This window comes from Dermacentor variabilis, chromosome 3, assembly GCF_050947875.1.
Source record: "Dermacentor variabilis isolate Ectoservices chromosome 3, ASM5094787v1, whole genome shotgun sequence".
In the NCBI taxonomy this organism is placed as follows: Eukaryota; Metazoa; Arthropoda; class Arachnida; order Ixodida; family Ixodidae; genus Dermacentor; species Dermacentor variabilis.
This window is the reverse complement of record NC_134570.1, coordinates 232,887,955-233,016,115: the sequence shown is the minus strand read 5'-3', so window position 1 is coordinate 233,016,115 and position 128,161 is coordinate 232,887,955. Positions and strand designations below refer to the sequence as shown.

General features: G+C 44.3%; 5 protein-coding genes and 7 long non-coding RNA genes across 15 annotated transcripts; 5 read left to right on the top strand and 7 right to left on the bottom strand.

Annotated features, from left to right (window-relative positions):
• Positions 1–10,334: 10,334 nt before the first annotated feature.
• Positions 10,335–11,969, top strand: LOC142576722 (uncharacterized). Its single transcript, XR_012826941.1, has 2 exons — positions 10,335–11,204; positions 11,295–11,969. It is a non-coding gene; the product is annotated as an uncharacterized LOC142576722 (long non-coding RNA).
• An 18,124-nt stretch (positions 11,970–30,093) lies between these two features.
• Positions 30,094–32,453, bottom strand: LOC142576721 (uncharacterized). Its single transcript, XR_012826940.1, has 2 exons — positions 32,327–32,453; positions 30,094–30,258 (listed from the first exon to the last, which is right to left on the bottom strand). It is a non-coding gene; the product is annotated as an uncharacterized LOC142576721 (long non-coding RNA).
• A 16,969-nt stretch (positions 32,454–49,422) lies between these two features.
• On the bottom strand, positions 49,423–52,805 carry LOC142576718 (uncharacterized). Its single transcript, XM_075686971.1, has 2 exons — positions 51,539–52,805; positions 49,423–49,576 (listed from the first exon to the last, which is right to left on the bottom strand). Exon 1 carries the CDS (start codon positions 52,317–52,319, stop codon positions 51,726–51,728), a length of 594 nt encoding a protein of 197 aa, XP_075543086.1. The 5' UTR covers positions 52,320–52,805; the 3' UTR covers positions 49,423–49,576; positions 51,539–51,725.
• A 378-nt stretch (positions 52,806–53,183) lies between these two features.
• LOC142576717 (uncharacterized) lies at positions 53,184–54,721 on the top strand. Its single transcript, XR_012826935.1, has 3 exons — positions 53,184–53,264; positions 53,391–53,644; positions 54,417–54,721. It is a non-coding gene; the product is annotated as an uncharacterized LOC142576717 (long non-coding RNA).
• A 63-nt stretch (positions 54,722–54,784) lies between these two features.
• Positions 54,785–55,779, top strand: LOC142576716 (uncharacterized). Its single transcript, XR_012826934.1, has 2 exons — positions 54,785–55,329; positions 55,398–55,779. It is a non-coding gene; the product is annotated as an uncharacterized LOC142576716 (long non-coding RNA).
• Positions 55,780–61,779: 6,000 nt separating this feature from the next.
• LOC142576715 (uncharacterized) lies at positions 61,780–67,005 on the top strand. Of its 2 annotated transcripts, none has more exons than XM_075686969.1 (4): positions 61,780–62,045; positions 62,137–62,258; positions 62,328–62,492; positions 66,860–67,005. In XM_075686969.1, the coding sequence occupies exons 2-4, from the start codon at positions 62,163–62,165 to the stop codon at positions 66,995–66,997; spliced, it is 399 nt and encodes a 132-aa protein (XP_075543084.1). In that variant the 5' UTR covers positions 61,780–62,045; positions 62,137–62,162; the 3' UTR covers positions 66,998–67,005. The 2 variants fall into 2 exon arrangements, with proteins under 2 accessions (XP_075543084.1, XP_075543085.1); XM_075686970.1 differs by lacking the exon at positions 66,860–67,005 and adding an exon at positions 64,391–65,122.
• A 10,835-nt stretch (positions 67,006–77,840) lies between these two features.
• LOC142576714 (uncharacterized) lies at positions 77,841–83,630 on the bottom strand. Of its 2 annotated transcripts, XM_075686967.1 has the most exons (3): positions 83,321–83,630; positions 81,558–81,743; positions 77,841–78,050 (listed from the first exon to the last, which is right to left on the bottom strand). In XM_075686967.1, exons 1-3 carry the CDS (start codon positions 83,577–83,579, stop codon positions 78,037–78,039), a joined length of 459 nt encoding a protein of 152 aa, XP_075543082.1. In that variant the 5' UTR covers positions 83,580–83,630; the 3' UTR covers positions 77,841–78,036. The 2 variants fall into 2 exon arrangements, with proteins under 2 accessions (XP_075543082.1, XP_075543081.1); XM_075686966.1 differs by having other exon boundaries at positions 77,841–81,743; positions 83,321–83,628.
• A 282-nt stretch (positions 83,631–83,912) lies between these two features.
• On the top strand, positions 83,913–88,995 carry LOC142576712 (uncharacterized). The gene is made up of 3 exons (XR_012826932.1): positions 83,913–84,217; positions 84,287–84,455; positions 88,852–88,995. It is a non-coding gene; the product is annotated as an uncharacterized LOC142576712 (long non-coding RNA).
• A 370-nt stretch (positions 88,996–89,365) lies between these two features.
• Positions 89,366–106,347, bottom strand: LOC142576713 (uncharacterized). The gene is made up of 2 exons (XR_012826933.1): positions 106,218–106,347; positions 89,366–89,935 (listed from the first exon to the last, which is right to left on the bottom strand). It is a non-coding gene; the product is annotated as an uncharacterized LOC142576713 (long non-coding RNA).
• A 1,778-nt stretch (positions 106,348–108,125) lies between these two features.
• LOC142576710 (uncharacterized) lies at positions 108,126–127,271 on the bottom strand. The gene is made up of 2 exons (XM_075686965.1): positions 126,938–127,271; positions 108,126–112,138 (listed from the first exon to the last, which is right to left on the bottom strand). The coding sequence occupies exons 1-2, from the start codon at positions 127,239–127,241 to the stop codon at positions 110,103–110,105; spliced, it is 2,340 nt and encodes a 779-aa protein (XP_075543080.1). The 5' UTR covers positions 127,242–127,271; the 3' UTR covers positions 108,126–110,102.
• Positions 113,956–114,820, bottom strand: LOC142576709 (uncharacterized). Its single transcript, XR_012826931.1, has 3 exons — positions 114,645–114,820; positions 114,248–114,467; positions 113,956–114,154 (listed from the first exon to the last, which is right to left on the bottom strand). It is a non-coding gene; the product is annotated as an uncharacterized LOC142576709 (long non-coding RNA).
• Positions 114,821–120,108, bottom strand: LOC142576708 (uncharacterized). 2 transcript variants are annotated; one of them, XM_075686964.1, is made up of 5 exons: positions 119,769–120,108; positions 117,758–117,888; positions 117,495–117,662; positions 115,462–115,503; positions 114,821–114,904 (listed from the first exon to the last, which is right to left on the bottom strand). In XM_075686964.1, the coding sequence occupies exons 1-5, from the start codon at positions 119,959–119,961 to the stop codon at positions 114,872–114,874; spliced, it is 567 nt and encodes a 188-aa protein (XP_075543079.1). In that variant the 5' UTR covers positions 119,962–120,108; the 3' UTR covers positions 114,821–114,871. The 2 variants fall into 2 exon arrangements, with proteins under 2 accessions (XP_075543079.1, XP_075543078.1); XM_075686963.1 differs by lacking the exon at positions 114,821–114,904 and having other exon boundaries at positions 115,201–115,503.
• Positions 127,272–128,161: the final 890 nt, after the last annotated feature.

Below are 128,161 nucleotides of genomic sequence, written 5' to 3'. Positions count from 1 at the left end.
AGTCCCCATTGTGACAGGCATCATAATCAGATTGTGGTTTTGGCACATAAACTCTAGCATATAATTTCCTCTTTTTTTTTTTTTTTTTTTTGAAGAAAGATTGTCAAAGGACATGGTGGGGTTGCGGCTGAGTAAAAGGTAGAAAGGTAAATAGCCAGCTATGTCGTGGTGTAAGGAATTAAAGGCAAAACTGAAAAATGGTAGAGCAGTTACCCAGTCGTGATCATCAAAGATGACATGCATAACAAGCATGTTGGTGATTGCCAGCTTCAGTATTCAGGCATTCGGTAAGACCATTTGATGGTGGTGGTGGGCAGTATGCTGTGAGCTTGTGTTTTGTAGCAAATGATTGAATAAGTTGTCAATTGGCTAAAATGTATCAGCTGCTGTTGGCAAGAAGCTGAAGGTATGCCTTAGTGTAAAATGATGTAAAGCAAAAAGTCCATGACATCTGTAGTGCAGCTGGTAGATACAGCGAGTTGTATAGTCCACAATCCGCCTATTTGTGGAATTTGATATATGGAATGACCTGAGAAAAAAAAGAGCGAGTATGTCTAGAGGCAACAGACAAGCAGGAAGCACAGCTGTTTTTTTTTCCCAGCACTGACAGGGTCGTATGTAGGCACTTGGTTATTGACACAGCAGTATAGACCAGGCCGGCAAAAAGAATTTCTGAATGCCAAATGCAGTCATACGTCCGAGAGATGCCAAGGTGACCAGTGGTGGGACGGTAGTGCAGTTTCTGCTGGACAGTCTGCCAAAGATGACACGGTATAAGTGTCGGCAACTTGGGCCCGTTGAGGTGCATGTAGCAGCAATTCAGGATGTCATTTTGGAGCATGAACATGCGAATGGAAGAGTCTAATGGCTCAGGAAGTAGGTGGTGGACAAGCTGGCACGACAATATGTGTTTAAGTGTATCAGGATAAGCATCATGGCATTACTCAGCACCAATGTTTTACGAAGCAGTGAACAAGGTAACGGAGAGAGGTGCGGCATTTCCTAAATCATCCTTAATAGATACTGAAGGGCTAGTTGGTGAGCCATGATATTGAAGCAGTGCACTTAAATCTGACATGTTCATGCACACATAAAAAGGACATACAGAGGTGCTTGACTGCAACTACTGCTTTATTGCTCAAAGACCTACCTTTTGTAGTGTCCCTTGAGAAAGCACACATGCTCTGATGACAGTGAGGTATGAACATGATCCAGAGTAAAAAAAAATAAATATGCCATTTTTTGGATTCCCACTCTCATCATCATAATCAGCCTATTTTATGTCGACTGCAGGACTGAGGCCTTTCCCTGCGATCTCCTATTACCCCTGTCCAGCTCCAACTGATTCCCAATCTGGGAATGATCAAAGTCCAAGGTAGCAGTGCACTTTATCATAGAATGCTACCAAGGTGCAACTGAAACACCTGTCTTTCCATTTTCCTATTTCTTTTGCTTAAGAATTTCACTTATTTATTTTTTGTGTTCCCTGTGCACAACTTCCGTATCTTTCAGGATGGTTTTGCAGCCACAGTCACTGCAATGAACGTCTAAATGACCTGAATCTTTAGCCATGCAATGATAAGTGTGCTCAGTTAGCCTCGTATTCAAGCAGCTGCCCAATGTGTACCTTGTGACATGACAGAGGGATCTTGTAAACCACTCTCTCTCTATGCACGAGTGATGTAGGGCTTTCGGTGGTTGATTGCGCAGGGACTTCACTGCGAAAACGCATAAACTTGAGTGCCCGCTGCGGGTAATTGTCTTGAAGACAGGAGTGTGGCAGAAATCTCTCGCTGCTTTTTACAAGAAAAACCTAATCTTTTAACCATCCATGATTCTTTCCTAGTTTGAAACTCCTGAACAGGTGATAACTTTTTAAAAGGTGTAATGAAGTCTAATCAAGGATTTTCAGTTTTTTCTGTAGACATAAAATATTTATACTATTACAGTTTACGACAAAATTACCTAATGGCAAACGTTAGCGAATGTATTGATGAGCATCGCGTCACGAGATTTCAAATAGCGCCGGTGTTCACAGCATCCAGTTTATGGAACTTCTCTCAGCTTACTTGCATTCTACATTTGCTGAATCGCAGGGTGATGTATACAGTGAACTCTTGTTAAGACGAACTTGGTTAAGCTGTACTATTGCATATAACAAAGTACATGGGAACGGTTGTTTGGTTTTCCATAGACTCGGTGCAAAAAAAAAATTCGCTTAGGACGAACCGCCTCAGATGTGCTCTTCGGTTAAGATGAACATTCAGAGTGACCACCACCACTACCAAATTGAAGGCCTGTGGTGAACATCGCCCATGGACAGAGGCAAGAACAAGAGCAGGAAACGAAGAGAGACAATGACGTGTCACTTTGTAAATGTGGGTGATGCACAAACGTATGGGAGCTATAGCACATACGAAGCTATCAGCCCTTGGTGCACCTATACTTTGTTCCATACACTGTGGACAGTCAACACTGTGGAGGCTAGAGACTTCTTGTGGTGACTTCGTTTACACTTAGATATAGGGTAGTTCTGTTTTTTACCGCAATTGTGCGCAGCTGTTTTTTATATAGTCTCTGTACTGAATGAATCAAGTTAGAAACAAACACACTTTGGTATGCGGCTATTAACGCATTGTTTTAAATAATTTTTATTTGTGTTGTTCTTTTGGGGTTTTTTATTTGCAAACCGTCACAAGGGGCCTTACGTGCATGCTCGCGTGAGCAAACACTGTTGGCACACAGCGAAGCATAGACGGAACGCACCGAGTAATAACTTTTCTTGGTCGAACTTCTTGCATAGCTTCCACAGCGTTAACTGCTAAGTATGGAACGGACTGTAGACTGTCCACATCACAGATCGTACTTAAGACAGAGCTCACGTTGTCGTGCCATATGCAGCAGCTACAGGGGTAGAACACCCCCTTGTAAACATTCGCTTATTAACTAAATTAACAAGCATGGTGTCAGTGCATACAGGCAAACATGAACACATCACACTCGATGACTGCAGACGCTGTCAAAATGCTGGTGTGAGGAATCGCGGCAGCAGCAGCAAGCAAAGTAACCTTCGAGCTGTCTGTTGCTTCAACACAAATTGAGCGGTGAGAACACGGCGCACGTAAAACTACAAGCCATCGGTCAACCTAGACTGCCCCCAAAGCAGATTGTGCTCAAGATAAAGCCTGCGCGACCTTGCGCAACGAAGTACAACACCCCTTTCTCTCTCCTCCCCGGTACTATGCCCGTGACGGAAGACGATGTGCTTCCCCTCCCCTTTCCTCCTTTGCGCACGTCAGATTGAGCCGCCATCATCGGCTCACTGTCGCATACAGCATATGGCGCACAAGGATGACGTTATCAGGAGATGAAGTCGGTACCTCCGTATCGCAAATGAAACCTGTAGCAACTGCCAGAGGAAGTCAGTCAAGCGTGCCTCTGCCTACCTTCCTCCTCCGCGACGCTTCACCTCAATTCTTCTTCCTCCCTTCGCTCGACGTCGCCTAGACTTTCCTCTATGTTGCATTGCTTTGCTGCGTGCTCAGCGCGCTCCTTCATACTTTCGCTAGCTCGGAGCCTGCACCGATGAAGTGTGTGGCGGCAGGTGCTTGCTTTAACTCTCTAGTGGACTTTTTCCAGCAGCACAAAGGCATACAAGCATTGTTAAGGTCATTAGGTGAGATGACATCATTTGTGGCTGCTCATCGATTTGCACAGAAGCACCAAACATCCAACAGGGACTGGATGAAACTTAACAAGAGTACCACTTGAAAACAGTTTTCTATTAAGTTCAGCTTTTTATGTCATTTTTCTCCCGTTTTAAGTCTACTTCATTTACTGTTTTGATGTAAGATATTTGGATGCACCTGGTCATGCTGCCAATTATTCTTCTGATAAGACGAACAAATTTTCATGGTCCCTTCATATTCATTTTTAAGGGAGTCTGCTGTATATCCAGAATAACGGCATCTGCATTGGCTCCTGCATTTCGCCTGTGTTGAGCGACATTTATTTGGCTGCGCGTGACAGGAGACTAAAAAACACCTGTGAAGGTGACCAAGTCACTAGAGTTTTCAGATACGTTGACGATCTTCTTAGTGGTTCTAGATTGCAAGGAGAAGTTTTTAAAGCGAAAGCTTTACTGGCTGCAAACTTGCGATTTCGCCGTGGCGGTACTCCGAGGAGGCACAGGACGCCACAATGCGCGCGTCGCCGCGGATATTTCTCTCTCTCTCGCTCCCTAGTCACTACTGCGCATGCACTACTAGTAGCACCGAGCCACAGGTGTTCCGCCGCTGTGCAGGTGTATCAGTTGCGCCTTGGTATCATTCTCTGACAAAGCGCGCCGCTATCTTGGACTTTATTCCTAGAGTGAGAATCCAAAAAATGACATCTTTGTTTTTTGTTCCTTACTCTGGGTCTTGTTCATGCCTCATTGCCATCAGAGCAAGTGCACTTCTCAAGGGACACTACCAAAGGCAGGTCTTTGAGCAATAAAGCGGTAGTTGCAATCCAGCACCTGTGTGTGTCCTTTTTATGTGTGTATGAATGTGCCAGATTTAAGTGCGCTGCTTCAATATCTAAATCATCCGATGCATCTTTTGGAAGATGCAATGGGCAGTTGGTGTCCTGATATAAATGACCTGATTATTACGTTTTCCTGGAGCTGTAGGGCACAGCGACTGAGGCATCCGATGGGATGCTTCAGAAAAGAAGCCAACAGAGGGCATGTTGATCGGTGGTGCTTGTGAGTGGTCAACCGTATAAGTAGGGTCAAAACTTGCCCACTGCCCGAATGAGTGTGAGGCATTTTGTCTACTTATATCTGGATCACTTGTCACTCTTGTGGCAGCACTTGGCATGGCTGTCTATGAACCGAGCCATGCCAAGAAGGAAAAAAGGAAGAGAGACCATTGAGACTCGAAACAGCAAACAAAGTGGCAGCACTGTTTCTTGTGGAAGTTTGTCACCTTGGGAGATGGCAATAGCTATCACCCAGATGACTGGTGCAGGCAGGTCGGTTCATTAATATAGTGCTCTTTGCCATTGGGGATATGAGTCATTGCAAAGTGCAACAATCATCTCCCGAATTCCTTTTTTTTTTTTTGTCCGACAGAGCTTGCAGGTAAAACATGACTTTGCTGGCTCTGACCCTCAAAAAACAAGTAAAGTTTTTTCAGGTTGTTACGCACCACAGGCGCATCTGGATTTAGAGCAAAAGTACTTTTGTTTTTTATTAATATGCCACCTAAGAAAGTGACACCCTAAATGAAAAAAGAAAAACTCAACCAAGTGACGACACTAAAAGAGACAAGGATATGGTTGTTCAAATGATTTGATGATTAAATGTTGAATATCTCTTTGTTCTGTCTTCTTTTTTATGTTCATGATTCTCTCATTTCATACTGTATTTCACATGCAATTACATCAACATTGTTGTCTTGAGCATTGAAGCTTGGTTGACCCTCTTTTTTTAACCAAGAGGGCCGGTGGGCCAATCCTGGAGATGGTGCAGTTTATGGTGCAATGTGGTTAATTTTCGACTCCACCATTAATTTTACCCACTCTGCGACTCACTTGTGGGCAGGTGCACTGCCCTGCGTAGTCTAAGCGAACCCGCTCTATATGGCAGCTTTGCCTCAACATCTCCCCAATGGTGAACCATTTACAGGGGTATAAGGCAGTGTGGTTAATTTTCGACTATGCTAGCACTAACTGCACCCCTACCATTAATTTTACCCACTGGAAGACTAATTCTCACTTCTCATCACATTGGGACCTATACATTTCCATGCCTCTTGTGACTCTCAGTACGGCACTCTGGAGGTGCTGAAAGCATGTTCTCTCTCTCTCTCTTTCTTTTTCTGTGCAAGTGGTTACAAGGTACCCACATATGCCAAACCAGTGTGAAGTTTGTTATAAAGACCTTGTCTTCAAAATGTGGCCCTACCTTGAATATGCACTTTAACGAAGTTGCATCAGACACAAAATACCTTGTATCGTTACATCCGATATTCATTATAAGTATACATGCTATAGGAAAGAAAATTAGCAAATCTTAGAGTTAACTTGTTAGGAATATTTATTGCTCAAAAAGGCATACAAAATGACTGACAGCATCTGGATTTATAGCTGATATGGCTAGTTGAGGATCCATTACAAAACAGGCTGAGTAAGTAAAACATCGATTAGTGAGTACAATATTATTATAAAAAATTATAGCATCAATGTGGCAAGCATACAATGACTGCAGTAATTTGCAAATAGAACATCAATGAGGTGAATGGTAGTTTCCTGAAAGATTGAGTCTCTTGAGCGACTGTGCAATATTTGGCAGACATTTATTGAAGCTAGTATATTGTTCCAAATTTCTGCACCAACAAAGGATATTGTGCAAGCACAGTAAACGTGAACAATTGGCAAATTAATATTTTTTGTTCCATCTTGACATATATCCATATTTGTTATGTTGGGGTTCAAATGCATGAATATATATATACAGTAGTAGCAGTAAACATATGTGCACAATACCTATCTGGGAAAAACATGTACCAGCAAATCTTAAATGTAGTTAGGATGGCATTTCATGTTAAAGCTGACTAAGTATGAAATACTTGCCCAATTTGCTGTAGTGTCGTGGCCATAAATGACTCCATCACCTTACGTGTGACTAACTTAATGTGTTTGATTGCATCCCTGTTGAGGGACAGTGTACTTTACTAGATGTGCAGATATACATGCATCAAAGGTGTAGTGGCACTTGGCAACTTCTGCACTGGTGGTTGGTGTGCTAGTATAGGGCACTGAACAGAACTCGTATACTTTGTAGAATGACACTTACAAACCACAAAAATTGCATGTCTGTGTGATGGTGAATGATGCACCAGGCACCACTTAAGCACCCTGCGTGGTCAAGGTAAGCTTAGGAAGCTGGAGGCTTCAATGAGCACAGTAGGATGTCGCGTGACCTGCTGAGGTATGCAGACTTTATGTGGCTGGAATGTTAAAGCAAGGGACAATCACATGCGTGCACTTACCGTTCCTAGCACCCCTCATAATGCATTATGGTCATCGTACTCTGCACATGGTGTATCAATGCTCACAGTCATTGAGTGATCCATGTTCATGCGTCTTTAGGCGTGTTACACCATGCTTAGTGTAACCCAGATATTTCCTGCAATTTACACTACCCTTTGTAGGATTCTCTGTGCTCTTGGGACAAATGAACAACACAGTAGTGAAAACAATCACAAGGGCATTTATTGCACCTTTCATAAATCAATGCCTGCTAGCCGCGTTGCTATCCACAAAACATGCCGATGGGCGCGCGACAAATCGCAAAAGTCCGACTCACCGCGACCGGATAGCGAGCGAATATGTTCGCCCCATGCTGGATCCCAACGCCTGGTCGTTTGCGTGTACGGTCACGCGAACGGTAGCATGTCCGAAGGAGGCCACGCGAGAGTCTCGCAGAAGCATGGACCGGCGCATGCGCGGAAGGTCCGCGCCACTCGCCGACCCTCAGCCGAAGAGGAAGAGCTTTCTCCTTTTCGCGCCCAAGTAACCCCGCCGTGAGGCGGCGTTAGTAGCACAACACTCGCGACATCTCTCGTACTGCGCTTCAACCGCACCGACCGCCGCGGGCCGCAGGCTACGCGGCGAGTGAGTGAGTGAAAACTTTATCAGCCCTAGATTCGCTGGTCTTCTGCGGTCTTCAGATGGATTCGTCCATCTTCTAGCACAACGGTCGGTTGCCCTTAGTCCAGGGCTCCGCTGGATGCTGCTGCCAGTTGTGCTCGCCGAATCAGACCTTCTTGGTCGACCTGGCGATCGCTGGAGAGCACTCCCTCCCATTGCTCCGCACTCGGGTTTGGTATAACGGGTACCACGTCTATCTTCTGGCATGCCCACGTTATATGTGATACAGCGTGGGTGTTTCGTGGCACCAGGGGCATTTGTCATTGTATTGTGTGGGATAAATTTTGCTGAGTACGTTTAGGTTCGGGTACGAGCCCGTTTGTAGCTGCCTCCACGCGACAGAGTCCTCTCTGCTAAGGGAGTTGTGCGGTGAAGGATACCGCTTTCTGCAGCCCTTGTAGTAATTTAGTATCGCCGAATAGTCTTGGGGTACAGGTTCGGTCTCCTCGAGGTCGCCTACGTTGGATGCTCGGTAATAAGTGTACCCTCGAGCTATCCTGTCCGCCTCTTGGTTCCCTGCTACTCCCGTGTGTCCCGGCGTCCATACTATCGTATGCCTAATTGGTTCTTTTGTTTGTCGTTGTGTTATGTGGTCTCCGGAGCGGAGTATGCGGAGCGCTCCGTGCCCTATTCTGCCGCATAGGTAGTTGCGGCACGCTGTTGCGAGTCTGTAAGGATTGTTATAAACCGTTTAGACCGATATCCCTCCGCTGCCGCTAGAGCGACGGCCGCTTCTTCAGCCTCGACTGTCGTACAGCCTTGTAGTGATGCGCTGGTGATCTCGCGTAGGTTCGAATCAATCACCGTTGCTACCGCGTTGCTGTTGCTCTGCCCCGCTGCTCTGGCGTATGTGGCTGCGTCCACATATATCGTCGTTTCTTGGGGTGCTAGGTGTCTTTTGTAGGTATTCAGCCCTCGCTTCTCTGCATGCTTTGTGTAGGTTGGGATCCATGTTCCGGGGTATGGGTGCTACTTTTAGTGTGTTGCGATACTCATCCGGAATTGTTTCGGTCGTCTGCATCTCTTGAAGTTGATCGGCGCAGCCTAGTTTCTTCAGGAGCTCCCTGCCAGATGGGGTCTGCTGTAGTCTGCGTTGTTGGGAGACTAGTTGCGCCTCTTTCAATTTGTCAGAAGTGTTGTGTAGTCCTAAGGCTGGGAGCTTTTCGGTTGAGGTGTTGTGGGGAAGGTGGAGTGCGGTTTTGTAGGCTTTGCGTAGAATCGCGTCCGCCTGTTGTACCTCACTCTTGATGGGATTGTAGTATGGGAGGCTGTATGCCACTCGGCTGATGACCAAGCTTCTGACCAGCTTGAGTGTGTCCTCCTCTCGTATGCCGTGGCGTCTGTGTGAGATGCGCATTATCATGCGGGCCACTTGTAGGGTGGATGCCTTGAGTAGGGCGAGGGTGTGGGTGCAGCGTTGGTTAGACTGTATCCACATCCCCAGGATTCTGATGAGCGTCTTTTCCGGTATCGGCTTCCCCTCGAGGTAGACGTTAAGCTTTAACTCGTTGCTGGTGGGGACTGTGCGGTTTTGCTTTCCTCTCCAAACTCTCAGGAGCTCGGACTTCTCAGTGGAGCAGGCTAGCCCTCTTGCTCTGACGTAGTCCTCTACGCAGGTGGCTGCCTCTTGTAACTTCTCTTCTTTCTGTCTGAGCGAGCCTGTGTTAACCCAGATGGTGATGTCGTCGGCATACATGGCATGGGGTATACCGTCGATTTCTTTGAACTGTTTTGCCAAGCCAATCATTGCTATGTTGAAAAGCGTGAGGGAGATGACCGACCCTTGAGGCGTCCCTTTGTTTGGAGTAAGGAACTTCTCTGATCGCGGAGCCCTCCGAGGCCAATCGTTGCCGTTCTGTTTGAAAGGAAGGCTTTGATGTAGCCGTAGACTCTCCTCCCGCAGTTCAGGTTGTTCATGCCCGTGAGGATAGCTTCGTGGCTTACATTGTCAAAAGCCCCCGTACCCAGCGCTCTCGCCTTTCTCCTTCATACGATCGCTATGGAAATCGGCAAAACTAAACGTTCATGGCAATTTACAGCACAACAGTAGCGTCGATTGCGGCGTTTCTTCGTGGCGCGCGAAGCTATCGCGGTTGCCGTCGTTTCCGCCATCAGTCTGAAAAGTGAGCCAGCAAGCGCTTTATGGCAGTTCGGCGGAACGTCCGACTAGCGTAGAAATTCGTAGCTCTCTGTCTGGGTGTTAAATGCGCAGAACACTCGCAATATGGTCCAAAATCTAGTTAAATTGTTGTTTCGCCGTCGCTAGCTGCATAGGCAACTTAGCAAGGGAGTCAGGCTTCGCACTACTCAATTACTGCCTCTTCGCACCGGCAGGTGGCGCTACGCGTCTTGCAAAACTCCAGAGTCTGACGTCCATAGCTCCCGTCTCCTGTAATCCGGCTTCGCTGCATGGCCTGGATGGGGCCCGCGGCGGTCGGTGTGATTGAAGCGCAGTACGAGAGATGTCGCGAGTGTTGCGCTACTAACGCCGCCTCACGGCGGGGTTACTTGGGCGCGAAAAGGAGAAAGCTCTTCGGCTGCAGGTCGGCGAGTGGCGCGGACCTTTCGCGCGTGCGCCGGTCCATGCTTCTGCGAGACTGTCTCGCGTGGCCTCCTTCGGACGCGCCACCGTTCGCGTGCCCGCACACGCGAACGACCAGGCGTTGGGGTCCAGTATGGGGCGAACATATTCGCTCGCTATCCGGTCGCGGTGAGTCGGACTTTCTCGATTTGTCGCGCGCCCATCGGTAGGGTGGCTAGAAGGGGAGGTGTGAATACCGGTGGCGCTTTCCTTCGGGCGCGCGTGACCCCCTTGCGCACCGATGCCACCAGGAAGAATGTGGCGCTGCCGCTCGCGGCGGGGGACTCGTAGCCGTGCTGGCCTGCGCCTCCGCTGTCAGTTGGTCTCGGCGCCCCTTTTGGAGTGTTCCTCGCGACAATCCGTAATTCGAGGGCGAGATGCAGTCGGCAGCGAAAAAGAAGACTGAGCTTTGTGCCCGGATGTGATACTGGGTGCAAGAAAACCACAGGAAAGGTATCTCTTCCGTGCCCCTGCCTGCAAACGCAAGCGTGTTACACTGAATGAACGAGTGAGTTTCTTTTCAGGGGCATTTACCAGCTTATAGGACGTCGAGGTTCCCTGCAGAAGTCATGAGGTTATTTTAACATAGTTTTTCTCTCAAAACGGTGCATGATTGTTCTCTCTGGTATTTCAGACGGGGCACCAAGAAAGAGGCCACCCTTGATGAAACTCTTCCGTTCCTTGATGAACGGGAGGCTCACTCCAATGGGCTCGGCTTTCTTAGTAACAGTACTTCTAAGGGGCTGACGATGACCATCCATTCAACAAAACACCTCCTAAAGTACCTTACCGACAATGCTGACATCATGTAGATGATGACTTCGAAACTGATCCAAGACCGCCTGGAGCAATGTTTTGGCGTTGTGAGACAAGCGAGCGGGGCAAACAATCATCCTACCCCACCTCAATTCATTCTAGTCATAAGGTATGTATACGTGCAAGCTTGGTAAATAGTACCAATGTTTTGCAGAAGTTCGGCATGCTTAAGTAACTAATGTTGCTTGTGCACATCCAGGTGTCTTAGCTTCCAGAGCCTCACAAGGAGCCCCAAGGACGGCGATGTGTCTTCGGATGTCCTGGAGTTATCTGTTGAAGAGGTGCTGGCTGAACAAGAAAGCCACAGTGAAGACAGCGTGAAGGCTGTGCCAACAGATGCCGTGCAAGTGGCTGTGGACCACCAAAGTTATGTAGAGCACCGCAGCGACGCACGGCTTAAAGTTTATTACATTGCAGGTTATGTGGCGAGAAGGCGTGTTTTGCCCACACATTGTGAAGACTGCAAAGCAGCATGTCTTAGTGATAAAGGCAATATCCCCAGAGAACTTCCATCAGAGGCATCCAAAGAGCGGGACCTTGGGGGCATTTTATATCCCCCAGAATCGTCCTATAAGCTGGTTAATGCCCCTGAAAAGAAACTCACTCGTTCATTCAGTGTAACACGCTTGCATAGCCAAAGCTGTGGCCGAAATATTGCAGTCAATTCGTGATATGCCAAAAATTGTTTGCCTGGACCATTGTGCTACCCTGACAGCCTCAGTTACACGTTTTTATTGCCTCACAAGCATTCACTTTTTGCTTAAAGGTGTCAATCAGCAGGGCAGTGAGAAGAAATGGAAAACACTGAAACCTTGTGTGTTGTAAAGTTTTCACTATTTTTTTCCTCACTTGTAAATAAACGATTTCATGACCAGATCTGTTGCTTCACTGTCTGCAGTCATGGGAAATTGCTTATATGAGCGTCAAAATAACATGCTACAGGTGTGCAAGTGCAGACAGAAAGTGGCTTGTAAATACGTCGAGACGAATTATCAGGTAATGTCTTAATCTGGAGACATTACCTGATACGCATAGGGTGATTGACTACTGTGCGTGACTACGTCATAGGGTGATTGCATAGGGTGAATGAGTACTATGCGTGCGTCACGCATAAGGTGATTGACTGCGCTGATCTAGAGGACGACGGTCGCATTTTCAGGGAGGCGAAATGCAAGGCGCCCGTGTGCCGTATGATGCGAGTGCGCGTTAAAGAACCCGAAGTGGTCGAAATTATTTCGAAGCCCCCCACTAGCCCTTAATTCACGAAATGTGCACAGACAAAACGCGTTTGAATCTCGATACAGTGCGAACTGGGCCCGTAAAATTTCACAGGAGTAAGGATGCGGTCTGACGTAAGATCGTTTTCATGATAAATATTTATTCTTTGACGCTCGCAGAAAGCCCGGGATATCTGAAACGGGCTCACTTTCACTTCGGTTCTAGAGATGCAGCCGACGCGAGGCTGGCGAGGCGCTCATTTCGTCTGGCTGCTTCCCCCGCCTCGGTCAAGAGCGCCGCCCCGCGGCATCGGTGCGCTGTGGGGTCACGTTTTCGCCGCCGGTATTCACACCTCCCCTTCTAGCCACCCTACCATCGGCATGTTTTGTGGATAGCAATTCGGCTAGCAGGCATTGATCTAGGAAAGCTGCAATAAATGCCCTTGTGATTGTTTGCACTACACTGTGTTGTTCCTTTGTCCCAAGAGCACGGAGGAGAATCCCACACCATAAAACTATGTGCCTTACTTCATTTAGTAGTCAAGTACTTTGCTATTTCTATCAATGCTTTGCCTTTCAGGCAAACCTGCGGCATGTTTTACTAACTTGGGCTTGCACGTTGTCCTGGATGGTGTTCTTTCTCACATTGTTTTCCAGAACATATGAACGAGGTTCTGCTTATCATCAACCACGGAGGAAGGAAACTAAGGAGAGGCCCTACCCCCTCCGCGCGCTAGGAGAAAAGTGTGGCGGAAATGACGTAGTAGGTTCTCATTTTTTGCTGCTTTTTAATTTTTTTTGCTGTATGGTCACGCCTTTTGGGCCACAATGGCGGCGTTGTTGTGATTTTGCGCGCTCACACGTGTTGCTCTGGTAGGTTTCGTGCCGTGGCAAAGGCGCTGTGTGGGTGGGTTTGCGTTAGTCGCCGTGTCTTGTTGCGCTGTGTTACCTGCACCGTGCTCTGCCGGATGTTGCGCGAGCGTGCGCGCTCCGCGCGCGAAACCACGCGCAGCGCGGCGTGGTTTCGCGAAAGATGCAAACAAGAGAGGAGGGTGGCCCAAAAGGCGGAGCATCGCCATGAGCAACGCCAACTTCCGGCTTCACTTTTGCTTCACAAAGAGTGACGTCAGGGCCTCTCCTTAGTTTCCTTCCTCCGTGTCATCAACAGTTCGCAGGAGTGGAAAAGGGGGGGGGGGGGAGTAAGCGTTATAGTGCCCTGGTCGTTCGAACGCCCGAAAGCGTTAGCTTCACCCAAATAGACGCTGAATAATAGTTTGGCTTGGCTCCGTATATTATTTTTAAATAGGTGGCGCTAAAGCGATGAACGCGACGATCGAGCCCTGAATCGGTGCTTCCGTTCTGCCCGTGCGGTCTTCGCCTGTGTCCGTGGCTGTGGAGAAGTGATTGTAGCTGTTTGATGTCGTTAAATGTGAGAGCTTGTGGCGAAGTGATTGAGTATGGCCGTAGTAGTTCTGCCCCTGTAGTTTTTTGCGGACTTCACCTGTGCCTGTGACTGATCGTATTGCCCAATAGCTTTGTGGAAAGCGACGTGGTTTGTGTGGATGTCATCGCAGCGTTTGCCAGCTCCTGGGTGGCCCGTGTGCCAGTTATTGATGGCGTTGCCCAGTAACTTTGTGGAAGTTGATGTACCTTGTGTGGATTTCGTTGCCGCTTATGACTGCCTTAATTATAGGTGGTGACGCTGCCTTTTGAAGCGCGTCCCAGCGCGAGAAACTTCACCGATTTTTTGTAAACAACGTAGACGTCTCGAAATGTTAGCTAGAAATCAACCAGCAGCAAGCCAAGTCTTTATTTTGTGGTTTTTCGAGCTTATGCTCATGTGAGCAGCAGAAGGACAAAAGGTCCGTTACATAATGTCAGTTCCATAAAATCAGCTTTGCCGCAATACAGTGATGTTATGCGGTGAAGCACACGTAAAGTATTGCGGTAAAGTGTATGAAAAAGTAGGCAGGGACCACTGCGTTACTGGGGCGATTTTCTTGTATTATGGTCATGGCCGTGCGCGAACAAGGAAGAATCACGGTCGAAGCGCATGGCACAAACCTTGCCAATGCTTCAATTGGAAAAAGAAAGAAAACAAATTGGAGTGGGTGATGCCAAAAACAAAGCCTTGACTTTTGTATTATCAAAGCAGTTCCGAGAATAGTCAATCATATTCCAAGCTCCTGCATTATTTATGATTGTTTAAAGTATATTCATATATTGTGCACCAGCCTTAGCACCAATTCTAATGTACTTTAATGATGTAAGTTTAATAACACGTGGCAAATATATAATTTGTGCTGTATGGTATTGTGCTGTTTGTAAGCTGCTGCTTTCATGTGGTAATGTGTACATTGGCTGGAAGACTTGATGCATCCTCCTTATAGAACTCATTGAAAGGTGAACCACCTGTCAAGCCATCATTGTTCTTGCTGTTGTACACCAGATTTCACAAACATGGGGATAGTTATGATACAGAAAGAGTAGCTGAGGTTTAATATATCCAGATGCATGCACAGGAGTGTGGGTTTCGACCATCTATCTCTCTAACTCAGGTTGAATGTGCTTACATGAGTAACATGTAACACTTGTTGGGTGTCTGGTTTCTTTTATTGTTAGCTTAGTTTGTGTTTTTTCTCCCATTTGTAGGTTTTAGTGTGTGTTGCTGTGTATGTATATAATTGCTTCCAGAGTGGCTTCTTGTTGCTAATAAATTTAGAGAAAACAGCGTTCTTCATTTTGTGCATCAGACAGCAAGTGAGCATGTTTCAAAGGATGTTGGATTTTGTTGCCATAAGCAACAAAAAGGCATAAGCATATAGACTGCTTGCTGGAGGTACTCTTTATAGCATTAAGGATATTATCATGCTGATAACTCTGTGCACAATAATTAGAAAGATCACATCATATCTGACATGTCTTCTTGCCACCATGAAATCTTGTCAGATGCATAACACGGGACATACACCACAGATCTTGGCCAGCCATTCTCATTTGCGATCTCGACCTCCTACCACTGAGCAGACTGGTCCAAGAGACCAACCATGCAACTTTTATCTGATTAAATGTAGTGTATGTTGCACAAACTTAGATGTCAGGTGTTATTGTTGACACAGATACATATCTGTGGGCCTCATAAACTAATGTCAAAAAAGATAGAGAATAATACCCATGAAATGCACTCTTGGTAGGATGGCAGGACCATTCTCTTGCGGAGCTAAATAACAACCATGCAGCAGTATCATGATATCAAGTTGAACAATAATTTACTTCCTTCGTAGAACATTGCACTGATAGTCTTGAAATACAATACCCATTGCTAACAGAAGGCCTTCCAAATTATGCATGACAGGAGGGCATATTTTAGGAAGCAAGAATGAAAACGGAGCCGGTTAACTATGAAAGTTGTGAATGCAACTCTGCAGAAGTTAGAAAAATGAACCAAACGGAATAGTTTAAAAGTAAGTGGTTTAGAGACAAAAGGCCGTTTTATTCCATGCCAGAAAAGCAAGCAGAGGTTGAAATGCTTTCCACATACATACCTTCAAGGTGCATGTACAGGGTCTGTCCTGAGAGTAATGTCAGTAAGGCGATTAAAAATCATTTATTGAATTTGTTGTTACAAAAAGTTTTAAAATCTTCAAAATACTCTCCTTTTGCGTCAATACATCGGCTCCAGCGAGACTTCCACCTCTTGAATGCGTTGTGGTAGTCCTCCTCCGGATTGGCCTTTAATGCTGTGGTGCTAGCTGCTCTAATCACGTCCGCTGTCCCAAAATGATTGCCTTTCAGGGGTGTTTTGAGGCATGGAAACAGAAAAAAGTCGGGTGGGAGCCAAGCCCGGGCTGTACGAGGGCTGGGGGATCGTTGGCCCCACCGCATTAACCAGGTAGTCGGTGACGATGAAGGCACTGTGGGCCAGCACATTATTGTGGTGCAACTTCCAGTTGTGTGCAATGTCCGGCCGGATATGTTGAACCCTGCGTTTCAGTCTTTCGAGGACATCCACATAATATTTGGAGTTCACAGTGGTTCCAGGTTCTTCAAACTCATGATGAACCAGTCCGTGGATGTCAAAAAAAAAGCAATGAGCATGATCCTGATCTTTGATTTGCTCATCCTGGCTTTCTTCTGGGGAGGGGACGAGTGTGTGTTACTCAGATGATTGCCTTTTGGTCTCCAGGTCATATTCAAATACCCAAGTCTCGTCTTCTGTAATGACGTTGTCCAAAAATTTTCGCTCACATTTGCACATGTTGAGATTTTCTTGGCATGTTTCAACGCGATGTGACTTTTAGTTGTCAGTGAGAACTTTTAGTTGTTGATATGCTTGCGGCATGGGAATAAGCAGCTACAATAAAATGTACAGGTTGGTTTTGTATGGCTTCAACTAAATATGAGAGTTGTGTTTTTTGTCGGTGTATCCCGGATTGATGAAGCATACTCCAGTTTTGATCTTGCAAGCACATTATATAGTATAAGTTTAAGGGAAGCAGGAGTCCAAGAAAACTTGCAGCAAAAAAAGCCATGTGTTCAGTTATTAGCATTAGTCAAAAAGTTGATATGCATTTACACTGAAAGATCACTAGCAAAAAATCTGATAGGGCAACCTAATAAAAATTATATCAGTTTTTTTCTATTGCATTATGAAACGATACAACTGATACACTGATAAAATTACTTTTAGTTCTATTCTGGACGTATCTGTGCTATTCTGCTTGTACAAGTCTACTAGTGTATTCTTTTTATTAGTGTAATAGTGTATTCATATTAGTTTGCCAGATCTATAGTCTATCAGTATCTATGTGTGTTGTATAGGTGTAATGTGCTTCAAGGAGAAGCAAGCTTCCTCTTTTGCCCAAAAAATGAGTCAGAAATAATGCATTTATATTATCAGAAAAGACAATACATATAAATCAAATATGAAGCCCAGGATTCAGAAAGGAAAGATTGTTGGAACAAATATACACCATACAACAGCTTAAAAAGAATAAAAATGTGATCACATTTAAAAGAGAAAAGATGTTTGGATTGGTTCACAACAAAGTTTAGCCTCTTTAAACAGGAGGTTATTGGCAATCAAGCCACCGAATTGGTTCACACGTACACCACAAAGATTATTAGACTTCACAATCTGGAAAGCTAGTGAATGGAAGTGGTGGGTTCTTCATTATTCATTACCATGCCTTCATGGCTTTTTGCCAGATAAGTATGTCAGACATTCCAGTTTGCTTACGGAGGGTGTCTATATACTTCTACTAGATACCGTCACTTCAGATGACCATAATGAGATCATCTGATCTTCTCTCGGAGTTTGTTGTGAGAGCACAGTCTTTGTTTGGATTGGGTGCAATGACATACAATGTACACCAAATCCTGCATCTTCCTAAAAGTGCGGCTAAACTAGGACCTCATTGGTCACATTCTTCATTTGTATTTCAAGGCAGAAATGAACTTCTTGTGAAATTGGTCAGCGGAGCTAATGATGTTCCTTTACAAATATTGGAATGTTATGTACTTGCTCGAAAGTTCCAGGCAGCTAAAGCTAGTTTAAATCTTTCACCAGAAGCAGTGAGTTTTTTTGGTGTACAGGAGAGGAGAGCTGGTCAGCAGACAGTTTTGTTAGGCACTGGAAAGCTGTGCCTGAACTTGGATGAAAGTAAAAAACAGGCTGTAGTCCACAACCGTGGCTGTGACTCAACAAGTGTCACTGAATATTAGCGAATGGTCATCAACCAACAAACATTCCACTCTCTCCAGTACACTTGAATTATAAAGACTAAAAACAGTGCATTTGTCAGCTTCTCAGGTGCGTTTTCTCTCATTTGTAGAATTCTTACTGAAGCGAATTCTTGTATAATTCTGAAATGCAAGAAACTATTTCCTGTTGAAATTCCCCATGCAAAGCACCTTTCAGTCTGCATCAGAAGAGAGGAGCCACTAGTTTACGTAACACCCAGCGAAGTTATGCGCCTTTATGTGTTTGTAGAAATAGACAACAATATTTTTGAATGGACAATACGAAACCTTTATGAAAGAGACTAATTCCCATGCTCAAGACATGGCAACGATGAACAGTATGTCTTCAGCCATGGCATATGAATGTCTGGTAATAACAGGTTATAGCTTTAAAAAAAACAGTTGGTAACAGTGCACCACACTTTATGGCATTCTGTAATAATCAGCTTTTCGATGTTTGAATATATTAACCAAGCCAGAGCCATCAAAATTCTAGAGTGTTTACTTTTTCTTGCGTTAGCTTCTTGTTTTCCTAATGAACCAGCTAGCCCAATTTGCCACTCTTCATTATTGTACTCTTGTTGATTATGTGCTTGGGGAATTGCATAGTCTGCATGTTGGCAGTAGTAATGCAGCTGCTGATGAACAGCTGCAGTAGCCAAAAAATGACAATATTTCACAGGACTTATGCACAGTTTCGGGTTGGTGTCCTTACATGTAGCGAAGGGCCCTACTTAACCACGTGACTGCCTTGAGTGGGTGATCACAGTGAACAAACAGTGCTTCACTAGCAGATGGTGAAGAGGTAAAGCTTCTCAGTCTGTATGCAGAGGCATGGAAAGCAGCTGAATGTTAAGTGAGCAGTTATGCTACTTGATACAACAGCATCCTTTTCACACCATGCATCTGTCCTCCTCACTTTATTTACTCCTTTGACTCAATGTAGCTGGTGCAAGTTTATCCGTTAACTGTGGCAGCATGACTAAGACACTATCTTTTTTCTGAATGAAACAAGCAAACTCTGAAATTTTATTTTAACAGTGTATTACGGTTTGAATCAAAGGCTCCAAACACTATATATGATCGAGCCTGATCTGATAGTCTTCTTTGCTTTCGCATGCTGAAGGCTATAGACACAGGTTAAACTACTTTTACACATTTCGACGTGCGGTAGTTGAACTAGCACCCAGTGAAGAATTGTGTCTTCTGATTTTGCAATATGTGCACTGATGTTTAGCTGTTTTTGTTCATGATTATGTGGTTTTAAAAATGGTAAATCCATGTTCTTACTTGAATAAGTTCTCAGATCTGTACTCACTTTTGCTTAAATAATATTGCTGTATTGTCATGTTCTGATATATTGCTGTAGATCTTGTACCAATAGCGATGCTTGTCCTGTTTCCTTGCTTCCTGTCAGTGTGCCATGCCAGTTTGTTCTTTTTGCACAAGCTCACTTGTGTTCTGTCACATATCACAACACTTTTAGGATAAATGCAAAAATGCATAGTCTAGAGAAAATAGCTTCATATGAAGTTTTAATATTATAAAAGCATATGCCAATTAGACCTGGTGTTCTATACAGCGCCTGTGAGCACAAATGGGCATGGTGAAGTTGGTACTTCAGTCTGTGTTCTTCCTCTTATGTGTTTGTTTAAATGTGGCTAAAGTTGCTTGCTTATTCTTTAGATAGTGGAGTGTAAAATAAACCCTAGTCATGTTTGTAGTCATGTTGCTTGTGTCTTGTCCTTGTTCCTTTGTGGATGGATGCATTAGCGTTGTTATAATTTTCAAATCAAGTATGCACAAACTAGCCCAGAAAGTAGCTTTAATGAAATCACATTGGTAGTGTCTAATTTATGGCATTCACAAACTCAGCCGGACATGTTAGAGCTACAGTTAGTATCCACAGTCTTGAAAGCGCTTTGTTTTGCTTTTGTAAATAAACTTTATTAGAACAGTAGGAACATACCTATGAAGAAAGGAGTCAGCTAGACAAGTAGACACAATCTCCGCAGTGCTATTCACTGCGTGCTTGGAAGAAGTATTCAAGCTATTAAACTGGGAAGGTTTAGGAGTAGGGATCGACGGCGAACACCTCAGCAACATTCGGTTTGCCGATTACATTGTTCTATTCAGGAACACTGCGGACAAGTTACAACAAATTATTGAGGACCTTAACAGGGAGAGTGTAAGAGTGGGGCTGAAGATTAATATGCAAAAGACAAAGATAATGATAAATAACCGGGCAAAGGAACAAGAGTTCAAGATCGCTAGTCAGCCTCTAGAGTCTGTGAAGGTGTACGTCTACCCAGGTCAACTAATCACAGGAAACCCTGACCATGAGAAGGAAATTCACAGATGAATAAAAATGGGCTGGATCGCATACGGCAGACATTGTGAGCTCCTGACTGGGGGCTTACCATTATCATTGAAAAGGAAAGTATACAATCAGTGCATTTTATGGGTGCTGACATATGGCGCAGAGATTTGGAGACTGACAAAGAATCTTGAGAACAAGTTAAGAGCCGTGCAAAGAGGGATGGAACGAAGAATGCTAAGTATAACTTTAAGACACAGAAAGAGAGCAGTTTGGACAAGAGAGCAAACAGGTATAGATGATATTCTAATAGACATTAAGAGAAAAAAATGGCGCTGGGCAGGTCATGTAATGCGCAGATTAGATAACCGTTGGACCATTAGGGTGACAGAATGGGTACCAAGAGAAGGGAAGTGCAGTAGAGGATGGCAGAAGACTAGGTGGTGCGCCAAAATTAGGAAATTTGCGGGTGCTAGTTGGAATCGGTTGGCGCAGGACAGGGGTAATTAGAGATTGCAGGGAGAGGCTTTCGTCCTGCAGTGGACATAAATATAATGATGATGATGATGATGACAGTAATTCTGTTTTGGATATGCATTAAATGTTGCACATCCGTCTCGCAAAATTTGTAAATGTAATTTTGTATTAAAAGAGCTGGAGCACACCTGCTACAAAGATGGACTGATACTTTTCTCATACAACTTCCCCCATGTAGTTTCAAAGGCTAAGTAACGCTGCTGTGCTTTGAAAACGTATGCTTTAATTTGTGTTTAAACATGTTTAGGATAATATATCTGCATACAAGCTGTAAAAAGTTTTGATAATTGCACAGTTTACACACTTCATATTTATTTGATTCTCCAATATCCCTACTGTGTTTGTTAATCTGTTCACGTCGCAGGCAATGCATTCAGGGTTGTATATTCAGTTCATTTTAAAAACGTCTCTTCAGGCATGTGGGCACTGGCATGTGTGCTATTTCTAACATGCTTTATCAGTGCCTCAATCAGATTTCTGTATGTCATATGATGATCTCTATCTGGGTTTAAAAGACTGATACGTACATCATGCTATTTGGGCTTGTAGGCAGCACAGTGAGATCTATCTGCTGCCTGCCAGTCTGGTAAAGAGTTCTATGGGTCAGGTAGGAATATATATCACTCTTAGAAGGACCCGTACAACCTATACATATTCCTAAGAGACTATAGAAATTTCTATAAGTTTTTTTTGCTAGGGTACTGATGTTAGGTTTTTAACTAGTGATGGCACTCCGGAGAGACATTAGTGGAGACATTGCCCCACTGGGCACGTGCAGCAGCTAAGCCCAGTGGGGGGGGGCATATAGACTTTGCGTTCGCTTGCGAGAGCAAGGATGACGTGGCATTGCGGCGGTGCCCTCTCCCCTCACGCAACACCTGGCGCGCTAGAGCGACGGCAGATGTACCCTTTCACCCGCTCTGCTCCGTAGAGGCACGCTCGCAATGTGGTCGCAACCAATGGGATTTGAGGTTCCATTTCGCTGAGACGACAGACGCTGCCTTTTTTACTCAGTGGGCCATTTGTTTAGTCTGTTTGAACAGAAACGGACCTGCCAGAGTTTGGTTGTTTCACAACAAAACACACAGTCATCAACAGAAAGTTTAGTTTTCTACGTTAAGTTCTTTGCGAGATCTAAAATGAGAAAAATCAAGGGCCTAAACACTCAGCATTGTGGCATGCCAGAAGTGACAAAAGACAGATTTGTGAATTGGAGTTGTTAACATAAAAATTGTGTTTAGTCATGAAGAAAGCATTCAGTGAATTTTAGTAATTGCATGTGGATCAATATTAAGTTAGCTTACTCAGGAGAAGGAGGCAGTGGCACAAAGTAGCAGAATTTAAAACGCTAAAAGCATCCATTCAACACAAGAACTAAGTTCAATGGAGGAGATCAAGTTAGTGAACATGACAATATAGTTGTGTTTTTCATGAGAGACAAGGTCTTATGGAAACCATGTTGACATTTGTTGTAGAAGTTTTGTGACACAATTTAGGATTATTATGGAGATTGAAATAAATGATGTTACAGGGAGGCTTGGCAATTGAGGCCAGCAATTGTTCCGCCCAAGTGTCTCTCATAATATTACTGCGGTAGATCACCACGTGCATACTGTTCTAGAAGCTGAAAAGGTAATGCTAATCTGTGTAATGGATCTGTCGAATGCCGACAACAGTATGATGCTGATGCGGTGACAACGATGGCATGATCGACGATGGGATGACAATTATAGAGTCATCACGATTGAGGCATAACGACTTTGGGATGATGAGTGCATGCATGGCAACGACTGCGTATTTACTACACAGCGTGAAGGCGGCAGCATCCGACGGCGTGATATTACGACTAATTTGAAATGACAATGCAATGATCACGACAGATTGAAGACTGTGAATGGTGAACAATGATGCGTCCACTTGGCAACTAAAGAAAAACATATGAGGACAGCTAAGCATGTCTTATCTGAGTTGTGATTGCGAAAGCATTAATGCCCAATTGAACGCCGCTGAGCAGTCCTTCGAGTTTTACGCTGCAAGTGATGCACCCTAGAGCTACATTGGGCCTGAGCTAGCAAGCAGCAGCAGCCTGCGGTGCCAACACCGCATGCCACCGACGTGCTGCATGACCAGAGACCAGGAAACAGCAGTGGCCACCAAGGCCGGCAGGCACGCGCAGCAGTTAAGCCCAGTCGAGGGGGGAGATACGGACCAGGCAGCGGCTTGCGAGAGCAAGGACGACGTGGCGTCGCGGCGACACCCTCTCCCCTCACGCAACACCTGGTGCACTATAGCGACAGCAGGTGCACCCTTTCACCCGCTCTGTTTCGTCGAGGTGCGCTCGTGACATGGTCGCTGCCAATGGGATATGAGGTGCTGTCTCGCTGAGACGACAGACGCCGGCTTTTTTGCTCAATGGGCCATTTGACGCTTTCGCATAAATAATCGCTACAGAATAATGACGACGTGGTTATGTTGAGCTCGTGTTCACGCTTCAGCTACACGGACCACCCTACCTGTGTACTTTTGGTACTGGGGCCAATTCTGTACCATGCAATACACTCAGCCATGGAGCACCCGCAACGATCACACGATAGGAAAAACGCTGTGCTTTAAACATGCACCCATAGAGTGCCCCAATATTGCAACCAGCCGATCCGTGCATAGTGAAGCGTCCGCATGGCTGCGTTTGCCACGTGGCCGTGCTATGCGAGTGTGTGGCTGATATATCAATTGAGTAATCGAAAGACTGGTTCCGAATGTATTTATTAACCAATTTGAGTCCACGGCACTTTTATGTGCTGCTTTGAATAACTGTGTGTGGTACCGTGGTTCCCGCAGCCGCCCAATGCATGTGGCGCGTACTTTAGCAGCAGCGCTCGGCGTGTTTCGACTAAAGCAATTTCATTTCAATTCTGCTCGCCACTCATGGTGGCTGTAGCTGCTTATAGTTATACAGTACTTTGGTTATAAAGTACAGTAAGTCTAGTTAATAAATTTTATTGGGATGTGAGGTTTTATTTTGTTAAATCGAGAACTTCATCAGATTGAGACCACTTGATTAGATCACGCAACATGCCATAAAATTGATACAAGAGCCAAAGATGTCGTTTTTGCCTACGTTCACACTTATTGTAGCAGTTGAGCATGTACTCTGCCTTAACAGAAGAAACGATTAAACATTCTTAAAAGCTATATGTCAGTGATACTAAAATCACCAGAACTCAATTAGACCTACTATACCCACATTTTTCTTTTTAATTATGGCAAATCAGGCAAGATATTAGTTGATTCTAGGTTTTCAGTGCTCATGAATGTGACAGTGAAAGTATTGAATGTCATGTAGCGTAATGCAACGAAAACAAGGACACAAGAAAAAGCAAAACACAGACATAATTAGGCGCTTGTGTCTGTATTTCATTTCTTCTTGTGTTCTTGTTTTTGCTTCGCTGCACTACATGCTGTTCCATGATGATCAACGAACAAGCCCACATTGCCGGCCCCGTGTAGAGAACAGGGAATTTCGTTATACACTTAAACTTTGATATAACAAAGTAGGTAAAATCGGCAATTCGCTTCGTTATATAGAAATTTCCTTGTATTGAAATTCGATCTGTTATGCAAATGAGTACGGTCGCCGATCGATTTTCGTTGCATGGAAAGGGGCCATGCAATTTTCCGGATTATTGGGCAATAAAAAAAAAAGCAAGTTTGAATGAGAAAACATTTTATTTTGACGAATATAGGAGTCAGCGATGAATGATACGGTTTCAAATATATGCCACGTTGATATCTTCACGTCAGCGGTACGTACGAATTAAGTGACGCCATATGCTTTCGCGTGCACTCCGCCCCCAAAGCGTCGCCCGGTCGCACTGTGACGACGCTATCATGAAAAGCGCCGGCAGCTGGGAGCGAATGCTTCGTCTGCTTCTCGTTCCAACGGGTCATCAAAACTCGAGATTGCGCAACCTTCAATACTAAACGTGCGGGAAAACAGCTTACATGATGCCACGCCGTCTTGGCATGCCCGCTCTTTCCACACGCAGCAGATTACCTCTAGAGCAGGGTGCGCGGCTGCATATGCGCTCAGCCGGGTTTACAGCCACGCGCAGTCATGGCCGAGACGCGCGCCAACTTACCCCCCCCCCACTCCGCCCCCTCGCGCGCGCTTGACCGCGTTACCGCGAGCTCGCTTTCCTTCCCCACTTTGCCATTGCTCGCGTGGGAAGGCCGCACTTACGAAGCCACCATCTTTCTTGTCTCACCCTCGCACTCTTTCACTCGCACCTAAAGCACAAGTGCGCGGGGCGCGATAGGTTCTGATCGCACTTGGACTTCATTTATACGGAACATGATGCGGCTCCAAGCTGTTGTTCTTATCGCGCTGCACGCAGTTTGAGAGGTGCGTTTGCAAGCAGCCGCTTGTAATTCAATCATTTGACTATCTGCGTCCGCGGAAGTTACCATTGATTGTCTTGGCACTCCTCTGCGGCAGGAGCGAAATTTCGTTATATTGAAATTGCACACAAACACACTTCTTTATATTGAGGCTCTAAATGCATGGTATTCTATGGAGAAGAGGTTATAAAAAGTTAAATACTTCGCTATATCGAGAATTTCGTTATACTGAGGCTTAACTGTATGGAGATTTGAATTTATATACCTTGTTGTGCAGCTCCTTGGGTCATGGTTTCTATGACTATATATGACTCATATGACTCTGTATCTGTTGCGTAGAAAATCTCTCTCGCCCCGTTTCCCTACCGTTCTCCTTTTGGAGGAGGCCCCCTCTTGATGCTATCCTTGTTCCACTCTTGGCCCACATCATTTCATAATCAAGGTATGTAAGGCCACAGTTCCTTATGCGATGCAGCTCTGACATCATGCGTACCATACAGAATTGTACGTGAGCCTGAGCCCATGCATAACCATTCTTCTGATCAAATGTTAATTTTTAGACTGACATCCTTTCCTCTTGCATGACAGTTATCTCTGCTGTATTGTTGCTGCTCTCTCATGTATGTATACCAATCAGTTATCTTATTCAATTTCTTCTTGAACATTGAGTCCAATCTTTGCCAACTTAAGTGTGTGTTGAATGTTAATTTTTAAGACCTGTCTTCACAATCTGCCTCCACCTCATCCATTTTAGCATCTTCAATTCAGTCACTTCTTCATCCTGACTTCTAGGTGACTTTATTAAAATTGTTTAAGTTCCATACAGTATTGCTGGTCATGTATTGTCTTATAAGTTTATTAGACAGTGAAAATCTTTAACTTGACTGGAACCTGTGCAACATAAATATCATAATGCATCTCTTCAATTTTTCCAAACTATGTCAATTCTGCCGATTCTGTGGGCTGTCCAAATTTTCCATGTTGGTGTTTTCAGTTATCATTGAACCAAGGTATCTGTCTTCTCTATGGTTTACCCTCAAGGCTTCCCTTTCATCTACTCTGAGAAATTGGCATGTGGCTACCAGATGTGGGCAGCTTGCCTCACAACACATGCACATGCTCAGCTACTTTTGCCAACCTTTGTGCTAGACGTCAATCAGCATGAGCGAAGCAGCGAGAATGGGGAATTATGAAATTAAGGCAGAGGTTCGAGCATTAAGGGAAGTCATACTTATGAGGTGAGTACATGTGAAGAAAAGCATTCAGAAAAGTTGAGAATTTGAAGTTTCCTGTTTATTGGTCTATTAAACTCTCCCTAGCTATTTCAGTTATTTCATCATGTGTTGCAATATTTAGTTGCAATATGTTCTTCTTAAGGGCTGCCACACTTACTACTAGAAGTTTGAGAACTTATATTTCTTATTCACTTGGTTCATTCATACCTACAAGCAGCAGTCTTTTCACTTTACATCAGCTATTGAATGTAATGCCCAGATATGTTCTCAGACTACTTCAGTGGGAGTCACTAACACAGTGAATAATCATGAAGCATGTGTGTTCTTAGAAAGTGCCTTCATGTGATGCAGCTGTAAGTTAAGGTAGGGGATGCTTTGGAAAGCATGTTATGTGGCTTACATGAGAATTATTTTATGCCAGAAAACACACAAATATTTGTGTTTATTTCTGGTGTTCTTCTTCCTTAATTACTTTCTTGATTCAGCACATATATATGAAGCAAGAGATCTTGGCTTGTTCTTTCTTTACATTATCAAATTACATTAATCATATAATAGCACACTTTACATAATTGAGCACATTAAAAGTCACTTGGCAAGCAAAACATGTACTTGTCTTTTTGAAAATCCCAGCTTAATGTTTTAGTGTGTGCAGTTTGGACGTGATTCTTGAGAAGCACTACATCTGCTTCAAGTATATGAGGTATAATTGCTTTTGCTTAAAAATAATCCTAATCTTCCTTGATAGCTGTCCTTTTTTCACTAGACAATATAAGCATGGTGCTTAATTCCAAGATAAATATGCCTGCTGTAACTGTATGCATCAGTGTTTGACTATTCGTTACCTACTATTCCTATTAGAAAAATGTATTTGCCAACCTCCAATTATTTGCATTGAAGTAGTGAAGAGTTTGACGGCAGCCTGTCTGGTTTGGTCAAAAGAGGCACGGTAAGTAGTTTAAAATTAGATGCTAACCATAAAAATGAAAAATAAGAACTGGTTCAACTGGAGCTTTGTTCACAATCTTTGCGAACAAGGCTTTCAAGTGGGAGCCGAAGCATCTATCTTGTATGCCCGATCTTCATTTGCTTATTATTATTATTATTTGAATTCATCTAGACCTAAAGAGGTGGCAATTTATTTCGAATACTACTCTTTGCATTTTGTTTCCATTGCTGAGTTTTTTTTTTTTTTAACTGACTTCATGCACCACACAAGTACAACTCAAACATTTTCATTCTTTCAAGGACGTCACAACTAGTGGAAGGTATTCTGCACTAACATAATTATTTTGAGATTTCCAGTAAATACATAGTCCTCATAAAAAGTATCTAAATAATTTTGGCCTAAGCGGTTATACATTAACCATGTAGGCTTCATCAACTTCTGACATCACTTGGTCTTGGCAAACTTGTGAGCTGACAAGTTTGAGCATGCAGTCACTTCCCTCCATACATATTTGTTTCGATGAAGGCTTGCCCTTTGGTGCTACTCTGGATCCACCCCCGTTTCCTGTGATTACCACTACGGGCTTCAAGGCCCACACCCTCAGGAAGACTTTTCATGCACAAACCTGGTTCTTTCACACTTTTACTACGACAGACATTGAAATCAAGGATGGCATAGCAGGCATGTTGGTTACAGAAGTACTTTATTAAATAGCTTTGTAAGTATTCATCTTGTGGACATTTCCATATCCTCTTCTTCTGAATTAGCTGGGGGAGCATGTCTCCTTCTCATGCATACCCCAGCCCAGCCAATCAGAACTTCAGCAGCGGATGAAATGGACATTTCCACTAGGTGGACACAGAATACATCCCCTGTGCTCTGTCCTATCTTTCCACCCTTCTCCATGTATCTTACTCAGTAAACTACTGGTTCAGCATGTTGGCCACCTTAGTCAATCTTCCAATAGCTCAGCACTTAAAAGGTATACAATACAAATAAGGCACTGTAAATCCAAGCAGTTAGGCTGGCGATTGCTGCTGTTATGCACCATACAGGCTGAAGCAATGGCTTCACCGTAGCTTTTTAAGTTAACTTTACTGAACTTTGAATTTAGAGAAGGCAGAATATAAACACAGACTAGCATCTTTCTTATGTGCTTCACGCCTCTGCTTTTTTGTGTTACTAAAATAAGTATGTTGAACCTAAATGAAAAGGAAATTGTCACACTAATTTCATTTCACTGTCTTTTTAAAGGTATAGCAAGATTTTTTAATTGCATTACGAGTTGTTACTTGTTTCGATCTTAATGTTCATTTCTCATACTCCAATTGGACTAGAACTGTTCCCTCATCCACAGCTATCAAGGCCTTATGGCAACTTTGGAAGCTCTCTGAACTGAGTAAATGCTATGCATTGCATTATTTCTTAATACATTTTCATGGCTGCCTTTAACCTCTATAGTCCCTCATTAAAGCCAGCATCTCTCTTGTGACCACATTTAAAGAGCTTGTGGTAATGTATGCCTAACAAGAAAGATGGGTACTTTGTAGTGCTAGTATGCTCTAAGTAAATTGTTTTATGCAAAAATTGCTGACATAATTGTCTGACAAATACTGCATCATGTTTGCTATTTTGCCTTCTGTTTCAATTTCACTGCATCTATACATTTTACCAGTGCATGAGTAGGGTTCAAGGCTGTTCTTTAGAATGCTCATGAGCACTTATCATGATCAGTTCCCCATATAAGTGGTTTTGCTGATGAGAATACAGGAATACGAGCAAAATTGACATGGAACCAACATATAGATAACGTCTGCACGACTGCCTATCAAAAGTTATATTTTCTGAGAAAAAAAACTGGGACATGCATCACGTAATGTAAAACTTATTGCATACACCGCCTTCATTAGGGTGATGCTAGAATATTCAGCCGTTGTTTGGAGTCCCCATGAAGTGACGCTTAAGAGGAAGTTGGAAAGGATACAGAATCTGGCGGCACGTTTTACTTGTTCAACATACCGAAGGAAGGAATCGGTCATGCTTATGTTACAGCGTTGCAACTTCTATCTTCTTGAGGTACGTAGGAAAAATATAGGCTGAAGGTGCTTTATCAAATAATGCAGGATCAACTTTAGATTGACAAGCTCAAATATCTACATGCTCCAGGCAAAAGATACCCGCGAACTAACCACGACTATGTCATAAAGCCGGACCATACCAACAGTGATACATATCGATACTCATTTTTCCTGGATGCGATAGAAATGTGGAACCAATTGCCAAACGCTATTGTTAGCCTAAAAGATGTCACCGACTTTGAAAATGCTGCTGAGGCATATTTATGGGAGTTTTCGATTTAGTTTTGAAGTGCCAAGTGATATGTGCGACTTGATATTCATTGTACATATTTTGATAAATGTCAGAAGTGTGCTGAACAGCATTCAAGTGAACATCTTATTCACTGTGAACTGACAAGTGTTAAGCAACTTTACGTACATTGACAATGTCCATATTTGATTTATGTAATTGTATTGTCCTCTCTGTTATGACCCTCTATGAGGGTTGACAGTATTAATAAATAAATAAATAGACAACGAGGAATGTGGGTAAGTACACTTTATTTTTAGCACACATGTTTTTTTAATGAACGGCTGTTATACTGCTAAAATCTGCACATTTAATAAAAGTACACTGCTCTGCTTCATCACTCCATGCTAAGTGCAAGTATCCTGTACCAGGAAGTCAAACCAAGACGTGGGATGTTCAGTCTGTGAAAATAAAAACGAGTTTGAAACATTAACGTGCAAAAACTAAAGCACACTCAAGAAAATAAACACAGCACAGGAACATATACAATGAATCAGAATTACCTTTGAGAGCAAACATATAGTTTCTATGCCACAGTGAAGAAACCTTATTCCTCCGGCTTTTTTTGTGCGTGAGAAAATATGAAAGTGCATGCGTTCTCCCCATATTGTGTATCTGTCACCTTTTCACACACAACAAAGATGTTGTCTCAATGTGCCCAACTGTCTTTGCATATCCATTTCTCTGCTCTCATACCATGATACCTACAGTTAAAGGCTGTAGCAATGCTTAGCTTGAATGAACCAACACAAGATACATGCACTGTGCTGTTGAACATGGCATTGTAAGTTAAGATTCATGCACAGCACATTCATGTGCTATATATAAACATTTCATTGTTATTGTAGGCGAGATAAATAAAAAGAAGGTATGTAAATAAGAATGTTCCCTAATAAGCTGTGCAGAAGTGCTCTCCCGTTTGGACAGAAGCCGAGCACAGCTGCAGTGAACAAGAAGCCAACTTATACAGCATTTAAAATCTAGGTTCTAAATGTGCTGCAGATTTTTATGAATTCATGGTCGAAAATCTAGGTGTTAAAGGTGACGAACATTTAAACAGGTCTCTATTCGGACTGGTAATGCTATGTGTCACCTAGTTTGATAAAATATGCCATATCACTGGTCTCCCAAGCTAAGGCTGCTGTCCCCACTCCCAACAGGGGAGATTTTGCTGGACCTTTGCCAAGAAACGTACCGACAAGCGTTTGTTAGTGGCTGGTAGAGATGTAGGAGTCTAAAAAGCGTTGCGAAATTCGGTTCCGTAAGGTTAGCTTCACCGCAATACAAATATGTTAAGCAGTTAGACATACATGTTTTGCGGTGAATCATAGCAAGGGTACCTGGCCTTTGATGCAAAGCAGCTTCCCAAGAGGAACGCTAATCCAGTGGCTAGTATGCAGTTCCCCGCGTGCGAGTGAGTTCCCTGCGTTCGGCGGTTTCCCAGTGACATACAAAATGACATTGACAATGACAAAGCAGTTGAACAGGAAACTACGAAATTACGTAGCTATTATGGAAGAAATCAACAGTTAAGAAAAAAATGGGCGTGTAAACATTAACTGGCTTACGAGGTCGACAAACCAACGGTTCAAAGCATCACAGCCACGTCCGAAATAGCGCTGAAGGCCGGCCAGTACACTTAGGCGCCTCGGCGCGCGTAATGTAATAGGAGACGGCAGGTCCACAAGTACATTATTAAGGAACACATATGTCGGTAAAAGCGGTCACTCTTCAGTTCTGACATGCTACACCGCGTAACACTAGTATACTGCGGCGAAGCTGACTTCAGGACGCCGATTTCTTCAACTCATCTAGCGAGGCAGGTCCGTTTATCACGCTTGGCAACGTTTGACACTTTCTGCATTAATTTCGTTTGTTCTTTTTAATTTTATTATCACAGTGACCCTGTATCACGCAGTAGCAGAGCTAGTGCCGCGTCTTAGCTGCGTTAGGAAAGGTAAGCGTGTATGCAGCAGGCACGGCGGCATTGGCTCTTGTTTGGAAACTTCAAGAGACGCTCTTCCGCGGAGCGATGCCATTTGTATTATTAAAAGAATGCAGGTGATGATTAAATGAGCCGCAGCAAAGCTGTAAAAAAGCAGTAATAACGCTGTTCTAAGATCCTCTCGCTCGAGCGAGATGGTCTTAGAAAAAAAGCGCGATGTAACGCGATCTGACGGAACAGCTCGTCATGCCAGTGTTTTCTTACGTCCTCGTTCTTACGCGCACCCTCCCCTGAATCAGACTACTGAATGGTTCTGTGCACGCACTGACGATCCTCACGGAGACAATACCACTCACATGAGCCGCTCCATATAACATGCCACGGCCCATTCCACATGCCGGCTGCAATTTGACGCGGCCATGAGGCAAAATATGCGCACAAGGTACCTAATGGTAACGCATCAAACAGCTCACAGCCCCAATACTTTATTACACGCATACAGCGTGGAAAGATGAATTACTCACGCTCTAAGTGGGCACGGAATACGAACCGCTTCGCAGCGCAGCCGGCTCCGTAAGACAGACGCCATGGAAATAAGCGGATGTGACATCATGGGTTATAGCGGACGTGACGTCATAGGTGAACGTAGACATTTCGGGCACCTTTCGTCTGCTGTGCCCCGGGCACAGCAGACACGGCCGATGTCAATAACTGATTAACTAAAATTAGCTGATTTACTTTATGATTGGCTACTCTAGCACATGTTGCAATTGAGTACACGGTCGTCCACTTCCAATTTGAACACGGCTCCGGGCGGCCGGCGAGGCCGGCGTAGAGTTACTGTATATGCTACCGCATGTAGCTACCTGTGGTAGCATATACAGTAACTCTAGGCCGGCGTAGAGTTACTGTATATGCTACCGTAGGCTACCTGCGGTAGCACATACAGTAACTCTAGGCCGGCGCTCCGCAGAGCGCCGGCCTCGCCGGCCGCCCGGAGCCGTGTTCAAATTGGAAGTGGACGACCGTGTACATAATTGAAGGTGATCAGCACACGAAGCATGCCCACAAAGAAAATAATCCTGCAACTAGCATACGTCCGATTTGAGCTATTTGCCCTCCAAGTCTGCCACAAAATGTATTGCTGTTCTATGTCGCTTTGTCTCACATTGCATGAGGGAGACTTTCATGGAATATATTAAGTACAACAGCAATGATATGCTTAATCTGCAAGTTTGTGGTGTATCTCGAAACTGGTGTTGGTCTTAGAATCATCACTAAGTGTACATTCAGCCGAAAAGGTTGTGGGCCTTGGGAGCTGAGAAAACATGCGTATCCAAGCAGTTTATAACCATAGTCAGTCAAATGACATCTATTATTTTAAACCTTGTGGGACCGCAAAATTTGGTAGAATTAGCAAACCGCAGAAACGTGAACGAATTAAAATTTTTTTTCATTGCTTGAAGTAATCGATTGTTTTTGGCAGCGTCTCGTGCAACGCGGTGCTCCCCAGACGACTCCACACAGAATCGACTCCTGCAACGCACGGAAGTGACGTCACTTTAATAAATTAAACTAAAAACAATTGAAATATATCAAATCTTACTAAACAATGCGTTTAACTTGCAAAGATATGAAAGAAAGTTGTCTTATGCGTTCATTAATGTACACATTTTGATTAAAGACATCAACGCAAAATGATTTCAACTATACTGTCATGCGTTTCTCTATAACAATAGTCAGCGTTCAATATTACAAGGCAGAAAAATATGCTATCTATCAGGTGCCTGCAGAGATGGAAAGCAATTTTTTTGAGCGTCTCGTGCGTCACCCGAGGAATGTGGTGGGGCCGCAAGCACACGCACGCTTCTCCCCCGTTTCCTCTCTGGAGCAGCAGACGACAAGCGCTGCAAGCGTACATGCCCACGTTCACGTCGCCACACGCTGTGTTTACAGCAGTCTCCGAACGCCGCAATATGGATTTATATACAGTGTGACGGATACGTGAAACTGCAGGCTTCGCACTGTCACTCGAATGTTTCCTCAAAGGGTCGGGCCCATACGAGTTCTTTGCTAGCTGTCTACCACAAAAGTCGGTCACCACGATTCGTTTTCGAGATCGAAGCAACCAGTGAACCAGTTTTGACACCCCTTTTCCTGTAGCGCCGTGCGTCTTAATGTCATCATAGCTGCGCAAATATTACTGACTCGGATCGCGGAGAAACCGATGCGGCCGCCACCATTGTGCTCAATTATAAACAGAAGCTTTCTTTTCCTGCGTTCCCGGGATTAGCCGCGTCCTCGTGCTTATCGTGGAGTAAATTGAGCGGATCCTTGAAAGAGTAATAGTAAACTGGGCCGGTCCCGAAGATCTTGAATATGTATTCAAGATAATGTATAATGGTACGGTGACCCAGTCGTGGTTGCTTGTTGAGCTTGGAAGGCTTAAACAGAGGCAAACCCATGCTTTGCCATTGGCCAATTATCAATTAAGGGAACACATTACGAGGTCAGGCAAAGAATGCACCTGGGTAGGGTGGGAGCTTCACATTTCGAACCTATTTTCTATAGTGATGCACATTATTAAGATTCTTGTATGTGAAATTGCTGAACGAAAACAAGTAAACTTCAAATATGCTTCACATTATAGCTATTATCATTCTGAGCTTAAAGCCTCCTTAAATTTCTGTAATAAGTCTGCCCCTGGCACTTGATGGAATTATACATACACAAGATATTAAAACACTTGCATCCTGAAACACTAATGATTCTTTAAATTATAAAACAAAATCTGCAGTCATTTCAGGCATCTTCGTTCTGCATAAAAAAGAAAGCCGTTGTAATTCCTCTTCTCAAGGAGCAAGATTATGATCCATCTTTGGCAGCTAGCAACAGGTCTTTGATACTTACTGTAGCTGTCTATGCAAAGTCTTCGAGAAAATGACAAATCACATCATCTCGTACACTCTCTAGAAAGCTAAATAAGCCGTATCAATGCGGCTTTAGGGAGGGCAAGTTGACGATCAATGACAATCGGTATATACTGAGCCCCATCAGGTTCTTTCTAACTTCATATTTGCAGATATAAAAAAATCTTGTTACACAACATGGCACTATGGAATCTTGTTAGGCTTACCAGAAATAAGCATCTGTGACATGCTGAGCACAACAAAACTATGTGAGCCCATCTCACCCCGCTATTGGTATTTTCGTCACGTACAAGGCAGAAATGCCCAACTCGCCATACTACTTGAATTGCATTGCAAGCCTCTCATGATGCCATCTAGTCCATCTGTACAGCACCCAACATCACAATAGTGCAAGTCCCTCTCTATCACTTATGATAAAAGATTCAGTCACTTACTGCAGTGAAGCAGCTCAAACAAGTTACAGTTAAGAATGCTACAAATCTGTCAATAAATTCACAGACTCTACACTTCCTTACATCCCAGTATTGAGGTGCACTGAGTACAAGGGCACAGATGGAATCGGTTCAACCATTTGGGCAGACCAATTGGCTCAATCAACTGCCTTATTTGTGACACGTAACTGTATTCCTCCATCTAACCTAACTGTAATCCCCATGCTCTTCACCACGCACTGGAATCTTGCCTCTGGTGGGACACGTATATATTTGCCTTACTTCCCCGATAAGTCTGCTCCTTGCCTGTGACCTTACCCAGACACAGGAAATATCTCTTCAGAGATTTTGTCCGGGAGCAGCCCTTAGACAATCCATCACTTGGGCTTAGGGATTGCCTAAAGCTGACTAAGAAATATGCCCCAAGTGCTCAACTCCTGTAGCAATGTCAGTGGCATATACAAAGGGGGGGGGGGGGGGTGCACGAAGGACACATCCCCTCTTCCCCAAGATGTCTGTATGTGGCTGGCAAAGCCCCGACCCCCCTACCTCCCCTCTACTCTCTCAACCTCTGCATTCCCAGTCAAGTGCGCCCGCCACTTAGTAGCCTCGTGCTAACATTCACTCAGATTCTGAACACTGTTGCCACACTGTAGTAGATGGCATGTCAAATACTCTGAGCTATTTACACAGCCAACATGCAGACTGCCATTCACAATGCATGTTAAGAGCATTGTTGCCAGATCTTGGACAGATCGATCCTTGGAAATCGTTTAATGACCCATGCTAAGCATTTGCCACCTCAACAGTAACAATGCAAAGAGTGCGACACCACATTCCTTAAGCTTTCAAGCATGTGCTAGGTGTGCATATATGCAACTGCAATACTTAGAACTGAAATAGAAGTATACATGCTCAGAGTTCATCACTGACGCCTCAAAATCACAAGCAAGAGTATTGTTTGCAGCACTGGGACCTTCTTTTAATGCATGTGAGGCTGTTAATTTGCAAACAAGCATCCTTACAAGCAAAGCACTAACAGTTATTTTCCCCATAAAATATATTATAGGCACAAGCATTCATAAAGCTGTATTACTACACATTGACTGCCTTAGCACAGTGAAAGTAATGAAAACATATAAAAACCACAAAAACGTGGTACTAAGCTAGTTACACAAGTATCTGTTCATGGCCTAATTGCGTATGGTGCCTGCTCGCTGTGGCTTAGAATGAAATGAGCTTGCAGCACCGGCAGAGTCCGAGTCCTGAGGGCCCAGGCATCCCCTGAGAATGCTCGCATTTTAGCACTCAGAGTGTGCAGTGAGGTCCCCCTTATTCTCTTTTGCAAATTTTGACGTGGGCCCCCCTGTAGAGGCTGCCCAGGATTCATCTCTGGCTCACAGATTAGGAAGAAGCATCCATCACTTATAGAGGCCCTGAAAGTGGAGCTCACGTTTCATTCACGTACCTGAAGCTTTTCTTGCGTAAAATGTTCAGAAGCAATTTGCAAGATACATGGAATATATAAAGGTCAGTAATGAATTACACACAGTGCAGAATAACTGAAAGATGGGCAAGGGGGTGCAGATTTATAGCGATGCCTTTCTTGGCAGCACGATGTAACACAGACAAAAGAAGAGAGGTGAAGAAAGTAAAGACTTGGCACTGTATACACAAGAAAAATAATTGTTTAAGGAAAACGCTAATATATACATAGATATATGTATGTCCTGAAGCAACAGTATACACAACGAGAAAAATAAATCGCAAAAGTAGATTCACAAAGCCACGTGATAACAAAACAATGTTAGAGAATGGTAGACATGTACAAAAATAAAAACGTAACAATAATTCATTTCACTCTAGGACACACATCTAGATAATTGCATTTCTTGGTCACAAGAGTCACAATTTAAGCCTGGCTAATGCATTTTTCTCGTAATTTGTTGATACAAGATGTTTCAATTATTTCACTCATTAATTTGTTACAATGATGGGAAACCATAAGTGTGTGATTGAGCATGGGGTTACATCCACATGAGTGACAGTAACTGGCCAAATAGTAAGGCAGTCGAGATGAAGTGAATGGATGGTGGTGCTTCTGCACTCTCATGTTACACCTCGTCACAAGATAACGGGATCAGGTATACCAAGTCTAGTTAGCAGTATACACACTTGGACGCATGTTTTGTTTGTCAATCAGATTTTGCTTTTTTGTTTTTACCTTTTTACACTTAGTGCAGCCTGATCCCAATGGAAAGACAAGCAAGGTGTCTGGAATTTGGAATGTGGAGAATAAGAACGGATGGCATGTACACATTCTTACGTTCTGATGAGCAGTGAGTCATCAACATGCAACAAGTTTGGAGGGTCCACCTGTTCTCCATGTCTTTATGGAGAACAGGTAGCCTAGCCATAAAACATGTCTATAAAATAGGTCTATCCATAAAACAGCATAACAACAATTTATTATTACATTATATTTTTGTTTCTATTTATTTATTTGGCAAATACTATCAGCCTTGCATAGGCTGTGACAGAAAGTGCGATATAATGTACACCTGTTTACCTTTCAGTACAGCCCTTTTCCTTGGCAACAATCTACTTTTCAATAACAAAACTGTCAGGTACTTTTCTCAGTGGTGTAGGTATGCTGGATATATATACAGTGTCTTCAAAGTCTTAAATCATAGCATTTCCTCCAGTTGAAGGCTTAAGCTGCAATGCTGCAGTGCACATGGAGTGCCAACTTCCAAACCATTGTGCGTAAGGGCTGTGGAAAGGCCCAGAGTGCTTGGTAAAAGACCACACCAGTTCAAATGCTTTGTCTTCTCATCTCCTCATGCATTTTAGCAAAGACAAACATCACTTATAGGCTTGTAATTTTAACAGCAGATATATTTTACACTCCTATACAGCTAGTTATTTTAAGCCTGTATACAGCCAATATTTATTATTTATAGCAATCCATTTTTAAGTGTTAAATGTATCATGCAACATTCATGGCATTCTTTGTCATTCCAGGCCCTTGTACTATTAAACATCAGACATAATCAGACAAAAAAGGGACATCAGCGTGAAAAGAATATGCATGAGGCTCTGACTTGCCTAAACTTGACCATGATTGCTATAGAAAGGTAGTTTTGGCAGTTTTAGGCACCTGGCAGCAGGAACTATGTGCCAGCAAACACTGCCCTAACCAGCACCATTGCCACTCCCACCACCACATCTTAGGTTATATAACGACGTTTATATAATGACCAGTGTGACATGTTTAGAGGCATTCACCTGCCGTACATTCTGTTACCTGTGCACATTCACAGAGAGCTAACAGTTAATTCTGTAGCACGCAAAGAAATAGAAACCTTCATTAAAAATTATCTATGCCATAAGCTGCGCACATATGCTGTTAAATAAAAGAGCTACATAAAGGTTATATTGACGCTTCTTTATTCCCATTAAAGCGAATAATGATTGCAGTAAACGCACTTTTAATGTTGTATTAACCATAAGGCCAAAACTGCTTTTCTGTCACAATCATAGTCAAGTTTAGGCAAGTCAGAGCCTTGCGCATGTTCTTTTTTCCCCAATGTCCCTTTTTCTTAGCACATTGCTGTGTTCTGGCGAAGCTTTCATTTCTACCACCTGTAGTATTGTCCTTACAAACAAAATAATGCAACTTGTTTTTAATTTACAATGTTCTTTCTTTATTTTGATTTTTATATCGCATTCATTTTCGTCAAAACTTCACATTTGAAGTGAATTGTAAAACTGATAATTTGTGATACAACAACAATATTGCGCAAAGTTGTTGAATGGGTTAAGGTCTCACAGTCCACCGAATTTCAACAGGCTCCATGGATTGGTATAGTTGATAAAAAACCATAGATATAGCAACTTTTGAAAATTGTAGCAAATTAAGCAGTTATGCTAAAACACTTCCGTTTTGCAGGGCTAGCTGGCCATTCTTTGCGTCTATGTTTTACAGACAAAAATATATTCTTTGTAGCTGTAATATATTGTATTTCACATTGTTGCGAATTTCCGAGAATGCCACGTGCATGAAATAGGTGCCGCCACACTGAGGAATTTCCCAATTTTTTTTTCTCCTAAATATTCATTTGGCATAGAAGTCATGTTCACTTTCATGCTACTGAGTGATATGTGCATAAAATATAAAATATTCTATCGAATCTAAAATATAAATTTTTTGACCCGTGTTGATCTCTCGTGTGATCACCCAGCATGGAGACGATGGAAACTGACACAATTTAAACATCAGTACGTGAGACAGGTTTTCAATGTTGTCTGCATTCCTGCATACTTTACTGCAAAAGATGTCTAAATGTGTAAGCGTGGTGCTGCCACATCAGTACACAGCATAGACATTAGTGATGGCCAAGGCTTTACTAGCTATCGAAAGAAAGCTTTACATGTTGCCTTAGATATGATGTGCATCTTATAAGTATGCAGAACTTTCCTGTGAAAATTGTTTTAAGAGAGCAAGATACCTTTTGCCAACAATTGAAGCAAAACAAGTAGCCTGCCTCAAGGCAGCTTTTGTAGGCTAAAATAGCTTCACTTGTTCAGGGAACATGCTGGTTTACCCACACAGGTACTAATGCAGCCTATACTTTCTAATAAAGCACATCTCATAGCAGCTGACATCCTTGCCTAACTTCTTTCTTAATTTTCTCATCACAAAGCCATCACACATGAACCTCGAGTATCATCATAGTAATAAATGAGAGCACAAATGTACACATTAGCCTGCCCGTAGTTTCCAGGCCTCAATTTTTCTTCTCTTCGATGGTGTCTAGAATCTTCGCCAACTTTCCTAGATGATTTAGTGTGGCAGGATCTGATAGCATGCATAATTAGTGTCTCACAGTCTTGAAATAAGCCTTTTCTTCGTGTCAAATGGACAGGTGTGTGCATATAAAAGAAAAATAATTTTTAATGCTGCAAATGGGGTGATGACAGCGATCCATCCTATGTTGCCCTGAAAATCATAGCCTGGGTAAATTGCACAGTGTCCTCTAGGCATACTGATATCTCACGTAAGAAATAACTGCATAATTACTTCTCCTAAACATTATTCTTGTATTAGTGCTAAGTACAGTGCCATACAGCAGGAGATCAGAAAATGTCATTATCGTGGGAGGATCTCTGTATAAATGAGAAGAGAGAGCTGCAACTAATAGAGAGATCAGTTATCGTAGCTGTTTTACATGCTTGCACAGAATGACAAGTTCCATAATTGTGCTAAGCTGGGCATGCAATTTAAACATTTGGATTGAGATAAGACATGATTCAGTACCATTATTGCCCTCACTTCTCAGATGGTGAAATCTAGTATAGCCCACTGCTGAGCACTCGGTCAACGAAACTCTGCTTGATAGGTGATACATGGTGAAATTAAAAAAAACTTGCAAGTTGGTGTGTCACCTCAGTGTGAGCTCTACCAGCACTTGGTTGAATTCCGTATACTAAGTCCAAAGTCAAGGTCGATGACTTCCAGACTGGCTTAGGCTAGTTTGAGCCTGAATCAGAAAGATGAATTCCAAGGCTAAGGAGAGGTAGCTCATTCATTCTTAGCATGACTGATGGGTTGATTCCTACCTCAAAGTCAGTTTTGAAGACTGACCTTACTTTTCCTTATCTTAATTGTTAGTAACATGAATGCAGCAGGACTTTCTTATATATAGTTGGGGACCAACAGTCTCTGCATATTCAGTGAGTATGTCAAGAGCATTTTGCAGCTGTTAAATTGCATATCAAGATTCCTATACGTTGATCAAATCGTCATGTCATCGGCATAAATAAAGAACTCAATGCTTGTGATGTCTTGAAGCCTCCATGCAGGACGAATGATGAACAGCAAGGGGGCCAGAACAGAGCCATGTGGCGCACTGTGGTTCGAAGCACAGCTAGGATCCAATATGAAAACAATTTACATGCACACTAATTCTTCTCAGACTCAAAAATATGAGTACCACTTTTATTACCTGCTTTGGTAGACAAAAGACTTCCATGTTTCAAAAATTACCTAAATTATGTTCTGCATTATTGCATGCATTGGTTGTATCAGTTGCCACCACCGTCCACAACTACTGGCTGTGAGGGGAGACAAGCAGGACACCATCTGGCAGGAGAGACAGGCCATCCTCTGTGCCTAAGTACAATCTGAATCCAATCTGTGCTGCTGGGTACATTTAATTTTTATATTCAAGCTCCCATGTTTTTCAAGGTGCATACATTAGCCATCATTAACTTCATTAAACAATTTATGTCTGCTTCAGGATTGAAAGCTTCAGTCATATCCTTGCCTTGCATTAGCTGACTCCATTCTAGGCCAGTGAATTATGCTACCTCGAATAACACCTCCCAATCCTCTGCTGCACATTACTGCCCTCCTTTCCTCTGGCACCCATTTTGGTACTCTTATAGATTATCAGTTAACTGTCTTCCATATTATACATGATAACTGATAATTTCTAGTATCATCTATTCCTTGTTAGTATATAGGATATTATACGTCATGCTGAACATAAAATTGATATGTCCAGTAGCAAGTATTATCAGTGCAGATGTGGCAATGTATAAAAGACAGAGTAAACAGCAGCAACGCGAGGAAATTAAGTGATGGTTGATTGGCTGTGAAATGAGATGCATGCGGGAGCTAACCCACATTTTTTTAATAGAAAATTTGCCACATATATTGCGATTACAAGCCAATCTTACAATTTCATAATAGGAGTGTGCAAATATTAAAAATTACGAATATGAATCAAATAGTCTTTGCTATTCAATTCGTATTCGATTCGAGAATTCACTATTTGAAGTTGTCGAATAGTACATTTGTTTTGTTTGAATACTGTAAGGGACAACAACACTTCTTGCAGTCTACAAGGAGGAAGACTGATATAAATGAAGAATCGTTGGATGGTTATAGTGCAGCAGGACAACTGTGATTATTGCGCAGATGATCCAGTTTCTAAACAAAGATATGGAGGAGGTCATTTACATGCTATAGTTGAGTAAGCATGTCCTGCCTTAGGAAGACTTTGCATTTGCTCTGTCTAATTAGACAAAGCAATTTATTGTTTGGTCAATCTCTCCATATGCTTGGATTCCTTCAAAATGATATGCAGGGCTGCAGTATTGCCCTTAACTCCTTCACTGAGCTGTATACTCTACTATACTCTACTACATGTGTCTGGGACATGCTGTTCATTTTCTTTTATTTGTGTCATGGTCATTGTGCACCAGATATGATTGTGCTTTCCTTTGCTTCTCATTTACAAGCTTTCTAGTTGACTTGACATCTAGTTGTTAATGGCACTACACACATCCGAAAAGGCCAGCAAGTCTTTTTTTCCTTAACAGACTCTACGGCATTTTTCATTTCATTATTTTAGAAAATGGGAATATTCAATATTTGATTCGATATTCAGAGGTAATTTTCCCTGAATATTGCTATCGATTCAATGAGAAAATTTCACTATCCAAGCATGCGTATTCAATATTAAAACTGCAATAATAAGAAGATTAGGTTTCAGTGCATGAGAATAATGTCACTTATCATTGCTGAATGTTGTGGCTTACGTACTGTGTGCATAACTTCTCCGCTTATATTATAAGCAAGAAAGGCGCAAAAAGATTGCTTGGAGGCAGGGGACAGCTGAAAAGTGAAGCTTGCTTGACATCATGTCAAGCATTGGGGGCCCTTAGATGGCAGTGATGGCTGGCAGCCAGCTCAGGTATAAAATTGGTTTTGTCTTATTTTTTTCTCCACAGTGGCTCTGACGAAGTGACATAGGAGCGCTGCGCCAAGAAGGCTGCAGCAGAGAGAGCTCACAGTGCTTTGCACAAAGGGAGTGACAGACTGTAAGGAGTTGAAAGGTACTTCTTAATTTTGACAGCTGATGCTATCTTGGCATACATGCTATTATCGGAAAGTTGCACATATCTACTAGGAGTTCCTTGAGATTTTCAGCTTTTTTTATACATGCTGTGATTTGTGTGCAAAAAGGCATGGAATGTTTTCGTTCATCTCATTAATAAAAACACTTTTTATTGATTCAATATTTTTGCATTTTGACTAAGCATACAAGCCGTAGAATCCTTAAGTTTTGCAGTGACGTGTGTAAATGTTGATATAACTAATACTGCACTGCACAGCACTTCCTTCGTTTCAAGCAGCTATGCACAGACATGCGTGCAATGACAGAATGAATGTTTGCAGTCACCGTCGGCGCTCAGCGTTGCCCATGTATTAATTAAATTTACTAATACCTTAGCTAGTTCTGCTGCAAGATTTATGGCAACGCTTGTGTAGTCTTGTTAAGCTTGACAGAGTTGTAACGACATCACCTGGTCTGCCTGAAAAAGACACATTGAGATGCAAACTTGTGCAGAGTGGCACAAAATGTTTTCACTTCACATCAAGCTCAAAAGCGCCACCTGTGCTTTCATGCCATTTCATGCAGCCCTACTCATGCCGCGGGTTTTACCGCAACGCTTGTCACTGCGGTGAAGTTCGACAAGTTTGTAATTATGTCGCACGATATGACCGAATTTCACGCTTTGAGACGGCATCTTGAGCGCAGCGGCAGCAAATGGTTACATTCATCTTAAGCACAAGCGCACTGTGGAGTTACTCGTTCGATTCCACGATATGTTTGCGTCTGTCGAGGGCATTACCTCAACGCTTGGGCAGTGCCGTGAAGTTCGACAAGTTTGTAATTATGTCGCACGATATGACCGAATTTCACGCTTTGAGACGGCATCTTGAGCGCAGCGGCAGCAAATGGTTACATTCACCTTAAGCACAAGCGCACTGTGGGGTTACTTGTTCGATTCCACGATATGTTTGCGTCTGTCGAGGGCATTACCTCAACGCTTGGGCAGTGCCGTGAAGTTCGACAAGTTTGTAATTATGTCGCACGATATGACCGAATTTCACGCTTTGAGACGGCATCTTGAGCGCAGCGGCAGCAAATGGTTACATTCATCTTAAGCACAAGCGCACTGTGGAGTTACTCGTTCGATTCCACGAGATCTTTGCGTCTGCCGAGGGCTTTACCTCAACGCTTGGGCAGTGCCGTGAAGTTCGACAAGTTTGTAATTATGTCGCACGATATGACCGAATTTCACGCTTTGAGACGGCATCTTGAGCGGAGCGGCAGCAAATGGTTACATTCACCTTAAGCACAAGCGCACTGTGGAGTTACTCGTTCGATTCCACGATATCTTTGCGCCTGCCGAGGGCTTTACCTCAACGCTTGTGTAGGGCTGTGAAGCTTCATAAATTCTAATAACATTGCATGTTCTGATAGAATTTCATGCACTAAAGCGTTTAATTATGTGTGGAGACGCAATGAAACTTCATACTGCAGGAGCTCGCAGCTTCACAGGCATAGGCTATTTTTTAGATCAATGATAATGCTGTGCAGGTTTCTTTTGAGGAATGAATGAGTGCTCTTTACAGAATGAATGGTAATCATGCTGTGAAGCGTGCAACAGCAGTCATCAGCCATAGCCGGCGCTTTTTCGAATGTTTTATTATGCTTCTGTAAATTGAGCCTCTACGTTCGAGTTTACGCTTCACATAAGACTTGAGTGTGATTCTCTCACAGTAAAAGCGTTTAGTAGGCATGTGCGTTGAAAAGCCGTGAACAATGACTGACCTAGAGGGAATGTAATGTATTATACGCATTGGCGCTGTGCATCGTACGTAGCTGACCGAGCAATGGATATGCAAAACGGGTAGCGATATCGCAGAACTTTCGCTTAATTGACACCGCTTCTAGCAGAACCGGCGCGTAATAATAAACAAATGAAATGCTGAAACCAGCGGTAACACCCACATTGTTCAGGTACGAAAGAGATCCGGGCAAGCATTGCAAGTCAATCCAATGCTCTTATGTCCTAGCGAATCGTAGTGTTCGTGAGTTCGCGTCTCTTATGCGCGTTGTTTAAATTTCAAGCGTGAGAGTCGCTTCTTAATGCTTTTCAACAATGATGAGTCTGACGGTGAGTTTCACGATGCGGTTACGAGTTTTACAATGTTTGTATCTAAACAAGTGCGTCTGCTTTCGGCTTGCTATAACTGTTCCACGTCTGGATGGACAAGTAGCGCGTTTTGCAAACAGCATTTCTAGTGCAGGATTTGGTACTGCGTCCGAGAAAATTTGCACTTATTATGTAGTAACGAATAGTTATTACTGCTCCTAAACAATGAGTCCACAGCGCCGCCACTGCAAACTAACATCGAATTTACGCGCGTTGGGTGTTCGCACCGAAATGTGTGCCGATGTGTGGTGCAAGGGAAGTCCCTCTACTCAGTTTAGTAGGAAACTCCATGCTCTTGCTGATGGTTGAGTTCTTTCATAGTGTGGGCCGGGCATACCGCCCCAGATGGTGCAACGTGTTCAGTTCTAGTATCCGTAACCGGAGAACACCGAGGCAGCTCGCCCTAGACGCGGGTGCACTCGGCCGCTGTTTTTGCTCCATCGCCATGCAACCGAGTAATCCTTCGTTGAACCGTTTTCTTCTGTATCAGGCCACTTCCTCCTCCCCACAGTGGCACCATTTCATACAGCATGATGCAGCAACTCATTTCTCTGTTCTGCTTGCACTCAGCACCCTGTCATGTCTTTCCCAGTGAAAGCTGCATTAATTGATGCACTAGGCATGCTTGAACTCGGTTTTAGCTCTACTGAAACTTTGCTCAAGCAAAGTGGTATCGTTACTGTTCTACTACCATTCTTCCACTTCGCACCCTGCCATCCATTCTGAAAGTGTGACACCTGATTTAGTGTGAACACATTTTGATGAAGGAGTTTTTAATACATTGATGAATTAACAAGACCTTGCTCCACTAAGCTTGAGCAGGCTAAGCTGGGTGTGCCAGTAGAGTGAGCATGATTTCTTCTCTGCTCATAATGCCGACATACATGATTGGCAGACAAGTGAAAGGTTGGACTTAAAAAACATAGTGGTGTCACTTCTAGGTGCTTGACACATTAAGAGATAGCATGAAATATTATGAGCATGACACATTAATGCATAATATAAACAGCTGCAAGGACCCACTAATGGGATTTTACTGGGACAATGTTAGTTTATTACTTTGAATGTGATAGCATTGTAGGTGAACTTCAACCGCTTTGAAGGATCTAGCAGAAAATGTAGCCTGATCCCAAAGGCAGTGCAGTCTAACGCATCATCTCAAAGTACCAGCTGTCAAGGGGGAAGAATGCGAGAAACTGGCACGTTTTGCACGCACCGGATGTTTCAAAGAGTGACTTTGGCACAAGAGAAGTGTGTGTGCAATTATGGGTTAACGGTTAGAACATTGGACCACTTTGCTAGAAGACGGATTCAATCCCACCAACAGTGACACACTGCTTTATAGCCTTATAAATGTACTTCACCCGCTTTGGAGGTGGGTTGAGTTTGTACGATTGTGTCACAGTGTGCATGAAATCACAAGTTTGTGGGAGGTACAAGTTATAGGAACGTCACTTTGATAAATGAGTATGTGCAAGATTACACATGCATAGAAATGTCACAATCATCACAACCTATTGCATACTTAGACAGTTAGCAGTGCTATGTTTTAGTCTAGTTTTTTTAATTTACTTATGCTCAATGGCTGGACAAACATTAGCACATGCAAAGAATCCTCGAAACAGAATTCTGTGACACTCTGCACATGACCTATGCGGTTAGGCACGGGGGAAAGGGGGTGGGTCAAGTGCATAGTTTCACCGCAGCATGGTAGGATGTTTAGCGGGGCAGTCAATGAATAAATTTTTGCGCTATGTGTATGTTTAGTGTGCTCTACCAACTCTGAAATGCCAAGGAAAGAAGTGTGTAGTAACTTTCACATGATTATTTACATTTCTTTCTTGGTGCAGAGAAAAGGCACTTTAAGCCATACGGGTTCACTTTATGGTGGAAGCCTTAGAGTACCTAGAACAGCTACTCGTGACCTGAAGCATCCAAACAACAAGGTGATATGAATTTCAATGTGGCAAAGCATGCTGTGTAAGTCTTAGTTTTTATTGGTTAGCTTAGCCTGCAGCAAAATAATAAAAAGCCATAAATTTCTAGTAGCTTAATCACGAAATGCTTAAGTTGTGCATGTTTACGTGTTTTCTCCACACCACATTTAATTTGTAGCTTTTCCTCTAGATGTTTAATACAAATGAGCTTTCACTTTGCTACTTATTTAATTGAAAATTGTTGCATGCTCAACAGTGTTATAGTGTAGTGGAAGTCAGTATGTGAACAAAGCATGGAAAGGTTTATTTAGGTGAGTGCTCTACACCAAGTTATACCAATTGTGAACTTGAAATTATTTTTATCCCTCAGATATGTCACCTTTTCATACCCATTTCATGTAGTGAAGCAGGTTACCTTTATATAGCTCTTTTAATCAGCACAGATTTCTCTGCTACATTAAAGTAACATTTCGATGGGCTACACTGTCGTACACTATAAAAATGTGCTGTATTCTTTCAGTCAAACAAACTAAGAATAACTTTGAATTAATATTGAGGCTGTTTTCAGGCAACATTCAAAATGCCTTTTTCTAAACGTTCACTGAACATCCATGTAATACGCACAAGTCTTGCAGCGAAATGTCTATGGGATACCCAGAAAATGTTCTAGAAAAAAAAAATGTATGCATAGGGCATGCAAAAATGTAATCTGGATGACTGAATTGTGTTACGATTCTTTAAAGTATGCTCAGATTAGGTACAGGGGCCCAATACTTGATCACCCATGCAACAGTGAAAGACAATCGAACAGTAAATGTGTGTTGTGCTTTTCGAGTTTATTGTAAAACAGTGTAATCTGGACTTGAGTGTTGGGTTGTTATAGAGTGCTGCCCTTTAGCATGAATTTTTTAAATGCTCTCTCTGTTCATTTGTGTTCATAACCAATAAAAATTGTAGACAAAGCTATACCTTGCCGTACCTCCGACATTGTCCTACAGGTACCTTGGCATTGAACTTACAACTCATCTTTCCTGGAGTACACACATAACAGCTATCTGCGCAAGAGCTTCGAAAACTCTGGGTTATCTTCGACGGAACTTGCGTAAATCCCCTGCTACAGTTTGTAAATTAGCATATCAGACTTTTGTTCGCCCACAGTTAGAATTTGCATCATCTGTATGGTCACCACATCAAAATTATCTAGTTGATATGCTAGAAGAAATTCAGAACAGGGCATCGCGCTTCATCACAAATAACTACGACAGAACTTGTAGCGTGACCAAGATTAAAGCAGATATTTCACTCCAGCCACTTGAAACTCGTCGCACGATAAGTCTTCTTTGCCTTTTCCATAGATACGTCTATGGTAATCGACCTCATGTGTTGCCGCTTGAAGTACCAGCGCGCACGTCAAGTCGCCTTAACAATAGCCATAGTTTCATGCGCATATTCGGCAATACACTGTCATTTAATGCATCAGCACTGCCACGTGTCATAACTGTATGGAACAGTCTTCCTGATAACATTACGAGCATAACAGATCGTGACGCTTTTCGCGAAGAATTGCAAAGTTTCCTGTAGAAACATTGTATAAGGATGTTATTTACCTGCTTTCCTTCCCCGTTTCTCACATTTGTATTTTTGTGTGCATGAGTATATTACTGTGTTTACGCTCTCTAAACCTTAGCCTAGACAAACATTTATTGAACTTCGCTTTACTTATCTTGTGAATGCCTGTATTGATATTTATACTGTTTACCCCTATACTGCCTTACTTATATTGTGAAAGCCTGTATTGATGTTTATACTGTTTACTCCTGTTGAATCACTTTGTGTCCCCCCCTTACCCAATGCCCTTAAATGGGCCTGTAAGGCATTTTAAATAAATAAATAAATTTTGACCGTGACAAGCACCTGATCAAGGAGGAGTATTTAAAAACTCGCCTAGAAATTAACTGGCACATACCTAATGTAGTTAGTGCAAAAAAAAACTTGTGTGTAGGCTAGTTTGTTCTTGAACATGGAAGCCAAGTTGTGCTGCATAGCTGATGCAAAATACTCCTAAATAAGAATGCAAAGGCACTCAAGATGGTGCACAATCATCTTCTGTGTTTCATATTAACTATGCAGTGCAAGTTGGTTTCATAGCAGGTGAGTGTTATGCATTTGCAAAAAAAAAAGTTATAGCTTATATGCTGCACTGGCCTGTTACATACACAATGCCAGCTTTGCAAGAAAATAAATATGTATAATCAGTCTTTTATTGGCAGAACCATTACAGCAAAATATACAAGTCTGATTTTTCATCTTAGACAATAGTGTAATATTTAGATAGAGGTACAGACGCTCCTGATGACTTGATGGTAGTGTGAATGCATGCAGCTGGTACATCAGTGGACCTGTACAAGAGGGAAAAAAACGCAGGTGAAGTACAAAGGATTAAAAAGAATCTGCAACTTGCACTCTGAGATGAACATGTCACTGTGCAGCACATGCCATGTACACAACAAAATTTCAGAATTAGGAAGAATCTTGGTCAAAATGCGTAGCTCGTTCATGTCTTTATCTATCATGACTACTCTGCAAGCAGATACAATGAACGGGTTAAACTCTGCAAACTTGGCAAACATAGCCTCCACAATTTCAGTCGTTTCATTTTGCAAAAAGGCATAACACACAGGTCTTCCACGACCTCCACCATCTTCAACCAATATAGAGTACAAGATATAGCCTTCAATGTTTACTTTATATGTTCCATCAATAAATAAAATCTCTGGGTACTTTTCCAAAATCTCATGCATGTGCGTTGTCTGAAGTAGCACAAATTGCAGGTTATTTGATTCTTTTCATAGTGAATGACCCAGTTTGGACTATTTGCTAACAAGGTGTCTATTTTTTCTAAAACCATTTCTCCGTGAGCCTGCTCGTTGCGAATAGGAATAGAAAACCTTTGCTTGTAATTGTTAACATCTTTTGTAGTTAATTTCTTGCCCGTTTTCTGTTCGACCAAATTTTTAAAATACTTTGGGCCAATATTACATTTGGCAAAATCAAAGAATTCTACCTTCTCTGCATCGTTTAGAAGCCTGCTTTGAGGGTACAAGTTATAATACTTCGTGGCGTGATTACGCTTAGCTTGCAGCTTGGTTATTTTGTAGTGAAGAGTAGGTGATTTGCACAGGCTTACTGAAACTGCCATTTCACAACCAGTACCATTGTATGCTTGCTTGGGTCGCTTTCCTGTGCCTCTTGGTTTTATAGCACGACCATGAACACAGCTATATGAAATCCTATTATACTCAAACTCTTTAGATACTGTTGCAAATGGACTTCTATGAGACCTATTTATTGTGACTATGTGCTTGCCCTCCCTGCACCATTCATCAAGGCTTTGCCTAAAAGAAATAAAGTTATCAAATGTTGCATTTAAATAAACTTTGCTGCCTCCCCCATGCAATAAAGTGAGTGTTAGGAACTCTGGTTGTGTGAGCACCAGCTCCTTCACAAACAGCCTGGGCATCAGAGCTGGCAGGCCTGCAGCTGGATGTCAAAGCAGCCTCACAACACCTACGTCGCGTGGGAGCAATGCACGCAGCTTTGTCAAGGTCACCAGCCTCTGTGCCAGGATTGCTCGTCATCTGCCCTCCATCTTGAATTGTTTCTGACCTACAGCATTTGCAGACAATGACCTCATTTGGAACACTATTTATGACAGGTCTGCACTAAGCCATAGCAACTACCAAGCAGTCTTTATTCTGCCTGCTAGCCACATGCTGCACCTTGCCAAAACTATCACAAATGGCGTCATGAGAGGCACTGGCTTGTCCTTCAAGCTTGCTACCAGAGACAGCAGAAGGAGCAGACTCAGACTTTATACTGCCAATGCATGTCTGTTTCTGGCTTACAACTGCTCTCAAAGGTGAAACGAACTTCAAGAACTTGGCAGCTGTCACAGCAAGAACTTTGCCTTTCCTGTCTGTAGCCACGTCACAGCTCTATTCTTGCTTGTGCAGTGCTGCAGCCTTCCGCCTCCTCGATACTACCAGTTTCCACTCCCTGTCGCCACAGTGGGAGACAGCCTCTGGCACAGCTGCTTCTTGAGCACTGGCCTCTCCTTCCCCCACAGGTGAGCACACAGCAGGAGCACTCTCATGCTTTTGTGTGGCTCTCCTAGTTTTCCAGACAAGTGGTGCTTGCACCTCGACCAGGGATCATTGGCTCAGCAGACCTCCCCTCGGCTTTTCCCCTACTTGGTACGCTTGTGCCATGGAAAGTGGGGGAAGGCAGGCTGTCCCAGGTGAACCAAGCCTTGCTGTCCTTGCAACGGACACGGACACCGCCAACAAGTGAAAATCCAGCACCTTGAAGGGTTCTGGTAGGCTGGTTGGTGCCGTGCCTCTGCAAGGGAGCAGTGCTGGCTTTCCAGACAGGAGCTGGTGCTGTGGAAGGTCCACTTGCTGCTTGCAAAGAAATTAAAATATGCAAATCAAGCGGGAGAAAGTCAGCCTCGGAGATGGCAGGGATGCTGTCCTGCAGAGTCCAACTGGTCTATGAAGAAGGTGCCTGGGTCTCCTTGTAGGACTGCTGGATGCGGCTTCTCTCCAGATGGATGGACAGGGTGCAGGCCCCCTGGTACAGGAAGTCTGCCAGCACGTTGTTACCAAAGCGGCTCGGGTGGACACCATCTCTGCTCAGGCAACTGGGCCAGTTGTCCACGAGACCACCCAGGAGTGTGTAGCCGCACTCGTGGCAGTACTGCATCAGGGCTGTGTTAATCTTTTCGTAGTTATCATTCAGGTCATGCAACCATGAGGACTGAGCTTCCCATGAGCTGTACTGATTCTGCCCCCGAGGAAGAATGGCAGAAAAAGCTACATGCACCATGGTATTTCTCTCGATGATCCCCTGAGCGAGCTGGCGATACTTGTCCATGCACACGCTGACACTGTCAACAGTGTTGTTAGTGCCAACGTGCACAATGACAAAATCAAAACCAGCTAGCTTGTCAGCAATCATTGACAGCAAATGCTCAATCCTTACTCCTCTATGCGCGGCAACACTGACTGACAAACTACGACGCGATGGGAAATACTGGTCCGCGTATTTCACCATCGAGTCACCGGCAACCAAAACACGTGTCATGTTGCAAGCAGTGCAATCTAAAATGACACCTAGAAGAAAAAAAAAAAAAAGACTGCGAGAAAATAAATCCGAGCTTTTTCACAAACGGAGGCTACCTTCTAGTCAGCACTATATATACGTTAAATCCGAGAAATCCGCGCTAGGGTTGAACAAAGCAAGCGGTCGCGAACAAGGACAGCAAGATCGGCAAATACGCGGCTAACACAATCAAAATACCATCAAAATACTTATTAGAATAGATATAAATAACGCTAGCAAATATAAAATAACCCTGCACAGCAGCTTTCGCACATATAAAAGGATGATGTCAAAGGCTTGCGAGGATGCAGCAGAACCAGGCCTTGGGTCTAGCACCAGCGGCAGCAGAAAAGCACGACCCACAAGCGCGGCTGACGGGATGCGTACTGAATGTCACGTGCGAACAAACAATCAAACCACGCGCCCTCGAAAAAACGAAAATACGCGTGCATGTGACGTTGACATGTAGTGACGTCACTTCCGTGCGTTGCAGGAGTCGATTCCATAGAGTTAGTAGAACAACTCTAGAGGAAAAGCTGGGCCGGAAAAGTGGGAACCTCTAGGGCGCCGCCCTGTTGCTACTGGTCAATGTGGCCAGCGCAATTACTATTGAAAGAGCTGAAAGCAAGTACAGGTCACCTTATGCTTTCTCATCTAAGAACGCATACCTGATGGCTTTATGAAGGTGGTACGTTAATATTAAGTTTACAGAAAGCGATCGCTAAGTCCGCGACTTATGTAAATCACGATGTACGCATTCTTGCATTAAAGGATGACACGAATTTCGGTTTCGGATCTGTTTTTTGGATGCGTAGTAGTTTCGTACAGTTTAGGTTTGACATGCGATCGCGCGTCGACATCGGACGCTACGGCACACACACTCTTGCCTTGTGTGCCACCGAAGTGCCCTGGCATATACCTTGACATGTAAGTAAACGAATGTATCTCCTTGTTGAGAATATCACGCGAGTAGGCAGCTCTTGTGGTGCATCACAATCGTTTGAGAAGCGTCACAGTATTTTTCTACATGCGGAGCGGCGTTTTTATTTGCAGGTTTCCCTTCAGTAGGAAATTGCTGGACAGGCGGACCAGCGCACCGGAATTGCACTGGCGAAGCCACAAGCAACTCAAAGAATCTGTTTAATTGTTGCACTTTGAACAATCATGCTTCTACAAAGGCCACAGCAGAAAAACAGCCTGATGCCGATCGAGTATCTGTGTGCCACGAAGTAATCAAGAGGCGAGTGCCTAATGCGGACGAAATCGAGTGCATCGAGACTTAGAACGGCAGAAAGCTCAGCTACTTGGTAAGGATTCATTATGCAAAACAGGTGAGGCGTGCAGACAGGACACAAGAGTAGAGAAGTGGGCGGCGCTTGTGTTGTTTGCTTGTAAATACTCTACTCTTTGTGTCCTGTCTGCACGCCTCACCTCCGTTTTGCATAACGAGTGCATCAACCCACATATTAATAGCGTAGGCGTTTTATTAACTGTGCAATATTTTCAACACTTCCTTGCATGCCATTTCATGTGGAATATCTTTTCTGGTCACAAATTTGTGCAGCGAATCTATTTGCATGATTGACTCCGGGCCTGCGGGAACGTTCACTTGCACTTGATGCTGAGTCTTTTACATGTATCCATAAACTGAAGATATGCACATCGGATCCCTGCGAGCATTTTCAAAATTCAATTATTTTAGACAACAGGCACACATATGCAATACTGACAATCCCGAGTACCACTAAGCAGCTGGGACACATTTTTGTTGACCATACTCGCAGGTAAAATAAGTAGATCATGTGGACAGCTCCAGCTCATCCTCCTTAAATCAGTGTGTACAAGGGGTATGCAAAGATAATTTTTTTCTCGCGCACCGATTATTTTGCTGTATAAGCAAGAGAACCCACCACGTTAGTGTAACGTATCTTGCACATCACACTAATATGTGCTTTAATTTACCAAGTGAGATGAGTTACTTTTATGGCTCATTCAGTCATATCACACTGCAAGCTGCATTCATCAATCTTCAATTGGATTTTGCAAATGTTTAATGAAACATGTTTCCCTTTTATGCAGATATGCAATGGCAAGCCCTTCCATGTGTTCCAAAGGTAAAATTTAAGCTCTAAATTAAAAAAGACATTTTTAGTCAGAAACAAGCAAAAATGGTGAATGCAGAGTATCGAAGCCCAAGGTACAGAAATTATGAGAAGTGTCGAATGGTTTTAAGGAAAGAGTCGTATTTGCAAATGCAACTCTTTAGTGGAGGTCAAGCAAGTCAATATAGGTAGAATACTCTGCAAGATTATGCGAGTGAGGGGATGTCAAACAATGGGTCAGGAAATGCGTTGTTTTTCTGCAAAACAAAAGTTATGATTGTCATTGCATAAGTCATTTTAGCATCATGAGACGGGTGCTTGATAAATTCAGAAATACACCAAAAAACAAGACAAGCAAAAATAAAAAAACAATTTAATGATGCTCTCTCCACACTGGGATAAATAAAAATAAACACATCACATCTAATGTGGACATATCAGACGCCTTGTGAAACACGAAAGGAAAAATTCAGTTTCGAGCTATGGAACTTGCCGCATAGATGTGGGGTGCCTTGCACTAATAGTGATAGTTACCACTGCATTTAGAAATTGAAAGCATTTGTGCAGACAAGGATGATTCTTTATATTTTTGGCTACCACTTCAAATGCCTCCACGAAGTGGAGGCATTTGCTGCACGCAGCCATACTAAGGATCTCGCAGCAACACCTGCAGGTAAAAAGCAGAAGCAGTCAAAGTCCTGGTGTGTACTGGACACCATGTTTGAAAATTTTTGGGCAAGAAGAGTGCAAGAAGCAGACATAACTGCATTGATTTCAATAATTTCCCATTTGAATGGCCTTTTCTTTTTGTTTAGACAACGCCTACGCCTAGCCACAGCAGCTCCCTCATACAGACTCCGCAAGCCAAGAGGCCGTGGAGACAAATGCAGGTAAGAGGCAAGAAGCAATAGCACTGGTGTCGACATTCATCTAATTTCTTTCTTTTTCTTTCGTTTAGGCAGCCAGCACACCTTGAACAGCCACCTTGACTGTGGGTGTGTCACCCTAGTCGTAAAGGAAACATTTGAGGGAAAGCGGCAGGCAATGTAAACAGCCACTTCTCCATGTAAACGATACTCTTTCTCTCGGATGACTCCTACGCCTCGCCACGCCAGCACACTTGTGCACAAAGATGCCGCGGAGGCACGTGCAGGTCAGAGGCAAGAAGTAGTGCCACTGGTGTCGACATTCACCCAATTTCTTTTTCTTACACTGAGATAGCCAGCACACCTCGAACAGCCACCTTGACTGCGGGTGTGTCAGTAGATTCCTGTTGTACATATGCTCATAATAAACTTCAGTAAACTTGAACTTGATAATAAACTTGAAGGCAAATGGGACATTGATGCATTGTATTTTTGAACATTTATTGTACACATACAATATATGTTACACTTTGCAGTGCTACAGAGCGTATTTTGAAGCTTCCCCCTATATTTTGCACCTTTAATTACGTATGTGTGTGGCCCTCAATGCAGTTCATGTTGTAGCAGCTGCTTTGTCTGTGTATCGCATATTGGCTTAAGCTCGTGATATCCACATACTTCTCTCACATATACAAAATAAAGTTCTATGTAGTCCTCAGTGTTACAACAAAAAATGAAAGTAAACAATCCGATCGTGGAATTGTGTTTAATACAGTGATTCCTATGACAGTTACTGAGAAGTTGACAACTTGAACTGGTCAATTGGTCCATAGCCTCCTCTATTATTCAAAAATAAAGGAGGCTATGGATCCGTCATGGCAAGGAATTGTATGTATACATAAAAAGAGGGGGGTATGTGTGTGTGTGTTTGTAGTAGGGGGTATAGGATTAGGGCGGTACGAAAAAATGTACCAACACCGTCCTCTAGACCCATTGCGTTAAGGTACCGTAACAAAGCGTATTATGCATAAAGTTCACACAACCAACTCTGATATTACTGCACACGCCAGGCGACACGAGCTACATTTGTCATGACGCATTCGCGACTGCACCGGATGCCCTCCATATTACTCTCTTTAATCGTGCACACTGCACCGAGGCAAAAGAAAGATCATGGGCGCAGGTGCCTTTAAGGTATCTCGACCTTGCGAGGCTCTGCTGCGCGTGCCAGGGGAGCTGTCTGTGCGAACACTCCCTGGCACACACACCTGCCTCGGCGGCCCCAACCTACGTACCGTTCTGCTTCGAGCTTTGATCCCCCCACTGTCACTTCGGTGCCCTGGAGTTCTTGCGCCGCCTGCTTTATTATAATCTCAGGTGCTCTCCTGAGACTTCCGTTTGTCGGTTACATGTGCCCTACAGCTGGATCAGTACTCATAATAATAAAAAAAAAACGATCTATCGTCGCGACGATAGATCGCGAAAGCGGCTTTTGCAACGTACCGCGCCCGTGCGAAGAGAATTACGGAACGCCAACGAGGAATCTGACCACAGCTTCGAGCTCGTAACCTCGTCGAGTAACACTCCTGCAACAGGCGTGACCGCTGAAAACCGCATACCGCCGGAAACTTCAACAGGATCATCCCTCGGTTGCATAACTGCCACCTGTACGGCCAACATGGACCACACCCGCACCGTCCCGCAAGATAGAATAAAGAACCAACTTATAAAGCCCAAACACACGGCTGCACGCACACATCACGACAGTACAAGCGAGACGCCATGCTGCTACGCTGCTACTGTTGCCGGATTAAAACTGACTACTGTCACCAAGTCTAGCAAGCGTCTCAGGAGCTGGCAACCTCGGCGCGTAGCAACATGGCGGCGCTCTTGCGGTTCCCGATTTCAATGCATGGGCCCTATGGGTAGCTTGTCCTCTAGAGTCAGTATAGTAACTCTATGGTCGATTCTGTGTGGGGTCGTCTGGGGAGCACCGCGTTGCAGCAGTCTTTGCCATTGTTTTTTGTGCCACACGGCAAATCTAATGTCATTTCCAACAAATGACATTTGTTGCGATTAATGTCGTTATCACAGCGCGCTGTCACACGGCGAAAACTAATGTCATTTGAAAATGATAACAATGACGATAGTAAAAAAATGACACGCCTCAAACCCACTTTTGTCCAATAATTATTTTCCAATATGCTAAATTTCACTAGAATATGTGATCGTTGCTTTCAAACCGTAGCGTTCGATCGCTAACTTGTCGCATTGACAACGAAGTCGAGCCAAGCCAAGCCAAAGCTAAGGCAAGCAACAGGGCGAAGAGAACGATAGGCGCGTCCGCTACATCTGCTAAAGTGGTACGAGAAGGGCAGTTGCATCTCATCGCCGTTCTGATGTGCATGCGGGCTTCTAATCTCATGCTTGGCGCGTGCCACAGGAAAACACGCGCACGCTTTTACGCCAAGTCAATTGAAGCGGCCGCGGCCGATGCTCCGGTGCGAACCAACACGACTGCTGCAGTGAAAGCTAAAGACGGCTGTCCGGTCACTGGACTGAGAGTAGTTTTCTGTATTTACGCTCGTGATGGACTTCAATGTCGTTAAAGCAATAATTAGGTAATAAAATGGATAAAATAATAGTGTTTTTTTGTTAAAACAAAAAAGAAGCATGTACTGTTTGCGAAACACTGGTAAACTCGTGGTATCGAGGATACACGTTCACTTCCAAACGAATGCGAATGAGTTTGGCGAACTCATTCGTTTGTAAATGTCATTTTCGAAAATGTCCTTAAAGGGGTTGAGACACCAAATTTTGAGGCTATAAAAAGCGTGTTGTAGGCTGCTTCCGTATGCAAGGACACCCAGATTGAGGTATTGGACGCTGCAAACATTTCAAAATAATTTTAATTGAGCTCCAAAGAGTCATTAAAAACTCCTTCTCGTAGTCGAGACCCATCGCTAGCGCGGCAGTTACTACGTCACAGAGGAGGAACGAAAATATTGACGTCATAGCACACCAGCTCAAAAACGTGACGTATGATGAGTAGCGATGAAATGCCGATTACGGAGCCTGCTGAGCCGAGCAACCGAGCATAGCCTCCACTACGACCGAGCTACAGGCATATAGAAATCCTTTCTTAATGCAAAGAAGGGGTAAGGCGTGCAGACACGGACACAAGAGGAGAGAAGTGGACAACACGAACGCCGCACGCCGGCCCGCGAACGGCAAACTGCGTGCGGCGAGTTGCCCTGCGGACGGGCCTTACACGTTTGAGTGTAACACTAGCCGGCCGACTCCGAAAGGGACCAGGATATGCGGCGTTCGTGTTGTCTGCTTCTCTCCTCGCATAGTCGCGTAGTTCGGCAGCTCGGAGCGGACTCTCCTTCGCTTGGCCTTTCCACGTTACCGGCCCGTCCACGTTACCGGCACGGAAACTCGCCGCACGCCGTTTGCAGTTCGCGGGCCCCCGTGTGACGGCGGTTTTGCTCGCGAACGGCGAGATTTCCTTTCCGTAGAGAGGACGGGCCCGGGACCCATTTGTGCGGCAGCCGTAGGGCGAAGCGGCCAATCAGCGACCGAGGAGTGGTCGCTCTGGCATCGACGGCAGCTTCACCGCCTCTGATCGTTCGGCGCCGCCGATATCGTCGCTAGGCTTTTTCCGGTTTACTTCAAAGCTAAAGCTTACGGCGCTTCGGAATGAATCACCGACTCTCACAAGCCGCAATATTTTCTTACCGTTGTTGTCGCTCTTCGCAATAACTATAATAATCACGACATGCACTTCGAATCGCCAGTGGTTGACTCCTGCTGGCAGAGCACGCGTATGCGCGAGCAGACGACGCAGCATAGTTTTACGTCACTATTTTTTGTGGGCCACGTGACCAAGCCATGTTGCGTTTCCTCCTCTGTGACGTCATAGCATCCCCCGGAGCCCAGAAACCGAAACCGAAATCGCTCGGTATAATAATGCTATTATTAAATTATTTATCGGATATATATGAATCCCGCTGTGTGTATCGTGCTCCCTGAAGCATGACGCAACGTTTGAATCAACAAACGCATGAACGAAAATTTTGATGTCTCCACCCCTTTAAGTTTTACCGTGTGACACCAAACAAATGGCATTATCAGCGAATGTCATTCGTTGTAAATGACATTAGATTTGCCGTGTGACAGGGTATAGTTTGGAAAAACAATCTGTTCAATCAGTAATTTCATACATTAACTGGCATTCACTTGTGCTGGTAATGCAGTGCCAAGAAAAATACATTTTCATTGCACTTTTTAATTTTGGGTTCATGTGAAGCACGACATAGTAGTGCTATGCTATGTCTTCATGCCAAATAAAGTTGTTTAGAAAATGGCAATGGAAGACACTGCAGCCACCTTTGGGTATAGTGAACTAGAAGGGGGTAGTGGGGTCAGGGAGAGCCCGCGGGTGTGGCATCTCACGTCGACGCCGCCAGATGGCGCCACTAGAGCATGGGCTGTACGGAACGCGAAACTGAGCATTTTCAACGTAGAGAAAGCCGTGTGCGCTTCGTGTCATGCCGAAAAAAGAAAGCGCGCAGCTCCGTAGCATGTTTTCTGATAACTTCATCTGAAATTAAGACAAGGCGCAGAGAAAAGTGGAAAGACGGACGTTCTTCAAGCTTGCGTGAAAATAAAGCCGACCCAAGGAGTGCAGACTAACGGCCGCACAACGATGCGACTGATTTCTAAACTAAAAGCTCGCGAACACCGTAGAAGAGGCAAATATGTGAATGGATAATTTGCTTAATTCATTTGCCATTAACACTTTTTATAAGGTCAGGACCCAATTGCATTCACAAGTTCAAGTGAGCCAAACAATTGCGGCGCCTGTACTAACACATTCGGAACAGAGGCCAGATATGATGAGGTTTTATTCCTTTAACTGCGATTTTGTTTACGAAAGCATATATCCACTGAAAGCTAGGGAGTTAATCCTATGGTGATGCCATTATGCGGTCGTAGTGGTTACCAGGGATAGCGAAATTTCGTAACACAGCAAAATAAAGAGAACTCGTGGTAGCCACAAACAACTCTTTATTGGTACAAAAGATGGGCAGCTACTCCTTTCTCAAAGTGCATGGCTGCTACGAGAGAGGCACTATGTGGAACGGCTTATCTTCGCGTGCAATTTCTTTTTACGCCGTTCCTGTCGCGATTGGTTGATCCATTTTACATAGAAGTGCAGCCTGGTCAGCACATAGAACTTCGTCAACTCTGTTATAAGCGTATCTTAGTGCTGGCTGCAGCCTAAGGCATAGCCGAAGTTATCCTTCACTAGCAACATTACATCCACTATGCTGTCACTGCAGAGTTTCTCTCGGCTGAAGAACATCCTCCAACTTCACTGCCCTGAAAAGCTCCAGCGAAGGATATAACAACCCTCCCTTGTCGCATGTCACATTGAACTCAGAGTTTCTGCTTTCCGTATTGGGGGTTTCCATAAGAAAGGCCTTGTAAGACATGCAGTCATAACACTTCAGAAACTTTCGAGCAACACATCCTGCCATGTAATGTATTAGACGGTCGTCGCTCTTCTGCTCCACCAACTCTCTGTGATCAGCAGGAATACTACTTAGCATGCGCTCGGCTGAAGCTAGGTTTCCTTCCTCAATGAGATGGTCGATTACAGCAGCCCTGGCTTATTGAGCTGGAGCATCTTGCGCACTCAGGAGAGAACTCATTTCTCCACTAGCTCCATTAAGGTCAGCATTGCCTGAGCGTACTATTTTCGCGAGGTTATAAACGGATAGGCAATTAACGACAATTAGCAACTGCGTTTGTGTTGGGTGGACATTAATTAGACCCACATGATTGCCTGACTATACCGAAAAAGTTTTCCAGCGAATCCTGGCTTAACCTGTATGTCATAACATACCTAAATCCCTGGCTGACAAGATAATCCAGCAGTGATAGTGTGCTATAGATATCGTAACCCTTAGGCCCTCTGCAGTTGAATCGCTTAAAAATCCACCTACTCTTTTAGCGTGTCTCGCACACAAACCGCACATGTTTCGTCGAGTTTTTTGTCTTGGCGGTGCAAGTTGCCTTCCCAAATTCGCCGTGTTTATTCATCTTTCGGCGCGGTGAACGACGGCTGCTTTCCTTTTTTCCACTTACATCCTGTTTCACAGCCGGGAGCGAAGCAAAGTCGCTGCCGTTGACGTTTCGACCTTCCTACTGCTCACGTGTTCGGCCGACTGCGCGCGAAACAGACTCGAACGGTAGGTTAAAACACCAAAAAACAGTCAACGTCGCGAATCAAGCCCGCATGAACAAGCGCGCGAAGCACTTTATTCTATGGCGAAGCAGCGGAGGGAGCCAGCCCACGCGACTACAGCGCCGCCACCGAAATCCGCGTGCCGTCCACACTCGCCGCCTCGCTGCAATGCATAGGGTACTCCGGCTCCTGAGCCCACTACCCCCTTCTAGAACAGAAGCGTATCCCCGCAGGCTGGCTGTACCCGGTTTGGAGGCAAACCGGATGTGACGTAAGCCAGTGGCGTACTCCCTGCCCCCAGATAGGTACTTGTACGCCTAGGGAAGGACGCTGCTAGGTGCTGCTGCTAAATCCCTGTGGTGTGTGCCGGCCACATGCCATGCACATGCGGCCACTGCCGGCTCACGTAGGTTCGTTCGCGTGGTCTTGTTACGCCTCGCTGGATCGTGTTCAGTCATGCCGTCCTTGCGCGGCGTCATTGTCGGTGAGTCAGGTTAAATTCTTATATAGGTCGCGCCTGCGCCTAATTGAGTCTATGAAAGCCTGCACATTCAGTTTTGTGGGCTACAATGCAGTGCGGCTGGCGTGAGCTGTCTCCACGATGCGCTTCGAGCGTGTCGATTTCGCCGTTCTTTATGTTGGCGGAAACGACCTTGAAAGCAACATGGATCCACAAGAAATATGCAACAACATCAAGGTAAGTCTACTGAAATCACAAAATTTGAAACAATAAGCGCTAATAGTTGTGTTGTCTTTTAAATTTTAGGCCTTGATCAACGAGACGGCCCCCGTCGTGCTGGTTTTCAAGGAGCTCCCTCGTTGCGTAGAACATGCTGATGCGGAACAGAAAATGCAAAATCGTCGCTTGCTCAACCGCAAATTGACGGCTACGCTGAAGCGCATGCCGTGTCTGCGGAATTTGAACCCCGAGGTATGGACCCCCCTTTTCCCAGCGGCATGCCGTTACATACCGTCAGGAACACGCTTGGCTTTTCTCTGACTCTGTAAAAAAATATTTCACTTTTTCTCGCTGCTCGCTGCGGAAGAAATGCGGACCGTTTGTCGTAGTTGTGTCTCCATTACAGGGTGGCATTACTGCGGTGAACAAAGCAAGTGTTGCCGTACATAGTGTGCGCATTTCACCCTTTGTTGGGCGGTCGGAAAATATTGGTCCCACTTTTCAGGGCAACTTCGCTACTCTGTAGCGGTGAAGTGTAATTTCTACCATTGAACATTCCTGTGTAGATATGTTTCTGAATCACGTTAAGCACATTTTTTCGTCCATTTCTTTGTCAAACAACGCGATAGAGCGATTGCGCAGATTGTTTACTTCCCGTTCTACAATGTTTATTTTATTCTATTCTATCGCCTTCCTTCAAACCACCACAGCGGCAAATGGACTCTTTTTATCGAAATTCCGTGTTTTCATATAAGCTGAATTTTGGTGCGGTTAGGTGTCTAAATTTCTCGTGCCCACAGCTACCAAAACAGGTGATCAAATTATTAGCATCGCGAACAAATCGCATTCCTACATATGCGAGCTGCTACATACGAGCCCTCAAGAATTCTCAAGAAGCATCTTTTTTTCTAAGAACCCTTGTGATATCGGAAAGCCCTGATTGAGGATTCTCACACAAAGCATGCTCAGTAAGTATAATGAAAACGTGCACAAACAATGTATACTGTACTGGGTACTCTGGCTGCTTGTAATCACATTACAGGTGACCACGAGTAGGTAGAAACGGGCCTTGAGGCTGTATAGTGGGATGTAATATTCCCACTTTTCGCTATTACAGAATCGTAGTCAGCTTTGAGATTTTACGTTATGTCAAAAATACCTCATAAAAAGAAAAAGCACTTGTAATGTCTCGGACACAAAGCGGCCTGTTCTCTGCTTGCGTCTATGAAAGGGTTAAGATGCACACACTATTCAAAGGTCGCATTAAGGAAGAAATGAGCGGCACCGTACTGCCTTCATTTCTTCAAACCCTTCAACAAAGCTTGAACAAGAGATGCACGCGAGGGTGTCACTACAGACAGCTGCGGCAACACTGACGCATGCGCGAGAATATAAAAATGAGGTGCAGCTGTGCGGTGCACGCTGCCGTGAAGTTCGAATTAGTTTCCCCCTTGCGAAACTACCGGAAAGGATATATTGCATCCATCGGTGTTAATATATTTTCTTGTTTTCAGCCAACATACACATCCCCGTTAAATCAAATAGATCACTGTAGATGGTGGCCACAAGCATATTACAAGAACTGTGAATTGGAAGCTGTTAGCTGCCTGTGGCACAAGTCATGCAAGGGTACATGTAGTCTTTGTGTGCACATTGACTTCATGTTTTACTAATTTGACTGGCTCCTATTGCACTCTGGCTGAATAGCAATAACACACAGGCCACTTTACATTCGAATTACTTGAAAGTCTGCGAAAGCTGAAGGTACATTCATAAAAGTTCATAAGTCCATGGCATTAGTGAAAACAAATCTAAACCTTTTCTGGTACAACTGTGCGTTGTCAGAAGTGGCTCAATGCATTGCAGTGATTGAACAGGCACATATTGGCTGTACCACTTGGATTTCAGCCTGCATGCGTTGGCTGGACAAAAAATTCTACCATATTTTACCTCCAAACTTTTGCTCACGAGTAAATAGATGTGGCTTGCACACAAGGTATGTGCATGCTAAGTGTCTTGGTAAAGAAAAGTAAAGGTATGCTGCACGAACAGAAGGTGCTGCAGCCACATAACCTGACCTTTGATCTTCATTATGCTCGCAGATTGAAGGGATGGAACTAAATGCGTGTCTTTTAAATGCTTGATTTCAGCCAGTTAAATTTGCCAACACGGGGATTCAAACCACTGGTGTCCATCTGCTGTTGGGCTGAACTCTCAATTTAGTGAGAATACTAACCACTGCGTTCATTGGTGCTGACAGATATCAAGTCAGTTGTAGCTTGGCATTACTGTATTACGTCACCAAAATGCTAGAGAACCACTTGAGATCCTTCGATGTCAGCATCCTCATAATCAGTGGGCACCCCATAAGAAAAATAGGTCAATTTTGGATGGTATCCTTGCAAGTGTGAGAAGGCTAGGCCACAGAAACTCGCGTTTCTGATTTGTGCACTATTCAGCCACGTTAAAATGTGGGTAGCCTAGACATCTAAAAGACGAGGAGCAAGCAAATTGAATGCAGCTACCAAGCAAAAAATGTGGAAGCGTAAGCTGTTGATTTTCTTACTCTAAAGGCACGTTCACACTGAAGACAAAGCGGCTAAACCGGGCAAAGCTCTTGGCCAGGCGGATAAAAGCAGGCATTAAACGAGGCGGCAAGCCCGATCGCTCGCGGACCACTTTTTTTTCCCGCCCGCCAGAGCTGTCCGCTTTGCCGCAGCCAATCAGAACACCAGACGACGGTGGCGTGTGCGCGATAAGGATGGACGACCGGTGCCACGAGACGGCGACAAGTGCGCCACAAAAACGTTTGATGCTCCGCCTCGGCGGTGCGGGCAGCCAGGCAAGCCGTCCAGTATACAGGGTGTTTCAGCTAATTTGTGCTGAGGCTTTAAAAGAGAAAGACTGAAAGAAACTAGGCCTGCAGTACTCAAATGCAATCAATTCAGTAAACTACCCTTTTGAGCAACTTTAATACTTACAGCTCATTCAGAAACATCTGCTTTATTTTATGAAGATAGCTGCTGTGGTCATTTTTTCAAGACAAAAGAAAGTGCACAAGATCGAAAAAACTACCATGCAACTATGCACTTTTGAGCAGTGACGAACAAATGAACAATGCGGCATGCAGACAGGATGTAAAAGATATGCAGATCCGACACACTGAATATTATGTAACCAGCTTTCTTTGCTGCTTCTGTTCATTGATGGCATTTGGCAGTGATATGTTAAATGTTACCTTGCATGCACCACTTGTGTTTGTAGTACAGAGCTCACAGGCAGACGTGCACTCCGATGCTCAAGGTGGTGTTGTGCACCATCCATATCCTGTGAGAGTAGTGGCACTGTCATTCCCTCGCATGGCGCATCGCATAGCGGGTGACGTAGAGAAATCCGTTTATTTAATCCTTAGGAGAAATAGTTGCTGCCACGTCCTGTGCCCGACAGAGCAGCGCCTGCTGGCCACCCAGGCTTCTGTCATGCAGCATGGCCTCCCAGTGTTGCAGTGTAGGGACATTGAAGTTTTGATGCTGGACCACCACTTGCATACTGTCGTTTTGAGGCCGTGGTGCTGTATTGCAGCTTTGCATCTGCACATCCTGTGTCAATTGCTGGCATGGACACACTTGCCGTGTTTATTTTTTCAGAAATAGCATAAACATGCCATACCACACCTTGAACTATCATTATAATATTTTTAGTTTGCCACCACAACTGTCACCATGTCTAGTTGTAGTGTTTTTCTTTTAAAGAGAATCTATACGAAGGATGCTTTCTGATGGCATCTTTACCTTCTCGTATGATCATTCAGCGAGCACAAAGTGCTGCAGCTTCTGCAATGCTTTTGTCTATTCCTTCTAGGCACACTACTCTCAATGTATCATTTGCGCTGAAATAGAATACCGCCCATTGCTCAAAGCAGCTTCAATATAGATTCCAATCGGAAGAATAGGCAGACTTGTGGCAGTATGACTTTCTATAGCCATAAAAGGCAAGCTAGCATAGTGGGGCATCTCAATGCTTGTAAAAGCATTCAACTGCATGTATCTCGAAATAACTAAGCTCAAGCAGACACTATCAAAATTCGTGCTTGTCACGGTGAGTTGGTGCGGGAACTTGAAGGTGTCGCTTTTCCTTCATTTTTGTGTGTCTCATGTTTTTGCTAAGGCTCTTGCCACAGCAAAGTTGCACTTGTGGTATTTTAGAAGGGTAATTTACTAATCACCTAGGTGATGTCATTTCCTTCATTTGGTTGCACATTGTGCATCAGTGCAATAAATAGGTCAAACGGCTGAATACGAAATGTTGCCAGGCCATTCTGGCACAACACTTGTGGATAGCATTTTGGTGTGGCTTGGGCGAGACTGAAAGAGAGAAATTGACACATACAAGCACAAAGGCCAGGCACTGTAGCCTGCACAACCACTAGAATAGCAGCTAGTCTTATCAATTCATACTGAGTATCACAAAGTGTAACGTTGCAAGAACTGTAGCTTGGTTGATGAGACAAGGCACTTACAGCTGTAGCTGAAACATGTGTGATCAACATGTACAAGGTTACAATACTCTACACCCTTTTTGTATTTAAGTTTTTAACTTTGCCCACAATCTGATTACAGCTTTCCAGAGTTCCTTGGAAAATCCTCTCGTGCACCTACCATGTGGCGTGCACGATGGCAGCAGCAGCTGTGGGAACAGTTGAAGAGGCGAAGAAAGGTCCACTTTATAATAGGTTGTATGTAAATAAAACTGATTGAACTCAACCGATTCGGCTTCCACTTTTGTCAAGACAATTGTCAGCAAAGCAATGGAGCAATTTCAATGGGCGATACTAATAAATAGTGCATAGAAATTCTTGGAAGCCCCGTCAGCTTTCTTGCTGTTAACGGGCTGTGTTGGTGAGGTGGTTTAGGCAGGGAATGCCAATTCACGAGGGATGGTCATGGCCACCATGTTCAATGTATGTGCAGCATTAATCAGTTCTCTAGACCGAGTGCACTAATGTCATGGCAGGCCAGCACTTTGTCACATGATACATTTTCGAACCTCGCATGCTTTCTTTGGGGCTGAGAAAATTAATGAAGCATGAAACTAAAATCGGCATGTTGCAGTTTTCAATTAACCATCACTGCATTTGTCCATTCTTGAAACAAATTTTATTGTACCAAATGCATACAGAATGAATTTGTGGAATATCCAAAGTACATTTTGCTTGTTTTGGTCAAGCAGCTGGCAGAACAAAACCACAAAGTTCCAAAGCAGAAAGGTAACACTTCTTTTGAAGTACACAATTGGCGAAACAGTGTTGCTAACACACGAGTGCAAAACTTGCAGCCGAGTAAAAAAAGGGAGCTGCTACACACCACTTGGTTCCTTGACCATTCATTTTTTTCTTTTGTGGCTGATTTTTAAAAATCCTTGCTATAGCAAATGCAAGGACATCAGAAAATCAACGCACAACAGATATTGGTGCTATGGTGTAAAGTAATGAAGATATAATTTTGCATGCACATTATTTAGTCTGAAATAGAGGGATACAGCACAAACATTACTCTTCAATCCCAATAAAAAATATGGAACTCGAGGGCTATGGATAAATCTTGAGGGCCTCGGCTTCTGTAATGTGCAGCTATACTTAAGTACACAAGCATTTTTGGATTCTGCCTCTACCTGGGTGCAGCTTTGTGACCTGGAATGAAAAGCCACAGCCATCGAGCTGCTGCAGTGGCGACATCACAGTAAAAGGTGATAGCGAAAAATTAAAACAATAATATGGCCATGCAACTTGCACATCAGATAGGTCACCTGAAGCTTCTATTTCCAATTTTTCTGGTGTTGCATAGAAGGACAAAAATTTTGAAAAGTAATAGTGTACGATTTTCATACATTAACAATTATGCATATCGAGTTTTTTTTTTAACCATGCTGATATTTAGCAAAACGTTTTGAGCACGGAGAGCCCGGCGTTTTTACAAAGGAGTTTCTAGGTGAGGTGGACACACTTTGCTGCTAATGCGAGTTTCAGAAAATTAATTTTGAAAAATTCAGTCGCTTTTTTATTAGTAACTTGGCGGCAGCCTTCTAAATGGCATATTTGGAGGCAGTCGCATGTGAACGCACACCCTTTCTTTTTCTAAATCTCGAAAATTGCACTTATTCTGAAATATTGATTATCGCGCTCAATTGAGTACAATCAAAACTTGGTGCATCCTCCTCCACATCAGGCGGCAGTGCCCCGTCAAGAAGTGTGGGACAAAGCTTAAATGATAGCCTGACATGGCACACTGACGCACATGCTTGCCAGGCAAAGTGTGTCGTATCAGCAGCTACAATGACTGGCCAAGATGTTTCCATCTGATGAGATAGCGGGACCTTCTTTTCTGCGCTCCCAGCACACTCGGTTCCAATATTGCCTCGATTTACCAGTAAAATTCAATGATGAATATCTTGAATTAGGTGCAACTTTCAAGATTTGTAAGAAATGAGAGTGCATTAAAATGTGACTGCCTCCAAATTTGTGGAGTTCCAAAATAGAGGAATTCCTCTGCAAGAATGCCACATTTGCCGCGCTCATAACTTTAAAACAAGAAAATCTGTATGGTAATAAAAGACACCCTGCACGTAACAGTGTGCATTGGAGCATTTCATGCAACCAATATTCAAGCACCTTCTGTCTACAAAGAATTCATAAAGCAAATTTATGCATTAAGACTGGAATCAGTTACGAGCACTGGAAATGCAAACACTGTTACGAACCCTGGTCACATGCCAGGCATTGTGTTGCTGCTCTCTGCGTAGGGCCTATGAATAAAAACCACCTTCAACATCGTACAGTAAGCTACCAATTGCTATGTGTAGGAAGACTTGCAGTTCTTCAAATGCAATTATGACCTAGACATTCTAAAGCTTTTCTAATAGTGTACTTTTAGTGAACAAGTACCCCAAACTTGAACAACTCTGAAGCTATAATGCCATTATTATCTGAAAGATGCACTACACATTCTTTTAACGCAGTAAGGAAACATTCATAATCGACAATGCCACCATAGACATGAGAGTCATAATATTGCACTGCGTGCAGCAAGGATAGCACAATCTCGCACAAAAGATTAGTCTCTCCCGCAGCCTTTGAGGCCCCCTTTATTATGTCTCGCTTATGATGCCGTGACATGGTACGAAACCATGATGACGTAACTTATGATCATGAGTTACTCTTGAATGAAAGCTTGTGCACACATGCATATTCCTGCATTGTAATTCTGGAGTGCACTTACAGTAAGGACACTGTGAAAAGAAGAAAAGGCCAACAGCAAGAACCAGGCGGCGCAGTGCTATTTGCACCTTCTCGGCTGTTGTCGGTTTAAGTCACCTTCACAGCAGCAGAGTCGTGTTATGCGGCGAAGCATATTTAGCATCATGCAGTGAAGCATATCTGAAGTTAAAGGGGACACTGTCACGGGGCCCCTGCTGGTGCTTATGGTTACCTGACACTATCAGCTTACGTACTCGTACTGTGACCTCTTCATGCATTTGGACAACACCAATCGCCATGTGAAAACCTCTGTTCACTGCTAATCTCGCTAAGATCCTAAATTGTTTCCAAACTACAAATTTCACCAAGTGGCAAACTTGGCAATGCTTCTGGAACCTCATTCTCAAGTACTTCAATACTACCAGGATGCTTCAATGTCAAACTGGATTGAAAACCTGGGATGAGATTGCGCAAGCTTCTAGCTTTCTGACTGTTTGCTTCACCTTCTACATCAGTGAGTAGGCAGTGTTCAATAGGCGCTCCCGCTTCACCAAGCAGACGACCGCTGACGAAAGCACAGTGAAGGCGAATAATGAGAGCGCAAGCAAACATTCAGAATGCAAGATCTCACCCTTTGATTTAGAGAAAGGAAGGATAATTTCAACACCAAGGAACCCAAGTATGCGTTCAACAACAAAAGCTTCTGAATGGGCCACTTCCACATCAGCACTGCGGAAAGACTGATTAGCTTATCACCCAGCAGAAATTTTCACTCGTGGCAGAAATTTTCACTGCCACAATCGCAGGTTCAAAGATATTTGCATGATGACATTTTGGGCCAAAAAGAAGATCCGTTTGAGTGATGGTGTAAGCGTGGTGCCCACTGTTGGCTCGGCTTGTGAAGAGCGACCTGCTGATACCAGACACTCTAAGCAGCTCTTTTCGATGTCTGAATCGATGGTGACATGCACTAGGTGTCACTGCTCTTTGAACATGTTGAGCTGTTGTCCTTGCTTCATGAAACATTAAGTAACTACAGTTATGACATTGTCAAACAAAAGTGTTGTATTAGAGAATTTTGTTAACCACGAAGCATAATATCCCTGTACATTATTTGCTATGCAGTAAACTATTTTGCACCTCTGGTTGGTGAAAAAAAATGGATTTTTGCAATACCAGTAGTATTCATATTCGAAAAATATTCGCTTCGCACTTAGGTTTCATTATTCAAATTAGCTTTGAAATTGAAAAATTCATATTTCCACACCCATAGTTTTGCTCAAATACCTGGAGCATAAGTCATTTGAGGACGTAACTTCAGGATTAGCAACAGTATGCCACCGAAGAGTCAACACAGTTCAAATTTTTTTACATTGTTTTACAATTGTTTCCTAATGTACATTCATTAAAACCATCTTAAGCCTCAATAATTGACTAAACTAAACTTTGATAACAGCTGCGTGCTTGGATCGAACGGTGCATGTTCCGGCCACTCTAGGGTAGCAGTTTAGGGGAAAAAATATCCGTTACTTAGGAATTCCACTTGGTGACCTTGTGCAGAGAAACCCCGGCTGGACCTTACCATCTGAATCTGCTTCACAATGGCTATCACTGGCTTTTTTGGTGTTCTCGATGGCATCCACTTGCTTGAGAAGCTCGACCTCAATGACGTCTGACCACTGGCAGCACTTATTTCTGTTTATCACAGATGAAAATTGCCTATGGGCTCTTATTTCGCCCAAAACACAGACTTTTTCCACATTTAAGAAAGTGGCACTCTCCAAGTCAGTGTGGTCAGCATGCCTGGCATGCACTTTCATCTCCTGCGTCAGAGTGAGTTACTATCCCAGATTAATGTGCTACAGAGATGACAGAGAGGTTGGCGAAGAAGTTGTGCCCAGACAGATATAATGATAATATTTATGTCTATTGCAATTCAAAGCCATCTATTAGAGCACCTTGCACCACCAGAGAAATCCTAATGGCTTCCTTTTCTTTCACCTCATAATGTGGGCGGTAACACCCCATTAAATGATCCCTAAGATGGTTTTTGTCAACCCTGAGGAAATCTCTAACAGAAAACTTGTAGACAGTCTTAATAAGTGTTGTCAGATTACTTTTCAATGTGTTCTTTATCATCACTGTGGTGGTCGTAATTTAAATTCATGTGCAGCACTCACACAGTGCGCACTCCTTGCAGACATCTGTAACTAGTGGCAGTTCACCAGCATATTTGAAGGGAGGAAAAAAGAGCATGGCCACACCAACCACACCACAGCATGTGTATGCATCAGATGACATTGTGGAACCTAATTCTATGTCAGCAGGAAATGCATGGCTTCTGTCGCTATTTCGAGTTCAAATATTTGTCCCACGGGTACAGAGAAGTCATTATGGCAACCACATAATCCAGGCAGCTTAGCGCTGGGCAACTGCAATATTTATGAAGCAGCACACTGCATTCAAAGCCAGGCACTGTCACACTTGTCTGGGAAAATCGGTGCTTGTATACACAGGGGCCGGACCATTTCAAACCACAGTCACGTTGGAACTCTGTCCACTCTTGTAGGGTGCATTTTCTGTGTAGTCGCTGCCACTGCAGGAATAATTTTCTTCCAACTGCACAAAGAGAAAATTGCAGCACTGTGCTCTGCAGTGCTTGGTGCAAAGGCAGAACAGCCATGAGCCTTCTCCCATCCACAATTCAGAAATCCGCCAATACATAGATGGCTTACAGTGGCATCCCTACAGGCAGCACACACCACCTATATGCCGCCACTTAGTTTGCAACACACTGAGGGTCTCCATGCCTTTATGTAAATGCTCAAATATACTACAGGACAGGATCTTTAGGGAATAAAGGTTGTTTCACGGTCCTCACATCTATGCTGTGACAAAGCCAACTCCAACTGCACAGGTAGAAATTGCTGTGGAAAATTAAATTTTACAGTTCCATGTACCATATTTTCCATACAGTACTATAGTCTGCAGGATCTAATTTGGGCTGAAAAAGCCCCTCTCATTAAGCACCATGGCAAATATTAGTTATAGGTACATTGGTACGTTGGAAGCCGTCAAGGGAGCATTTTCTCAAACAAATATTTCTAATTAGTTCATTATTAAAGGAAATGGAAGAAATTGAAATGTTGCATTTTCACGCTGCCAGGAGGCGAGTGCTAAAAGCAACAGCACTCAACCCCTTTGCCTCCAAGTGATCTTCCTTCTTCATCTTCCCCCATGACAAAGCCAAGGGTTCACGTCACACTCGCATGACAAGCCCTGTCTTTTCTTTCCTTTTTTTCTTCTCTTCCTTTTTTGCTGTGGGGCACACATCCAGGGATGGCATTTAACATTGTTTGGCTTACGAAAGTCACGTGCCATGGTTGGTGATATTGCAGGCAGCACGTTTTACATAGAGACATTTGTGCATGTAACCTTGACTCTGGCTGAAGCAGGGCTTCGTTGCGACCATGATGGCTTTTGTTTAAAATTTCAGCTGTTTTCCCACTGTGCATCATTTTGATAATTTGGAGACAGGATTGTTAGTGTGTGATCTATGCATTGCACTTGTCGGTTTGCAACTTCTAATCTTGGTGAGACGCCTTTTCAAATAACAAAGTGCGACTGAACTTCCTGAAGGCATTTGCCTTCAGGAAGTTCAAGGGAAGCAGCCCACATCCGCATACCTTATTCACAGCTGTCAATTCTTTTTTTGCTGCTGCTCCGTATTAAAGATGGGAACCCAAGACTGTGGAAGTAGCGTGGGCTTGGTGGTCTGGAGCTTACCATCGGTTGTCGGATCGAACCGCTGGCACCAATTCTTACAAACTGTGCACCCAGGTGCTCAGGATCGTGCCGCTGACTGCATTTTGCAGCGGCTCGTGAGTCCTCAGGGGGCCAGGCAGGAGATACGGCAACAAGGCAACGAGTAACAATGAATGTTTACTTCACATTGTTACGGAGTGGTCAACTCTGCAAGTTTCCCGATGGAGAGCGACAGACATGCTAGTTTGATCAAAAACTGAAGGCTCAAGTCCATTGGCGAAGACGTCCTTTATAGTGTTTGGAATACCCTTGCTCAAAAGAAGGAGAGAGAAAACACTTTCTACGCTGGCGGCCACCGCTCAATACATGGAAGTGTTCAACAAATTTTCTAACCCCCACTGGCTCAGCAGAAGGAAAGGCACTGACGTGCGCGCGCACACACACACACACACACACACACACACACACACACACACACACACACACACACACACACACACACACGCACACGCACACAGACACACACACACACACACACACACAGAACGCTGGCACCTTCCCTGCCGAGGACGAAGAGAAAGAGCGAATGCACACACGAAGCTTAACCGTCCCACTTGCTGAAGGGAGACAGCACTGTGGAGACTACGCAGACATCAGGGTGTTGTGCAAGCCGTGGGTAAGAAGGTGAAAATGCCTGTACAAATGATAAGGTCTTTTTGCTATTAGGGCCTCCTAGGCGTTTTCCAACGGTTGCAGGCGGCTCGGCGTATTTAAAAGGTCCAGCCTTTCACTGTTGCTTTGGCGCCGCGACACAAATCGTTGACCACACAGGCCAGTCATAACATCAGTTAGACTAGTTCTTGCGCACGCTCAAGGACACTGAGCTTGAACGACGCCATGAATGCTCTGTCTTTTCAGTGCTATTAGAACTGTTCTTGTATTTTCTGTGTATACGAAGTCGATTATAAATCTCTTGTGCATTTTGCAACGTGGCCTTAGATATCCAAGCACTGAAACGCAGCCACATGATCAGAGTGAGCAACATTCACTTGCATATCGTGAGTTGCCAGAATAAATTGAAGATATTGTGCTGCGACTATCATTACTGTGTCATGAAGCAACCAGAAATGACAGTACCATGCTTCACAATGCGACTTTCATTTCTCCCCTGGTGCGCTTGTACTTCTCTGGTCCCCTTTCCACTGTGTAGGGCTCCCAGAAAAGCTTTTCTCAGGACAGGGGACCATACTGTGCGCTCAACCAGGTGGCACCCATCACCACAACATTGCCCCAATCAGACTCACCTTGTCATCTCTCGTCCTGTCCAGTGACGTCCTTCACATTTCAAGGATGAAGGTTTAGCACTGTGTTTCCGATGACTCTCTTTAGAGCTCTGGGACAGCGCTTCCGCTGCCAGGGGTAATGCTACAGAACAGCGATTCCACTGACCCCAAGCAGGTACGCCATGTTTGAAGAGACAAAGATAAAACCTTGTGCAGGCTGTCCGGCATGCATATACATCTTTTTCTGCGCCTCTTTCTAAGCAACAATACTTTCACTGGTGAACAGGAAGGCAGCCTTTGTTTCTTTTTTTCATTATCGTTTCTCAGTGTTACAAGGCCATAAAGAAAAATAAAGAAAACAGGAAAGATTGCAAACCAGCCCTGCAATTTTCCTGAATTATTGGAAACGAATATGTGCGAACAGAGGATGCCAAATGAAATGAACAGCCAGGTGCAACAACAAGTGACATCATTCAGGTGGTGCAGGCGGTTTGGCGGGCCCATAAAATGCCTTAACGAGATTTATTTGAGCGTGAAGATGGTGAGAAGGCTGCTTCTGCCTTGCAGTGGTGTAAAGACTGCTGCATGTCTGGAGGTTAAAATGCTCATCATTCTATCATACATGGAAGTATTCAGACTATTTAGTGGAGTCATGGGAAAGCCACTCAAGCCTACATTAGCAAAATGTGTAGTACTGATTACAGCGAACACACTCCCTCCATATTCATGCAACCGAATGCAAACATACTGAAACCTGAGGTGTACCTGACGAGCGTACCTGCCAACAGCCCATAGGACAGGAAAGGCAAATCCCTGTGCATGCATAGTGAATTCGTCACTGCTGTGCAAGCTCATTTCGGCAAACTGGCATAACAGATGAATTGCGAGTGCAATATGTGACTGTAAAGCACGTGGCGCATCTTTGTCACCATAACTTGAGCTTGGTGTGAATCAAGTGGTTTGATAAATGTACAACAGAGTCAGCAATGGTGGGACAGTTCTTAGAAACTTCACAGCATGCCCGTCTGCCTCTACAATGTAAAAAAAAAATTGGCTTTGATCCAAGAGCCAGATCTTTTTGACTGGGCAACATTCATGCACCAGCTTTGTCAGTTTTTTGATGCTCCCACTACTTGTGCTGAGGTCGCGAGAAAAGCCCGGAGAGAGTATAAAATTCGAGAATCATGTACCTCTTACATTGTGGATGTCCTTGCACTGTGCTGACGCATGAACACCACCACGTCTCAAAATGATCGAATGCGACATATTAAAGGCGCAAACACTGTTACCTTATACGTCCTTGGTATGCAGAACCCCAGCACCTCCACCACTTCTAAGGAACCGCTTTATTCTTGCCGAGCTAGAGCTATGGCGAGGAAGAAGCGACACACACTACGTACGGATGAGGAAGATGAAGGAAAGTCACATTGCGCTCACAATATCGCTAACGTGGTAGTTTCCCAAAGGAAGCGGTCACACCACTGCATATAAAGTGTATGCACAGGGATTCTCATATGTCTTCCCTGTCCAAGGGACTGGTGGCAAGCACCACAGAGCAGCACTGGTCAGGTGCATTCCAATTAAATTCTTAAGAATAGAGAAAAGGCCGATTCAACACAAAGCAACGATCTGACACCCTTGCCAACAAACCTGTTGCACTGGCATTAAGTTTCAGATATTTGCGGCCACACATAGGTAAACCAATGGGCAAGGTTCTGACTGGTGTTGTAGTGAGCACTGCTCCAGGAGGGCACATGTAACCGGCAAACAGAGGCCTCAGGAGAGCATTAGAATATAATCAAGGAGGCGGCAGGGTACCTAAGGGGCAGCGGAGGGATCATAACTGGAAGCAGGGCGGTCCTAAACTGGAAGCAGGTTATGTTGCTCCAACTCACGGACCACCCCGACTCCAGCCTTGTCCGCGAAAGCGGACAGCTGATCTTAAAATGCGTCAGAAAATTCGGAAAGTACGACTTACACACAGCGTACAGACATCATAGATATATTACTAGCACGCGCAGGCCTCGGCGAGCCCCAACCCATGGACCAGTCCGCGTTCTAGCTCTGGTGTCCCCGTTATCGATTTGGTGTCCTGGAGACGCCGCCAATAATATGAAATAGTGACATGTTGTTACTAGTAAAAAACACGATTTAAGCCGCTAACGCTACGTTCAGCACTGCCGCGCCCAACAACTTCTACAACGCCTGTGAGAACTTCACCAAGCAATGGTTGTTCTTGACAATACTAAGAACTTGTGAATTTTGTGTACCGCTCATGCTTAACTTTGTAGTGCACTGTGGCTTAGTGAAGCACTACGATTGCCTGTAGCATACGTACACATCTTACCTGATAGACGGTGAACAGGGTCTTGTACAAATATCCGCTGAAGAAGAAAAGACTACACCTTCACATGTGTTAAAACACATGCCAAACTTGAAAAAACAGACGTACAATGAACCTCCACACGTTAAAATAGCAAAAGCATCACTTAAAAGGCGAAAACTATTGAAAACTTTGCAAGCGCCATGGCAAGCGCAAATCCGCCATTGCTGCTGATATTGATGTTGATCAGGCTGTCCCCTTGCGATCGAGTCGGCAAGCGCGTGGAAGCGCGTTTCCTTATTCTATGGAAGCGCAATTGGCGCAATGTAGCCAAAATAAATAAAGAAAACTGCATCAACTCCAAATACACACACGCAAAAGAAAATCGTCGGGATTCTCTATAACGACGTTTCCAACCCCTTGACCGATATTTCATACAGCTCGTTGCATTAATTAAAATACCTCCAGTGCATTGTTTTCATAACGCGCTAAAAAAATTCTGCGCTTAAGCTTACCCGCACAAACACGCGGCGCAAATTCGTAGAACGCCACCAGTGCAGCCCCCCACCCCCCAGGAAAATATATGACTAGTCAATAATAATAGCATATACAATTATAACGTGAGCGTCGGCGCAATCAATGGAGAATTCAATTTTATTTGTTATAGAAAATCAAATGCAATGCAGTAAACAATGGATAGAATTAAGCATATAGCTTCCTGGAGTCTAAAAAAAATCTGCCTTGAAACTTGACGCGGTGACGCGGCAAATTGTGAGTATATGATTGAAAATAATTGCTATAGTGTGTTCGTGTATGAGTAAGCTTCTCAAAAGGAGTTTCAAGTGTTTCCATGGTATGGTAAGCTTATATCTTGATTCCTCAAGTTTTTTTTTTATTCATATAGGTCAATTATGTTTAAAAAGCGAATTGGAAATCCCAATGGTTTTGTTTTTTACCGGGGGAACACAGAGTTGAGCCACTGTTTTGAAACAAACTTTTATTTAAAGTAGTTACAAGTAACACCGACACCCTCGCTCATAACAAAACAACTTTCACTCACTGTGTCCAGACACTTGGTTCAAGTTGCATGTAACGCTTCATCTCCAAGCTTTGCGTGGTTTCTTAAAGGCATTGTGAAATCTACATGGTGTTTTTATTTTACACCTCCTCATCTCATAGTACAAGATCTGAAATGCGTGAACAAGAAGAATCAGGCCAGCACATATTCACAGAAATGAACTCTTCACAGTGCAGTTGACAAGTGCAAAAATTACAGCAGAAACTGCCAGTCACATGATATGAGCAAAACATAACTGTTCTTTTTGCGGGAAAGCCTCAGTCCCATGCCGACATTAACCCATATGGTGGTCATCACTGGCAATGTTTGAAAGATTTTCATAAAATAGAGACTGAATGTCTGGAGTATTTATCATAAGGGAAGTAGAAACTCGCACGTCTTCTAAACAGCCCTTTGCAGTGCTAAATGTATGCTGGCTATTGATAGTAATAAATAGTATGACTGTTACAACTGTTAAACAAGACAAAAGCTCACAGGAATATGAAGGCTTGAAGTGATAAACAGTGTTTGGAGGGAGAATGTAGCTGGAGTGAACCTTTTGACAAAGATTTGTCTTCGTCAGTGCCGCAATTAAGTTCGGCACAGCAATCTTTATGCACCTTTAGCTCACTTTCCCACACCCTCAATGTAGGATGAAGAGGAGAATAAGATAGTGCGTAGAATGAAGTTGAAGTGTAGAAAAGAAATGGGGATAGAGAAGGTAGGAGCACTGTTGTAGATTATTCTTCCAAGGTTACTCTTCCAAAAGAAAGAAAGAAAAATATTAAATGTGTAAGGAAGCATTGACAATTGTTATTATGCCTACTCAAGTAAGAGATGCACCATAAGGGATGCAATATAAAACTGATCTGATATGTAGGGTGGCCTAAAGCTTTCTGCATAGTCTTTACAATCATTATGACACTGTCTGCTGCAGCTAAATATGCAGAAGTTTTAATTGAGTGCTCATGACCAGAGCAACTTATCCAGACTGCACACAATACCATTGCATATGCCCTCTATTTTGGTAATCTGAAAAATAAAAGTTTATTCAAATGGGCAATAAGAACATCACATGGAACACAAAATCTAGATCGAATTATGAGGCATGCCACAGTGCGGGACTCAGTATTATTTTTGACCACCTTGGGTTTTGTGATGTGCACTTAAATTCAACTACACACTTTTTTTTTTTTTCATTTCACCACCACTGAAATGCAGCCACCTTTGCTGGGATTGAACCCGCAAGCTCGAGCTCAGCAATGCAACATCATAACTACTGCGCTACTGAGTGTTTACACAAATTTATAAGTAGCAAAACACATTGGAGGCTTTTGCACACTGAAGCACTACACACCATCCAATGCACTTCCTTACATCTATGTACAGACATACTTACCAGCGGCTCATATGACAAGCATGGAGGCGTGCTCTAACACACTACCATCCAACAGCTGCCACATACCAGAGATGACCACTGGGTCTGTACCTATCTTCACAGAACACTTACCAGCAGCTCATACAACAAGCATGGAGGCATCTCTCGTGCTCTAACACACATACCATCCAGCTGTGACATATGGCTGCACACCACAGACAAAAACAGACGGGCTAATCATCAGAGACCACATGTCATGATTTGTTAACATGCGAGCCCTCAACCTGCTTCAATAAGGCACGACAGCACAGCACTACTGCACCACTTCTCTCTTCCTAACTGCACTGGAGGCTTGTTACCAGTAATCGTGCCCTGCTGACATGGTTATCTCTTGTTTCTATGTTGCTGTCCCTAAGCTGTTATTTAAGGACTTCCTTTTGAGCTTCAGTGGGCCTTGAAAGGCTAGATGATGGCTGCGACAATCTAGGGTTTTTTGTAGAGTGAAATCTTAACAGGTGCACAACTTTTTTTGTTGGCTGGTTCATTTGAATGGTCTGGCATCTTTCTTTTTGGGTCACTTTCACTTTCAACAAGCATGAAAACTGGCTCAAACAAATTGTTTGCCTTCTCAGCCACACCCTCAGAGACTTCACCATCTGATATTGCCTGCCTGACCGAGTCCATTTTTGCTCTTAAGAGTGCTGAGCTTTACACTGCTTTGGCTGCTTCCAGCTTTGTTATACTCTGTACAATGTGCAATGCCCGACTTGCCTCACATGCTTCTTCGGGTGAGCTCTCATGGGCCTTGTTGCTGCTAGTTGGATTAGCGATGACCACACAGTGAATGTGCTTGCACACTGTAAAGTGTATAAGATGGTCATAGCAAGTGCACATGTAAGTATGCACACACACTGCACATTCCTTACACCTCAAAGGACAGCAAGCACCATCTCCCACTTTTGACACTTTATATGAGAGCCCTTTAATAGACTGAGATGGCACAGTCTATATGCCATCTTCATTTAATTTGGCACAAGCTGCCATTTCACTGCCAGACCTGTGGTTCTTCTGAATTCTGCTCGGCTTCTTACCCTTTGCCCCTTTCATCATCTGGATAGCCCTTTTCATTAAAAAATGATTTGTCAAGTCCATGAGGGCAGAAATAAGTTTGCACCATGCTTATTCTGTTTTCTCTCCAGCGTAGTATGCTTTAACGTCCTGCGCTTGCTCTCAAGGTGCATGTTAGTGTTGAAAGCTGCTCTAGTCCTAAAGCAATAGGCCCACTCTTGCGGCCTAACTGCATAGTGGTCATTGAAGTACTTCAGGAAGTCCCTCAGTTTTTCTTCCTCACTAGAAAGGAATTGCTTAAAATAATCTTCAAATGCCTTTTCCGCGAGGAACTCTAAGAGTAGCCACACACTATGGTAAACATGTGGCCTTAGCTGTTTCTCTACACACTCGAGTATCTTCTTACGCCAATTGTTATCCACATGCCAGGCACTGAGAAGTTTCTGTTTTGCGGCACCCATGACCATGGACCATGCTTTGTAGAACTGCGATGCATCATCAGATATCAATGTCTTAGCAGCCACTTTTTTGGCCATGGCCGACTCCAGATATTTGAAGAATGCTGTCAAAGTTTGCTCGTTCATCCGGTTGCAGATGAAATAAGCTATAGCTACACCTGATCCTATTTTATCTAGCACCAGAAGAGTGGTCAGCTCAAACTGGTACTCTGTAGTTCCATGTGTGGAGTCAAGACATACAGTACCTGCAGGGCCCAATTTTTCTAGTAGCTCCTTCTGAGACTCTGTCATCAGAACAAGAGCAAAGTCTGCTGAAGGAAATGTACCACTTGGGTCCACTGCACCTTGTGCCTTGTACAGGCGGACAAGTGTTTCACCTTTTTCTTTCATCACAAGCACCCACATGTCTACACTGATAGCGTCATTAGTGTGACAATGTTCAGGAGCAGCAATGTTAAACTGCTGTTTGATGTTATGCAGGGTTGAGCACTCTGCCAAGTGCACGGGCCTCAGCTTGGATGCCACAGATGTTCTTACTCGCTTTAGAATGGTTTTCATGGGCACACCCCTTTCTAGGTTCTCTGCTACGCTGGCCTTTTCCTTGTCACTCATTCTCAAGTGCTGAATTTCTGGTTTATGACCGTAATGGTTTCTTTGATACCTGACTTTTATGGTGGTGCCTTCAGGTGTCGGACGGTAATTGTGACGGTAATAAATGAAAGACATATCTTACCAGACCTACAGCTCCCCTGACTTTTCTCCCAACGGTCACTATGACCTTCCTTTTTCCTTGCCTCGCCTGATCTATTACAGTAATAGTGGATCCTTGTTTCTCCACTGGCCAGCTTTTTCGGGTCCCTGGGCAAAATGAACCAGCAGTTTTGGCTACCCTCTTCTTCTACTTTCCATTCATGAAATTCTGTAATAAAAGCACAAAATAGCATTAGATAGTGACAAGTACTATTGGGAGAGAGATGCAAACAAAAATAATCACTCTGAAGGCTTTGGACATGGGCTAATGTAGCATTTATTTTACTCCCTCACCTTCAACTCGACTGTGTCATGAGGTCACCCTTGATATTGCTCAAATTTATGTTAAAATTGAATTTCAAATGCGATGCGCCATAACTTCAAAAAATTTATCATATTAGTTTTTTTTTAATAAGAAACAAATATGAAACTTAAGCATGATCTATGCTCACTCCTTCCTCAATATTGAATCAGACTGTACATTCATAGCAATGCTGTTACGATAAGACAAAGACGAACTGAGAGCACATGGTGCAAGCTACGCCCCAGAACAGTGTGAATCCCTTCTCTCAGTTTCTTCTTGAAAAGCTCCTTCTTTTCAAGAAGAGCTTGATTTTTTACTGTAGATAGGGGCTTGGCGAGGAAGTGTTCCATCGTCACGCGGTTATGATCTGGCTTGGGCATGCCCCTGGTTCGAAGAGGCAGCATTATGTGTGATTTCAATAAACCAGTTGCTAGTCTGCGTTCGTCCTGCCTTCTTCTACGTTGGTGTCTTTTCTCAAGCGCAGTTTAAGTTCACAAAAAGATGTCTTACCAAGTAGCCTCCTAACACACTCTTCTTAAAGAAAAAAGGATTGCGCGTGCGTCAAATTTCGCTCTACTTTATGAAATCTACAACCAGAGTCCTTCTATTGAGGGACTGTGGTACTACTAAAGAATTTTCCCAAAGTACGCCGGGAGACCAAGCCGCTGACAGCCGCAATTGCAAGTGTGGTCGTGGACCTACGTCGGCCTGCATTCGGACCTATTGCGGCCTGCACTGAGGCGAAGACTACACCACGCACGCAAGTAGCGCAGAGCAACGTCAGAACGCAGAGCAAATCCCTCCTCTCGTTTAAGTAAAAAAAAAAAAAGGGGGGGGGTTGCGCGAGCGTCACATTTCGCTCTATTCTATGAAATGTACTGCTAAAGAGTTTGCCCACAATACGCTGTGAAACCATCCCGGCGACATCCGCAAATTCATGTATGGTACCGGTTCTGCGTCTCTGCCGCATTGCAACGTGCACTGAGGCGAAGACTAGGCCACGCACGTATGTGGCACAGAGCAACGTCAGAACGCAGAACAGCTTACTCCTGTCGCTTAAAAAAATAAGAAGATGTACAAACGTCAAATTTCACTCCACTTGCTGTGCAGGAAAGCAGACAATGCCAAACGTATGTCATGTAGCGCATCGCTGGGAGCGCGCACACATGACTATACTATAGATGGATAAACAAACAAATTATATTTAACGAGGATACAAAGTTCAAAATACCCCAAGGAAATAAATTAGGCACCTGGGCAAAAGCTGCTCTTCGCGAAACAGATAGAGAAAGAGAAAACAAAGGCCCGCAAAGCATTAACAACTGCCTTTTTGGAGGCACAGTGCGCAACAAGAAATTAAAAAAAGTCCAAGATATAATATTGCGTTTAAACGTCATTTGCTCACGATGACTGAGAATAAACTTAATAAAACTGTTCCTCACCCTTATTGTTCCGGAACACCAGGTGCACGTAATCAGCCTCGAAGTTGTGCGCAGCGATCTGGTGCACCGAATACTTCTCCATTGTAGGCAGGGAAGTGCCACATACGTCGCATTTCATCAATTTCTTGACATCCACGGCCATTTTGTGAACGTTCCTGATGTGTTGCAGCATGTTCTTCCTCTGTATGAATAGTTTGCTGCAAAATTCGCAGCGACGATCGTCATCGCCGATGGCAGCTCGATCACAGACGTGCGCCATTCCGACATTGCACGCACGAGGGTTGTTGTATAATCCGGCAGCAATACAGGGAAGAACCCTCCCCAATCACGTGACACACTAGGTATTCAGTGGCCCCATAGGGACAGTTGGAAACCAACTTAGGGAACCAACATCCGGGAACGCAGGGTCACGTGGATGCGGCCTTCTATTGTTCACCGGCCTCAGCCGGCCTGCGGGGAAACGCAGAAGCGTCTCCCCGCAGGCTGGCTGTACCCGGTTTGGAGGCGAACCGGATGTGACGTAAGCCAGTGGCGTACTCCCTGCCCCCAGATAGGTACTTGTACCAGTTTGTATAGGTGTTCTGTGCTTGTACGCCTAGGGAAGGACGCTGCTAGGTGCTGCTGCTGTGGTGTGTGCCGGCCACATGCCATGCACATGCGGCCACTGCCGGCTCACGTAGGTTCGTTCGCGTGGTCTCGTTACGCCTCGCTGCGCGCCTGCGCCTAATTGAGTCTATGAAAGCCTGCACATTCAGTTTTGTGGGCTACAATGCAGTGCGGCTGGCGTGAGCTGTCTCCACGATGCGCTTCGAGCGTGTCGATTTCGCCGTTCTTTATGTTGGCGGAAACGACCTTGAAAGCAACATGGATCCACAAGAAATATGCGACAACATCAAGGTAAGTCTACTGAAATCACAAAATTTGAAACAATAAGCGCTAATAGTTGTGTTGTCTCTTAAATTTTAGGCCTTGATTGTTCAACGAGACGGCCCCCGTCGTGCTGGTTTTCAAGATGCTCCCTCGCTGCGTAGAACATGCTGATGCGGAACAGAAAATGCAAAATCGTCGCTTGCTCAACCGCAAATTGACGGCTACGCTGAAGCGCATGCCGTGTCTGCAGAATTTGAACCCCGAGGTATGGACCCCCCTTTTCCCAGCGGCATGCCGTTACATACCGTCAGGAACACGCTTGGCTTTTCTCTGACTCTGTAAAAAAATATTTCACTTTTTCTCGCTGCTCGCTGCGGAAGAAATGCGGACCGTTTGTCGTAGTTGTGTCTCCATTACAGGGTGGCATTACTGCGGTGAACAAAGCAAGTGTTGCCGTACATAGTGTGCGCATTTCACCCTTTGTTGGGCGGTCGGAAAATATTGGTCCCACTTTTCAGGGCAACTTCGCTACTCTGTAGCGGTGAAGTGTAATTTCTACCATTGAACATTCCTGTGTAGATATGTTTCTGAATCACGTTAAGCACATTTTTTCGTCCATTTCTTTGTCAAACAACGCGATAGAGCGATTGCGCAGATTGTTTACTTCCCGTTCTACAATGTTTATTTTATTCTATTCTATCGCCTTCCTTCAAACCACCACAGCGGCAAATGGACTCTTTTTATCGAAATTCCGTGTTTTCATATAAGCTGAATTTTGGTGCGGTTAGGTGTCTAAATTTCTCGTGCCCACAGCTACCAAAACAGGTGATCAAATTATTAGCATCGCGAACAAATCTCATTCCTACATATGCGAGCTGCTACATACGAGCCCTCAAGAATTTTCAAGAAGCATCTTTTTTTTCTAAGAACCCTTGTGATATCGGAAAGCCCTGATTGAGGATTCTCATACAAAGCATGCTCAGTAAGTATAATGAAAACGTGCACAAACAATGTATACTGTACTGGGTACTCTGGCTGCTTGTAATCACATTACAGGTGACCACGAGTAGGTAGAAACGGGCCTTGAGGCTGTATAGTGGGATGTAATATTCCCACTTTTCGCTATTACAGCATCGTAGTCAGCTTTGAGATTTTACGTTATGTGAAAAATACTTCATAAAAAGAAAAAGCACTTGTAATGTCTCGGACACAAAGCGGCCTGTTCTCTGCTTGCGTCTATGAAAGGGTTAAGATGCACACACTATTCAAAGGTCGCATTAAGGAAGAAATGAGCGGCACCGTACTGCCTTCATTTCTTCAAACCCTTCAACAAAGCTTGAACAAGAAATGCACGCGAGGGTGTCACTACAGACAGCTGCGGCAACACTGACGCATGCGCGAGAATATAAAATGAGGTGCAGCTGTGCGGTGCACGCTGCCGTGAAGTTCGAATTAGTTTCCCCCTTGTGAAACTACCGGAAAGGATATATTGCATCCATCGGTGTTAATATATTTTCTTGTTTTCAGCCAACATACACATCCCCGTTAAATCAAATAGATCACTGTAGATGGTGGCCACAAGCATATTACAAGAACTGTGAATTGGAAGCTGTTAGCTGCCTGTGGCACAAAGTCACGCAAGGGTACATGTAGTCTTTGTGTGCACATTGACTTCATGTTTTACTAATTTGACTGGCACCTATTGCACTCTGGCTGAATAGCAATAACACACAGGCCACTTTACGTTCGAATTACTTGAAAGTCTGCGAAAGCTGAAGGTACATTCATAAAAGTTCATAAGTCCATGGCATTAGTGAAAAAAAATCTAAACCTTTTCTGGTACAGCTGTGCGTTGTCAGAAGTGGCTCAATGCATTGCAGTGATTGAACAGGCACATATTGGCTGTACCACTTGGATTTCAGCCTGCATGCGTTGGCTGGACAAAAAATTCTACCATATTTTACCTCCAAACTTTTGCTCACGAGTGGAAAGCGCTGTTTCTGTTGTAAATAGATATGGCTTGCACACAAGGTATGTGCATGCTAAGTGTCTTGGTAAAGAAAAGTAAAGGTATGCTGCACGAAGAGAAGGTGCTGCAGCCACATAACCTGACCTTTGATCTTCATTATACTCGCAGATTGAAGGGATGGAACTAAGTGCGTGTCTTTTAAATGCTTGATTTCAGCCAGTTAAATTTGCCAACACGGAGATTCAAACCACTGGTGTCCATCTGCTGTTGGGCTGAACTCTCAATTTAGTGAGAATACTAACCACTGCGTTCATTGGTGCTGACAGATATCAAGTCAGTTGTAGCTTGGCATTACTGTATTACGTCGCCAAAATGCTAGAGAACCACTTGAGATCCTTCGATGTCAGCATCCTCATAATCAGTGGGCACCCCATAAGAAAAATAGGTCAATTTTGGATGGTATCCTTGCAAGTGTGAGAAGGCTAGGCCACAGAAACTCGCGTTTCTGATTTGTGCACTATTCAGCCACGTTAAAATGTGGGTAGCCTAGACATCTAAAAGACGAGGAGCAAGCAAATTGAATGCAGCTACCAAGCAAAAAATGTGGAAGCGTAAGCTGTTGATTTTCTTACTCTAAAGGCACGTTCACACTGAAGACAAAGCGGCTAAACCGGGCAAAGCTCTTGGCCAAGCGGATAAAAGCAGGCGTTAAACGAGGCGGCAAGCCCGATCGCTCGCGGACCACTCTTTTTTCCGCCCGCCAGAGCTGTCCGCTTTGCCGCAGCCAATCAGAACACCAGACGACGGTGGCGTGTGCGCGATAAGGTCGTGACCGGTGCCACGAGACGGCGACAAGTGCGCCACAAAAACGTTTGATGCTCCGCCTCGGCGGTGCGGGCAGCCAGGCGAGCCGTCCAGTATACAGGGTGTTTCAGCTAATTTGTGCTGAGGCTTTAAAAGAGAAATACGGAAAGAAACTAGGCCTGCAGTACTCAAATGCAATCAATTCAGTAAACTACCCTTTTGAGCAACTTTAATACTTACAGCTCATTCAGAAACATCTGCTTTATTTTATGAAGATAGCTGCTGTGGTTATTTTTTCAGGACAAAAGAAAGTGCACAAGATTGAAAAAAGTACCATGCAACTATGCACTTTTGAGCAGTGACGAACAAATGAACAATGCGGCATGCAGACAGGATGTAAAAAATATGCAGATCCGACACACTGAAGATTATGTAACCAGCTTTCTTTGCTGCTTCTGTTCATTGATGGCATTTGGCAGTGATATGTTAAGTGTTACCTTGCATGCACCACTTCTGTTTGTAGTACAGAGCTCACAGGCAGACGTGCACTCCGATGCTCAAGGTGGTGTTGTGCACCATCCATATCCTGTGAGAGTAGTGGCACTGTCATTCCCTCGCATGGTGCATCGCATAGCGGGTGACGTAGAGAAATCCGTTTATTTAATCCTTAGGAGAAATAGTTGCTGCCACGTCCTGTGCCCGACAGAGTAGCGCCTGCTGGCCACCCAGGCTTCTGTCATGCAGCATGGCCTCCCAGTGTTGCAGTGTAGGGACATTGAAGTTTTGATGCTGGACCACCACTTGCATACTGTCATTTTGAGGTCGTGGTGCTGTATTGCAGCTTTGCATCTGCACATCCTGTGTCAATTGCTGGCATGGACACACTTGCCGTGTTTATTTTTTCAGAAATAGCATAAACATGCCGTACCACACTTTGAACTATCATTATAATATTTTTAGTTTGCCACCACAACTGTCACCATGTCTAGTTGTAGTGTTTTTCTTTTAAAGAGACTCTATACGAAGGATGCTTTCTGATGGCATCTTTACCTTCTCGTATGATCATTCAGCGAGCACAAAGTGCTGCAGCTTCTGCAATGCTTTTGCCTATTCCTTCCAGGCACACTACTCTCAATGTATCATTTGCGCTGAAATAGAATACCGCCCATTGCTCAAAACAGCTTCAATATAGATTCCAATCGGAAGAATAGGCAGACTTGTGGCAGTATATGGCTTTCTATAGCCATAAAAGGCAAGCTAGCATAGTGGGGCATCTCAATGCTTGTAAAAGCATTCAACTGCATGTATCTCGAAATAACTAAGCTCAAGCAGACACTGTCAAAATTCGTGCTTGTCACGGTGAGTTGGTGCGGGAACTTGAAGGTGTCGCTTTTCCTTCATTTTTGTGTGTCTCATGTTTTTGCTAAGGCTCTTGCCACAGCAAAGTTGCACTTGTGGTATTTTAGAAGGGTAATTTACTAATCACCTAGGCGATGTCATTTCCTTCATTTGGTTGCACTTTGTGCATCAGTACAATAAATAGGTCAAACGGCTTAATACGAAATGTTGCCAGGCCATTTTGGCACAACACTTGTGGATAGCATTTTGGTGTGGCTTGGGCGAGACTGAAAGAGAGAAATTGACACATACAAGCACAAAGGCCAGGCACTGTTCCCTTGTGGCCTGCACAACCACTAGAATAGCAGCTAGTCTTATCAATCCATACTGAGTATCACAAAGTGTAACTTTGCAAGAACTGTAGCTTGGTTGATGAGACAAGGCACTTACAGCTGTAGCTGTAACATGTGTGATCAACATGTACAAGGTTACAATACTCTACACCCTTTTTGTATTTAAGTTTTTAACTTTGCCCACAATCTGATTACAGCTTTCCAGAGTTCCTTGGAAAATACTCCCATGCACCTACCATGTGGCGTGCAAGATGGCAGCAGCAGCTGTGGGAACAGTTGAAGAGGCGAAGAAAGGTCCACTTTATAATAGGTTGTATGTAAATAAAACTGATTGAACTCAACCGATTCGGCTTCCACTTTTGTCAAGACAATTGTCAGCAAAGCAATGGAGCAATTTCAATGGGCGATACTAATAAATAGTGCATAGAAATTCTTGGAAGCCCCGTCAGCTTTCTTGCTGTTAACAGGCTGTGTTGGTGAGGTGGTTTAGGCAGGGAATGCCAATTCATGAGGGATGGTCATGGCCACCATGTTCAATGTATGTGCAGCATTAATCAGTTCTCTAGACCGAGTGCACTAATGTCATGGCAGGCCAGCACTTTGTCACGTGATACATTTTCGAACCTCGCATGCTTTCTTTGGGGCTGAGAAAATTAATGAAGCATGAAACTAAAATCGGCATGTTGCAGTTTTCAATTAAACATCACTGCATTTGTCCATTCTTGAAACAAATTTTATTGTACCAAATGCATACAGAATGAATTTGTGGAATATCCAAAGTACATTTTGCTTGTTTTGGTCAAGCAGCTGGCAGAACAAAACCACAAAGTTCCAAAGCAGAAAGGTAACACTTCTTTTGAAGTACACAATTGGTGAAACAGTGTTGCTAACACACGAGTGCAAAACTTGTCGCCGATTAAAAAAAGAAGGGAGCTGCTACACACCACTTGGTTCCTTGACCATTCATTTTTTTTCTTTTGTGGCTGATTTTTAAAAATCCTTGCTATAGCAAATGCAAGGACATCAGAAAATCAACGCACAACAGATATTGGTGCTATGGTGTAAAGTAATGAAGATATAATTTTGCATGCACATTATTTAGTCTGAAATAGAGGGATACAGCACAAACATTACTCTTCAATCCCAATAAAAAATATGGAATTGTGGGCTACACGAGGGCTACGGATAAATCTTGAGGGCCTCGGCTTCTGTAATGTGCAGCTATACTTAAGTACACAAGCATTTTTGGATTCTGCCTCTACCTGGGTGCAGCTTTGTGACCTGGAATGAAAAGCCACAGCCATTGAGCTGCTGCAGTGGCGACATCACAGTAAAAGGTAATAGCGAAAAATTAAAACAATAATATGGCCATGCAACTTGCATATCAGATAGGTCACCTGAAGCTTCTATTTCCAATTTTTCTGGTGTTGCATAGAAGGACAAAAATTTTGAAAAGTAATAGTGTACGATTTTCATACATTAACAATTATGCATATCTAGTTTTTTTTTTTTAACCATGCTGATATTTAGCAAAAAGTTTTGAGCACGGAGAGCCCGGCGTTTTTGCAAAGGAGTTTCTAGGTGAGGTGGACACACTTTGCTGCTAATGCTAGTTTCAGAAAATTAATTTTGAAAAATTCAGTCACTTTTTTTATTAGTAACTTGGCGGCAGCCTTCTAAATGGCATATTTGGAGGCAGTCGCATGTGAACGCACACCCTTTCTTTTTCTAAATCTCGAAAATTGCACTTATTCTGAAATATTGATTATCGCGCTCAATTGAGTACAATCAAAACTTGGTGCATCCTCCTCCACATCAGGCGGCAGTGCCCTGTCAAGAAGTGTGGGACAAAGCTTAAATGATAGCCTGACATGGCACACTGACGCACATGCTTGCCAGGCAAAGTGTGTCGTATCAGCAGCTACAATGACTGGCCAAGATGTTTCCATCTGATGAGATAGCGGGACCTTCTTTTCTGCGCTCCCAGCACACTCGGTTCCAATATTGCCTTGATTTACCAGTGAAATTCAATGATGAATATCTTGAATTAGGTGCAACTTTCAAGATTTGTAAGAAATGAGAGTGCATTAAAATGTGACTGCTTCCAAATTTGTGGAGTTCCAAAATAGAGGAATTCCTCTGCAAGAATGCCACATTTGCCGTGCTCATAACTTTGAAACAAGAAAATCTGTACGGTAATAAAAGACACCCTGTACGTATACAGTGTGCATTAGAGCATTTCATGCAACCAATATTCAAGCACCTTCTGTCTACAAAGAATTCAAAAAGCAAATTTATGCATTAAGACTGGAATCAGTTACGAGCAGTGGAAATGCAAACACTGTTACGAACCCTGGTCACATGCCAGGCATTGTGTTGCTGCTCTCTGCGTAGGGCCTATGAATAAAAACCACCTTCAACATCGTACAGTAAGCTACCAATTGCTATGTGTAGGAAGACTTGCAGTTCTTCAAATGCAATTATGACCTAGACATTCTAAAGCTTTTCTAATAGTGTACTTTTAGTGAACAAGTACCCCAAACTTGAACAACTCTGAAGCTATAATGCCATTATTATATGAAAGATGCACTACACATTTTTTTAACGCAGTAAGGAAACATTCATAATCGACAATGCCACCATAGACATGAGAGTCATATAATATTGCACTGTGTGCAGCAAGGATAGCACAATCTCGCACAAAAGATTAATCTCTCCCGCAGCCTTTGAGGCCCCCTTTATTATGTCTCGCTTATGATGCCGTGACATGGTACGAAACCATGATGACGTAACTTATGATCATGAGTTACTCTTGAATGAAAGCTTGTGCACACATGCATATTCCTGCATTGTAATTCTGGAGTGCACTTACAGTAAGGACACTGTGAAAAGAAGAAAAGGCCAACAGCAAGGACCAGGCAGCGCAGTGCTATTTGCACCTTCTCGGCTGTTGTCGGTTTAAGTCACCTTCACAGCAGCAGAGTCGTGTTATGCGGCGAAGCATATTTATCATCATGCAGTGAAGCATATCTGAAGTTAAAGGGACACTAAAGGTTACTATTAAGTCAACGTGAACAGTTGAAATACCATCACAGAAACCTCGAAACGCTTGTTTCGTGCCAAGGAGAGACTTATTTTAAGAGAAAATGCGTTCTGAAGCGTCCGCGTACCTCTAGCGCAGTTCAAATCGCCCGCCCTCCGATCGAGGAGTACTGACATCATGGTCTCATAGTGACGTTGCGCCATCGGTGAGTAGAACGGCGTCCGGAGACGGCGCTACGGCTTTTCTGCGCAAAACGCGAACGCGCGGCCAGAAACAGAGCCAAGACAGAGCCGACAGCAGAGCGAAAGCGGGAGTATGGTGGCTAGCGGAAGGAGAAACGAATTACATCCCACATTACGTCCCACGGCATACGGAGAGTCTGTTTTCGTTAAACTATAGGCTGCGGCGAGCTCGCAGCGTGGTCTATGAGAAGCGACGAGCCTTTTCGCACTCGCAACAGGGCATAAAAATGTGCGAATCGACGCGAAACTCGGCCTAGAAACGTGCTTCGCCACAGCCAGGGCTCAATACGACCCAAGCTGGCACGACCCAGATGTCGTTTCCCGCACCGCCACCAGGCGCCGCTACTATACCTCAAACTCCAGCGCAAGACGCCCATAAGCTGGTTCTTCATTCTATGACGCTAACTTCGACGCTCGTCGCAATGGACCCTGACACCGACAGATTGGCTCGCGATGGTGGGCTCAACTTCAGCGATTTGAGCACCGACGAGCGCGACCTGCTGCTGAGGGCTCGCACTGCCGGCGTCGTTGCGTACTACGACGGCGGCCTCGACACCGGCTCTCCGGAGCGGGAAAGCAACGAGGGCTTCCCACGACATCACATGGGCGTGGCATTCTCGCTGCTTGTTCCAAATGGAAGTTTCGCGAGCCAGCAGAACCCTCACAGCACGACGCGATAACGAAACTACTGAAACTCCAAAGCGTGCGCGGCGCAAGAGTCGAGCGCGCAGAGTCGAACGAAAACGAAACCTTTAGAACACCTATATTACTGAAGGGTAACGTCAAAATGTTACTTTTTCTTAGAATCGAATAGACGTAGACAAGTAGCATTTTTTCCGTCTTATAATCGAATGAAATTATATTTTTAATACGAGTAGTTGAGTATTAGTAACACAAATTATGAGGAGTCCTTTCGTCATCGGGCTAGTACCGGAATGTCGCTGGGGGGTCTCAAATCGTGTCATGCACTTACCTCAATTTCTCGGTTACTAAAGCTCTGTTCGCGATTATATTGACGCCTTAGACGTTCTAGAACATTGCTCTACCACTTTAACTTGAGTTTCTGGTAACCTTTAGTGTCCCTTTAAAGGGGACACTGTCACGGGGCCCCTGCTGGTGCTTATGGTTACCCGACACTATCAGCTTAAGTACTCGTACTGTGACCTCTTCATGCATTTGGACAACACCAATCGCCATGTGAAAACCTCTGTTCACTGCTAATCTCGCTAAGAGCCTAAATTGTTTCCAAACTACAAATTTCACCAAGTGGCAAACTTGGCAATGCTTCTGGAACCTCATTCTCAAGTACTTTAATACTACCAGGATGCTTCAATGTCAAACTGGATTGAAAACCTGGGATGAGATTGCGCAAGCTTCTAGCTTTCTGACTGTTTGCTTCACCTTCTACATCAGTGAGTAGGCAGTGTTCAATAGGCGCTCCCGCTTCACCAAGCAGATGACCGCTGACGAAAGCACGGTGAAGGCGAATAATGAGAGCGCAAGCAAACATTCAGAATGCAAGATCTCGCCCTTGGATTTAGAGAAAGGAAGGATAATTTCAACACCAAGGAACCCAAGTATGCGTTCAACAACAAAAGCTTCTGAACGGGCCACTTCCACATCAGCACTGCGGAAAGACTGATGAGCTTATCACCCAGCAGAAATTTTCACTCGTGGCAGAAATTTTCACTGCCACAATCGCAGGTTCAAAGATATTTGCATGATGACATTTTGGGCCAAAAAGAAGATCCGTTTGAGTGATGGTGTAAGCGTGGTGCCCACTGTTGGCTCGGCTTGTGAAGAGCGACCTGCTGATACCAGACACTCTAAGCAGCTCTTTTCGATGTCTGAAGCGATGGTGACATGCACTAGGTGTCACTGCTCTTTGAACATGTTGAGCTGTTGTCCTTGCTTCATGAAACATTAAGTAACTACAGTTATGACATTGTCAAACTAAAGTGTTGTATTAGAGAATTTTGTTAACCACGAAGCATAATATCCCTGTACATTATTTGCTATGCAGTAAGCTATTTTGCACCTCTGGTTGGTGAAAAAAAATTGATTTTTGCAATAGCAGTAGTATTCATATTCGAAAAATATTCGCTTCGCACTTAGGTTTCATTATTCGAATTAGCTTTGAAATTGAAGAATTCATATTTCCACACCCATAGTTTTGCTCAAATACCTGGAGCATAAGTCATTTGAGGACGTAACTTCAGGATTAGCAACAGTATGCCACCAAAGAGTCAACACAGTTCAAATTTTTTTACATTCTTTTACAATTGTTTCCTAATGTACATTCATTAAAACCATCTTAAGCCTCAATAATTGACTAAACTAAACTTTGATAACAGCTGCATGCTTGGATCGAACGGTGCATGTTCCGGCCACTCTAGGGTAGCAGTTTAGGGGAAAAAATATCCGTTACTTAGGAATTCCACTTGGTGACCTTGTGCAGAGAAACCCCGGCTGGACCTTACCATCTGAAGCTGCTGCACAATGGCTATCACTGGCTTTTTTGGTGTTCTCGATGGCATCCACTTGCTTGAGAAGCTTGACCTCAGACATCTGACCACTGGCAGCACTTATTTCTGTTTATCACAGATGAAAATTGCCTATGAGCTCTTATTTCGCCCAAAACACAACTTTTGCCACATTTAAGAAAGTGGCGCTCTCCAAGTCAGTGTGGTCAGCATGCCTGGCATGCACTTTCATCTCCTGCGTCAGAGTGAGTTACTATCCCAGATTAATGTGCTACAGAGATGACAGAGAGGTTGGCGAAGAAGTTGTGCCCAGACAGATAGAATGATAATATTTATGTCTATTGCAATTCAAAGCCATCTATTAGAGCACCTTGCACCACCAGAGAAATCCTAATGGCTTCCTTTTCTTTCATCTCATAATGTGGGCGGTAACACCCCATTAAATGATCCCTAAGATGGTTTTTGTCAACCCTGAGGAAATCTCTCACAGAAAACTTGTAGACAGACTTAATAAGTGTTGTCAGATTACTTTTCAATGTGTTCTTTATCATCACTGTGGTGGTCGTAATTTCAATTCATGTGCAGCACTCACACAGTGCGCACTCCTTGCAGACATCTGTAACTAGTGGCAGTTCACCAGCATATTTGAAGGGTATTTGGATCCCACCGATGGCATCGGTTGTTGGGAACTCGGCGCTGACGCCCGTGGTTGTACCTGGGTCGCAAGCCCCAAGGGTAGCGTTGGCCTGGCGGCCTGGGGTACAACTGGAAGCATCCGAAGGTCCCGGCAAAGCATGAGTCGACTGGTAACAACAAAACAACTTGTTTATTTTAACATCGCAAAGAGTTGGCGGTCAGGTTGACCGAAGTAGAGAGACGGGAGAGCACTTTACTCAACAGAAGAAATCGGAGCCCTCCTCTTGGTGTCCGGGGGCAGCTGTTTTTATACTCTCGCAGTTGAGGGCAAGAAGGAACCCCTCAATAGACGAGCACGTGATTGTACAATGGGCTAATGGTGACGCACACTGTCGTAGCGCCGCCGGTCGGGCACAAAGACTGGAAGGAGAGGGTGACCCCCTGCTGTCGCATCGCCGCCGTTCGGGCACAATGGCACATACACTCACACACGCACATGAAGACACGTGGCATCGGAACATGCCTGGAAACGCCTGGAAACGCCTGGCGGGGAGCGTTGCGGCGACGCCGAACGGGCCAAAATGTCTGCCGCCCCGCCGCAGTCGCGCCTGGAAACGCCTGGAAACGCCTGGCGGGGAGCGTTGCGGCGACGCCGAACGGGCCAAAATGTCTGCCGCCCCGCCGCAGTCGCGCCTGGAAACGCCTGGAAACGCCTGGCGGGGAGCGTTGCGGCGACGCCAAACGGGCCAAAATGTCTGCCGCCCCGCCGCAGTCGCGCCGGCAAAACCGCGTGTCGCAGGCGAAACGCAACAGACCGCCCCGCCGGGGGAAGGAGATCCCGATGGACAGGGGACTGCATCCGCTGTCCGGAGGGATGTCGCTCGATGATGCTCATAACCGAAGTCGGGCGTCCCTCGACGTTTCTTGAGCGCAGCGCACAGAGAAGGCCTCGTTCTCTCGTTCAGGTTCGCACGGGACACTGCAAAGTGACTTCGGGAGAGTTCACATTTTTGTTCTCGTTCCCGGCAAGCGTTAGAACTACGCTGAAACTCAACCGCTCAGTCAGCAAGCACGGCACAACCCTCACTAAGCCCTGCCAGGCTCTTTCCCCTTTTTATACCACTGCCTAGTTCCTTACAGTAGTCTAGCATCACTCAGAACGCGTCCACAAATTGGAAAATTGCACTAGAAAGCATATCATCACTTTGAAACACTAAACAAAAGCAATATGTTAAAAAAAATCCTGCCTCAGGAAGAAAAACATCAGTAACCAACAATTTTGAGGCTGATTCCTACGTTAGGGGCTTCGACTTAAGCCATCGGCGTTACCGTTGAGACTCCCCTTTTTGTAACGCACCTCAAAGGAATATTGTTGTAAAGCGAGGCTCCAGCGCAGGAGGCGGCCATTTTTGGGAGAGATGGTCTGCAGCCATTGGAGAGGGCAGTGATCCGTCTCAATGATAAACCTCGAGCCGGCTAGATAGCATGACAATTTCTGAACGGCCCACACGAGACAGGCACACTCTTTCTCGGTGGCGCTATACGCCTGCTCACGACTGGTCAGCTTACGACTAGCATACAGGACGGGGTGTTCTACTTCTCCCTTTTCCCGTTGGCACAGTACAACGCCCATGCCTCGCTCACTAGCATCGCACTGAACAATGAACCCTTTTGTATAGTCTGGCGATCGTAGCACAGGCTGGTTTGTTAGGGCACTCTTTAGGGCGCTAAAAGCTCTTTCCTTTGTCTCGTCCCAGACGACTGTTTGAGGCTCTGACTTTCTTAGAGCATCCGTCAGGGGAGCCGCGATATCAGAGTACCTGGGGATGTACCTCTGATAGTAGCCGGCGACACCTAAGAACGACCGAATATCGGTCTTTGTGCGCGGTTGCGGAAAGTCTCGCACAGCGGCCACTTTTATTTCAGAGGGGCGGCGACGACCCTGACCAATCACGTGACCGAGGTAGACAACCTCGGCCTGTGCTAACTGGCACTTAGGAGCCTTTACTGTCAAGCCCGCTTCGCGCAGGCGGGTTAGCACTGCCCGCAAGTGTGCCATATGCTCAGACCAGGATGCGGAGAATATCGCTACGTCGTCTAGATACGGTAAAGCGAATTCTTGCTGTCCCCGCAACACTTTATCCATGAGGCTTGAAAAACAGTATGGCGCGTTCTTCAAACCAAAACTCAACACTTTAGGACGGAATGTTCCCATTGGTGAAATGAACGCCGCATACCTACTAGCCTCTTCTGTAAGTGGAACCTGCCAATAACCCCTGACAAGATCTAGGGTGGAAATAAACTGAGCGCTACTAACTTTCTCAAGGCGCTCCTCGATGTTAGGGATCGGATAAATTTGATCCTTAGTGATGGAATTAAGCCTGCGGTAGTCGACGCAAGGACGAGGTTCCTTGCCCGGTACCTCAACTAAAATCAAAGGGGAGGTATAATCACTCTCACCTGCCTCAATAACACCGAGCTGTAGCATTTTCTTTACCTCAGCCTCCATAATATCGCTCTGGCGGGGTGACACCCGATACGCCTTGGATCGTACTGGCTCTGGGGAGGTAAGTTCTATATCATGAGTAAGTACAGAAGTCCTACCAGGCCTCTCAGAGAACAGACCTTGAAACTCTTGTAATAGCCGGTGTAGTTCGGTTTTCTGCTCGGGCGACAGCGGTGCTTTACTGATAAGGTCACTAATGACTTGACCGGTGTCTTCCCTGTTCGTCACTGAGCCTAGTCCCGGAAGCTCGACCGGAAGCTCTTCAGGAACGTTTACCATCATGCACACCACTGCTTCCCTTTGTCTATAAGGTTTGAGCAGATTACAGTGGTAAACTTGCTGTGCTTTCCGCTTTCCTGGCAGACTTACCACGTAGTTAACGTCCGACAGTTTCTGAACAATTCGTGCTGGGCCCTCCCACTGCACGTCTAGTTTGTTGTTTAGCGATGTGCGCAATATCATGACCTCATCGCCCACCTCAAAACGACGGGCCCTGGCTGTCCGATCATAATAAACCTTGGCCCTCTGCTGGGCCTTTGTCATTGCTTCACCTGACAACTCCTGTGCCCTTCTTAAGCGTTCGAGGAGCTTAAGTACGTACTCCACCACGACTGGGTCGTCGCCCCTACCTTCCCACGATTCTCGAAGCATGCGAAGCGGAGACCAAAGCGAGCGACCGTACACCAGTTCAGCTGGCGAAAACCCCGTAGCTGCATGCGGCGCGGTTCTTAACGCAAACATCACCCCAGGCAGACACAGCTCCCAGTCAGTTTGATGTTCAAAACACAAGGCTCTCAACACGCGCTTCATGACGGAGTGGAGCTTCTCAACGGAATTCGACTGTGGGTGGTACACTGAGCTGTGTAGCAGCTTTACCCCACACCTTTCGAGAAAAGTTGTCGTCAAAGCGCTAGTAAACACTGTGCCCTGATCTGATTGGATTTCCGCAGGAAAACCAACTCGCGCAAATATGGACAGTAGTGCATTGACTATCTCAACTGAGCTGAGTTCTTTAAGCGGCACTGCTTCAGGGAACTTTGTCGCAGGGCAGATCACAGTCAAAATGTGTCTGTACCCCGTGGCTGTTACCGGCAGAGGTCCCATTGTATCAATAACGAGCCGTCTAAAAGGCTCCGTAATGATAGGTACCAATTTCAACGGCGCCCTCGATTTGTCCCCTGGTTTGCCCACCCGCTGACAGGTGTCACATGACCTTACGAAATGGTCTGCGTCCCGAAAACACCCTGGCCAATAGTACTCTTGCAAGAGACGGTCCTTAGTTTTCTTAACTCCTAGGTGTCCGGACCACGAACCCCCGTGTGACAAGCGCAACAGATCCTGACGATAGCATTGAGGCACGATCAGCTGATCGAACTCTACTCCTCGGCGGTCTAGATACTTCCGGTACAGGACTCCACCTCTTTCCACAAAACGCGCAGTTTTCCTGGCGATACCTTCTTTGACATTGCAGCGCACGTTTTCCAGGCTGCCATCCTTTTTTTGCTCGGCTATCAAAGCCGACCGGCTGACTTTTAGCAACCTATTAAGTCCGTCTGACGTAGGCGCGATGAGCAAATCAGTAGATAGCTCTTCTAACTTTCCCGCATCGGGATTTTCCTCTCCGGTATCTGGTGCCTTTAACGTTACAGACTCAAGTTTATTCAGTTCGGGCGTGCTCTGAATATCAGCTTGCTGCGCCTCTGACCCTTTTTCGTTGTTTGATAACGTCGGCCCCGCAACTTCCGCCTTTGCAGCGAGCTCCCGAACCTTCGATCTGGTTAAGGCCTGAACACTAGCTTCACCAAACAAAAGCCCCTTCTCGCGCAGGAGGTGATCGGACCTGTTTGAAAATAGGTACGGGTACTGGGGTGGCAGCATAGGTGACACTGCCGCCTCCGTCTCAAGCGCTCCGAAAGGTCCTTCAATAAGCACCTTTGCTACTGGCAGACACGCTATGAGCTTCCACGGCTTGCTTGATCCATGCGCACTCGCCCGTGAACATATGGGGTTCTACGTAAGACGGGTGAACTACATCCATCGTAGCTGCGGAATCGCGAAGCACTCGGCACTCTTTCCCGTTCACGAGGAGGTCTCGCATGTAAGGCTCGAGAAGCTTCATGTTCTCGTCAGTGCTGCCTATTGAAAAAAACACAACTTTTGGTGTTGTTTCCGGACACTGCGCCGAAAAGTGACCCGGCTTCTGGCACGTATAACAAACGCGCGCTTGCCTCATCTCGAACCGCTTTCTGCGTTCGGCTTCGGCTGCCGCCGTCTCCTTAGCTTCGGTCGCACTGCTTCCACTCGCATCCGCACTACGCGTGTTCCCCTTTGCTCTCATGGGTGTGAACTTCGGCCTCTCAAACTTCGAGCCAAATTCACCCTTTTGACCGTCCTTAGCTCCGCGAGCTCGACGCGTCACAAACTCCTCGGCTAGCTCAGCGGCTCTAGCCACCGTACTCACGTCTGGCCTATCCAAGACCCAGTACCGCACGTTCTCCGGTAACCGACTATAAAACTGTTCTAGCCCGAAACACTGCAGAACTTTCTCGTGGTCACCAAACGCTTTCTCTTCTTTGAGCCACTCCTGCATGTTTGACATTAGCTTGTAGGCAAACTCTGTATATGACTCATTCTTGCCTTTCTCATTTTCCCGAAACTTCCGACGGAACGCCTCCGCAGACAGCCGGTACTTTTTTAGAAGACTCGATTTCACTGTGTCGAAATCCTCTGCCTCCTCTCTATCCAAGCGAGCGACTACGTCGGCCGCCTCGCCGGGTAACAAAGTGAGCAATTGCTGTGGCCACGTTTCCCGAGAGAACCCCTGCTTCTCGCACGTTCGTTCAAAGTTAACCAGGAACAAACCAATGTCCTCTCCAAGCTTAAACGGCCGCATCAGGTCAGTCATTTTGAACAATACTCGTTCTCCTGCACCGTGTGCCTGACTTCCATTACGAGCGCGTTCCATCTCTACCTCAAGACGCTTCATTTCCAAAGCGTGTTGACGGTCACGCTCTTGTTGCTCTCGCTCTTTCTGTTCTTTACGTTCACGCTCTTCTTTTTCTTTCTGTTCTTCACGTTCACGCTCTTCTTTTTCTTTTTGCTCTTTAAGTTCGCGCTCCTGTCTTTTTGCAGCCTCCCTCTCCTCAATGGTCTCAAGGCATTCCGACAGCTCGTCATCCTCAGCCTCTAACTCAAGAATAGCCTTTAGCAGTTCAGGTTTTCTTAGTTTGTCTGAGACATCCAGACCCAACTCTCTTGCAAGCTCCAACAATTTCGGTTTGCGCAATGACTTCAAATCCATGGCTGCTCTGAATGCTGCTTTCTCTACTGCTTACTATTGTCTTGCCGCAAACTAACCCGGCAGCAACGACAACCACAATTACCAGCTCTGTTTCTAACACTAACAAAAGCCTGGCAAAGCTCAGAAGAAGAAAGTCCCGCACTCACCAAACCTCGCAGCCAAGAGTCCAGCGCAGTCGTTCCGCTGCAGGCAACCAGTCATCACACAGGGCTCGTTGCACTGCTCCCGGATCGTCGTTGAGCTGCTCAGCATACAGTCAACTGCATATCTTCGCTGCTGGCCTCCGTTGTCGCGATCTCACCGCTGGCAGCAGTTATTTGGATCCCACCGATGGCATCGGTTGTTGGGAACTCGGCGCTGACGCCCGTGGTTGTACCTGGGTCGCAAGCCCCAAGGGTAGCGTTGGCCTGGCGGCCTGGGGTACAACTGGAAGCATCCGAAGGTCCCGGCAAAGCATGAGTCGACTGGTAACAACAAAACAACTTGTTTATTTTAACATCGCAAAGAGTTGGCGGTCAGGTTGACCGAAGTAGAGAGACGGGAGAGCACTTTACTCAACAGAAGAAATCGGAGCCCTCCTCTTGGCGTCCGGGGGCAGCTGTTTTTATACTCTCGCAGTTGAGGGCAAGAAGGAACCCCTCAATAGACGAGCACGTGATTGTACAATGGGCTAATGGTGACGCACACTGTCGTAGCGCCGCCGGTCGGGCACAAAGACTGGAAGGAGAGGGTGACCCCCTGCTGTCGCATCGCCGCCGTTCGGGCACAATGGCACATACACTCACACACGCACATGAAGACACGTGGCATCGGAACATGCCTGGAAACGCCTGGAAACGCCTGGCGGGGAGCGTTGCGGCGACGCCGAACGGGCCAAAATGTCTGCCGCCCCGCCGCAGTCGCGCCTGGAAACGCCTGGCGGGGAGCGTTGCGGCGACGCCGAACGGGCCAAAATGTCTGCCGCCCCGCCGCAGTCGCGCCTGGAAACGCCTGGAAACGCCTGGCGGGGAGCGTTGCGGCGACGCCGAACGGGCCAAAATGTCTGCCGCCCCGCCGCAGTCGCGCCTGGAAACGCCTGGAAACGCCTGGCGGGGAGCGTTGCGGCGACGCCGAACGGGCCAAAATGTCTGCCGCCCCGCCGCAGTCGCGCCTGGAAACGCCTGGCGGGGAGCGTTGCGGCGACGCCGAACGGGCCAAAATGTCTGCCGCCCCGCCGCAGTCGCGCCGGCAAAACCGCGTGTCGCAGGCGAAACGCAACAAGGGAGAAATAAAGAGCATGGCCACACCAACCACATCTCTGCATGTGCATGCATAAGATGACATTGTGGAACCTAATTCTATGTCAGCAGGAAATGCATGGCTGCTGTCGCTATTTCGAGTTCAAATATTTGTCCCACGGGTACAGAGAAGTCATTATGGCAACCACATAATCCAGGCAGCTTAGCGCTGGGCAACTGCAATATTTATGAAGCAGCACACTGCATTCAAAACCAGGCACTGTCACACTTGTCTGGGAAAATCGGTGCTTGTATACACAGGGGCCGGACCATTTCAAACCACAGTCACATTGGAACTCTGTCCACTCTTGTAGGGTGCATTTTCTGTGTAGTCGCTGCCACTGCCGGGATAATTTTCTTCCAACTGCACAAAGAGAAAATTGCAGCACTGTGCTCTTCAGTGCTCTTCAGCCTTGCAAAGGCAGAACAGCCATGAGCCTTCTCCCATCCACAATTCAGAAATCCGCCAATACATAGATGGCTTACAGTGGCATCCCTACAGGCAGCACACACCACCTATATGTCGCCACTTAGTTTGCAACACACTGAGGGTCTCCATGCCTTTATGTAAATGCTCAAATATACTACAGGACAGGATCTTTAGGGAATAAAGGTTGTTTCACGGTCCTTACATCTATGCTGTGACAAAGCCAACTCCAACTGCACAGGTAGAAATTGCTGTGGAAAATTAAATTTTACAGTTCCATGTACCATATTTTCCATACAGTACTATAGTCTGCAGGATCTAATTTGGGCTGAAAAAGCCCCTCTCATTAAGCACAATGGCAAATTTTAGTTATAGGTACATTGGAAGTTGTAAGATGCCGCCAAGGAAGCATTTTCTCAAACAACTATTTCTAATTAGTTCATTAATAAAGGAAATGGAAGAAATTGAAATGTTGCATTTTCACGCTGCGAGGAGGCGAGTGCTAAAAGCAACGGCACTCAACCCCTTTGCCTCCAAATGATCTTCCCTCTTCATCTTCCCCCATGACTGAGCCAAGGGTTCACGTCACACTCGCATGACGAGCCCTGACTTTTCTTTCCTTTTTTCCTTCTCTTCCTTTTTTGCCGTGGGGCACACATCTAGGGATGGCATTTAACATTGGTTAGCTTACGAAAGTCACGTGCCGTGGTTGGTGATATTGCAGGCAGCACGTTTTACATAGAGACATTTGTGCATGTAACCTTGACTCTGGCTGAAGCAGGGCTTCGTTGCAACCATGATGGCTTTTGTTCAAAATTTCAGCTGTTTTCCCACTGTGCATCATTTTGATAATTTGGAGACAGGATTGTTAGTGTGTGATCAATGCATTGCACTTGTCGGTTTGCAACTTCCAATCTTGGTGAGACGCCTTTTCAAATAACAAAGTGCGACTGAACTTAATGCCTTCAGGAAGTTCAAGGGAAGCAGCCCACATCCGCATACCTTATTCACAGCTGTCAATTCTTCTTTGCTGCTGCTCCGTATTAAAGATGGGAACCCAAGACTGTGGAAGTAGCGTGGGCTTGGTGGTCTGGAGCTTACCATTGGTTGTCGGATCGAACCGCTGGCACCAATTCTTACAAACTGTGCACCCAGGTGCTCAGGATCGTGCCGCTGACTGCATTTTGCAGCGGCTCGCGAGTCCTCAGGGGGCCAGGCAGGAGATACGGCAACAATGCAACGAGTAACAATGAATGTTTACTTCACATTGTTACGGAATGGTCAACTCTGCAAGTTTCCCGATGGAGAGCGACAGACATGCTAGTTTGATCAAAAACTGAAGGCTCAAGTCCATTGGCGAAGACGTCCTTTATAGTGTTTGGAATACCCTTGCTCAAAAGAAGGAGAGAGAAAACACATTCCACGCTGGCGGCCGCCGCTCGATACATGGAAGTGTTCAACAAATTTTCTAACCCCCACTGGCTCAGCAGAAGGAAAGGCACTGACGTGCGCGCGCGCGCGCACACACACACACACACACACACACACACACACACACACACACACACACACACACACACACACACACACACACACACACACACACACACACAGACAGAACGCTGGCACCTTCCCTGCCGAGGACGAAGAGAAAGAGCGAATGCACACACGAAGCTTAACCGTCCAACTTGCTGAAGGGAGACAGCACTGTGGAGACTACGCAGACATCAGGGTGTTGTGCAAGCCGTGGGTAAGAAGGTGAAAATGCCTGTACAAATGATAAGGTCTTTTTGCTATTGGGGCCTCCTAGGCGTTTTCCAACGGTTGCAGGCGGCTCGGCGTATTTAAAAGGTCCAGCCTTTCACTGTTGCTTTGGCGCCGCGACACAAATCGTTGACCACACAGGCCAGTCATAACATCAGTTAGACTAGTTCTTGCGCACGCTCAAGGACACTGAGCTTGAACGACGCCGTGAATGCTCTGTCTTTTCAGTGCTATTAGAACTGTTCTTGTATTTTCTGTGTATACGAAGTCGATTATAAATCTCTTGTACATTTTGCAATGTGGCCTTAGATATCCAAGCACTGAAACGCAGCCACATGATCAGAGTGAGCAGCATTCACTTGCATATCGTGAGTTGCCAGAATAAATTGAAGATATTGTGCTGCGACTATCATTACTGCATCATGAAGCAACCAGAAATGACAGTACCATGCTTCACAATGCGACTTTCATTTCTCCCCTGGTGCGCTTGTACTTCTCTGGTCTCCTTTCCACTGTGTAGGGCTCCCAGAAAAGCTTTTCTCAGGACAGGGGACCATACTGTGCGCTCAACCAGGTGGCACCCATCACCACAACATTGCCCCAATCAGTCTCACCTTGTCATCTCTCGTCCTGTCCAGTGACGTCCTTCACATTTCAAGGATGAAGGTTTAGCACTGTGTTTCCGATGACTCTCTTTAGAGCTCTGGGACAGCGCTTCCGCTGCCAGGGGTAATGCTACAGAACAGCGATTCCACTGACCCCAACCAGGTACGCCATGTTTGAAGAGACAAAGATAAAACCTTGTGCAGGCTGTCCGACATGCATATACATCTTTTTCTGCGCCTCTTTCTAAGCAACAATACTTTCACTGGTGAACAGGAAGGCAGCCTTTGTTTCTTTTTTTCATTATCGTTTCTCAGTTTTACAAGGCCATAAAGAAAAATAAAGAAAACAGGAAAGATTGCAAACCAGCCCTGCAATTTTTCTGAATTATTGGAAACGAATATGTGCGAACAGAGGATGCCAAATGAAATGAACAGCCAGGTGCAACAACAAGTGACATCATTCAGGTGGTGCAGGCGGTTTGGCGGGCCCATAAAATGCCTTAATAACGAGCTTTATTTGAGCGTGAACATGGTGAGATGGCTGCTTCTGCCTTGCAGTGGTGTAAAGACTGCTGCATGTCTGGAGGTTAAAATGCTCATCATTCTATCATACATGGAAGTATTCCGACTATTTAGTGGAGTCACGGGAAAGCCACTCAAGCCTACATTAGCAAAATGTGTGGTACTGATTACAGCGAACACACTCCCTCCATATTCATGCAACCGAATGCAAACATACTGAAACCTGAGGTGTACCTGACGAGTGTACCTGCCAACAGCCCATAGGACAGGAAAGGCAAATCCCTGTGCACGCATAGTGAATTCGTCACTGCTGTGCATGCTCATTTCGGCAAACTGGCATAACAGATGAATTGCGAGTGCAATATGTGACTGTAAAGCACGTGGCGCATCTTTGTCACCATAGCTTGAGCTTGGTGAGAATCAAGTGGTTTGATAAATGTACAACAGAGTCAGCAATGGTGGGACAGTTCTTAGAAACTTCACAGCATGCCCGTCTGCCTCTACAATGTAAAAAAAAATTGGCTTTGATCCAAGAGCCAGATCTTTCTGACTGGGCAACATTCATGCAGCAGCTTTGTCAGTTTTTTGATGCTCCCACTACTTGTGCTGAGGTCGCGAGAAAAGCCCGGAGAGAGTATAAAATTCGAGAATGATGTACCTCTTACATTGTGGATGTCCTTGCACTGTGCTAACGCATGAACACCACCACGTCTCAAAATGATCGAATGCAACATATTAAAGGCACAAACACTGTTACCTTATACGTCCTTGGTATGCAGAACCCCAGCACCTCCACCACTTCTAAGGAACCGCTTTATTCTTGCCGAGCTAGAGCTATGGCGAGGAAGAAGCGACACACACTACGTACGGATGAGGAAGATGAAGGAAAGTCATATTGCGCTCACAATATCGCTAACGTGGTAGTTTCCCAAAGGAAGCGGTCACACCACTGCATATAAAGTGTATGCACAGGGATTCTCATATGCCTTCCCTGTCCAAGGGACTGGTGGCAAGCACCACAGAGCAGCACTGGTCAGGTGCATTCCAATTAAATTCTTAAGAATTGAGAAAAGGCCGATTCAACACAAAGCAACGATCTGACACCCTTGCCAACAAACCTGTTGCACTGGCATTAAGTTTCAGATATTTGCGGCCACACATAGGTAAACCAATGGGCAAGGTTCTGACTGGTGTTGTAGTGAGTACTGCTCCAGGAGGGCACATGTAACCGGCAAACAGAGGCCTCAGGAGAGCATTAGAATATAATCAAGGAGGCGGCAGGGTACCCAAGGGGCAGCGGAGGGATCAAAACTGGAAGCAGGGCGGTCCTAAACTGGAAGCAGGTTATGTTGCTCCAACTCACGGACCTCCCTGACTCCAGCCTTGTCCGCGAAAGTGGACAGCTGATCTTAAAATGCGTCAGAAAATTCGGAAAGTACGACTTACACACAGCCTAGACATCGTAGATATACTACTGGCACGCGCAGGCCTCGGCGAGCCCCAACCCATGGACCAGTCCGCGTTCTAGCTCTGGTGTCCCCGTTACCGATTTGGTGTCCTGGAGACGCCGCCAATAATATGAAATAGTGACACGTTGTTACTAGTAAAAAACACGATTTAAGCCGCTAACGCTACGTTCAGCACTGCCGCGCCCAACAACTTCTACAACGCCTGTGAGAACTTCACCAAGCAATGGTTGTTCTTGGCAATACTAAGAACTTGTGAATTTTGTGCACCGCTCATGCTTAACTTTGTAGTGCACTGTGGCTTAGTGAAGCACTACGATTGCGTGTAGCATACGTACACATCTTACCTGATAGACGGTGAACAGGGTCTTGTACAAATATCCGCTGAAGAAGAAAAGACTATACACCTTCACGTGTTAAAACACATGCCAAACTTGAAAAAACAGACGTACAATGAACCTCCACACGTTAAAATAGCAAAAGCATCACTTAAAAGGCGAAAACTATTGAAAACTTTGCAAGCGCCATGGCAAGCGCAAATCCGCCATTGCTGCTGATATTGATGTTGATCAGGCTGTCCCCTTGCGATCGAGTCGGCAAGCGCGTGGAAGCGCGTTTCCTTATTCTATGGAAGCGCAATTGGCGCAATGTAGCCAAAATAAATAAAGAAAACTGCATCAACTCCAAATACACACACGCAAAAGAAAATCGTCGGGATTCTCTATAACGACGTTTCCAACCCCTTGACCGATATTTCATACAGCTCGTTGCATTAATTAAAATACCTCCAGTGCATTGTTTTCATAACGCGCTAAAAAAATTCTGCGCTTAAGCTTACCCGCACAAACACGCGGCGCAAATTCGTAGAACGCCACCAGTGCAGCCCCCCACCCCCCAGGAAAATATATGACTAGTCAATAATAATAGCATATACAATTATAACGTGAGCGTCGGCGCAATCAATGGAGAATTCAATTTTATTTGTTATAGAAAATCAAATGCAATGCAGTAAACAATGGATAGAATTAAGCATATAGCTTCCTGGAGTCTAAAAAAAATCTGCCTTGAAACTTGACGCGGTGACGCGGCAAATTGTGAGTATATGATTGAAAATAATTGCTATAGTGTGTTCGTGTATGAGCTTCTCAAAAGGAGTTTCAAGTGTTTCCATGGTATGGTAAGCTTATATCTTGATTCCTCAAGTTTTTTTTATTCATATAGGTCAATTATGTTTAAAAAGCGAATTGGAAATCCCAATGGTTTTGTTTTTTACCGGGGGAACACAGAGTTGAGCCACTGTTTTGAAACAAACTTTTATTTAAAGTAGTTACAAGTAACACCGACACCCTCGCTCATGACAAAACAACTTTCACTCACTGTGTCCAGACACTTGGTTCAAGTTGCATGTAATGCTTCATCTCCAAGCTTTGCGTGGTTTCTTAAAGGCATTGTGAAATCTACACGGTGTTTTTATTTTACACCTCCTCATCTCATGGCACAAGATCTGAAATGCGTGAACAAGAAGAATCAGGCCAGCACATATTCACAGAAATGAACTCTTCACAGTGCAGTTGACAAGTACAAAAATTACAGCAGAAACTGCCAGTCACATGATATGAGCAAAACATAACTGTTCTTTTTGCGGGAAAGCCTCAGTCCCATGCCGACATTAACCCATATGGTGGTCATCACTGGCAATGTTTGAAAGATTTTCATAAAATAGAGACTGAATGTCTGGAGTATTTATCATAAGGGAAGTAGAAACTCGCACGTCTTCTAAACAGCCCTTTGCAGTGCTAAATGTATGCTGGCTATTGATAGTAATAGATAGTATGACTGTTACAACTGTTAAACAAGACAAAAACTCACAGGAATATGAAGGCTTGAAGTGATAAACAGTGTTTGGAGGGAGAATGTAGCTGGAGTGAACCCTTTGACAAAGATTTGTCTTCGTCAGTGCCGCAATTAAGTTCGGCACAGCAATCTTTATGCACACTTAGCTCACTTTCCCACACCCTCAATGTAGGATGAAGAGGAGAATAAAATAGTGCGTATAATGAAGTTGAAGTGTAGAAAAGAAATGGGGAGACAGTGAAAGAGAAGGTAGGAGCACTGTTGTAGATTATTCTTCCAAGGTTGCTCTTCCAAAAGAAAAAAAGAAAAATATTAAATGTGTAAGGAAGCATTACCAATTGTTATTATGCCTACTCAAATAAGAGATGCACCATAAGGGATGCAATATAAAACTGATCTGATATGTAGGGTGGCCTAAAGCTTTCTGCATAGTCTTTACAATCATTATGACACTGTCTGCTGCAGCTAAATATGCAGAAGTTTTAATTGAGTGCTCATGACCAGAGCAACTTATCCAGACTGCACACAATACCATTGCATATGCCCTCTATTTTGGTAATCTGAAAAATAAAAGTTTATTCAAATGGGCAATAAGAACATCACATGGAACACAAAATCTAGATCGAATTATGAGGCATGCCACAGTGCGGGACTCAGTATTATTTTTGACCACCTTGGGTTTTGTGATGTGCACTTAAATTCAATTACACACTTTTTTTTTTCATTTCACAACCACTGACATGCAGCCACCTTTGCTGGGATTGAACCCGCAAGCTCGAGCTCAGCAGTGCAACATCATAACTACTGCGCTACTGAGTGTTTACACAAATTTATAAGTAGCAAAACACATTGGAGGCTTTTGCACACTGAAGCACTACACACCATCCAATGCACTTCCTTACATCTATGTACAGACATACTTACCAGCGGTTCATATGACAAGCATGGAGGCGTGCTCTAACACACTACCATCCAACAGCTGCCACATACCAGAGATGACCACTGGGTTTGTACCTATTTTCACAGAACACTTACCAGCAGCTCATACAACAAGCATGGTGGCATCTCTCGTGCTCTAACACACATACCATCCAGCTGTGACATATGGCTGCACACCACAGACAAAAACAGACGGGCTAATCATCAGAGACCACATGTCATGATTTGTTAACATGCGAGCCCTCAACCTGCTTCAATAAGGCATGACAGCACAGCACTACTGCACCACTTCTCTCTTCCTAACTGCACTGGAGGCTTGTTACCAGTAATCGTGCCCTGCTGACGTGGTTATCTCTTGTTTCTATGTTGCTGTCCCTAAGCTGTTATTTAAGGACTTCCTTTTGAGCTTCAGTGGGCCTTGAAAGGCTAGATGATGGCTGCCACAATCTAGGGTTTTTTGTAGAGTGAAATCTTAACAGGTGCACAACTTTTTTGTTGGCTGGTTCATTTGAATGGTCTGGTATCTTTCTTTTTGGGTCACTTTCACTTTCAACAAGCATGAAAACTGGCTCAAACAAATTGTTTGCCTTCTCAGCCACACCCTCAGAGACTTCACTATCTGATATTGCCTGTCTGACTGAGTCCATTTTTGGTCTTAAGAGTGCTGAGTTTGACACTGCTTTGGCTGCTTCCAGCTTTGTTATACTCTGTACAATGTGCAATGCCCGACTTGCCTCACATGCTTCTTCGGGTGAGCTCTCATGGGCCTTGTTGCTGCTAGTTGGATTAGCGATGACCACACAGTGAATGTGCTTGTACACTGTAAAGTGTATAAGATGGTCATAGCAAGTGCACATATAAGTATGCACACACACTGCGCATTCCTTGCACCTCAAAGGACAGCAAGCACCATCTCCCACTTTTGACACTTTATATGAGAGCCCTTTAATAGACTGAGATGGCACAGTCCATATGCCATCTTCATTTAATTTGGCACAAGCTGCCATTTCACTGCCAGACCTGTGGTTCTTCTGAATTCTGCTCAGCTTCTTACCCTTTGCCCCTTTCATCATCTGGATAGCCCTTTTCATTAAAAAATGATTAGTCAAGTCCATGAGGGCAGAAATTAGTTTGTCACCATGCTTATTCTGTTTTCTCTCCAGCATAGTATGCTTTAACGTCCTGTGCTTGCTCTCAAGGTGCATGTTAGTGATGACAGCTGCTCTAGTCCTAAAGCAATAGGCCCACTCTTGCGGCCTAACTGCATAGTGGTCATTGAAGTACTTCAGGAAGTCCCTCAGTTTTTCTTCCTCACTAGAAAGGAATTGCTTAAAATAATCTTCAAATGCCTTTTCCGCGAGGAACTCTAAGAGTAGCCACACACTATGGTAAACATGTGGCCTTAACTGTTTCTCTACACACTCGAGTATCTTCTTACGCCAATTGTTATCCACATGCCAGGCACAGAGAAGTTTCTGTTGTGCAGCACCCATGACCATGGACCATGCTTTGTAGAATTGCGACGCATCATCAGATATCAATGTCTTAGCAGGCACTTTTTTGGCCATGGCCGACTCCAGATATTTGAAGAATGCTGTCAAAGTTCGCTCGTTCATCCGATTGCAGATGAAATAAGCTATAGCTACACCTGATCCTACTTTATCTAGCACCAGAAGAGTGGTCAGCTCAAACTGGTACTCTGTAGTTCCATGTGTGGAGTCAAGACATACAGTACCTGCAGGGCCCAATTTTTCTAGTAGCTCCTTCTGAGGCTCTGTCATCAGAACAAGAGCAAAGTCTGCTGAAGGAAATGTACCACTTGGGTCCACTGCACCTTGTGCCTTGTACAGGCGGACAAGTGTTTCACCTTTTTCTTTCATCACAAGCACCCACGTGTCTACACTGATAGCGTCATTAGTGTGACAATGTTCAGGAGCAGCAATGTTCAACTGCTGTTTGATGTTATGCAGGGTTGAGCACTCTGCCAAGTGCACTGGCCTCAGCTTGGATGCCACAGGTGTTCTTACTCGCTTTAGAATGGTTTTCATGGGCACACCCCTTTCTAGGTTCTCTGCTACGCTGGCCTTTTCCTTGTCACTCATTCTCAAGTGCTGAATTTCTGGCTTATGACCATAATGGTTTCTTTGATACCTGACTTTTATGGTGGTGCCTTCAGGTGTGGGACTCTGAGTGTTGTCCATTGTGACGGTAATAAATGAAAGACATATCTTACCAGACCTACAGCTCCCCTGACTTTTCTCCCGACGGTCACTATGACCTTCCTTTTTCCTTGCCTTGCCTGATCTATTACAGTAATAGTGGATCCTTGTTTCTCCACTGGCCAGCTTTTTGGGGTCCCTGGGCAAAATGAACCAGCAGTTTTGGCTACCCTCTTCTTCTGCTTTCCATTCATGAAATTCTGTAATAAAAGCACAAAATAGCATTAGATAGTGACAAGTACTATTGGGAGAGAGATGCAAACAAAAGTAATCGCTCTGAAGGCTTTGGACACGGGCTAATGTAGCATTTATTTTACTCCTTCACCTTCAACTCGACTGTGTCATGAGGTCACCCTTGATATTGCTCAAATTTATGTTAAAATTGAATTTCAAATGCAATGCGCCATAACTTGAAAAAATTTATCATATTAGTTTTGTTTTAATAAGAAACAAATATGAAACTTAAGCATGATCTATGCTCACTCCTTCCTCAATATTGAATTAGACTGTACATTCATAGCAATGCTGTTACGATAAGACAAAGACGAACTGAGAGCACGTGGTAGAAGCTACGCCCCAGAACAGTGTGAATCCCTTCTCTCAGTTTCTTCTTGAAAAGCTCCTTCTTTTCAAGAAGAGCTTGATTTTTTACTGTACACAGGGGCTTGGCGAGGGAGTGTTCCATCGTCACGCGGTTATGATCTGGCTTGGGCATGCGCCTGGTTCGAAGAGGCAGCATTATGTGCGATTTCAATAAACCAGTTGCTAGTCTGCGTTCGTCCTGTCTTCTTGTACGTTGGTGTCTTTTCCCAAGCGCAGTTTACGTTCACAAAAAGATGTCTTACCAAGTAGCCTCCTAACACACTCTTCTTAAAGAAAAAAGGATTGCGCGTGCGTCAAATTTCGCTATACTTTATGAAATCTACAACCAGAGTCCTTCAATTGAAGGACTGTGGTACTACTAAAGAATTTTCCCAAAGTACGCCGGGAGACCAAGCCGCTGACAGCCGCAATTGCAAGTGTGGTCCTGGACCTACGTCGGCCTGCATTCGGACCTACTGCGGCCTGCACTGAGGCGAAGACTACACCACGCACGCAAGTAGCGCAGAGCAACGTCAGAACGCAGAGCAAATTCCTCCTCTCGTTTAAGTAAAAAAAAAAAGGGGGGGGGGGGGTTGCGCGAGCGTCACATTTCGCTCTATTCTATGAAATGTACTGCTAAAGAGCTTGCCCACAATACGCTGGGAAACCATCCCGGCGACATCCGCAAATTCATGTATGGTCCCGGTTCTGCGTCTCTGCCGCATTGCAACGTGCACTGAGGCGAAGACTAAGCCACGCACGCATGTGGCACAGAGCAACGTCAGAACGCAGAACAGCTTACTCCTGTCGCTTAAAAAAAATAAGAAGATGTACAAACGTCAAATTTCACTCCAGTTGCTGTGCAGGATAGCAGACAATGCCAAACGTATGTCATATGTAGCGCATCGCTGGGAGCGCGCACACATGACTATACTCCCAGATGGAAAAAATTTCCAGTTCCAGCTGTATTATTGAACCGGAAATCATTCCCAGCTGGAAAATGTTCCAGTTGGAAACGACTCTTTCCAGCCGGGATTGAAACTTCTGATCCAGCTGGAACTTGCTCCTCTTCCAGCTGGAAATTGCTCCTCTTCCAGCAGGAAATCGCTCCTCTTTCCAGCTGGAAAGTGCTCCTATTCCAGCTGGAAAGTGTCCCTGTTCCAGCTAGAGAATTCTCTCAATCTAGCTTGAAAGGGTTCCTGTGATAACTGGAATCGAAGCCGTTTCCAGCTGAAAATGAAGCAATTTCCACTTGGAGTCTCAGCTACCGAGCTGGAAATGTCCTTCTGGTAGACAGAATTAAATCAAGCCGAGTTCTGCACTGGAAAAAAGTTTAACAGGATCGATTACGTTTCACACTACCATACAGTGCTTTTCTTCCAAGGAGAAGCTGGTTGTTTTGAGCAACCACTCAGCCATATGCATAGAGGACAAAACTCCAGCAGTCAAAAACACAATGTACATATATTTAAAAATATTTACAGTGGTACTCTAGTACTTGACAGCACTTTCTCAGTGTGGAAGGCGAAGTTTTCTTTTTACATCTTGAATTTTTTCACTGAGGGTCCTTGGCAGAGCACGCTCCGCAGCGCCGATGTCCTGGTTGTGTATCTGACCCCAGTGCCGCAGACAAGCTATAACGAAAATAATGTATCTCAAGAGATGATCACAGTGATCAGCTGGAAAAATGCATACTCTTTAACAAACCTTAAGCAATAAGTACCTACCATAAACAACCTCCACCTTTGCAGGCGTCAGCTGCTTGGATGGCTGCTCGCTGCTGCCACTTTTTGTTGGTGCGAGTCTGCCGCTGACACTTCTTTTTGCCAATAGTTCATTGCCCCAGATCACTTGGGCCGTGTCTCTCACAAGGATGCTTGGCTTTTTATTTCTGAACAGTTTTTCCGCTTGCTCAGGCATGACATAAATTCCACCAGACAAGTGGAACTGGAAGAAAGCGAAAAAAAGGTGTTTATTGCTATATACAGCGTCAACTAGTATTACAGCACTAGAGGCAACTGCTGCTTATAACACATCCATGTGAAGAGCTTGAAGAACAAGTTTTATTTGAATTTGGGTGCTAACGATAAATTTGTGGTATAGGTGAGCAACAACCATACTCACACGTCCATCAGATGTGGCCACAAAGTTGCCGTCCTGGCATCCTTTCGTATTGTCTAAGGCGTCTGGCACAGACAAATCTGGTGCTAAAGCAGCAAATGTGAGACAGACAATAAGTATAATTAAAATAGGTTCACATCAAAATTTCATTCAATTAACAATGTTGCAAGTACATTCGCCGTCTTCGATAAAAGCAGCCACTCGTTGAGGCTGCTCTGTAGTAGGTGCCACTAGTGGTGCTTCCAGATTTTGTCGTCTCTCACCTGTACAATAAAAAGTTTGAGATACATATACATTTGGTCACCATAAATGTGCAATGAGTGATATTGCTGGTACACTTAGTACTCTTACGGCCAGTGGCCATTTGAGACTAGCTGTTGGACCAGCGGCAATACAACTGCTGTTGCAGTCTGTGCTGGCTCACACCTGTGTAATGAAAACTTTGAGTTGTACGTGCAACCATACACTTGAGTTACTTTGACCTGCGCTGATGTGCCTGTTTGGAAAAAAACTATGTATTCTTGGTCTTTAGCTTAACTGCCGTTATCCCATACAAATGTCCATGCTGTAATTCCCCATGCAAAGCTTTCTCTTCTCTCTTATCAGAATACTTAACAAAAATAGTTGGCTACACAAACACAATGCATACTGTAGAGAATGCTTGTTAAATACACCTGCAAACTTGCCACAAGACTGCAAATAAGTTGTTTTATTAAATGTTGCAGGAATATAGCTTCAGAAGTGACACTTTGATGAGCACTTGATAATACAGGATATTAGGTACCTTACAGCTGACAGTGCTGCATTTATGACTGCTTACCTTCACATCTCTCGCTTCTCTGCATGTCAAGTATTTGGGCAACTAGGAAAACATGAAAAGTGGTCATTGTTAGACAGCATATAATACACTCAATTACAATAAAAATGAAGTAATGCTTACAGTTGTTCAGCTGTGTTCTAATGTTATTTTCCAAAAACTCTATATGTTTTTTCATGATGCATTGTGCTCCCGCTCAATGCGGCACTGCATTTTCCAGTATTTTGCATCTTTTCGTGCAGTTATTAGCTCTTTTGAAGAAACCAGCGATTCATCGTCTGTTGAATCGCTGGTTTCATCATACAGCTTCCTTTTGACCCGTGCAAAAAAAATTATGAGGTGCATACACTTTTTCCATTGAACACTCCCACAACAAAATTGGGGTATGCACCAAGATTGTGGTAGTAGCAGCATTTCTGGGGCTCCCTATATTGTATCTCGGTTAGCGCCAAATTTTCTCAAACTGCAGCAACTTTACACCCATGTTTGATCAAAGTGACTAATAAGAAAGGTATTTGGCAGAGATGTGGGTGCTAAGCTGGGTAGCAGGGGGACCTTCCACGTAGTTTATTGTGATGCCTTTATCATCCACAAAAAGCATTAGCAACACCATTGTTTTTTTTCTGTAGGCCATGGTTTTGTGTCTTCACTCTCAAGCTGATCCTAAAATGCACATCAAGTTTCACACATCACATTCAGTATGCCAAGACGTTTTTGCTATTTGTTGGTGTATTGTTCAACAAAATTGCACTTAAGTGTGCACACTTTAGTGCTGAAATATCCTATTTTAGAAGAACAACTCAAACAGCATGTGCTATGTAAAATAAAGAAAGTGTGACTGTCGTGGCACTCCAGAACTCAAAGATGATGTGGTGCAGTGTACAGCATCAGACTACTGCTTATCATAAATTCTTTTGATCTCTGGTACTGACATATAGCTTTAAGAATCCCATGGATTGCCAAATGATTTATCGGTGATGCCGGAGATAAATTTCAAATCTTCTATCAAAGCAAGAGTACTGAAACAAGTCTTATTATTTGGTCATGCCATGTGGGTTTGTCTCAAGGGGCACAAATTAATGCTAGCCAAAGCGGAAGGTAACAGAGAACAAGGTTGCGCATACATGAGATCGTTACATGACATCCTTCAAGCCACAGGGAAACAGTGGTAAGCTTAAAGAAGCCAATAAAAATAGTTCTTAATGGTAAAAGTTTGTGCAATGTGCAAATCATTTTCTAGAATAAGAAAGCAGAAAAAGTGTCTTTTTTCTCATCTGTACTTCTTTGTTTCCGTAAAACCATTTTCATGCTGCATAAGATATGACTACCAAGTTGCCCAACGATTTACCCTTATTGGCATTTACAAATTCATGATATCGCAAGTTGACAGCGACTCAATGGTACCTTACAATTATGGTCACATAGCAGATACCCATTACAAATGTGAAGACACAAGACAGTGGGCACTTAAATAATTAAGTGGGCAAGAACCTCCAAATACTAGTCATTCCATTTGTTTCCCAAATTTTGCTACATCAGAGAGAAATAGGCTGCCAAAAGGGTATGCAACGTTGTGCCACATACTGACTACCGTACTGGTTTATATGCCAGCTTTTATGCATTAGTAATTGCTCCTCAAAGTGTACCTAAAGTCACCCACCTGTATTTTATACCTTTTTGCATAAGTCAACACTTAACGAAGTCACTTTCTGCTGATGCCTTAACCTACATTTTCAGCATGTATGCAAAAGCATAAATTTGTGCATCTCAGTCAATATGGGGTTTTAACAATGCAGTGCAAACACAACATAAGCAAAATAAAGTGTGAATCAATTTCCTGGCTCATTGCTTTCAGTTTAAAAAAAGACTGCATGCATGACCACTTCTTCCAGCATATCGTGACAAGGTGTTCGCAAGTTAGCATGCCATCAATGCAGTAATACCTCGCAGCACAAGAAAGGCACGTCAGAAGTTAACATTGCACAGCTGTGTTGGTCTTTCAGACACTGCAAGATACTTGTTTCTTTTCTACATACTTGTGACCCTCGTGACTGTTTGGTGGAGGTGCGAGGTGTGGGCAATGGTGCAGCAGCCTCCTTAGCAACATCAACATTCTTTAGGGCATGTGCCATGTGCTGTCGGAGAACAGCCTCGTACTGCTGCTTTCTTGATGCAGCCTGATTTGCCTGCTTGGCCTTGTCCTGCTATAATGGATGACAATACTGGAAATTAGTGACACTGTTGAAAACTTAGTAGTCTGGTGTTTGCTGTGTATAGACAAAGCAAAATATGCATGTACCTGTCTTATGTTCTTCTTTTTAGCATTCACATCCCCTTCAGAGAGGGGCAAGTCCTCCACATCTGACAGCCTGATCGGTGGAATGGGCACTCTCTTGTTTTTTGTTTCTCTTGCCATCTCTTCCCTTGTGGCTGCAAAGAGTATAAAACAACAGACATGTTTCATTGACTGCATTATATTTGGAAACCTATATATCAAGAAACGCTAGTAACCCTCAATATATTTAGCATAGATACATTTCCGCGGACACATGGCTTTATTGTCAAAAGTGTAATTATCCGAGTCCCAATCAAGCGAGGGCATATTGAGTGGGCAACAGCCATTTCACCGCCGTCAGACTGTGCCGGTATCGTGCAAAGAAGGATCATATTCAAGCGGTAGTAAGTAGCAAGTATAAGCGCACCGTTATTTAACATGCTAGGCAGTTGGTCCATGCCACTGCAAGGTCAGTGGCACAGGCTTGCCGTTCCGCGATGTGCCTTTGGCATGCTCGCTTTTTTTCCCAGGCTTTAGCGGCGCGCGCTCGCCCACCCACCGCTGTCACCAACTTGTAATTTCTGACGGCTTCTTCGAAGCCATAATGTTAATGATGAAATAATGCCAATTAATGAGGTCAAAGCGCCGCAAAACGTCCCCTCGCACTGTCTGCCAGTTGCCAGCTGAATTCGAAACATTGCATTTCAAAGCGTAAAGTGTAGGGGAGTGGATGTCGTCGAATTTTCCAGACTAATCGTTCGGACCCGCGTGCCTTCCACAAAGTTCTACACCATTCGCGTCCACTCCCCTACACTTTACACTTTGAAATGCAATGTTTCGAGCAGCATATTAATTTGCCGAGCCCTTAAGAGGAAGCTTTAGCTCGGGTGCTCCTATCTAAATACATGTAAAAGGAGAATTCGTTTTTCTCGGCAACCACAGCACCAAATTTGACGGGGTTTGTTGCATTTAAAAGAAAAACTTAAAATCTAGTGACTGTTGGTTTCGAATTTTCGATTTAGGTCGTCAATTTTTTATTAAAAATTGGCAAAAATCGAAAATTTTCAGAAAACGACACTATCAAGTTTACAACTCTGTAACTCAGCAAGAATAGGTGATATCGCAATTCTGTGAATTGTACTTAATAGCACATCTAAAGCGGACAAATTTGACATCTTATGCATGAATCTCAAAAAATTTATTAATATGTAATTACAACTTTTGCAGAACCCTCGTAAACAACGTAACAGACTCACGTAAGATGTAAAATGACATACGAAATTTGTCCGCTTTGAATGATCTAATGGGTGCCGTTTACAGAACCGCGATATCTCTTTTTGATGCAGAGCTATTAGTTTGTAAACTTCGTGCTTCTATATTTTTCAAACTTCTGAAATTTTGTAAATCTCTTTAACAAAATGCAAGCCCTAAATCAAAATTCCGCTTCCAACAGTCACTAGAATTTAACTTTCTCTCTCAAAAGCAACTAATTTCGTTAAAATCGGTCCAGGGGTTATCTCAGAAAAACGTTTTTGCGTTTTTACATGTATTTGAATAGGCCGCGTCGGAGTTGGGCCCGAGCTAAAGCTTCCTCTTAAATACGTATCTTTAAAACAATATACAAGTATTATAAGTGCGTGCTCAAATTGTTACAAGTTTATGCGCAGCCAGTATCCTTATTCTATTACACTCAACCGACAGGCAGTAATTTCCAGAAAAGTCGGTGCAGCTAACTTTTAGCTCCGGTGCTCCTATCTAAATACATGTAAAAGGAGAATTCGTTTATCTCGACAACCATTGCATCAAAATCGAGGTTTGTTGCACTTAAAAGCAAAACTTAATATCTAGTGAATGTTGGTTTGTAATTTTTTTACTGCGGTTGTCAACTGTTTATTTAAAATTGTCGAAAATTGAAAAGTTGAGAAAACGAAACTATGAAGTTTAGAACTCTAACTCGGCAGTGAAAAACGATATCACAATTCTGTGAACTGCACTTTTTTTTTTAACCAGCAGGGCACTCTAACAAAGTATTTACCTGCGAGCTTGAGAATCTGTACGACGTATACGCCACTGTTCTCCTCGTTGTCTTCGTCCCGCCAGTATGCGTCGTAAGGCATCGTATTGTCAAAATCCAATTCATTTTCGGGATGGAAGTTCTTGACATCGGTTACCGGTATAACATATCGTTTGTCTGTCTTGTCTTCAACAAATCGCACAAGAGCAAACATCGCGCTTACTGATACGATGCACGCGTGCGAAACGATCCACAACACAAACGCGGCACCCACCACGAAGCCAAATGACACTCGCACCGCTCGCACCACGCGCTCAGATGCGCGGACTGCGGAGGAACACTATTGGCCTTCTCACGCTCTGGAGCTCTGCGGAGGGTTTGGAACGCCAACATGTAGATCGCGCATGGGCGTAAATTAAATGGTAGTACATTTTTAATAAAGGGTCTTTGTTCATACTTCTTAACATGTATTATTGTATATTATTCATTTATAAACAATATGTCACTCATTACCAAAATAGTTTGTAAATTGCACGATTGCGGAGCATTTGCGGTGCGGGGTATAGCACAAAAGGTTGTGGTAGATTTTAGTCCATGCGCATGTGGTCCGCGCTCTCGACGCTCTGTTTGTCCGTGGATCAAGAGCTCTATCTCGTTCGCGATTACATAGCTGTACTTGTCTTGGATACCAAATGGCACTGCGAAAAAGGCGTAAAGTCTATCTCGACCCTGGATCAAGCAGCAGCATGCCGAAGTCAACAAAGTGGCTCCTTCACCATCCACTTGGCGCCGCTCCGCGAACACCAAAAGGTCACAAGTCGCCTATGACATCAACGAGATCGCCAACATCGCCAGCAAACTCTCTCGAGGACCAAATCTGTGATGAGTCTACATACACAGACTTAACCCGAGAGAAGGACAGTGATGAAGACTGCAGTGACTTTAGTGATGGTGAACACCCAACTTCCGATGCATCTTTCTCCCAACCGGTGTCCGCGGACGAAGACTGTTTGCCGGGCGAACATAGTGCGTGTCCGAGCAGTGATCCGAAAGATATAGATGCTGATGAACTCTGTGAACCATTCATTGAAGGTGGAACAGTCACCCGAGGAGATGCCTATATGCTGCTGTTGGACTTGGCAATTAAATTTGGCCTATCCTGGGCTGCAATTGAAGAGATTCAGAAGCTTTTCAACAACCTCTTGGAGAAGAAATGTTTTCCGGAAAGCAAATACCTCTTTAAGAATTTTTGTGGAATTGACATGAAGGATGTGATTTTCAATTTTTACTGCGCAGATTGCAAGCATCTGCTTGCTAAAACAACGGGATGCCTAGAGCAGCGTCAAAAACTTGAAGTCAAATGTACAGTCTGCAACACAAAATATGTAGGCCGTGATCTTGTGCGCACAGGCAGCTTTTTTGTAACTTTGCCAATTGAGAAGCAGCTGATGGCAATTCTTTCTAGCAAGACAGCCAACACTGCGCTAGCAGCAAACCTCAGCCGGCCACAGAGCAGTAATGGCTTAATGACTGACATCTTGGATGGCCATCAATACCGCACTGCACATGAAAAGGTTGGGATGGCTACTCATGATTTAACATTGACTGTGAACAGTGATGGCAGTCCTGTGTTCAAGTCGTCAAAGTACAGCATATGGCCTGTGCAAATAATTTTAAATGAATTACCACCCCGGCTGCGTTGGAGCAATGTAATGGCACCACTCCTGTGGTATGGGCATCAGCATCCAAATATGCCAATGCTGCTGCAGGCATTTGTGCATCAACTGGAGCAGCTAAATGCAACTGGTATCACGTGGACACTTGCTGGCACACAAGTACGCTCCAAGGTAAATGATCCCGAACAGAAAATTTTAACACATTTACGACATAACTCTTGAGTATATATTCACATGATATTCCATTATCCTGCAGGTTTTCTGCATATGTTGTTGTGCAGATGCACCTGCCAGAGCTGCAATGCAACAAATGGTCCAGTTCAACGGTTACTTTGGTTGTAGCTGGTGCTACCATCCAGGAACCAATGTACAAGGCAAGTCCTATGCCACTCTTGGCTCTTTTGCTGTGGTCAGAAGCTGGACCAGTTAAAATACATGCTACCACTGCAAAAAAATTTGCCAGTCTATGTGGCTGAGTATTCGGCACATTTTATCTCTAGTATGGATCAGTGTAAAGGGAAGTATGATTCAGTTACCGTAAATTAAACTTGCTGTGTGTATACTTTTGCTTTTTTTAACAGGTACTATCAAATACTGCTTGGATCAGCTCTACCCTGAACGCACTGACGAAGAAACTTTGGTGGACATGAAGGCGGCTTGTCGTACTGGCACTACTGTACATGGAGTCAAGGGCCCATCTCCACTTATTAACTTATCAGGTTTTAGCCCTGCTTGGTCATGGTGCCCAGATTACATGCATTGTGTTCTACTTGGTGTCGCAAGACAGTTGACAAAATTGTGGCTCTCTGATACAGGAGCAGATTATTACTGTGGCATGCCCTCTACTGTGAGGGTTATAAATGAACGGCTTGGTGAAATAAGAATGCCTGTATGTGTTAGCGGTCAGCCACGACCGCTGCAGGTTAGAAAATATTGGAAGGCCTCAGAATGGCAGTACTGGTTGCTTTATTACAGTGTACCTTGTCTCACTGGTGTGCTTGAGGACAAGTATGTGACTCACTGGAGCCTTCTTGCATCAGGTGTATTCATCCTGCTAAAGGATTCTATTTCACGTGCAGATGTAGACCTCAGCACACAACTACTTACAGAGTTTGTCGTTGGTGTTGAATTTTTGTACGGCCGGAGCAACATGACGTACAATGTGCACCAGCTTTTACATTTGCCAAAGTCGGTTGTTTTGTTTGGACCTCTGTGGGCACATTCTTGTTTCTCATTTGAAACAAATATGGGCAGGCTCTTGAAGCTAATAACATCTGCCAATGGAGTGGCCTTGCAGATTGCTAGCAGGCTTCTCTTGCGCAGCAGTCTGCTAGCCCTGAAAGCACGTGCAAGCAACTATGCACTTTCGCTGATCAAAGAAAGTGCTGCAAAAGAATGCTTGGAAAACATTACTTCTCTAGGCAAACCTGAGACAGTTCATGATGATTTTTCTGCCCATACAGAACTACAGGGAAAGCAAATAGTTGAATTTCGTAGGATGAAGGTTGGGTGCACTGTAATTGCATCAGAGCGGTACAGCAAACATGTCAGAACAAATAGCACTGCTATTGTTTTTCCAGGTGGCACATATGCCAGGGTAAAAAGAATATTCTGCTCCAGAGAACCATCTGGAGAACACTTCTTTATTATTTCTGAAGTATACACTGTTGACTCTGTCCTGCCAAGTGAGCACATTAAGAACGCAAAAAAACGAGGTGATGAATGTCTGCTCAAAATTGGTGCACAGATACGACCATGCATATATTTTTGTTTTAATAACCACGAGTACTTTTGCGATTTAGTTAACTCTTATGAATGGTTTTGATGACCTAATAGCTCGCAATAAAAAAATTCTGGCACCAAAGTTTTTAATGTGAAGCATTAGGATTGGCCCCTAGTTTATTCTTGTCCAGCCAGATAGCGTCAAAAATAAAGTGTACAGTGGTAGACTTCGAACACTGGTCCATCAGTGCTCCAGTAGGTATAAGGCTCTCTTCATCTTTAGAAAGATGTTGCCATATGCAGAATATTGGTCAGGACAGGGTAACAAATTAAGAAATCCAATTTGATGATCTGCTAGTTAGGCTATAGTAGCATGTGCTGCCAGCAGAGTAAATAACCTCATGAGTTTATTTTTCGCAATCACTAGCTCTTTGAGATGCTATATGATGTTCAACTAACTTCAGTACCAACCAAGTAGGTTCAAGGTGCAACACCCAGCAGCTGCTGTCAAGTGAAACTAGGAAGGTTTATGAAAACCTTAGCTAGGAAGCTGTCATGAATCAAATAAAAATTAGTCATCTTCAGTAATGCATTGGGCTTGCAAGTACTCTTGCTTTCTTTGTGTTTTGTTTTGTACTCCTGACGGTGCTTGGCATCTTTTAATTGCAGTCTCCATGATGCATCAACGAAACCACTTGTAAGCAGGTGTTTGAGAGATGAAAAGTTTTCCTTCCTCTGTTTGCCGCATGCATGTGAAGCACTTCCTTATTGTGCTAGTGTATTGTACTTGAGATAGTAATATATCTCTTACTACACGTAGCAGGACATTTTGCATCCAAGTCGTGCTGCATAAGACCAGCTGCTTACAGGGTATCCGTTAGTCTGCTTCTGACAGCCACTTAGCAAGTCAGATGCTTTGCTTTAGCATAGACTCCCACAGCACTTGCGAGACTTACTTAACTGCCTTTTCTGTATGTTGTGGTTGTTTGATGTTGCAAGAACTTCAATATTACTCTTCTATTATGAAAATATTGAATATCATGCAGGCTTTGTACCAGCAGGTATGTGAAAATTACTTAAGGTGGCTATATGTATACCAGTGTTATACCTTGGTCTTTTGGCTTGATTACAAAGAACAGATGCACTCATTGGTACTACATTGTGATTCAATACGCCACAACTATGTGTAATAATTTAGGATTGTTTTCATATAAAAGTAATGCTATGCTATCCAAGCATTCTCCTGCATTGTCAGCAGTTTAAGCAATTTTTATACATTGATGTGTTCGACTCTGAGTCATGTAGTCTTAAAGTGTACGAACTATGCACTTAATACTCTTGCATGTCTCATAAGCTCATGATTCAAGACATTTAGCCACATGTTCAATTCATGTGTGCATGCAGCCTGGTATTACGTGACACATCTTTTTTCCTGCAGTAACCTTACTTTGAAGCATAACAAATACAACTACACAATTAAGTAAACAAGACTAAATGAGTGCAACATGCAGGACGAGCACTCATCCTGTCTGGTTTACCTTTGATGTGTAGTTGTCTTTTTCTTACGATTCGAAGTACCTTCAGGGAACCTTACAACTCACTTAAGTTTTTGTTCTGCTAAACCTTCAATTTACAAACTGCTGACATTATAAAGCTGGATTTTAGTCAATGTGTGATTAAACGTACCTAATTTTGCAAGCACTTCCAGGTTGCCTTCAGCACATTACATGACCACGAGATACTTGCGGAAACTAAGCAGCTAATCTGCTTCTAGTCCTTTTGTAGCAGACAGTGCACATATTTGTTTGAAGCTGTATTTACCTGTTTCTTTATATATATATATATATAAACGAATAACGATTGTCTGCACTGTGTCTGCTCAATCGAGAAGGTTGCATGTTTAAAAGTTAGTGACTTTTCAGAACCTATGTAAAACATAGTAATGTTCACTGCTATGATACTTGCACTGTCATCAATACTATGCAGCAAAGGGACAGCAGTTTTTCTTATAGTTTGTGGCTTCGTAGATTGCTGCACAAAGGAAACTTTGCAAGGGCATGGCATTGTGTTGTTGTGTTCACTTGTGCTCCTGTGTACACACATTCTCGAGCTACTGTGCAGGTTCTAACCTACAAGTAATCAGCGAATCATTCATGCAGCTGGAAGTAAAGTGATCCCCTAATGTAAATGCTGAAACTGAAAAATGTTGAATATGGTGTAACCAGTGAAACTAGGACAAAGCAAATGCACTAGCTATCATTTTTATTATTGGATCATGCATACCTTGGAAATGAACATTGTACAATATACCGAATGGTTGAAAATAAGCATGTTGGCAAATCTTCAAACTTATAAGATGGAGCGCTGATAGAGGAGTTCAGAAAAAGAACAACACATGGTTCCATCCGTATGTTGTCCTTTTTTGTCCTGCCATTTACTGATCCCCCTAATAAGTTGCAAAATATGTGTCGCAGCCATTCTGTATGCTTGGAACAGACATACTTCAAGCTGTTCGCTAGTTCCATTTATAAGGTGTCATTTCCCACACATATTTTTGCCTGTCAATTGCAATAAAAAAATTGTTCATACGACCGATTTTATTATTTTCTTTCAAGAGATTATATTTTAGGTAGTGTTGCACACTAAAAGCATATATCCACATATGTGCTGAAGGGACATATATTTCTGAAGCACATCATATAGAATGGAGTCAGTCCTGTATCAAATACAATTGTCTTGAAAATGAATTACAATCTAATTTTGTACCTTAATCATTTCTGTTGCCTATAAGCAAACAGAAAAGCAGGACAGTAAATTATGAGCCTGGAACCAAAAACTTGGTCTAAAATGTTTCACTCTCACAACTCTCGAATTTCCTGTACAAGGCACAACAAGCCCACCAGAACAAAATAATTGTGTATTAGAAAGAAAAAGAAAACTTTCAGGATTTCAGAAAAAGTGCTAAGCCTTGCCTAGCTTTCAAGTTAGTTAACGTGTACTAGGGAATGCAAACATACTCACTTTTTCACAATTCGCTGCAAACTAAAACCAGGCAGTTGTTTTACTTTTTAATGAAACCAACATCATCTGAGCTTTTGATGCTGCATGCCTTCATCTAAATATTGTGCAGCTCTTTGCCATAGTCATTTTAAAAGTAAGAATTCTATTCAGTACATGACTTTCAAAAGCTTCATTTACCCTTTTGCTCAATAGTACAGTCATACTCCTGAAAATTATTTTCCATCCACATTCTGTGATTGAGCATTTCCAGCTGGCAGCTGAACTATCGTCCAGCTGGAAACATTCCTAGCTGTTTCCAGCTTCAGCTGGCAGCCCATCCAGTCTAGCGATCATTTTCCAGCTGGACCATGTCTGGCTGGAAACTGGCCCAGCTGGATAATGTGATTACCAGCCGCATTTCCAGCTGAAGAACTTTCATTCCAGCTGGTATTGAAAAAGCCAGCTGGAAATGAAGCTGGAAAACCCTTTTCCAGCTGGAAATTGACCTCCCATTTTCGTCTGGGCTATAGATGGATAAACAAACAAATTATATTTAACGAGGACACAAACTTCAAAATACCCCAAGGAAATAAATTAGGCACCTGCGCAAAAGCTGCTCTTCGCGAAACAGATGGAGAAAGAGAAAACAAAGGCCCGGAAAGCATAAACAACTGCCTTTTTGGAAGCACACTGCGCAACAAGAAATTAAAAAAAAGTCCAAGATATAATATTGCGTTTAAACGCCATTTGCTCACGATGACTGAGAATAAATTTAATAAAACTGTTCCTCACCCTTACTGTTCCGGAGCACCAGGTGCACGTCAGCCTCGAAGTTGTGCGCAGCGATCTGGTGCACCGAATACTTCTCCATTGTAGGCAGGGAAGTGCCACATACGTCGCATTTCATCAATTTCTTGACATCCACGGCCATTTTGTGAACGTTCCTGATGTGTTGCAGCATGTTCTTCCTCTGTATGAATAGTTTGCAGCAAAATTCGCAGCGACGATCGTCATCGCCGATGGCAGCTCGATCACAGACGCGCGCCATTCCGAAGCGGAGTATGCGGCGTTTGGAAGCACGTGGTTTCTGTGTCATTGCACGCACTACAGCAATACAGAGAAGAACCCTCCCCAATCACGTGACACACTAGGTATTCGGTGGCCCCATAAAGACAGTTGGAAACCAACTTAGGGAACCCACATCCGGGAACGCAGGGTCACGTGGATGTTGCCTTCTATTGTTCACCGGCCTCAGCCGGCCTGCGGGGAGACGCATGTGTTGAGGCCGCGTGCGTCTATTTGTCGTACAAAAATCCCTCACGTGACCTGATCCTAGGTGCCTAGGGACAGCATCGTTTAGGGATTTTTGAGAAGCGCGATGCTGGCACCGAGCGACGCCGTGGCGTGTTCGTCCTCGGCGTGATCGTTCTCTGGACGCCGCGTTGTTCAACATTGCTCATGTCATTGTACGTGCCTTGCTTGTGTGTTGGTTGTAGGTTCTGCGTTACTTGGCGGAAAGCCGCGAGTAGTGGTGCTGCGGCAGTGCTGCTTTCGCCTCGGTGAGCTCTGGCAGTAGAGAATCTGCGTTGTGTGACCCGTGCTTGCTTGACAATTGAAATGTCGAAGTGGCCTAGCGCATCGGCAGCGAAGTTCTGCGAACCGCGATGTGGCGTCGCCGTGTCCGACTTTGCTTAACGGACATCGAGGGATGTGCTGCTCGCTACAAGTCATGTAAATGCGACTGCGTCGACCGCCCACTGTTCAGTGCTGAATGTGGGTTAGGTGTGCTGTGCTTGAAACGAGTGGTTCAGCCGTGCAGCGGGGGGTGGTGGAGGAGCAGAGTGGCTTAGGGTCTCCATTTGCACGTTCACAGATATGTGCTCCCGTTTTGGTCTCATTAGCGGCTGTCGCGGAATTGTGGTGTGCTCCTTGCCTAGTATGAAGTTTACGATGCTAACACACAGCATGTTCACGTTTTTCCGTGCTATATGTCATTTGCATGACGACCGAGTTGAA

Coding starts and splice junctions, on each gene's coding strand:
- LOC142576718 (XM_075686971.1), bottom strand. CDS start 52,319: ATGACACGTGTTTTGGTTGCCGGTGACTCGATGGTGAAATACGCGGAC.
- LOC142576715 (XM_075686969.1), top strand. CDS start 62,163: ATGCGCTTCGAGCGTGTCGATTTCGCCGTTCTTTATGTTGGCGGAAAC. Junction 62,259..62,327: donor AAATATGCAACAACATCAAG/GTAAGTCTACTG, acceptor TTTAAATTTTAG/GCCTTGATCAACGAGACGGC. Junction 62,493..66,859: donor TGCGGAATTTGAACCCCGAG/GTATGGACCCCC, acceptor ATCTGATTACAG/CTTTCCAGAGTTCCTTGGAA.
- LOC142576714 (XM_075686966.1), bottom strand. CDS start 83,579: ATGGCGCACGTCTGTGATCGAGCTGCCATCGGCGATGACGATCGTCGC. Junction 81,744..83,320: donor GGTGTTCCGGAACAATAAGG/GTGAGGAACAGT, acceptor CTTTTATTACAG/AATTTCATGAATGGAAAGTA.
- LOC142576708 (XM_075686963.1), bottom strand. CDS start 119,961: ATGTTTGCTCTTGTGCGATTTGTTGAAGACAAGACAGACAAACGATAT. Junction 117,663..117,757: donor AAAAGAAGAACATAAGACAG/GTACATGCATAT, acceptor CATCCATTATAG/CAGGACAAGGCCAAGCAGGC. Junction 115,504..117,494: donor AACAGTCACGAGGGTCACAA/GTATGTAGAAAA, acceptor ATGTTTTCCTAG/TTGCCCAAATACTTGACATG.
- LOC142576710 (XM_075686965.1), bottom strand. CDS start 127,241: ATGACACAGAAACCACGTGCTTCCAAACGCCGCATACTCCGCTTCGGA. Junction 112,139..126,937: donor GGTGCTCCGGAACAGTAAGG/GTGAGGAACAGT, acceptor CTTTTATTACAG/AATTTCATGAATGGAAAGCA.